At 51.9% G+C, this 142155-nt stretch overlaps 1 protein-coding gene across 5 annotated transcripts; it reads right to left on the bottom strand.

The window, feature by feature from the left end:
• Positions 1 to 25290: 25290 nt before the first annotated feature.
• Positions 25291 to 94936, bottom strand: NFASC (neurofascin). Of its 5 annotated transcripts, XM_042925128.1 has the most exons (30): positions 94843 to 94936; positions 88822 to 88839; positions 87937 to 88042; positions 86206 to 86402; positions 85623 to 85745; positions 83306 to 83476; positions 72957 to 73068; positions 72387 to 72571; positions 70942 to 71073; positions 68549 to 68692; positions 67793 to 67904; positions 66622 to 66788; positions 66004 to 66151; positions 64607 to 64731; positions 63621 to 63665; positions 62316 to 62417; positions 61813 to 62010; positions 60915 to 60985; positions 59383 to 59605; positions 57275 to 57390; positions 55427 to 55631; positions 54148 to 54270; positions 52958 to 53131; positions 50762 to 50776; positions 45344 to 45586; positions 41726 to 41842; positions 40310 to 40462; positions 33642 to 33773; positions 31521 to 31590; positions 25291 to 28240 (listed from the first exon to the last, which is right to left on the bottom strand). In XM_042925128.1, the coding sequence occupies exons 1-30, from the start codon at positions 94934 to 94936 to the stop codon at positions 28009 to 28011; spliced, it is 4053 nt and encodes a 1350-aa protein (XP_042781062.1). In that variant the 3' UTR covers positions 25291 to 28008. The 5 variants fall into 5 exon arrangements, with proteins under 5 accessions (XP_042781062.1, XP_042781063.1, XP_042781064.1 ...); XM_042925129.1 differs by lacking the exons at positions 40310 to 40462; positions 41726 to 41842; positions 45344 to 45586; positions 88822 to 88839 and adding an exon at positions 79036 to 79086; XM_042925130.1 differs by lacking the exons at positions 40310 to 40462; positions 41726 to 41842; positions 45344 to 45586; positions 63621 to 63665; positions 88822 to 88839 and adding an exon at positions 79036 to 79086.
• Between the last annotated feature and the right edge of the window lie 47219 nt (positions 94937 to 142155).

Genomic DNA, 142155 nt, shown 5'->3' with positions numbered 1-142155 from the left:
GGGGACCTCCCGTCCGGTGGCCACCAAGGGGCTGGGGTGAGAAGTCAGAGGGGCCCCCCAGCCGGCTGGGGCTCCTGCTCTGCCCCTGCCCCCTCCCAAGTTGCAAGAAATCGGAGCCGCAGCCCCTGCCCCGGGAGCACCGGGAAGCCTCCCCCCCCACCCCCCCCAGGCTGGAGGAGACAAAAGCGGTTGGCACCTACCTGGGGTGGAAGAAGGGTGTTGGCTGGGGCAGGTGGATGCTGCCCGGGGCGGTGAGCCAGAGCCGGGCCGGCCGCCGGCCCCCTGGGCCGCCCTCCTCTCCTCCCCGGCTCGCCTCAGCCTCAGCCGCTCGCTGCTGTCCTGGTGCGGCGGTGGCGGCCGCGGTGGCGGTGGCGGGCGAGGGCGCTTGTGTGTGTGCGCGCCCGGAGCCACTGCAGCATCTCTGCATCAAGATGTGCTCCTCCCTCTCCCAGGCTCCGCTCACTGGCTGGCTCCGGTCCTCAGCCAACGCTCGGGGGCCCTGGAGATGGCTTCCTTCTGCCCCCCTCCCACCCCCTTCCCGTCCCCACCCTTCTGGCTTTACCTCATTTGCTGTCATTTAAGGACCAGGGAGCAAGCCGGGGCGCCCGCGTCTTCCATAATGCATGGGCCTCCTGGCCGCGGGGCGCTGTCTGGCCAGCCGGCCCCTGCCCCCCCATCGCTGCCCAGCGCAGAGCTGAAGGGGCCGAGACGGGTGCGGTGGGGAGGGCAGAGAGAGTGGCTCTTGCCCCTCAAACCTTGGACACCCGCGGAGGCCAGCTCTTTGCTTCCCCCAGAAGTCCCTCGCTGGGCTGCGGGAAGACATCCAAATCAGAAATCTCCAGCTTGCTGTGCGGGGCAAGTGGGGTAGAGGGGATCCTCCTTTGCCCGACCCTATGTCCCATCTGTATTGTTCCCCTCGCTTATAAAAGTAGCGGGGCTCTGTCAAAATAGCCAAACGTTAGAGGAAATTCAAGAATAGATAGTGAAGGGGCCCCTGGGGGGCTGAGTCGGTTGGGCCGTTCGACTTGGGCTCAGGTCATGATCTCGCAGTTCACGGGTTCGAGCTCCGCGTCTGGCTCTGGGCTGACAGCTCGGAGCCTGGAACCTGCTTCGGATTCTGTCTCCCTGTCTGTCTGCTCCTCCCCTGCTCGTGCTGTCTCTGTGTGTCTGTCTGTCTCTCTGTCTCAAAAATAAATAAACGTGAAGAAAAATTAAAATAGTGAAAGTCCCTTAACAAATCTGAGTTACATGCCCCCAGGCTTATTATTTTCATGTATATAATTACATGGGCTATTAGTATTACTTTATGAAAACGGGATCGCACAATACAGCATGATTTGCAAACTATTTTTAAACTATATAATAGATTTGGGACACCTTTCCACATCAATACTTATGGATCCAGGCCCGTTTTTAACCAACCAGCAGTGTGATGTCACGAAAAGCTCACTGGATGGGGGGGGGGGGGTCTGAATGTCTGAAGGGTAGTCTGGGCTCTGCTACTGATTGGCTGTGTGTGCTTGGCTAAGTGTCCTGCCCTCTCTGAGCCTCACTGGTAATCTGAAGGGGTTAAAGACGGCCAAGTTTCCTGCCGCCTCCGAGACGCTAGGTGCTCATCCAGGTCAGTGGCACATCTCTTCTGCTCTGTTCTTGTCACGTGGGGGGTGTGCCCAGGAAGGCGGGGGCCTGGAGGTGGAGGGACGGCCATCTGCAGCAGCCTCCAGCGCTGTCAGGCTGTCACTGTTGTCTCACTCGCCCCTCTGCTCCACCTGCTGTCCGGCTCACATAGGCAAGACCAGGGAGCGGTCCAGATGCTGAAACAGCTGGGAGGGCCAGGCCAGCCTCGGACGTTGAGCTGGCCATACCTGTCCAGCCTGGAGCGCAGCTCTGTGTCTTCCGGGGTGGAGGGGGGCCGTGGGGGCTCGGGACAGACCTGGGCTCAATGAGAGGACATAAAGTGGGGGAGGTTCTACTGCCCAGACTCCGAGGCCAGAATGCCTGCCCAGGTCCCATCTGCTCCCCCCTCCCGTCCTTCTGTTCCGCTCCAAGGGGCTTTCCCGGCCCAAGAGCCCGTCTTCTTTGTTCCTGATGGAGAGCCATCTCATGGTGCTTCTTATCCAAGATGTTTCTTGCATCCTTCCCTTTCCTGCCTCTGTCCATACTGTCCTTGTCTGTCTGTCTGTCTGTCTGTCTCCCTAGGGTTGGCATGTCAGCCCTGAGCTTCTGAGGTGAGCCTTGCCCCCTGACGCTATCCGGGTCAGCTCAGGCTCTGAAGGGAGGGCTTCAAGTTCTCTCTAGGCAGAAAACGGCTGCCAAGAGAGGAGCTGGCATGTCGGCGGCCGTGGGGCTGACGGGCCAGGGGATTGGCTGACTCAGGGGCCAAGGGTCTGGAAATGCTTGCAAAGATTGCTTTCGATTGAGACAGCTATCCTTGTGACTCTATTTTCGGACAGCTGCTGCCCTTGCCTCGGGGGCTGGGTGCTTGGAGAGGGCACACGTTCCCTCCCAATCAGATCAGCACAGGTGACTTGGGTCTCAAGTTCTCTGATCTCTCTGCAACCTGCCTGCCCTGCCCCAGGTGGGTTCCGACAGCCACAGTGAGAGGACTCACCGAGTACTTACAGACAAGAGCACTTACTAAGCCTGGATCTCTGTGGGGACACGATTCCCAGTTTCATCTTCTTGCCCGTCTGGAGCTCTCAGCGGAGCCTGGTACAGATGGATTCGGGGGGTTACCGGGGATCCTCACTACCAGCTCCTAAGGTGCTCCTGTTCCCGAGGAGAGAGCGGGGTGGACATTTGGGGGTCCAGGCTGAGTTTTGCCTGGGGGGTCAATTTGGTAACAACTCGAGTATTTCATAATATTATTATTAACTATTATGTTAAGTTCTTCGCAACAATTCGAGTGTCTCCAACGGGCCGGGATCTGTGCTAAGGGCTTCCACTTGACGTATCCCCCCCACGGGGTTCGTGTCATTATTGTGGTTCTCACCTTACAGAAGATGCTCAGAGAGATTAGGGAACTTGCTCAAAGTGAACAGTGAACAAGCAGAGAAGCAGAGGCTGCCTGGTGCGGTTCCGGCCCCCCTGGTTTCATCACTATGCTGTGTGCGCCAGCCACCGGCTACTCCCCTTCCAGGGCTGGTGGGGGGGCTGGTCAAAGCAGGGGGCAGGACAGTTTGCCTGCCAGATCCTGGAAGCCTCACTACAAGTCACTTGACTCTAGGGGGCACCTCTCTCCTCTGTGGCTAACCAATGCGTCTTCATGGAGTCGGGAGCAGGACACCGCATCCCTCAGTAGAGTCCCCACAGACCCCCCCCCCCCCAGACCGGGCAAAGCAGGACCCGCCAAAGACGATCAGGTGGCTCATCAAATGAGTCACTAATTTGCCTGTAAACACCCTGGGAGAGGGCGCCCCCAGGAGGCATCTTGAGGGCCACCCAACCCTTCCCAGACCATCTGCTCTTCCCTTTGCAGCTCTACCAGATCGATAGCGGATAGTGGAGTCTATGCATCTCCGAATGGTCAAGGAAGGGCTGGGGCCCCGGCCCAGGGCGCAAGTGGGGAGGGAGCTGGGACCCGCCAGAGCCCCCGGGGCTCTGATGGTGCTGAGGTCTTACTTATGTTTTCCTGGCCTCTCCAGCCACCCGCACCTTTACCTCTGGCTTCAGACTCCAGACCGTTTCCCGGAGCTCTCAGGAGACCATGTGTTTACAGAGCGGCATCCCTGCCTGCAGGAGTGGGGGGGTTCCGGAGCCACAGGGTGTGGTCTGTCTTCAGTGTACCCGTGCTTTTCTGCAAGCGGTCTACTAGCGGTAACAGACTTGACCACGCACAGCTCTGGGGGAGGGTGACAAGGCAGTTTGGACAGAGTTCTGAATCAGACCGGCTTGACATGCAGTCCTGCTGTGTACAAGCCCTGTGGTCATGGGCAGGCCACCCACCACCTCGGAGCCCCAAGTTCTTCATCTGGAAAATGGGGATTAAGACACTAACCTCACTGAGCTGCCACGAGCCTTGAATTACGCATGAGGTATCTGGCATGGTGCCACGCACACAGTAGGTGCTCAATGAATGTCATGACTTCCCTTTGTGCCTCTCGGGGATTCAGCCTCCCCATCTGTAACACAAGGGTGTGCACCTGTGGGGCTGAGCCCTTCTCTGCTGCGATGGGTGGGGTGGCCCTGGATTTGCCCTCAAGAGAATGGGACTCTGTCTCAGCTCTGTCACTCTTAGCCAGATGACATTGAGCAGATCGCTGAAGGACACTTAACAGTCTGAGAATCCACTTCCTCATCGATAAAATGGGAATAATCCTATTCCTACTTAGGATGATGGTGTGGACATGTGGATTCAACATAATGATTTTTATTCTTATTTTAGACAGAGAGCACAGGAGTGGGGAAGAGGGGCAGAGGGAGAGAGAGAAAATCTGAAGCTCAGTGAGGAACCCAATGCAGGACTCGATCTCTGCACCCCAACATAATGATTTTTTTTAATGTTTATTTATTACTTTTGAGAGAGAGAGAACACGAGCAAGGGAGGCACAGAGAGAGGTACAGAGGATCTGAAGCAGGCTCTTTGCTGACAGCAGGGAGCCTAATGAGGGGCTTCAACTCACAAACTATGAGATCATGACCTGAGCTGAAGTCGGACTCTTAGCCGACTGAGCCACCCAGGTGACCCCCGTAATGATTTTTTAAAGTACTTTTTGGGGGCACCTGGGTGGCTCAGTCGGTTGAGCACCTGACTCTTGATTTTGGCTCAGGTTGGGATCCCAGGGTTGTGAGATCAAGCCCTGCGTCAGGTTTTGCACGAACAGCGTGGTGCCTGCTTGGGATTCTCTCCCTCTCTCTTTGCCCCTCCCCCGCTTGTGTGTGTGCACGTGTGTGTGCACATGTGTGTACTCTCTCTCTCTCTCTCTCTGTCTCTCAAAATAAATAAATAAACCTAAAAACTTTTTTGGGGGGCGCCTGGGTGGCTCAGTCGGTTGGGCATCCGACTTCCGCTCAGGTCACGATCTCTCCGTTCGTGGGTTCAAGCCCTGCCTCAGGCTCTGTGCTGACAGCTTAGAGCCTGGAGCCTGCTTCCAATGCTGTGTGTCTCTCTCTCTGCCCCTCCCCTGTTCATGCTCTCTCTCTCTCTCTCTCTCAAAAATGAATAAAAACGTTAAAATTTTTTTTTTAATTTAAAGAAAAATAAAAGTACTTTTTGTGTGGCCAAGTGCCACACAAAATACTGATTATTGTTCCCTTGATTGCGCAGTGACTGAAGGTAGGGATGATCTCGTGGCTGTCTCCATTTGGCCCCCGCCCTCCCGCTCAGCACAGCGCCTGGTGCCTGGTGGAGACCACAAGTCCTTGCACGCTAGGTTGACGGCAGTTCAGATGCCAGGGAGAGAGGGTGCTGGGAGGGGGTGAAGGTTTGGGAGGGAGGGAGGGTTGTGAGCCTCTGGAATTGGGCCTGCGTACGCAGAAGAGGTGAGGCGTGCGTTCCTGGCACGGGGGTGTCGGGACTGGAAAGAACGTGATTTGTGAGGGGCCAGGAGGAGCCACGTGGAACTGAGCAGGGGGAGCTGGTTGGGGAATCTCAATAGTCTGTCTACATTTGCCTTCCTAATTTTGCTTGAGGGCCAGAAGGGGTCTGCGGCCTGGAGGGGCCTAATTATTCTCTTAGCCATTTCGACCCAGGGCTCTTGGAGCTTCTTTTTCAGGCTTATAATAGACGATGCTAATGTCCTTATTAATATTTAATAGTAATAATGCTAATAATGCCCTGCATTTATGTGGTTTCTCCAAGGAGCTCAAGGAACCCTGAGTTCTTTTTTCTAATGAAACAATTTGGCCAATGTGGAGGGTGGGGGGTGGGTGGGGGCAGTGGAGAGAGACTGAGTCATGGAGAAAATGAAACACAGAAAGGTCAGACGGTGGGGCCAAGGTCACAGAGCAGTGGGGGTGGAACCGGGGGTAGGATTGGGTGCTTGAGCTCCCTGCCTGGATGGAGCTCTGCCCTCAACTCCGCCGGGGCATTGGGGTCTGAGAAGGACATACCTGGTGGGGGCATCTTTTGGTCCTGACAAGACCAACTGTCCCTGGATGGGGGCAGCTGTGACTTTGGACATGGGCTGGGATGGACTTGGGCTAATGGACAGCCACGGAGCATGGGAACTGGGGCAGGTGAGGACATGGGGAGCCCTTAGCCAGACTCTGCTGGCCTCCCGCAGCCTCAAGCCAAACCCTTGTTTTCCAGGATCCCTGGATATCTGATGCCTAACCTCTTGGGAGTGTCTCCAGTCGACCCATGTCAGTGCACAGACCCTCTCTCTGCTCAGCCTGCTTGTGCTCCCTGGGCTGTCTTTATATTCCCCACCATCATTTGTTAGAGCCAAAAAACACACCCCAAATCTGCAGTTATGCAAAAAAAGTAGCCCATTAGAATTTTGAGGCTGTGGTCTCTCACTGCCCAGGGAGCTGCATTTACGTAAGACCAGTGAGCAGGGCCCTCTTGAAAGAGACAGTGCAGAGCAGAGCGGAAGGCAATGGGCTTTGGAGTCAGACAAATACTAATGCCAGTTCCACCCAATCTATTGATTGGCCGAGTGACCTTAGGTTTCCCCAGGTCTCTATTTTCTCATCTGTAAAATGGAGGTGAGGCCATCTGTCTTAAAGGGTTGTATGGACCAGATGCAGTGACATGTGGGTATGTTGGACTGCAGGAGAGGGGGCAGTGGGAGGTTCTAGCACCCTCACAGGGTGTGTCCGGGGTGGGGGATGCCAAAAATGGTGTCCTGATCTGGCCGTTCCTGAGACGTGACCTCAGCGAGTCTCTGCTGGCTAGCCCCACTCTGTTTCTGCCCGTTTCTGAGTTGTCTTCTTTAGCCATTGATTCTGTGACCCACGTGATAGCTGAAGTTCTTTTCTGCTTAAAAAAAAATTTTTTTTAACGTTTATTTATTTTTGACAGAGAGAGAGAGACAGAGCATGAGCAGGGGAGGGGCAGAGAGGGAGACACCGAATCGGAAGCAGGCTCCAGGCTCTGAGCTCTCAGCACAGAGCCTGACGTGGGGGTTGAACCCACAAGCTGAGAGATGATGACCTGAGCCGCAGTCAGACGCTTAACTGACTGAGCCAGTTCTTTTCTGCTTGCGACGGCCAAAGTCTGCATCTGCTGCCTGCAACCGAGAACCTAGATTGATTTAGGACTTAAAGCTCCTAGCACAGTGAGTGCCTGGAAGAAAAGAAGTGTTCAATAAATGATACAAACTGTTAGAAAATTGTATTCATCCATCCATCTATACAAACATACATACATCTCTCCATGTCTCCATCCATCCATCTCTCCATCCATCCATCCATCCATCCATTTAACAAGCAAATATTGAGTATCTCTTGTATACTCAATACACTAACCACTGTATCAAGTGCCAGGGATACTGAGGAGAATAGGACAGACACAGACTCTTGAGATGCCCACAATGCAATGGTGGGAGGACATGTAAAAATAATCAAAATATAATCCCGTAAGAGCTGTCGCTCAAATTTGCACAAAATATCATGGAGGGTAGTGAGGAGCTTAGTGAGGCTCAGGCACAGAGAAGGTATTCTGAGTCCTGAAGGAGGTCTCTGAACCCACCAGGTGTATGCAGCGCGGGCTGGGAGGAGGGAGGGAGGGTGTGGTTCCAGGAAGTAGTAAGAGCCTGTACAAAGGCAGCAGCTGAACGTGGAGAGCTTGGGGAGGGAGGGAGTCATCATGACCTCGCTTGACGTTTCAAGAAAGGAAGGAGGAGGCAGGCAGGGTGGGCCAGTCCAGTCCATGAAGAGCCTTAAGAGTCCTGCAGAGGCTTTATCAAAGAGCAGTCAGGAACTATCGGAGCGGTCTGAGCAAGCAAGAGGCAGGCTGAGACATGTACTTTGGGGTGGCAGGGAGGATAGAATACACAGAACAGGTGCAGACCTGGAGGCAGGGAGGCCAGCCAGTCAGGCATGGTCAGAGGAGAGGTGATGAGGACCTAGAAGGATCCTTGAGCATGGGGCTTAGACCTGTGCCAGCCAGCCAGAAGTCCTCACTTGGATGCCAATGGGCCTCTCACATCCCAACCCCTGCCCCCCCCCCCATTCCCCTTGACGGTCAGTTTCATGTGTCAACTTGGCGAGGCTATAGTAATTTAATTAAACACTGATCTACATATTGCTGTGAAGGTATTTTCTGGATGTGGTTAACATCTACAAAACTTTAAAGAGATTACCCTCCATAACGTAGGTGGGCCTCATCCAATCAGTTGAAGGGTCTTAAAAGCATACCTGAGGGTTTCCTGAGGAAGAAGACATTCTGCCCTCCACCTGCTGCATCAGCACTTGCCTGGGTTTCTAGCCTTCCTGCTCCTCTACAGAAAACAGAACCAGCCCCCACAATTGTAAAAGTCACTTCCTTGAAATTAATCATATGTATGTGTCTGTCTGTGCATATGTACACACACATACCCATAGCCTACTAGGTCTGTTTCTCGGGCGAACCCTGATTGATACACCTCCCCCTGTCCACCTGCTACTCCTCTTGGGTTCCCTGCCCCCGTGAATCGCACCCTCCGGACCTTCACATCCTCACCACCAACCCTGTGTCCTGCCAACCATCCGGGCCTGCCGCTCCTGCCCCTCCTGCTTCTACCCCACGCTCCCTCCCACAGTCTTAGCTCTGACCCTCACAGTCTCCATCTGAATTCTGGCCATCTCGTCCACACCAGGCTTCATTTCCAGTCTCAGCCCCTCCTACCCACCCTCCAGACTGCAGTCAGAGCGAGCTCCCTGAAATGCAAATCAGAACCTGTCACTCTCCTGCTAAAAATCCTTCAGCTTCTCCTGCCTCCAGGTTGATGCCAGGGTCCGTCCTATGACACAGATCATCGTATCTGCCCCTCCCTTTAGCTTTGCCTTTTTCTCTTGCCTTGCGCAGTTCACTCTTGCCACATTGCTCTGCCTGCCCTTTCTGGAAGGGGCTAGACTCTCTCGTTTCACCCTTTTAGGACTGTTCCTGGTTTGGAACAGTCATCTTTCTCCCTTGGGGATGCCTGTTTAAATCCTCCTTGCTCTCAAGAATTGGCCCAGTGGTCACCAACTCTTTCTCAGGCACTGACCAGCCCTGACCCTTTGTGGAGGGCATGCCTCTCGCTGCTCTGTCCAGGATGGGTGTCTCCACCCTGGGTCTCATAGCTTTACTCTCAGCAGAGCATCTGGTGTGCAATATATGCTTGTTAAGTGAATTGATGAGTGGGACATCCATTCCTCTGCGGTTCCTCTGGGGTAGGGGTGGAGGAGACCGTGTTGGGGCACAGTTGGCCCCTTCTCCTCTTAGTCCTGGGTGCCCAGGAGGCAGGGCAAATACCAGCCCATTTAGTGCAAGTTCCTTTGAACAGATGCAGCACCGCCCTGGAGCCTGGGGAGCCTGAGCTACGTTCAGCCCCCCAGCCACCCCCTCAGCCAGATGTCGCCGTGCAGGGCACAGTCACATGTGCTGGCCCAGTCTGAAGGCCTGTGGCAGGAGCTGTCTCCAGGGTCAGAGAACGAGCCTGAGGTGCCGGGCCTCTGCCTGGAGAGGCTGCGAGGTGGGTGCAGACCTTCCTGGGAGACTGAGGTACGGGGCTGGCTTTGTGGGTAAATGAATTAATTTATTAATTAAAATAATTTTAATAATTATTACTTATTAATATTTTTTGAAGAAATGCCTAGCATTCTCATTTTACATCAGGCCCTGCAAATTCTGTAGTCAGTCCTGCTGAGTTTAGTGGGGTCGCCCCACTAAAAACAGTACCCAGAATTATTGGGCCAAAGGGACTGGGGGTGGCTGACTCCCTCCACCTCCTCAGAGGACCAGGACCCCATTCCAAACTTCAGCTTCTGCCCCGGGCTTTGTTAATTTCATAGGGGCAGGTCAGCAGGAACTTTGGGGTTTTGATTCCTTGGAGATCCACGAAGCCAGGAGCATGGTCCCTTGTGCTAAAAAATGAAGGCGTTTTACATATTCATTTTTTATTTACTTATTTATTTTTAACGTTTATTTATTTATTTTGAGAGAGAGAGTGTGTGCGTGTGTGTGCATGTGCATGTGAGTGGAGGAGGGGCAGAGAGAGAGAGAGAATCCCAAGCAGGCTCCGTGCTGTCAGCACAGAGCCAGACGCGGGGCTCGATCTCACAAACCATGAAATCATGGCCCGAGGTGAAATTCAGAGTCAGAAGCTTCACGGACTGAGCCATCCAGGTGCCCCACGTTATACATTTTTAAGTGGTTGAAAAAATAAAAAGAAGACTATCTCATGACCCATGAAAATAATATGAAATTCAAATTTCCGTGTTCATAAATAAAGACTTACTGGAACGTGGCCACACGTGTTCACTTATGGACTGGCAGCTTTCAACTTAAACCGACAGTTGAGTCCTCGCAAACGGAGGTTTGCCAAACGTAGCCAAGCCATCCCTTAGTCACCCGGAGCCTGGTGGAGATGGCAGTCATTGGCCCTCAGATGTCAGGCTTCTTTTTTGCCTTAGCTCCGTGGTTCTCCACCAGGGGACCTCTGGCAATGCCCGGAGACATTTTTGGTCCTCATGACAGGGTGCGTGGGGGTGGAATGTCGGCTTCTTGCATCGATGGGGAGGTCAGGGATACGGCTAAACACCCCGTAATGGAATTAACCGGCAGGAGCAAGGTTGTCAGCGGGAACGAGGTTGGCAATCTCCGTGTGGAAGCTCAGGACGCCGACGCGGCGGATTCCTGGTAGGCCTTCTGGGCTGAAGAACCGGCCAGAACTCCCACTGCCCTGCAACTGAGCGCCCAAAGACTGCATGTATAGGGTGTGTGTGGCGGCGGGGAGGGCAATGAGGAGGACCAAGAGAAAGGCTTTGCCTTCCTTGGCCCCTCAAAGCTCCTAAAGCTGTCAGGGCCCCAGGCGGTCCTCAAACGGAGGCCTGGCCTCTTTCCTGAAGTCCCCCGAGGACAGACAGGCGCTCCTCTGCTTGGGGAGGTGAGCCCCGTCCTGGCAGGGGCTGGATGGTTACGGAGGCTGCCAGACAAGCCCGGAGGGAGGGGGTACAGAGAGGCATTGGAGGTGCTTCCAGGGGACTAGGTGAGTGAACAGGGTGACGGGGAGTGCGAGGTGTCGGTAGCCTCGGGGAAGGGGTTGGCACTGCTCCCCCCCTGGCCTTCTGCAGAGTGACAGGAACAGATGCGGTGACTGTCAAATGAGATGCTCCTGGCACTTTGGGAAATTGCAGAATGAACAAAAGGAGGGTCACTGTCAAGAAACACAAGCAGGGGCGCAGTGTGTACAGCTGGGCTGGCCTCTGGGGACTCCCTTTTCTTGAAGGGCAGGGAGCAGGGGTCCCCGGCCTGGCCTCTGGGCTGCTGGTGGGTTGGGAAAGGGTGGGCAGGCCCCGGGGGCAGGACGGGTGCGGGTTAGAGCCAGGGCCAGGGTCAGGCTGCACGTGGCCTGGAGTCTGGTAAGTGGCAGGGCTGTCTGGAGGTCATCTCATCTCTCCTCCGGCCGCTGGGTCCAGCCCCGGCAGATGGCACCTTGCCAGCTGAGGATCCAAGCAGAGGGGCTCTCAGCAGGAATGACAATTCACCAGCTGTTACTTGCGAAGCCCCCGGGGGAAGCAGCCGGGCTCTCTCGGAAACTCCACGGACAAAGAGGCATGTGTCTGAGGGTCTACGGGAGCCGCACCTTCTCTGGGTGGACGGTGGGCAGCGGGAGTGGCTGGAACAGCCGTGGCCTCATCCCTGAGGCTTACCTGGCCTGCCTGGAGGAGGCCGGAGGCTAAGATTGGCACTGTGTGGCCAGCAGTGACTGAGGAGGTAGGGCAGGTTAGAGGCAGGAGGCTCGGACTCCGTGCTCCTAAAACCTATTAAAAGAACAGGAAAAGAGGGGCGCCTGCGTGGCTCAGTCGGCTAAGCGTCTGACTTCGGCTCAGGTCATGGTCTTGCGGTTTGTGGGTTCGGGCCCCACACTAGGCTCTGGGCTGACAGCCTGGAGCCTGCTTTGGGTTCTGTGTCTCCCTCTCTCTCCTCCCTTCCTCTACTCGCACACGCTCTCTCTCAAAAATAAACATTAAAAAAATTAAAAAAAAAAAAAAAGAACAGGAAAAGAGAAGGGCACTAAGCGATTTCCCAAGTGGGGATGGTTTTAACTGCATTGTGGAGCTAATTTAGACCCAAAGAAAACTCTTTCTAAGACCGAGGTGTGGGAGGCCAGACAAGTGACAGAGAAGCTGTGGAATCTTTCCCAGGTGTCAGGGACTTGCCTGCTTGGTCTGGTGGCCAGGGTTGGCTGAAGTTCCCCCAGCCAGATGGTCCTGGGGCCCAGCTTTGTCCTCGCTTGGCACACCCTCTTCTCCCTTGCCCCTGGAGCTGTAGCAGCTGAAGTATAGACGGGAGACTAGGGGCAGGGAAGCTGGGGACTCCTGACATTCTAAAGGCATTGGTTCAGAGAGGCTCCCCCACCCCCACCCCGCCCCCAACGGGAAAAGCCTGCCCTGTCCATCCGGGAAGTGAGCTGGCCATCAACTGATGGCCAGCCGTGACTGGAGGGCGAAGGACAGCAGACAGATGCAAGGGGTCGCGCCCTTCATTTGCTGGAGTGCCATCCTTCTCCCTGTCAAAGATCTGGGTGTGGGGGGAGCCAGCCGACAGATGCACCACGGAGGAGGGGGGGGCCTGCTCTTCCCTCTTCCTTGCTGGTTTCCCGGAGCCTGCTGCATTGTTAGCTGGTGCCCCCGGGGGACAGACTTCAGATGGACGGAAGCGGGTGTGTGTTTTGTTTTGTGGGGTGGGGGGGAAGTCTCTGAGCCAAGAACCTATTTGGCTAATGAAGTCGTAATTACTCCCAGCTCACTAATAGGATGAAAGCAAGGGAGGGGGGCTCCGTTAAAAGCCACTGATGGACCCAAACGAGAGGGTGACTGACAGCTCTGAAGAGGCACTAGAGGGTCGGAAATAGAGGGGCGCCTGGGTGGCTCAGTTGGTTGAGCGTCCAGCTTCGGCTCAGATCACGATCTCTCGGTCTCTGAGTTCGAGCCCTGAGTTGGGCTCTGTGCTGACGGCTCGGAGCCGGGAGCCTGCTTCGGATTCTGTGTCCCCCTCTCTCTCTGCCCCTCCCTCACTCATCCTCTCTCTCTCTCTCTCTCTCTCTGTCTCAGAAATAAGTAAACATCAAACAAAATTTTTTAGAAATGGAGAGGAGTGGGAGTCAGGGTTGGGGGAGGGAGGAAAGCGGGTGCAGAGGCTCTGCCTTGGTTTATGGTTTGCCTATTTTTCGGAACTAAGGTTATACCTATGTGGTCCTCAGTTTAGGATAGGACGAGATTCCCCAGAATGACCACACTGCTTCTTCCGGCCCCCAGCTTCCTCAGAGTGGCCTAGCTCCCAGCTGTCTGCTTCAGTGGGGGGCTAGAGGGCCCCAGAAGAGTCTAGGGCAGCTGAAGATCTCAAGCTACTTCTTTTTTTAAAAGAAATCTGTTTGAAGTTTATTTATTTTGAGAGAGAAAGAGAGAGCGTGTGAGCATGTGTGAGTGGGGGAGGGGCAGAGAGAGAGAGAGAGAGAGAGAGAGAGAATCCCAAGCAGGCCCCAAGCTGTCAGCACAGAGCCTGACTTGGGACTTCAACCCACGAACTGTGAGATCATGACCTGAGCTGAAATCAAGAGTCAGAGGCATAACCGATTGAGCCACACAGGTGCCCCTCGAACTATTTCTATTGGCTTTGGAATGGCTATATTTGTCAGTTTGTGTATTTCACCCCACCCTGGGAAAAACTCTCAGCCCTTTCCGATACAGTCCAGCCATAATTTGAAATGGGAACCTGCTTTCCCCAAGGAGGCATTAGCTACCGTGGAAGGGAGGGCCGGCGCATTCTCTGCGTCTGGGGGGTGGGTGGGTGGGGAGCCAGTTTGGGATTTACATCTGATGTGGGGGTCTGTGGAATGAGGGGATGGACTGGGGCTCACACCAGCCCTGACGTTCTGTAGGTCTAGGCATGTGCACGTGACTGAGAAGGGACTGGGCCTCCTCCTGCTCAAGACTGTCCCTGTGGCCCCCGTGCCTGCACCGTCCAGACCTCCCCAGCAGTTAGCCAGCAGCCTTGACTCTCCCGGCTACACCAGGGCACGGCACTGTGGACAACATGGAAGGAGGCCCAGGTGGCTTTAAGGAAGGACTTTATTTTGTTTTTTATGGAAGTTGCTGCTGGGCCTGGGGGTGGAGAAGGAGGGTAGATTTTAGCCCTTCTGGACCTCCAAGAAGATTACAGGGATGGGTTTTGCCAAATTCCCCTTCCCCGAAGAGAAATGCTGCTGGTGTTGAGAAGGAGGGAGCCGTGTGGCCTGGAAGAGGTGCTTTTTCTTGCCCTAAGCTTGGGAGTTGGGCTCCTGAATCCGGGGGAGAATGTCTTCTGGGGAGTGACTAGCCCCCTGACCCAGTCCCACTGGGATCAGGGCTGTGAATGCTCACCCGGGGGTGGGGGCATTGGCGGAGTCCTGTCATTCTCTCTTAGGACAAAGCCGGGCTGTCTGGATGTCTGGCCTCATCCTCTTCTGCCACATGGATTGCCTGGTGGGTAGAGGGTCGTGCTGTGTCTTAACAGCCAGATGGGAGCTATAGAAGGAGCAGGAGGGAGGGTGGGTGGTGGAAGATGGACAGTCCTTTCCGATAAATGAGAGTGGGCTCCTAGACTTTAAAAAGAGACAAGAGCACTTAGGGGACTTAGGGAAAGTTAATTAATGGGGCTGTAGAATGAACCTCTAGCTCTAAACGCTCATCACCGACCCTTACATCCAGCCACTTGGAACCTGGCAAACTTGCTTTTAGGATGACAAACACTGCCTGCCCCCGTGCCCCTTGTCAATACCACACAGACTAAACCACGAGCTGGGCAGTAAATACAGTAATGCAGCTGGCTTGAATGCAAATGAGGCCTGCTTCCTGTGCAAGGGACCACTGGGTCCTAAGGACCAGCAGACCACCCACTGCGTGGGAGAGGCAGGTCTGGGCGCCACAGATGTATAAGCAGGCATGAGTATCGGAGCCTGCCTGGAAGGACGGGGAGGACTTTTGCAGGAAGATGTGGATAGGGAGAACATTCTAATATGCAGAAGGGGAAAGCGGAAGGGGGTTCATTCATTTATTTAAATTAAAAAAAAAATTTAACGTTTATTTATTATTGAGAGAGAGAGACAGAGCATGAGCGTGGGAGGGGCAGAGTGAGGGGGAGACATAGAATCCAAAACAGGCTCCAGGCTCCGAGCTGTCGGCACAGAGCCCGAAGTGGGGCTCGAACCCACCAACTGTGACATCATGACCCGAGCCGAAGTCGAATGCTTAACCGAATGAGCCACCCAGGCGCCCCTCATTTATTCAAATTTAACAAATTGTTATAGAGCACCTATTAGGCATCAGGCACTCTTCTGAGAACTTTCCACATTTTTTGAATGTTTATTTAGTTTTAAGGGAGAGAGTGTACAAGCTGGGGAGAGGCAGAGAGAGGGGGGACAGAGGATTTGAAGCAGGCTCTGCGCTGACAGCAGTGAGCCCAGTGTGGGGCTCGAACCCACAAACTGGGAGATCCTGACCTGAGCTGAAGTCCGCTGCTCAACCTACAACCACCCAGGCCCTTTCTACATTTTAACTGATTTCATCCTTACGCCAACCTATGAGAGAGCTACAGTTACAATCCTTGTTTTGTAGGCGAAGAAACTAAGGCAAAGAGAGGTTATGTAACTTGCCTGAGGTCACACAGCTACACCTGAGCCCTGGCTCTTCTCTTCCTCATGCTCAAGGCTGTCTTGGAACAGGATGAGTGCCTTTGGCTTCACTGGCCCCTCATCACATGACCACTGAGCTGCGCGGCCCCCACAACCCTGTCCTGGGCTCTCCTGGGCCGTCTTGGGGTGGATTCGGGAGCCTGTATGTGCTACCACGTCAGAGCCAAGCAGTGAGGGGCGAATCGTTGAAAGCCGAGAGGCGGCTGATGGGGCACGATGCCTTTGACGCACAGAAGCCGGGCCCAATTCTTCACAGAGATGCCCATTCATACCCGAGTGGGGCGGTAAAGGTGGAGGTTTTAGAATCAGAGAGACCTGGCAGTTAGTTCTGGCTTTGTCATTTACCCCGGGGCAAATTAGCTCTGTGCAGCCGAAACTTCCTCTTGCATAACAGGATATAACGCTACCTGCCTCAGCGCCTCAGCAAGCTGGCGAGAGGGTCACAAGGGAGAGTTTGCATAAAGTGCACATCACTCTCCCCGCACAGACGGCGGGCGTCAACGTCATTAGTTACTCTTGTCCTCTGAAGTCACTTAATGTAAATGTATTGTGACCCAAATGCCATCTGGTGCCCTCTTGCCTCTTTGACATCAATGAAAATGGATCAGTTCCCCGCCAATGCCACGGTCTGTGAAAGTCAGAGGCTCTCCCACAATGTTTGCTAATTCTTGGGGGTTGGTGTTCTGCCCCCTATGTTGTCCTGTGTCTCTGCTTCCCCCTGCATCGATTTGGATGTAGAATTCATCAACTTTGCGAGTTTTTATAAAAGATCCGCTCACGCGGAGCCAATTCACCAATGGGGTACACTTGACTGACAATTCGGGGGTGGGGGGAGGGGCCGCATCCCAGAGTACCCGGCCTTGTCACTGTCCCGCTAATCTAGTGGTCCTCAGACATTAGCTTGCATCAGAATCACCTGCAGTGTTGGTTAAAACACAGATTCCAGACCTTCTGATACAGTTGATCGGGGTGGGGTTCAAGAATTTACATTTCTCTAAGTTCCCAGGAGACTGTGATGCTGCTGATGTGGGGACTATACTTAGAGACCACGAATCTTACCTCTGCCTGGCTCTCCTCCTCATCTGCCCCCCCCACCCTTGCCCTGGAGCTCCAAAAACTACCCCCTCTAATCATGCAGGACTCTCCTGCTGTCTACCTGCAAATTCCCTTCCCAGATGGGTCCCGGGTCTTCTGACGAATAGCATTCAGCCGTGTTAGAGGGCAAGTGTGATTTTAAATATATACTAAGTAATTTCGTTTGTTTCGGAGGGACCGTTCCCCCGTCTACACAAAGCCGTGCTTCTCTGCCTGGGGTCCGGGGCTAATCAGCAGCAAGTTCAGGGGCGGGGGTGGGGGTGGTAGTGGAGGTTGGGCCGCAGCTGTGGCTCCAAATTGCTCTGAGCCCCACTGCCTGGTCCGCGCTCCAGCAGGAACTAACATCAAACAAATGGGCTCTGATGCATTAAGTGGGGGGGGGGGGGGGGGGGGCTGCTGAAATGGCCCTCCCCTACCTTCCTCCACCTAATACGGTTTTGAGCAGTCGTGGCTGCCTTGATGAGAGCTGCCATAATGAATTCCCAGATTCCATCCCTTTGGGGGCAGCTGGCCAAGATGGGGTAGAGCCTTCACTCTTAATGAAGATGGGAAGATGACTGGTCCCCTCCCACTGGGTCGGATAATCCAGCTCCGGGCTGGAGATTAGCATTTCTAATGGGCTGGGAGGCACAGCCTCCAGGAGACAGGGATGAGGGATGACAGATATTCTGGGAATCCCTTGGGCCCGGAGGGGAGACGGCCGCTTTGTTTGGCCCCAGCTGAATTGAGGTTGGCTTTCTTCAAATAAGACCCTCTCCATTTCTGTCACCTTGAGTCAGGGGGCTCCTGCTCCAAAACCGGCCAGTGGACTGCCTCCTTCCCCCAAAATGTCATGTCCGAGTCCAGTATCCAAACATCCCGTCTCCAAAGAGGATGACACCGGTCTGGAACTCACCTGGCCACTTCTTTCAAAGGAACAGCTGTCTTCATCGTTCGTCGGTTCACTCATTCATTCACATTCGTTCATTTTGTCCGTGCTGGGTGCCAGGCACTGGCCTCTGGATGCACAGATGACAAAACGTCTCAAACTCAGGATGTTCACAGTGTAGTGAAAGAAACAATACGTGTATGCAGACCCTCTGGGAGAGATATAAAATAGTGCTCTGGGGGCAGAGCGAGGAGGTCTAAACCAGACTGGCAGCCGCACGTGTCTGTGTGTGTGTGTGTGTGTGCGCGCGCGTGCGCACGTTCGGGCTACGTTGGATAGCGGGAAGACTTCCTGAGGCAGTGCTACCTGGGCTGATTGTTAAAGATGTGTGACCCAGCACAGAGGCCACTGCCTGCCTTCAAGGAGCCCAGGAGGGAGAGATGATCTATACGGAGAAAGGAGATTGGCGGGGTTTGGAAGAGGAGGGAGGAAAGAGCCTGGAATCAGGAGTTGCAAGGGCCCGTTGTGAGCATTACTTCAGTGATTACGAATTATCCAGAAGAAGGGGCATGTGGAAGGTCGGGAGGAGGATGTATCAAACAGACTCACCTTTGGGCCATCATTCATTTGTTGAACCCACATTTATTGAGCCCTTTGTCCTGGATGCTATAACATTCAATTTTTTTTAAAGTAAACTCTAGTCCCAACGTTGGGCTCGAACTCACCACTCTGAGGTCAAGAGCCTCATGCTCTACCAACTGAGCCAGCCAGATGCCTCTATAACATTGCTTACTTGACCGTCTCTTAACGATAGTCTGAGCTTCTCGAGGACCCGAACTCTATCCTACTTACCTTACAGCATTAACTGGCACAGAGTTATTAATAGTTGCTTTTGAGTGGACTCGAATTACCAAAGCAGGGAAGTGTGAGAAACCATCGTATGTTAGGGGGAGCAGGAAACAGATTGAAATGGCCAGAAATTGGGGCATATATGGAGGAGTGGTGAAAAATGAGGCTGCAGAAGGAAGGGTCAGATCACAAAAGGTCTAACATGCCAAGCCAAGGCATTAATATTCTATCCCCTTATAGGGGCACCTGGGTGGCTCAGTCTGTTAAACATCTGACTTTGGCTCAGGTCATGATCTCACAGTTTGTGGGTTTGAGCCCCTTGTCGGGCTTTGTGCTGACTGCTCAGAGCTGGAGGCTGCTTCGGATTCTGTATCTCCCTTTCTGTGCCCCTCCCCTGCTCATGCTGTCACTCTCTGTCTCTTAAAAAAATGAACAAACATTTAAAAAATTTTTAAAAGATGGGAATGCAAGCTGGTGCAGCCACTCTGGAAAACAGTATAGAGGTTCTTCAAAAAACTAAAAATAGAACAGCCCTACGACCCAGCAATTGCACTATAAGGCATTTATCCACGGGATATAGGTGTGCTGTTTCAAAGGGACACATGCACCCCATGTTTATAGCAGCACTATCGACAATAGCCAAAGTATGGAAAGAGCCCAAATGTCCATCGATGGATGAATAAAGAAGATGTGGTATATATATATATATATATATATATATATATATATATATATATATAATGGAGTATTACTCGGCAATCAGAAAGAATGAAATCTTGCCATTTGCAACCATGTGGATGGAACTGGAGGGTATTATGCTAAGTGAAATTAGTCAGAGAAAGACAAATATCATATGACTTCACTCATATGAGGACTTTAAGACACAAAACAGATGAACGTAAGGGAAGGGAAACAAAAATCATATAAAAACAGGGAGGGGGACAAAACACAAGAGACTCTTAAATATGGAGAACAAACAGAGGGTTACTGGAGGGGTTTTGGGAGGGGGGATGGGCTCAATGGGGAAGGGGCATTATGGAATCTACTCCTGAAATCATTGTTGCACTATATGCTAACTAATTTGGATGTAAATTTTAAAAAATAAAAAAATAAAATAAAAAAAAAAAAGAAATAAAGACCTGAAGAAGTTTAAAAAAAATAAAATTCATTAAGTGTTTAAAAAATTTTTTAAAAAGATTCTATCCCATTGTAACAGACTGAAGGTGTTGTAGCCAACTTGAAGATTTTAAGAAAGAAGTGACGTGATCAGATTTGTATTTTAAAAGATCCTTTGGGCTGTAGTTTCCAGCGGGGAGGAGGTAACAGGAGTGTCAAGGACACTGTCGATTCAAGATGAGGCTTGGACTACTGGTGGAACAGTATACATGGACATGGGCACATTTCAGAGCTGGCTTGTGAAATTGAGAGCAATGACGAAAGTTCTTTCTCGTATTCCAAGGAGTGAACAGGGAGGTTCAGGAGGAGTAAGACCTGGAATCTGCCCTTATTTTATTCATTCCCCTGCGAGTGTTTTCACTCTTCCTTCCTCCCTCCCTTCCTTCCTTCCTTCCTTCCTCCTTCCCTCCTTTCCTTCCTTCCTTCCTTCCTTCCTTTCTTCCTTCCTCCCTCCCTCCCTCCCTTCTCTTTCTTTCTTTCTTTCTTTCTTCTTTCTTTCTTCTTTTTTCTTTCTTTCTCTTTCTTTCTTTCTGTCTTTCCTTCCTTCCTTCCTCTCCAGCTACTTTCAGGGAAGTGCTTTTTTTGCATGATCCTGATTCACTGCACTCTCCCCCTTTCGCTGTCCTCTCTCCACAAAAACAGCTCCCCACCCTCCTTGGCTCTTCTCTCCCAGAGTTCTGTGGCTCAAGTTATGCAAATTGTTGTGTTGATCCTCAGATCAATTTCCTAGGTGTTCAAAAACGTTTTGGTGCTGATGTAGCTGGATTTCAGGGACGAGACAAGCTCAGGGTCTCCATGCTCCTCCGCCATCTTTGCAAATAATCAGCCCTCATTTTAATCTAATGAGACAATAACCCCGCAAGTCACCGTCTGTTCTGAGGACTGGTGAAAGGAGAGTAAACACAGGTGGGATGGAGAGTTACTTGGTTGTTCTTTATCCAGAGGAGCTGGACTTGTAGACCATCAGTTATCTTTCTACACGACCAGAGCCACCTCCCAGCCCCGCCCACTCTCTAGCCCCCACACCACGCCAAGGAGAGGGAGTTCCAATGTCTGGGGGTCCCTTGCCATTCATCCTGCGGGTGATGGGCGGAGGGCCACTCCTCAGTGAGAATTAGCACAACTCCCGGCCGGAGAATCAAGAAAGGGGGCGTAGCTGTTGAGCAGTGCCCCTTGACCAACACAGCCCTCTCTGCTTCTTTCCCTCCCCATTAGCTTGTTGATTGAGGTTCCTCTGAGTCTACTGACGTTTGTGGTTTGTTGTAGGCAGTATTATTCATTATTTCAACAATATTAAATATGCTGGTATTCTCCCATCTAAGGGCAGAGGCACAGAAACCTTCACTACTCCCCTTCTCCCAGCATCCCCAACATGGCACTTCTTTTTTTATTTAATTTTTTTAAGTTTATTTTTTATTTTGAGAGAGAAAGAGAGAGGGAGTGAGAGAATGAACAGGGGAGGGGCAGAGAGAGAGAGAGAATCCCAAGCAGCCTCTGTGCTGTCAGCACAGAGCCCCATGTGTGGCTCGATCTCATGAACCATGAGATCATGACCTGAGCCGAAATCAGGAGTCTGGAGCTTAAATGACTCAGCCGCCCAGGCACCCCCACAACGTGGCACTTCTTTCTTTTTTTAATTTTTATTTATTTATTTTTGAGAGAGACAGAGTGTGAATGGGGGAGGGGCAGAGAGAGAGAGGGAGACACAGAATCCGGAGCAGGTTCCAGGCTCTGAGCTGTCACCATAGAGCCCGACGCCGGGCTTGAACCCACAAACTGTGAGATCGTGACCTCAGCCGAAGTCGGGCGCTCAACTGACCGAACCACCCAGGTGCCCCTTTATTCCAACATGGCTCTTCTTAAATGGTGCGTAAGCACACTACGGTCGTATTGAACCAGGGTATCTCCACGGCTGTACGCATCGCCACATGAGTCACTGTACATTTAAAGCTCAAATTGTGCCAACAAGTCTTCCAGGGTAAGACCAACTTCAAGATGGGGGCTGGTGTAGCAGATTCCCTAAGTGCGTGCTGTCTGGTGTCCGTGGAAAACCCTTTTGATTCACTCTGTTGTTAATGCCGACACCCCTCTCCCTCTTTCCATTAAGTGTAGAAAATGAACAAATCGTCTGGCCAGAGTCCATTTTGAACAACTTTTATTATACGTTTAGTGTTCTCTATACAAAAGAAATCAGTTGTTTTTTTTTTTACAGTGATTCAAAAAAAAATTCTGAATAATTTGGCCTTTTCATTGCTCATGCAGTCAGTTTATAAGTCCACGTATTAGATGGTCCTCCACGGCCCGGAAGTCTTCCCTGCTGAAGGTCACGCGTGACACCCTCAGATTCGCATCTGTCGCTGACAATGTTGGTTAATGCAAAATAACTCGCGAAAAGGAAAGAACATGATGTGAGAGGGGTTAAAACAAGGTCTGCCATGGAGAGTTAAATATTTAACCAATGGAAAAAAGATCAATTTGCAGGTGTGCGGGTACGCAGGAAGGCATGGGATCGTTGGGAAAATATATGCCCACCGAAAGGAACAACTTGGAATGGTTGTGGGAGGGGGCGTGTGCTGGGAGAGGCGGGGCAAAAGGTCCTCTGGGGCCAGCGTGGGTTGGGGGGGGCGGGACCAGGACAGAAGGCGGCCACGTCACAGGCGACTGATGCTCAGCTCAGGAGGAGTGTGAGTTGGCAAAGAGCTGGGAGCTGGGCAGAGGGACAACACTGACTGAGGACGTCGAATTTGGAGATCAGAACAAAAGAACAGGGGCAGGGCCATCCAATCGGCATCGTTTTTGAAAAAGAAACAGAGTAGGGCACAAAAGTCTGGATTTCTTCTCCCAGATTTTTGTGTTTATTGCTTCACTGAAGTCTTTACATGTGCTGAACTCCGGCCCAGCGGATCCCTTAGCACCCCGTGGCCGAGAGCCGGGCGGAGAGAGTGCCCGAGGGACACAGGATGCTGCGGGCCCCAAGTGTCCTGAAACAAGAGATAACCACTCTAGAGTACAGTCTAGACTTCACAGTGACAAACGCCAGTCAGCTCGTCACTCTCTCCTGGCCTGGGTCGGGCCTTAACGGCGCAGCTGGCTTCACCACAGGCTGCCACAGACTGACTGATCTTGGCCTCAGAAAAATCCTTTGTGTCTTTCATTTTGGGAGGCGTACGGGCAATGCAGAAGTGATAAGAGGTACGGAGAGCGAACCAGCGGGACGGATGTTAAGTTACACCTCTATTTCCAAGGAGGCAGCTGCGGTGAGATGAAGGAACCCTGGACAAGGAGTCAGAAGGCCTGAGTTCAAGCCCTACCCTCACCCTGATTTACCAGCCATGTGACCTTAGGCCAGCACCTTCCCGTCCCTGGATTTTAGCGTCCTTGTCTGTACAATGAGTCATTCCCATTAGATCAGCTCTGTGATTCCTTTGCATGCTGAAATCTGAAGCTACCAAAACTACTCACCTCGGGACCTACTTCGTTGCCACCCTCATCATTCCAGAACTTCTATTTAATGCTAACATGTTGATAGAGGTGCGCTGATTTGGGGTGTGCCTTGAGACACTGTCTGGTGGGGTCTTGTGGCTTCCCGGCATGGTTGTCCTTTCCTGCTGATCCTTCTCTGAACCTGTCTCAGGAAGGCTGCTCTCAACAAGGGGGAGAAGGAAGTGTGCTGGCCTGGCTTGGGCTGAACGGGCCAGCGACAGCTGGAAGGTTGGTCTAAACTCCCATGGGATGGACCCTGCCTGGTGTAAGGGATGGGGCTGTCCAGGAGGTCGGATCTGCCTAGGGCACGCACGGTCTACTCCTGACATTTCAAGATTTTTCATTCATTCATTTGACTCCTCTGATTTTTTTTTTTTTTAAATCAGGGACCTCCCTACATGCTTCTCCTAAGCCACCATGCAAAGCTCCGCCAGGTGATTTCTTCCTAGCAGAGCTGTGTGTGTTTGGCAGGGGCTGCAGGAGTGGTGAGCACAAGGTGTCACCAAGGGGGAGCAGGCCCTGTGCCAGCCTCCAGTGCCCTCCCACTGAGAAGTGACTCTCTGGCACCGGCCCTGCTGACCGAGAGCCTGGGGAGCCCCACCTCTTCTGTGTTAGTGAAGCAGCCTTGCAATGACTGAGGCAAAGTGTTCCACTGCTTCCGTCCTGTGGGCTGTTTGTGACTCTCTGTGGCTTGGATCTGGTCCTGCAAGGGGCTCCAGGAGCCTTAAAGAGCCACTGCCCATACTGCTTCTGGGGAAGGTGCCCTCTCCTTTGGGTCAGACCCCTTCTCAATTCTGCCTGCAGGAATCACCCAAACGGGGTCCAACCTGGGTGGCTCCCCTCCCCCTGCCCTGAGCGTCGATCGTACCCACACTTCACATCTCATCTCAAGCGGGCCGGGGTGTGAACTCACGCTAAGGCAATGTCATAATCCATAGCGTTCCCTCTGAAAGTGCCACCTTGCTCTGTGCGCGAGCCAGGCGTGGGCATGCCCAGGCGTGGCTGCTGGGTGTGCGCAGGGCAGGCGGTCCCTCAGCTGGACAATCCACAAAAGGACTCAGATCTGTTTCCGGCCCTTTTCTCAGGCTGTGTTCAGGGCGACTACGAAAGCCGTATCCGGCCCAGGTTGCAGATACCCCATGCAGGGTGAACGGTGTTGGCACTGGCTGCTTCTTGGACAGGTGGACACTTCTCCAGACGTTGGGACTTGCCAGGAGGGGGGTGGACCAGATGCCTCCAACCTCCCAGGGCAAAGACAAATGGAACGGGAAAGAGCTAGTCTGGTTTTCCCTTAACCTAACCTTAACCATCTCCTCAAAGCAAGGTAAGGAAAGGTGGGTCCCCTTCACCAGAACCCAGGCGAGGTGGGAGGCAGCTGTCTCCCGGCCCTGCAACGTGCCTCCTCCGGCACTGGCCGCCCTGCCCCTTCAGGTGGGCCCTTGCCCCTTGGTGGGGACAGGTATTTAAAGGCGGGACTAAATATGGGAGACGGCGGCACCAAAATTACAGACAAGTCGAGCAACTTGCCCCCAAGGGCAGCTCAAAGAGGCTCGGGAAGCGGTACTGGTCCTGAACCCCACCCTGTGGTCTCTGACCATCCTGGTCCTGAGGTCTACGTGGTCCCCAGGGCCATGCGCTCTCTCTGAAGCTTCTCCCTTTGAGCCTGGAGCCGCTAGTGGCTTAAGCATTCGTCATGCTCCATATCAGTGCCCACTGTGGACTGTCAGCCCTGTGAGGCGGGCGCCGCCCCCGACTATTCACCATGGTACCCTCTCCAGGTCTCGGAGCCCAGCTCAGACTGGATGTTCGAGACTACCTGGAGCCCACGAACGGACACACGAGGAAGGCCACGGCTCCTGCGGCTGAGCACTGCAGGTGGGACGGCAGCTCAGGCGGTGGGACTTCTAGAGTGGCTGCAAGATGACCCACACTTCCCCCGCCCCCCACCCCCAACAGCCAGGCAGGCGGAAGCACCGTGGAAGCACTGCCTCGTGGTTGGTACGTTTGCAGGTGGTCGCTCGAGAGCCCCGGCTGGCAGGGAGTGCTGGGCCACACTGCCTTCCTGCTGAGCTGGGTGGGCTCCACTCTGGGCTCCCTCTTCCCGCGAGGGCTGCTCCCTAACCCTGCAATCCACACGCCTCAGTATCTCTGCCTGGGGAGAACGGGTTCCCCGGGCTCAGGCTGGCTCTTGCCTGCCGGGAGGGCTGTGATGCGGGCCGCGTTCAGTATCCCCGGCACGACAGCCTCTCAACGTGGCTGCTGGCCCTGCCTTCCTACGTGGAGGGGGATGGCTCAGAGCTGGTGGGACACAAACGAGGAGCGGACAGCTAAGGAATCCTCTCTCCCCAAGACCCCGTGGCAGCACAAGCCCTTCTGCGGTCACCGGCTGTGCGGCAGTCACGGGACATCGCACGGTCCTCCCGCCCTACAGGCCTGCTTTCGGTGCAGTGAGTTCACTGGTGTGTGTGGTAACATGGAATGAGGGCCTGAGAAACGGGCTAGTCTGCTCAGATCCAGAGTGTTTTCTGGAAAGGCTTGTCTTTGAATTCAGTTCGCAGGCACTCTTCCCTGACGTTCCCTTGAGGGACTCTGGGCAGACGCTGCAGGCATGCCCCGCTGTATCCAGGCAGGTGACAGAGGAAAGCCAGGGGAGGGGGGCCCCTGAGCTCACTCCTAGCCCCCCGTTATTCACCCTGTCCCCTTTCACCACGAGAGGGCTGCCCCCCGGGCTCCTAGGCTGCAAGCCTGGCCACGGCCTGGGCCAAAGGACAGTGACTTGCCCTCGGGTTCAAATAGCATAATTGGCTCAGCTCTAGGCTATGATTTCTCACCTGCGGACAGAGTGTGTGTGTCTGTGGGCTTGACCCTCACTGACTGCTTATTAAGTGATGCAAGCAGTGCTAATACCTTTGTGGCTTGAACGTGTGGCAGACGATGGTTTAATAAGTTCTCTGAAGGACACAGCCCTGTTCCTGCCCAGGCTGCCCCCCCACCCCCGGCAAGCAGCTGGAGGCTCTAATCTGACGCTGTGCGTGTGGCCATTCCTAGGGGTCAGCCTCACCCTCCCGAAACCGACTCTAGCAGCAGCCACAGCTACCGGGCTGCTCTTAGGCTCAAGATCTCTCTCTGAGGCTAGGTACCTTTGGTTTCAAAAACGGATTAGGTGGGGAGGACGAAGGCAGAGCCTTCGGTCTCTGAGAACTGCGGTCCGCGAGGGTCTCCATCTGGGGCCACGGGTGGCAGGGCACGTGTTGAGCGGCTGCTTCTGGTTCTGCTGTGACGCTCGCATAGGCGCCCCGGTCTCCTTGAGACAGACGTTGCTGGAGGCTTCAAGGCTTGCAGGGAGGGGCTGGGAACCTGGGAACTGCAGGGCCGGAATCAGAGCTGCATAAGGCATACGAAGGGCGCGGAGTCCCCAGGCCAGGCTCTACAGCACTGTCAGCGCGGTGTTCCCGCGGGCTCTCCTGATATGTAAATACCCCAAGGAAAGGACACACACTGGTTCAGTCTCAGGGGAAGCCGGGCCCCATCCACGCACCGTGTAAAACACCGGTTTCAGCATCGTACAGAATTGAGCGAGATGCTATCTGCTAGAGGCGAAAGGGGGAGCACCACCTGTCACCCCCAAACACACCAGCAAAGCTTTTGCGTCACGTGGTCCCATCTCTGTGAGGACAGCGGTGGAGATCCCCGACCAGGTGGGGGGGGGGGGCGCCCTCTGCCCTCCACGCAGCGGGCCAGGTCCCCTCTCCCACATCCTGGGTTTCACTGATGGGGAAGAAGGAGGTCGAAACCCAGTCCTTTTCTTCTCTCTGGAGGTGAGCCCAGCTCCCCAGGGACCGGACGCCCGATTTTCTTCTGCTTGAGGTACACGGTCACTGGAGTTGAAGTCTTTCCCATCAGCGCCCAGTCCTGTTCCTCAAACTCCTTCTTGAGAGTCAGTGCGGTTCTTGTCTTGGACGCTCTGGAGGAAGGGGCAGGGTGAGAGCAAGGAGCAAGAGGTAAGCCCACCTCCCAAGTGACCCAGAGCGAGGCGAGGCGGCCTGCCCACTCTCTCCCTGCCAAAAATACTGTCATTTTCCAGAAAGGAGCCAAGCCCAGCTCAGCAACTGACAAGGCCAAGGCGAACGGGTTGGGGGCAAGGGGAGGCATATGGCGAGAAAGGCATCCTTCGGAAATACATTGGCCCAGTGGTGGTTTGAATACTACAGCTTTTCTGTCTGTTCTTTTACAGATCGATCCTTCTGCCTCTCTGGGGGAGAATCCACTCATTCTTTCCTCATCCAGGGACATTTGTTCACCAGGAAAAGAAAATGGAGACGCTGGGTCTGGGCGGAGGGTGGGGAGATGCACAAAGCAAAAACAAAGACAACGTAAAGGGCCATAACCAACAGAAACTGGTGAGTGTGTATGCCAAGGTCAAGGGCGGGCAGCGGGGGTGGGAGGCTCAAGGTGGCTGTGAAGCTGAGCAAAGGACTGGGGTCCCTCCTGCTGAGCTTAGCCAGGACTCTAGCTCTCCCACATGGTGGCACCTCGGGGGTGCAGGGGGGGTCAGCGGGAGGGGGCTTGTGGTTGGCTGGGTGGTCACTGGTCCTCACAGCTTGGCAGACCCCCACGTGGTACCCTTGTCCCTGAAGGTGGTGGTGGCTGTGTGGTAGGTCTGTAGTGGCTTCATCTCCCCCTCTCCCCTCCTCCCACTTGCAAAGTAGTGGCTGTGCCCTGGGCGGAGGGGCTCCATCAGGCCAGAGAATAGATGGCGTTGACAGGTGACGTGGCCTCCGAACTTTCGTTGCCCTCTGTCTCCTCCTTGTCCTTTTTGACCGTGTACTGGCCGATGAAGGAGCCGTCCTCGTTGAACTGCCCCTCGCCACCCTCGCCATAGTCCACCAGGCTGTCGTCACTCTCCTGTTGCTTGATGGTGCCGTCCAGGGACGTCTGGCTGCCCTGCAGGGGCTTGTTGTCCTCGTCACTGGCGAGAGAGAGACAGAGAATCAGGGCCTGGCCCAGCCCGGTGCGGCTTAAACCCAGGCGGGGCGGAACAGGGCCGCTGGCCTCTTGCCAAGCCTATGTACTACACAGCTCAGGGAGGGTAGGACCTCAGAGGTCATCAGTCAACTCCCCCCGGCCCTCCCCTGCCTGGCTGGTTGACAGAAGGGAGCCCGAGGCCTGGAGAGGACAGGCATCTTCCCCAAGCTGAGCCGACAAGTTGGTGCAGAGCTGGGCCTGGAGCCCACACTTCTTTTCTTTTTCTTTCTTTCTTTCTTTTTTTTTTTTTTTTCCGGGGATTATGATTTTAATTTTTTATGGAGCCCACACTTCTGGACTCCTGGTCTCTTCAGGAGGCTGCGCTACTCTCTGGGGTAGGAGTGGGCAGAGGACAGCCACCCCAGAGCGAGGAGAGTCGCGTGCTTGTCAGACCAGGCAGGGCCAGAAGGGTCAAGGAACTGGGGCCCCAGTCGCATGTGCGTCACTGCGTGGCTCTGTGGTCTTGGGAAAGCCTTTGCTCTCACTGGGCCTTAGTCTCTCCATCAAGAGGGGCTGAACTAGCTTTGACTCTCTGTGATCTGTGTGGCTCTGTCTAGAAAGGCTCTGTCCTTGACAAGAAAGCAATGGGCCGGGGCCACTGAGAAACAAACCTCTCCCTGCCTCTGCCCTTCTCGTCTTGGTGTGGTTTCTGTCGGCTCTCTGGTTTACCAGCGAGCAGGTGCTCTTGCCTGGGGGCAAGCGAAAGAGGGTGCAACGCGGGGAGGGGCACGCACACGAGCGTGTGTCGCCAGCAACTTGCGACAAAGCCCGGCGAGTCTCAGGGGGTCCTGCCCAGCCTCCTTGGAGGCCCCCGGGTCCTGCCCCTCAGCCCTCCTGGGCAAGGGGAGCTGGCAGGCTGGGGGCTAAAGCGGCATCTCTACCTGCTGGGATGCCTGCTGTGCCCCGCCCCCCCGGAAGTGAGACACCCCCAGCAGCCAGTGTCTGCTCAAGCGCCACATCCCCTCCCTTGGCTGCAAAACTCTCTGCCCTTTTGGCTCGGAGGGGGGAACAGGTGCTGCTGGCTGCACTTCAGAGGGGAGACGGCCCCCCCGCAGGAGGCAGCCGGGCCACCAGCGGGAATCTGGGTCCGGCAGGCGGGACCACAGCGGTGCCAGGCGGTATGGGCAGACACACAACGTCCCCTCCCTGGCCCCCGGGGCCACGCTTAGCCCTTTCTGGATGTGTGTGGAAACAACCGGCTGAGTTGCCATTAAGGTCGGCACTGCGTGTTGGCTTCTAACAGCAGTGCTGGGCAGGGACAGCTGTCAGGGGAGGGTCTGGAGCCAGAGCCTGAACTGGGTGTTAGTAGATGGAAAGCTATTAGCCCGCTCCCTCTTGTGCCCCATTAACTCCGCCTGCGTTCTCTGATGGCAGCGCTACGGGAGAGGCAGGCCTAGTGAGGCAAGCAGGTCTCTAGGGCTAACCTGAGTCTCGATGGGGAGTGGGGCTCACGTTTTGAAATGAGCAGCTTCTAATTACTGGGTTCTTGGTCCATTCACCGACCTTCTTCACATGTACTCCTTCCCAGGAGCGTGGGGATTGTGTCTATGTGCTTCTAGGGGATTCCAGGGACCTAAGCCAAATGCGGCCAATGGCCCAGCTCGGGTGGGAGGCAGAGGGAGGGGTCCTTGGTGTGTCAGATTCTTGTGGAGAATGAGGATCTCAATCTGGAAAGAAAGACCTCTTCTACGGGAAGCTCGAAAGGAACCAGAATGACGGCAGGGGGGCGGGGGGGCCTAGACACCTGTCCGCCCATCTTCCCTGAGACCCTGGAGAAACAGGTGGGCACACAAGGCAGAGAGAAGCAGACCCACCAGAGAGGTGCTTCACTGCTGAGCCCAAACCGAGGCGCGTGTGTGCGTGGTGTGTGGGCCCGTGGATGCATCTGTGTGTGTATATCCAGCCTCAGTGTGGGTGGGCCAGGGGAGCGGGTGGGGAGAAGGCAGGTGTTCTTGCCCAACAGCTTTGGTGTCTGGGGGAGGAGAGGCGCCTGAGGAAGCAGCTTCTCATAGCACAGGTTGCCTGGCCCTGAATACGAGGAGGGCCTCACCCCTCTTCTATGGCTGCACTGAGGGTCTGGGGAAGGGAAGTTCCATGTCCTTCAGAACTGATGGCCAGGGAATAGCTCTCAGCCCCTGGGGAAGATGGGCCCCAGCAAGGGTGCTGAGGACAGTCAGGGGAGGGGCCTCTCGTGTTTGCCCTTTTAAGAGGCTCGTGGAGATGTCGGGACTGAATGGATGGACGTAAGTAAGTGTCCCAATGGACTCCTGGGTGGGCAGTGTCTTTGCCGCCCGTTGAGCTGACTCTGCCTGTCCGGCTGCTGCTGAGCACAGTGGCGGAGGCCGAGGATAGGATAAGGAGAGGTCAGGGGAAGGCGGGGTGATGTCACCCCAGGGAGTAACAGGGTGGGGGTGGGGAAGCAGGGCTCCGATCAGAGCATTTCTTTCCGCCCACCTTGGTCTGGGAATGAGACTCCAGGACCCGCCCAGCATCTTTCCTTAACTCAACATACATTTGCCATCAAAAGGGAGATTACAACTTTGTTATGCCCGATATGAAGGCCCATCCAGGTCTGAGGGGGGTTGTGATGTTGCCCACTAGCAGTAGCTGGAAGTCGGGCCCCTGGCTTCTCCAGCTGTGCCACCAGCTCACTGGGTGGCAGATGTGGGTGGGCGTCCTGGGCAGGTCACTTCCCTGCCTGGGCCTCAGTCCTCTGATTTGAGACGGGCACTGGCCAGAGGCCTCTCCAAGGCCTGTTCTGGGCTAGAGCCCAGAGATATCATTCAAGTTCATGAGGAAAAGGTCTAGAACCTCCCCACCCGCCACATCCAACACTACCCCTCATTTCTCACGGAGTTGAGCTCTCAAGACAACGTCCATTCCCTGGGCGGTTGTCTACAGGTTCAGGGTGGGGGTGTGGGCAGAGAGAAAGCCAACAGCTCGTTTCGTAGCAAGGGGGTTCCCAGCATGTGCTCTCACAGTAAAAAGGTGAAAACATACAAAGAAGGAGCTCGAAAAAATCTGAGTTCTGCAGCTGAATGAATGAAATGCTGTTCCTCAAATCAGCGTCGGTCTTGCCTTCAAGGTCAGCCGTGTCTGGCACAATCAGGACGAGCAGAGGCCGTCCGAGAGGCAGAAGTGACAGACCAATGGATGACAAGGGGGAAGTGAGGACAGCCGCCTACCCGACGCGAGGGTGACCAGGAGTCAAACAGATCACGCACCTGTAGTCAAAGGAGCCATCCTCTTCCTTGGGGTCTTCAGGGCCAAGGGGAACATCCTTCTTTTCTCGCACTTGGTCGGTAAGAGAAGCAAAGACACAGACACGATGATTAGGCCTCTGCTCCTTGGGACCCTGACTGCACGGTCAAGGCACCGCCTCTGGGCTCAGCAACACTCTCCCTCTCAACGAGGCGCCATCAATGCCTCCCTCGTCCTTCCCTGGTTTCACCGGGTGTCAAGTTCATGGCGCCACTGCTTCCTCATGGCTGCGGTTTCTGCACATCTCCACTGGCAGCTGAAATGTCCTCCCACCTGGCTCCCCACCACCTCTCCGTGAGGTTGGCCACAAACACCCAATGGATGCGACCCTCTCTTGGTCTGCCCTCTCTTATCATAATTTGCGTCTGTCTCTTAAAAGCCCCTAGAAGAGTGCCCTGGGCAGAGGGCAGAGGGCCCTATGCTCTGTACGCACCTTCAGAATGGAAAATGCTTTCACATCTGTGACCTCACTTGTTTGTGCCACTCCCTGTCCCTATACCTCCTGTGTGATTTTGTACACACCCCTCCAAGGCCCTGTTTCATGCTGTGACGTTCCTTCTGTGCCCAATGCAGTGTGTTGAGGGACAGATCATCTTTCTTCTGGTGTCCTGAGCACTCAGCACAGAGCCTGGCACACAATGGACACTTACACGGATGGCTCTTTATGTGTCCTTCCTGAGGTACAGGGCAGGAGAATCGCCCCATTTAAGGAGAGGGAAACTGAGCCCTTGGAAAATGAAGAACATGTCATGTAACTAATTAGTAACTGAATAAAGTCTAGAGTGAAAGCTAGAGCCCAGGCCTCATGGTTCACTCATCTTTCTACTGGACCAGGGCCCTACCCTGTATCTGGAGGGAAGGCAGTAAGCCTTGAGAGCTTTCTGGAATGGAACACTTTCTACACGGGCAAAGGAAGGCTCAGAGTTTATCTGATGAGTGGGGGGTTGGGGGTGAGCTCAGTAAGGCCGTTCTACTCCCTGACTCTAGAGCTTTCTCTCTTATAGAAGAAAAACAATCCCAACGCAGCACAACCAAGTGAAAGAATACATCATTTGCCAATGAAGAATTAGAATTTCCTGCCCTTCCTCACAGACATGTGCCTCACTTCAAGGAGATTCTTTAGAATCCTGGGGTCTGAGGGAATGTGGGCAGGGGAAGGAAATAAAAGAATCTTTTCTCTGAGTTGAGTTTTAGGGGGCCCCCGGAGGAGGACTTGTTTAGAGGCCGGGAGAGGCAGGCATTTGGGGAGCACGGGCTGTGCTTTAGGGGGCAGGGAGTAATTTCATTTTGCAGACCAGCAGGATTTTCACTCTCTGGGTCATCCATTATCCTGTCTCCTGTCATCCTACCCACCCCCTCACAGACAGATGGCTTTCTTGCCCCTGTTTGAAAAACAATCAATATTTCCAGAAGCAAGAATGCCAGAGGTCCTTGTCCTTGACCTTGGTTTGTCTGGGCTGGTGGTTCTTGAGGCCCCCAGAAGAGAAATGGCGCTTTGGGACTCTCTGGGAAGCCCAAAGCTCCTTCAGGACCGAGGGAGTCTGAATCACGCAAGCCACCCCTCAGCCTCTGCCTGCCCTTCACGCAGGAGCTCCTGAGCCTCTGTTGGGGTATCTGTCATTACAGCCCAGTGACCGAGAGCCTCACGGGTGTGCTTCTTCCTTCCAGACCCTCCCCTCTCCATTCTCTCTCTCACAGAGAAAATGCCTTTCTTCCTTCCTCCTTCCTTGGGACACAGGATCCTAATGGGATTCAGGTTGAAACAAGTCCATTTGCTAAGCAGATGGATGGTGTGCCAAGGGGAGGGAAGGTCATTCTTAATAGGAGCTAGCGTTCCTTCTAGTCCCTCTTTGGAGCTGCCTGGACCACGCCGTCCGCCCACCTCGGGCGAGCTTAATTAACTCGACTGCTCTCCGGCACCTCTCAGATGCACAGACCAGGCAGGAGGACTGTACGTCCGAGCTCGGCAGGGGTTGGGCTCACGGGGAGAACAGAAATCCCCCGGACCCGGCAGGGGACCCGGCGGCTCCCAGGAAAGCCTGCCAGCCCCACCCCCCCAAGCCCACTCGCCCGTTACATCTTACCTGGGTACTTGCCACCTCGACTCCTCTTGATGAAACAGACAATGAGCAGGATCAGTACCAGGAGGGCGATGGCGCACATGAGCCCGATGAACCAGCCCTGGGTGGCGATGTCCGCCTGGTTGTTGGTGTAAGCTGGTGGGGGAGGGAGGGCCGGAAGCAAACACGTGAATGATTTCCCACGGGAGAAGGTGAGGAGGGGAAGGTGAGGGAAGAACGGCTACTTCACGTCGATGTTCCTCCTGGAGCCTTACGCTACCACCTAGCAGCCCTCTGGCCCAAACTACCCCACAACAGGGACAAAGAGAAAATAATTAAAGAGCCAAGGTCGGAAGGTCAGAAAAGAGGCACAGGAAAGGGGGTAGAGGGAGCAGAATAAGCAGCAGAAGGCTGAACAGGTCCTTCAGGAAGGGAAAGTGTCCTAAGGACGGGGCATGGCGTTCTTGCAACCCAGACGGCTGGTCACAGCCCGGTGGGGACTGAGGGAAGGCCGGGATCGGCCCCGGAGGTGCGATTCCCCACGGACGAGCTTGGGGTGAGGAAACAGGACTCTGCTACCCACCAGGGAACGGGGGCCATGGTTAACATGGCAAAAACCTGTCAGAAGAACACCTTCGCAGGCCTGCACAGGCACAGAATGGCAACCTTTCCCACCAACCTGGCCCCAAAGCCAACCGGGCTTCTGGGCAGTGGGTCTGGGCAGGGTGTGGCTCCAGGATGCCCTGTGCCTTCTCATGCTCCCCCAACTGGATCGGGCGCTCCCTGACAGCAGAGACAATCCCCGTTCGGGTACCCGGATGGGCTGGCGGCACGGCGGGGGCCGGGGCCGTGCCTTCAGCGTCCAGCCACTTGCAAGCCATTTCCAACGCGTGGAGGTCCCCCCCGCCCCCGCCACCAGTCCCCATGACAATGAGTCCCTCTCTGTCCCTTCCCAGTGCTCGTGAAGACATGTCCCCGTGTGGGCTGACCCCTTCACAATCCAAGGGGCACTTGGGTGGGCCAAGAGGACAGCAGCTCAGGTGTCCTCTGCAGGTATTCTGGATGACCCAACGGTTGGCACGAGGGTTTGGGAAGGGGTGTGGCGTGGGCAAAACCCACTCACCCTACTCCTTTCTGTGGATCAGAGAACAGCAGCGGCTCCCAGCCTGCCACGGAAACCGAGACTTGGGAGGAGCGGCAGGATCCAAGCAACTGAGCCAACTCAAAGTAGCCCCGGGACCAGCCTGGTGAGCCGAGGGGCGTCTCACAGAGCCAGGTGACAGCAGGGTCCCAGAGAGCCCATGGAGCCCCGGGCCAAGGCACGGGACCTCTTCCTGGGGACGAGCACGAGGAACAGAGGGGTGACCAGGAGCCCTCATGCTCCAGGGTCTCCATCACATGCTTTTTTGTGGGGGAGGGGTCTGGGTGCGATCCTACCCTTTGCTCTTCCTGGGCACAGAAACTGTCTTTAGAGCCTTCTCTGTGCCTAGGCAAGGGAATGCACCAAGAAGAGGGTGGACAAATGGGGCAGACTGACAAATAAATGCTTTCGTGCTCTCTGTGCTCTGGCTGCCCTGGCGTGATTACCCGATCTGTGTATGTTGTGCGGGGATGGCCCATCCCTCCCACCCCTACCCCTGCAGGCTGTTCCATGAAAGGCTGCTAGAGAGATCCTCCCCAAGCCCCTCAGAGGAGCAAACCATTTCCTTGCTTCAACCCTCCAATGCTTCCCATTGTTACTGGGTGAAAAGCTAGATTTCTGTCCTGTCCTGGCAGGCCCCACCCGAGCTGGCCCCGGACATTTCTCCAGTCCGGTCTTCTACCCTCACTCCTCTAGCCGCACTGGCCACTCATGTCCCTACCTCAGGGCCTTGGCATCTGCCGCTCTTTCTTCAGACGGCTGCCTCGGCAAATGTCACCTCCTCTTAGAAAGGCCTTCCCAGACCTTCACAGCTAAAGCCAAAGCCCCCTCCCCCAACCAGCCACTCGGGTTTCTCTCTCTCACAGCACCTGTTCCCACTGGATACGGTCCCACTATCACAGTGCACACAGAAGCACCTCCTGTGGGCTAGTCACGGCTCTGAGTACGTCTCCACCCAGCACCTAATTCGACCCTCACCATCCCATCAGGTAGGCTTTATTAGCTCTATTTTACCGATGAGAAAACTAAGGCACAGAGATTTTACGTGATTTGCTCAAGGCAAAGAGCTCGTAAGCTACGTGTTCCTCGACTGGGCCTTTGCTGCTGCCTGCCCATCTCTCCATCCCCCTCTCATCATCCTCCCACACTGCTCCTCCCTCTCCGCGCTGCCCCACGCTACCCTCTCCCTGGGTGGGCGGCTTCCCCCCTTCCACTCGGGTGACCACCGAAACCTCAGAGTCTCCACAGCTGTCCCTTCCTCCATGGCACTGGTGGCAGCTCTCCCTTCCTGGGTGGCTCAGTCCTAGAAGGACGTCAAGCCCTCCAGCATCTTCCTCTTTGCTGCCTCCTCCCTTCTGCTCTTAAATACAGGGAAGCTCCCAGCATCTTAAAAGAAAAACCCTAGAGGCAGCCGCCAGTCTTTTCAGCTCTAGCGCAGGCACTGTCCTTTTACAGGTGAACTCCTTCACCTTGCACGGTCTCCAGTTCCTGTCACCATTTTTCTCCGATCCCGACGGGAAAACCTCAAGCCCCTCTCTACTCAGTGTTTCAACTGCTATCGTGGAGTGGGTCTTTCCCCAAACCACCTCTACAGCCTTGGCTCCTCCCCTCACCTGTCCTCCGGTCCTGACTTTCCAACGGGGCGATCCCTTTGTTCACCTCGCATTGTCCCTCCAGCCAGTTCTGCAGCTGTAAGCCCAGTGTTCCCAGCTAACATCTTCCCAACATCTCCTCCAGTGCTCTGTTTTCTTGACACATCGTGTATTATGCTCCCGGGACACCTTTGTCATGCCTGGCCTTCCGGGCACTTGGTTCTTCCCCTCCCCCCCACACACACCCATGCCCTTCTTGCTCTCTACCTTTCCACATTCCACCCCGCCTTCCCGAATCTCCCACTCCTCTGGCTTACAGCAATCTCAGAATTCACCCCTGTCTACTTCACGAAATGTAATACTCAGTTGCTCTGTTTCCTGGGTCCTGATTTCCAACTATACTATTAAAGGCTTGAGAACAGGGGAGTCTTTGAGCCCCCCCTAGGGCTTAGCACGATGCTGGTCACATAACAAGTAGGCGGTGAACACTTATGAATGATCAGTTTAATCCTAATTTAATATGGTTAGCTTGGGATACCGACCGGGGTCACTGGGAAATTGGCTTGGCCGTGCGCCACACCCCGAGTCTGGATGGTGGCTCCTGTCCTTTGCAGAGCATTTGGTTCGTAGGTGTGCAGTGACCTGTTTGCTCCCCTACCACCTTCATGATGCTTGTTCTGATATACCCCCACAAGCCACCTCCACGAGCCTCTTGGGAGAGAAGCTCACAATTCCAGGGAGAGTGGCCACACGGGCAAAGAATTTTCTGTGAGGTTTGGACACAGAAGCCTGTTCAAATCCAAGTGGGTTTTGTAACTATGAGGAGTGCTGGATGTTAATTAAATTTTTTGTGGAGGTCATTTTGCAATATATACATATATCCTATCATTATATTGTACGCCTGAAACGAATACGATGTTATATGCCAACGATATCTCAGAAAGAACCCAAACCCAAACCAAGTGGGATCTGAGGTAAGGTGGGTTCAACTGGACCCCATCAAAATGATTTAGTTTCTCAAGTACCGAGAGCAATTTAGGACCAGATGAGCTCACGGAGGACGTGACCCGACGGAGTGGGCTCTGAGAGACGGAAGGCACTGTAGGGAGGTTTCAGGGTATTACATTTGGCCGCCGACACCATTCTTAATCGATCTGTTCAACGTGTTTCAAGATTCCTAATGGACACAGTAATGACAACATTCAAAGACCAGGGTGCGCTTACACTCACCACCTTCCGCTGGAACAGGGAGCCAGAACAGCACCTGCTCATCCGGCCCACGACGTCTGGCCAACTCAGGTCCAAGTGCCTCTGACTCTAGACCAGAGGCCATATTTTGGGTGCCTTCCACACCATACCCTACAAGACCGCTCAGAAATAGGCCATTCGTCCGCAAGACAGTTCTCACGACTCAAAGGCCAGTCACTCAACGTCCGCAGAAGAATTACATTTCACAAACAGGGGGAGGTGAGCAAACAGAACAGGGGCAGACTTCCTTCAAATGCACTTAGGCTTAGCTGCTCTTACTTAAGGACCATCCGATGCCTCTGTATCACCACCGTGCCCCATCCCGGGTTTCTTCCAAACACAGCAGAAAACTGACCACAGTGAGGTCCCCTAATGTGCCTCCTCCCGCTTTCCTGAGGTCTGAGGCAGTCTGCTGTCTGGCCCCCTGTCAGCACCTGCGTACTGCCACCTCGCCCCACCCTGCTGACCCCAGCCGACCCCAGGACAGAAGAGTTCGTGAGCCCCTTAGAGTCCAGGGCTATGTGTGTGTGGCCCCTTGGGTCTCTTTGGCTTTAAAAGCTTCAAGGAGGTGATTAACTTTCCATGTGGGATCTTTCCGGTGAGGGTCAGGGAACCAGTTAGCATTCCTCGTGGTTTCCTTCTATTTCCCCCCTGAACCACTGCTGCGTGTCTGGGTCTGTGGACTAAAGTGATGGCCTGTGGTCACCTAAATGACCAGTGGTCGGACCCAGAGATGCTCATAAACTCTTGCTTTGATGAGACCCTGGGACCTAGGGAATCGTGTGAAGTTGGCTTTGGACTCCACCCGCAGGATACACAGCGTGCGTTTTCGAAGGATCTGGACACACACAGGCACACACAAACTTGAGAAAAGGAACATATTTCCTTTCCCCGTGTGGTTTGCACATAGTAATTTCTAGCCAGCCAGTGAGGTAAGCGAACAATATGTACTCAGAGCTCGGGTCACAAACCCGCCCACCCCGGCGTGCACCTGGAGGAGTCTGGGAAAACTCACTCTGAAAGCAATCTATCAGGATCAGTCTCTCCAGACCAACCACAGGAAAAGAGAGAAGAACACTGAGTCAATGTTCAGAAGTGTATTATCCATCATCTTTTTTTTTTCTCCCCGTACCGCACGTTTGATACCTAGAGGCAGACTGGGACATCCCTGAGGGTGGGGACTGGCCCTTTTCTCTCTGGTTCTTTCTCTTCAGCCCTCACTCTCAGCCCCAGGACTTAGTCCCGGGAGAAGTCTAGAAGCAGTCTGCACTGGCTTTCGTAGCCTTCCCTAGGAAGCGGCTCCAGGCTCGAATCTTATCTGTGCCTCCTGCCTCTGTGCTGGACTCAAGTTGATAATGAAACAAAATTAAACGCACGCGCCGATGAGCAACAGCTTGAGACCCCGCCTGGGTCGGGCAGAGCCCAGCCACCTGCTCTACTTGGTCAACTGTCCAGTTCCCTTGCCTGGCTCCCAAGCTGGCCTGGCCCCTCGCTCAGACATCCTGCCTGAGTTGGCTGGGCTAGCCTCAAGCAGGCAGCCGGACTCAGACTCCCTGAGTCTTGACAGCATGAACGTGGGCAGGATAGGCCGGAGGCATGGGGAGGAGGTTGGAACGTCCAGACCAGGAGGGACCAGGCTAGAAGGGGTGGAGTGAGACATTTATACAATTGGGTGGTGAATCTCAAGATGCAGGCTACCAGGATCAGCCTGGCCACAGGAAGAGTAATGAATAACGGAGTCAACATTCATATGGTCATATGAATCATTGTGTGTTTCTCCCCACCCCCACCATGCTCATATCTCCTAACCTGCACCTGATTAGGACATCCTGGGGGCAGGACCTGGTCCCTTTCTCTCTTTGGTTCTTTCCCCCACCCTCACCCTTTGCCTCAGGGCTTAGCACGGCCACCTGCCCTGCTGACCGTGAAGATACACACAAACAGATGAGCAGGTGGCCTCAAGTCTCCAGACTGCCTGCCCGCCCAGACCTCATACCATTTACTGAGCCCCTAGTGGCCTGTTCATTTGGCACACTGAGGTTGCTTCTCTAGCTACAGCCGAAGTCCCTTTCGAGCCAGGACTATCCTCCCCCCGGAGAGCTCCTTCCTCTTCCCCAGCATGACAGAAAGTCAACTACTTTTAAGCCATGGCAAACTGGGGACAAAAAAACTAAACCAGGATAAAGCCCCGAACAATTCGTGTCACACACTTTGGAACTTTTTTTTTTTTTTTTTTAAACAGATGACAGTGGCAGGGCAGTGACACACATGCCGATCCTGGGAAGATTTCTGGGTCAAGACCCTTGGGTGGCCCTATCCCTTAATTCCACGTCCTGTGCGCACAGGGCAGGCTGCTCTGCACTCCGGCAGCCCCCAGACCCTCTCGCAGCGCCCACGATCGCACACACACCAAGCCCTCGTGTAGCCGGCACAGCCAGGGGGCCAGGCGGCCTCCTCTGTCCTCGTTTCTTTCTGACTCCCCACGCGTCGCCACAGGGTCAGAAGGGCACTTTCCGCTTCCGCTGTGCATGCACTCTGGCTCCTCCTGGCTTTCTGGGAGCTGCGGACTGACTAAGAGCTGAGACACGCCATGCAAGGTGGGGAATGGGTGGGATGAGTCTTCTTTCCAAGGAGAAGAGACAAGCAGGAAGCTGAGATGGAATGAAATGCCCCATGCTTGCAGGGGACGGCCAGGCCAGATCCCCTCTCACCTGTACTGGTCATAAAGGTGATGACGGTACTGCTGATGCCCTCGTTGTCCCGGGAATAAACGCGCAACGTGTATGTCATCCCGGGATAGAGGTCTGTCAGCTGTATAGGCTGGGTCTGGGCCTTAACAGGGACAGTTTTTTTCGTATGGTTGCCTGGGGAACAGAAACCTCAGTCAGCCTAGGGCCAGGCAGGAGGAGCCGGGGAGGCAGTGCTTAGGGTCCTGGTCACCTGTCAAAGGCAGAAGCGTGGGGGATGGGGTCGGGCCATCGCGCAGACTAGGAGGTCACCAGGCAGCGCCACCAGCCTTTCCAACGCGACGCCGACTCTCCTACGTGACGGCCCTTCAGCCAACGGCACTATTCTTTCTCAAGCCTTCTTCCCCCACTACAGCCTTGGCACTAAACGTGATGACCTACTTCCTGCTCCTACAGAGCAGGTCAGTCAATGCTCTGTTATCCTGGGGGTGACAAACTTCCCGCGTGGGAGCTTTCTGGCGAGGCTCGGAGAGCCAGTTAGCATCCCTCATGGTAACCGGAGGGGAGGCAGGACTCCAGTCCTTGGCTCTCACTGCCGGTTTCACCTCTCATTTCTTGCTGTGTGGAGAATCCACACCTCAGGAGAAGGGAGCGCCCTTGTTATCAGGGTGTAGGGCGAACGGTGGTTATAGGAAGCTGAAATAGTAAGGGCCAAACTAGGGATGAGAGTCGGTGGATGTGAACCCTTCCGACCACGGAGAACTAAGACTTGGCTTTGCTCGTCCCTTAGAGATCTTCTGGCTGGGTTAGCTGGTTTAGTCGCTAGACAACAACGTGGTGGGGCTGAGTCCTCAGGAACAGGGGCCTTCTCTCAAAGAAGGAGATACGTTGACCACCCCCTACAGCGTAATGAATATGACCCTTGATCCCAAGATCCAATAAAGAGTGAACAGCTCAGCTCAAGCCACCAGCTCTCTGCCACAAGCGACCCTGGTCTGTGCCTTGGACCATAGGGCACTGGCATCCCTCTGTGAGCAAAACACCGTGGTACCCAAAGTCTGAACTGAACTAGTGAAGAAACCAGAAACCAGACACTAGTGGATTCTGAGTTAAGGAAAGCCACACAGAGTGAGCTTTGGCTCTTATGGGGGCTATTCGGAACCCTCATCCTGGGCAGGAAACGGACGAAGGGCCCCACTACCCGGGTCCTCCCCAGCACATGCAACCCTAGACCTCCACTAATGGCTTCGGAAGCCCTCTTCCTTCTCCTTCGACTGCTGTTCCCACCCCACTGCCGCCTGAGTGCGTATCGATTTCATTAAGTCATAATTAAGCCGGGCTAACAGGCCCCTCTGAGCCTGGGGGAGTTCACAGGATCTCTTTAATGGCGTCTACGCTACCCACCGCAGCTGCCGCCGTGCCCCGCTCAGCAATGCTTACTGTCGATGTACTCAACCACAAAGTCAGTTCCGGGCCCGAAATTGTGCTTCCAGGTGATGTTGGCCCATTTACTGTTGGGGAGGACCGTGACGTTCCATATGGACTGCCTGTCGGGGGCTGGTGGGCAGGTTAGAAGAGGGGTTAGTGATGAGGAGACAGGCAGCTCCGGAGACACACGCGTGCACACACACATGCACACACACACATACACACGCGTGCACGGCTCGGAAGGGGAAGACTCAGAAGTGGCTGTGCGGGGGGCCCGACAGCGCTCCAAGCTGCAGCCTTGGTGGCCAGGCCAGAGGTCGCCATCCAGGTACGAGCGGGCGCAGACAGGAGGACCTGTATGTGAGGGAGAGCTGGAAACTGTGTGTCCACACAGATGGGGGTAGGAATGAAAGAGGGGGTCTTGATCCATGCCATGGGAGGCTCGGACCTGGGCTCTTTCCCTTTTTTGATCCTTTGTCATGGGTTGGAATGGTGCAGTAAAACCCGGACGCTGGGCAAAGCTCCCCTGGCCATCCTACAGACAGAGGGGCAAAGAGGTGCCAGCCTCTCTCCCTTCAGCTACAGACACTCTACAGGAAGGACAGCAGGATCTTTAGAAACCCCTCAAGAGTCGTGATGTGTAGAAAGTTCAGGACCAAACGTGGGAAAGCCTTACAGGGCTCCTGAACCGGGAGGACGGTAACGCAGACAGGTGATTCGGGAGTCCCTGGGTCAGCAAGATCCTGGATTGTGTGGAACATGGCCTCAGATTAAGGGGACTTGGGGTCAACAACCCCAGGGTCCCAAGTAGAGACAGTATGAGCCCCTCCTCTCCCTCTCATGGGCTAGATGGGAACCAAAGAAGAGAACTCCTTCTTGACCCCCAATCCCCAGCGTTTGAGACACCAGAAGAATCCAATTTTTTTGGCTCCTCGGCACTAAATCGTCTTTCAGGCTTGATCTCCATGCAGTACGGAAGACATTAATTATCTAGTTCCTATGAGCTGGGGGCCACTTTATCAAAGCCACCGCACTGTCTGAAACCATAGCCTGTGGACAGGAGAGTGGCACTAATCTTCAAACGTAATCATTTTTCAAGAGTCCCAGCAGTCTGATTACCCCATTTCCCGGCAAAGATTTAATGGTGGAGTACTAGCATGAAGCCTTGTATTTCAAAGACTTTACAAGTGTGGCTCCTGTATATTTTATTAGCATGCAAGGGGGCACTGTCACTAACTCACTTGTCAAATATAAATGAATAGAGTACATTGGTGATGCATTTATTCATTATCCGTTTGACATGTGACTGAGTCTGCAGGGCTGGGGAAGCGATAAAAGAGCTCCTGGTCTTTACTTCAAAGGGGGTGCCTTCTCTACTACAACCTTGTCAGTTGCGGGGGGTGCCTTCTCTACTACAACCTTGTCAGTTGCGGGGGGTGCCTTCTCACTACAACCTTGTCAGGTGCGGGTTGCCCCAGGTGAAGGATTCATGTCAGGTGAGGGGCCAAGAAAGAGATTCCACTGATGGCACCACAGGGCATTCTCCATGGGGAGGGCAGAAGATAGGCTTCTTTACTTATCTGCCAGGTGTTTCCATTGTACTGGCGGCTTTAAGCCACCCCAAATCCCAGCTCCTTGGAATCTCACGACTCTTGCTAGTGGGAATGAATTATGAGAACTCATGATTTGGGAACTTGAGCTTCTTCTTCCTCAGCTCTGGGGCCTGGAAATAGCCAGAGAATTTGGGTTTACACAGTTTGGCCACCAATACAACACTGACCCAAATCTGACTCTCGTAAAGGGCGTGGAGACTGGGGCATGACTGGAGCAGAATGACACAGAGGTGGGAGCTGGGGGAAGGCAGTGCCACTGCTAAAGAACTGAAAAGCTCAGAGAGGAAGACCAAGAAGGAGAGCTATCAATTACTATAAAGCACAAAAAGCGTGAGAGGAAGCATGGATTGTTCTGCGGGCTCCCAGAAAGAGAGAATTAGGGGGTATCCCCTGAAATCTGAAAGAGACAAGTTAAGGCCAAATAAAAAGCCCTGTTTCACCCTAAAGGAAAGGAAATTTAGGAAACATTTGGTCCTAAGATATAAGACATGAAAAAGCTGAAAGATGGTTAAAAAAATCGTGGCTGGCAGAACCACTTTCCTGTACTGAGGGAAGTGAGGATGTTTGCGGGGTGTCCCCAGGCTCTAAAGATAAACTCAGGGGCACAGGCAGGTCCTCTGCAGCATCTTGGACAGTTAGAAGTCGCGTGTGAGCGTCAATGGGGCTAGTCCTATGTGGCAGCAAGGCCGATCTTTCCAGAGGGCAGTGACTCTGCTGGGAGGCAAGGTCCAGTCCCCTTCTTCCTTCTCTGTGCATCTGTTCTGTGACCTCCAAGCGTTCACGGGGACACAGGGCCCTGCTATCACGCAAAGATGCCTCATCGTGGCCCCAAAGAACACCCAACACCAAACTACCGGTGGGAGCTTCTGATGGCCTGCCAGGCTTCTCCTCAGCCAACGTCTTCCTAAAGTCCGTATTGTTTCAATTCTGGATATTGTATCTTTAAAGCAAATCCATGCCTTCAAGGCCTGAGGAACACCGTGTCCCCGATGTATCACTCGCCTCCCCTTTGGGCTCACGTAATTGAATTAAAGACAATACTCACACGGTGCATTAAGCCTCCACCCTCATTCAGGTGCTGAGTCGTGAGGCCTCGGAAGGTAAAGGGACTTGCCCAGGACGCAGAGGGGTCTACAGTCCTACAGCTGCTGGCGGAGGGCTCTGGATGCCTCCTGCGTCCCCTGCCAGCTGCATCACACTGATTTTATAGCTGGCCCGTGGGCTCTGTGAACTAGAGGCCCTCCCCTGGATGGTAATGAAAGAGTGTTTGATGCTTGGTTCTTAGAGGGACGGCTAAATCGCCCAGGGGTTCTCCTCATGCTGGAAGGACAGAGCTTCCTGGCCTGGCTGCACACGGGACAGCACATTTTCTGGGCTCAGCAGGCCAGCCCTGGAATCAATTCTTAAGGCTGCGATTCTCCCTTCGGGTGTGCATCTAGGGGCGTGGGCGTTATGGGGCTCCCTGGCAAGGCTCTTTCCCGGAAGCTCTTCTTTTAAAAAAAGGGGGCGGGGGGCGGCCGGAAGCGTGCTTTGTTGGGAGACGATGTGAGGGAAGTCAGGGTTCTGGGAACAGAGCTGCCCGGCAGGGCTGGCCGCTCTCCACGCCTCAGCCTTCTATGTCGCAGGGCTGAATGCGACACGGCAGGGGCAGGAATCCCTCTCAGGCCAACTATCCGGGCTCAGGCCCGCGTCCTCTCTCCCTTCCAGGGTGCTCAGCCCTAAGCTGCTGCTTAGCGCGGAGGTGGAGGCGGCCCTCCCATCCGGGACCCGGGGACCCTGCCTGAGGAGCATGGCCCGCTGTGAACACAGATCTGAGGCTAGAATGGGGACGTGGAGAGCCGCCCACGGATGGGCCGAGGTGCTCCGTGCCCCCGGGCTACCAGACTGAGAATCCTCGCCACGTGTGCCTTCAAAGTGGAAACAAAGGGCGGTGGTGGCCAACGGCATCCCAGACCCGCCCCCCCCACGCGGGGAGCCTCCCGCGGAGGGATCGGGGCGCAGGGACAGTGGGCAGTACCGGATTCGGGCATCTTAGTCCCGGAGGTGGTGGCGGGAGGCCTCTCCGTGGTGGCGGCGGCGGCGGCAGTGGTTGTAGTTGTGGCGGCGGTGGTGGTGGTGGTGGTGGTGGCGATGGTGGTAGGTGCGACACCTGGGATGGTGGGGACTGTGGTGGCTTCGGTGGTGGCAGCGGTGGCAGTAGCGTCAGTACTGCTCACAGCGCCCGTCGCACCCACCGGAGTCGGGGGCAACGTGGGAGGAGCTGGGAGGGAAATGTAAAACAGCCGAGTCCGGTTGGTTCGGGCGTCCCCGGCCTGGCCTCGCGGCCCCCGCGTGCAAGGCAGGCAGCCCGGTGGGGAGACGGGGCTCGGTACCCGGGAGCCCCCGCAAGCGTGACGGACCGGGTCAGAGGATCACGGGGAGAGGACACAGCCATGGGCGAGGAAGAGAATGAAGCCCCGTGCGTGTTTCATTTTCTTCGCATGGTCTGTGTGGCTCAAAGCGCCCAGCATGCACCCGGCCGAGGGTGAGGGTGAGGGTGGCGATGGGAAAGGACCCGCACCGAGTCACTCCGGCCCCAGGCACGGTTTGGGGTCCCAGGCCAGCGCCACCCAGACACAGGCCAGGCAGCAGCCCTGGAGCTCCAGCCTTGGAGGGGGGCAGGTGGCCGGCTGTGTCCCGCAGCAGCACCCCGACGGCTCCCATTCCCAACCATCCGCTCCCAAATTCCCCTTTCTCATGGCTGCTCGAGTTCTGACACCCCCAAACCCAACCAGAGAGAGAACAATCCCCACTCTGTAGGTCGGCCTCCCAGCGTGGCCTGCATCTCCTGTCTCACTGTCCACCCCTCCCCAGGCACTCAGCTCTAGTCCATGGCCCTGCCTCTCCTCCCTTCTTCTCTGCCCAGTGATAGTCCTCCCGAACGTGTAGTAACTCCTCTCTTCCCAGCACATTTGGGTTTCCCCTTCACGTCAGGACGTGGGAGGGACACTAATGCTGCCACAGCATAGTCTGTGCTTGGTAGATGGAGAAATCCCAGGACGCAAGCGAGATACATTTGTGGGTTTCTTTTTTGCATAAATCTGCAGGGGATTGCTTCAGATCTCTGCTCACTCTCACACCTTCGTCTCCCATCCGAAGCTACCCTCGACGCTGGTCAGCCCCAGGGGATTAGGTCTGTCTATGTGACATCGCTTCCATAGGCTTGCTTTCCTTCTACAGGAGGATCATGGCAGCTACCAAAGGGCTGTCCTGTGACCCTCTCGTTCCAATATTGCCAAAGCCGAGGTGTGAGAATGATGGGGGCAAATCAGAGACAGAGCCCCGTCTCCTCTTGCCATCTCTTGTAATCTGATCAGGGTCGACTTTATGGGGCAGAACGCAGGGATGTTAAGATATGAGACACTTGTAACTGCAGAGGAATAGCGACATCCCAGGCCTATCTCTAAATCTCTAGAAGTTTAGGAAGAAAATAAGCTCACTGCCCGGGATGGGGCCAGGGCAGGGAGGGAGCCAGAGAGACAAGTGACAGGGAGCTTTTCTCAGGGGAGAATGAAGACACCCTAGGCCTTTTCAACAAGAGTCTGACCAACAAAAGCCCTTTCATTCCCCTGGGTGTCCAATATTACAAGTCCCCATAGAGAAGGAGGGGCTGTTCTGGGATCCCAACTGCTTCCCTATTTGCAAGATCAGAGGCAGTGCCGGACCCTGAGGCTGCTGACAGCAGAAGTCACATTGGGTGGCCAAGTATGTCCCATGCATTCCAAAGATTCCTGGGCAGGGTCAAAGCAGGCAGTGCTATATTCCCTATACCTCCTGACTCACACATCGGGAAGGTGTGGGATGGGGACCATTCTCCCTCCCCACTGTTGAAGCAGGTCCAAGGTGGCCCCAGGCCTAGAAAGCTCAGTGCTATAAAAACTCAGCATGAGGGAATTCACCGATCACACTCACCAAGACCTACAGACAGACACACGGAAAAGCCCGAGAGATCCACAAGGCCAAGGTCAGCTCTCTCCCAGAGCTGGCCCCTTGCAGGTCCTGTGCCATGGACACACATGGACTTTTCCTGCTGCTCTGTGCTGCAGGAAGGAAACCTGAGAGGCTGTCTTGCCCATCGGGGCAGGTCTTTCTCTGATCTGCTTCCTCCTCAACAGGGTATTTTCTAATAATTTCTGGCAAATACAGTGTTCGCAGGGCCCCCCTTTTCTATGACCACTTAAAAGGCACCATCAAGAAACTTTGGGAAGACGCTCCTTTTGAGTTAAACTTATCCCACTCTGTGTAGTGCAGACCTGGGCAGTGGTGTTGCATTTCCGGGGCCCCCTGGATCAATGTCATTTCCCCCCAAAGCTGTACACACTCATGTGCCCCTTAGTTCTTGTGAAGTGGAGACACACACTACATCCCACAGGCCCACAGCTAGGCTCGCACGCACCTCCCCGGGCGGTCCCCCGAGCAGCTTTAGAGACAGAGACGCTAAGAGAGGCTAGGTGAGGGCCCTGCTGGTCAGAGACAAGAACAGGAAATGACTTTGAGGATGCTGCACTGTCTTGTCCCTGTCCTCCAATGGCTCCTTCCACCAAGCGTGACCAGAAGGAAGCATTACTGGCGAAGGCCACCTAAATGCTTTTCCTCCGGCTCAGCGGCAGCAGCCTCGGGGTGTTAGGGAGAGGGGGACAAGAGGCAAGGAGTGGCCTCCCAGGCGCCCTCCCAGAGGGTGCCCGTCATTGGAGTCACCATGGAGGAGGCAGCCCCAGCTGGCTGAGGTCACAGCTGGCAAATCAGTGTTCTCTCTGGCCCACTCATTAGCTGCATCTATTGTCCCATGGCCGGACAGGGCCAGACAGACAGGGAGGGCAGAGGCGAAAAGGAAAGGCTCTGGGTCAGGTGAGTGAGTTGTTGGAGGCTCCTACAGGCGCGAGGGGAAGGCAGGTTTTCACGGGGAAACCGTCCAGCGCTCAGGTCAAAGGGGATCTAGAGGATTTCGTCCCCTGGGGTGGGGTTCGGGTAGAGGACAGAGGGGCTTAGAGACAGAGTGGCCCACAGGCTGGACAGGCATGCTGCTGGGCTAAGAGGGCATCTCTAGTTACAGCAGGAATTACGGGCTGGAGAACCATGATTCTGTGCACTATGTCCGTCAGTGATCAGTGGAGAGCAGCAGCCTTGACCCCAGAACCTGTCACGGGGCTGCCCACCAAACATTTGCAGCTCTAAGTCACAGACGAGGACAGCAGTTTCCAGACATTCCAAGGTGGAGGGTTCAGTCCAAACATGTCCACATGGCGCGTGGACTACCCTGGCCAAATCACAGATGGCCAGGGCAGATGGGCAGCAATCCTTAGAGACCACAGGCACAGGTGCACGAGAGGGGTTATTTTCACGGGGTAAGGTATGAACAGATCAGCCTGGGGTAAAAAACAAAACAAAAACAAAACAAACCACCACCCAGGTTTGGGGAAGATGAGAGGGAAGGGAGCAGTGGGCTGGATAACAGGCCCGTGTCAAAAATGTGGAACCTGGGCTCCATCGCTTGGCACCTGCAGATTGTGCAGAAGGTTCTTATGAATTTAAAGCTGAGAACAGCTGGTGCCATCAGCATATCTCATTTACAAAGAAGCGCAATGTGCCTCTACCAGCATGTCATGTGAAGCTGGAGTCCAGGAAACACATTTGACAGAGGGACAGAGCCCCTGAGCTCATTGTGCATGCCACGGTGGGCTTGGATCTTTTCTAAACGGGAAGCGGAAAGTGAGGGGTTTGGAACGATCGCTGTCCCTTGCAGGGGCCACTCTTGAGAGGGGCAGTCCAGAGTGGCACGGTGCTCACTGAGCAAGGCAGACCCCATGCTACCAGACCCGTCTGCCTTGGGTCCCAGGGTGCCAGATGGTGGTGGTGCAGGGTGGGGGGGGGGGGCGGCTGGGAGCTCTGACCCACGAGCTTCAAGCTAATTCTCTTGGTGCCTCGAGTCTCCCCTTCTATGTTCGCTAAGCCTGTTAGGCCACCCCGAGCACCTGCTAGAATAGTTCCAGAAGAGACCCGTGTGCCAACTTGAGTCAGAAAGTCAGGACAATGCCCAGAGTACAAGGATGGCCTTCTCCACGGTCCCCGGGCCCAGGACCTCTCTCGACTTCCTATTCCAGAGGAGGAGTTCTGACCCTGTGCGGAGGCCCTGGGACCCACCAGCTTGGCTGATGACGGGGAGCGGGGAGGAGGGGCCTGGGGGAGGGAGGGATGATGGCGGCACACCACCCACAGGTCTGGCAAAACAAACAAACGGAAGGAAGCGGGTGTGCAACAGAAATAGAATCAACCTAAAACGGGGGTGGGGGATAAATGAGTCAAGGGGGGGAGGCAAGCAAACTAGGTAACCCTCCATAAGCCAACCCTCAGATTCCTCACCTGCTTCTCCATTCCTCCCCTTAAGAGCTTAAGGAGGCTCTAGTGACCCCCTGCCCCACAGCCTTTGCTCTGCCAGGGTGAGCCTTGTCCTCAGCTTCTGAGGAGGGCGGGGGGAAGGAACCCTGGGGTCCCCTGCCTAGCTTCTCCAGCTTGCGGACAGGCCTTCTGTGGTGGTGACGCGCCCTCTGGTGTCCTCGAACCCACAACATGAGGGCTTGAGAGGAGCCATGTGGTTAGCAGGTCATTTCCTAAGCCGGGACCTGCCTGCCCACTCCTCCCTTCTGCTGTGCCTTTACCTCCCGGACCCTGAGAGTGGAGGCTGTTCTTAATGCTGAAGAATCTGAGAAGCTGGGTTTCTAAGGGGCGAGGAAACAATCAGCCCGTGGTGCCCGCTAAGACGCCAGGTCCTGGAGCACCTGGCCCTATCCAAGGACAAGCTCACTCGTCGTCGCTGACCAGAACCCATGGTAGATGGCAGGGCTGGTGCCGGGCCCCCATGCAGCATGCGTGGTCGGCATGCACAGCGTGCTCACCCGTAGGTCACCCTTTCAGGGGATGGCAGCCTGACCAGCAGACGGGGGCCAGCTGCTCTCATTCATGGTGCAGCATTCCTTCGAGGGGCACAGCTGGCCACCCAAGGGCTGTGGACCCTCTCTCTGCGTTCTGAGATGTCAAGCCTAGGCGAGGGCCCAGGTGGGTCAGGGGAAGTAATCGCTCAGCTTCTAAGAGACCTGCAGGTGCAGAGACTGGGTCTGGAGCTTCTGTGTGTGTGTGTGTGTGTGTGTGTGTGTGTGTGGCCCTTCCTGAGCCATCCCAGGAGGCCAAGAGTAAGTGAAGGGAAGAGGGGGTGTTTGACCTCCTCCGACCCCTCCCCCACACACATCCTCCTTGCAGGTCTGGCTTCCCAACCACTGAAAGGGTGAGCGGGGAGCATGCCTTCATCCCGAGCCTCTCCCTCCTTCTCCACCCTGGCTGGGCTGGGCTCCGCCTGCACCGTCCCATGCCATGCCCATTACCTCTGCTGCTGGTACGGTACCTGCGGTTGGAGTAGCTTCAGAACACAGCGCCCAAGATGGCCAGAGAGAGGGAGAAAGGATGAGAGAGGGAAGACAAAACAGAGCACAGGTGAAACCACGGGACAAGCAAGCAGAGGAGCGTCTGGCTCAAACCTGACCCAGACAGTGTGGCCAGGTGCTGGCTACTGCCCCGAGGATGCCAACTGGTGTCCAGGGCTCATGTTCAACTTCCCTGGGGCCTGGTATGTTCCTACAGAAAATTTCCACCGGGATCTGGGAGACCTTTCTAATACACTCTGATTCCACCTCCACTCCAAGACTATCATCTAGGAGGTGGCCGCAGGGACAGTCTCGAGTGGTTTGTTCCCAGCTCTTTCCTCCAGGGTGCATCCTTCCCTGGCTCGGCTGATCTTTATGAGGCAGGCTGGGTGGCCCTTCCATCATGCCAAGAATTGAGGGCATAAGGCGTAGGTGGCAGAGCAGGCCACCAACCCCCGTAGAAAGGACTGTTCCTGTAGATCTTTGGGGGAAGATGGTGTATAGTGTTGGGGTGGATGGAGGAGGGGCGAGCCTATTTCGCAAACCCTCCCCCACACCGTCTCAGCCTTGGAAGGCCGGGAACCGTAAGGCCGGGGAACCGTCACAGATTGTGGCCCTCAGGCCCGGCTCCTGTCCTGAGGGTCTGCTATCCTAGTTTTTTCCCAACAGCTGTATTTTATGAAATAAGAAACCCAACTGTGGATTGAGAGCCCTAAAAGGAATTCCTGAATTTACTGCAAATCCCTAAATTGAGAAGAAAGTCTCTCATTGTCCTCTTGTCCCCTGGGGCTGTAGAACTTATCCTGTGGTGGTCGCTAGGGCTGGACAATGGGGCTTTGTTTATCTGATGTTCTGCATTGGGCTGGAAACGGGGAGGTTACAAGAGGCTCTCTTTATGTCTCTCGTTATAGAATTAAGCAATCAGGAAAGTGCACTCTCCCGTCTGGCCAGGCCTTTGGGAAGAAGACTACATCAGCCACTTGCCCAAAGTCCCCCAGCCCGAATAAACTGCCTGAGTGCCCAGAGGGTTTGACGAGCACACTAGGAGGGGGACTTATAGGGTGGCTCACTCCTGGTTTACAAGACCACAGAGGGACACAGGAAGGATTGTCAGCCTTTCTCCAGCTTGTCTGTCCCCTCTCCCGCCTGCCTCAGCACTGGCCTGCTGGCCCTGGGGGCGGGGCTGGGGAGGAATGCAGGGCTGCTGGGAAGCTAAAGTGAGGGCCCAGGGCAAGGCAGCAGGCCTGGGCCAGCGACGGAAGCAGAGGCTCTGCTGGGGTGGGAGAGGGTACTCAGGAGGTCCCATCCGGGCCAGGGGCAGGCCGTCGGACCTCAGCCTGCTGGGGTAAGCACTAGACAGGGTAACCTGTTGTCTGCTCCACTGCCTCTCCTGTGAAGTGTTGCCTTGCAGGACTCACCCCTCCTCTGCACAGCCACCGACTTTCTTCATCTGAACGTAACATTTCTCATGTTGAACAGCAATCAGATATCCTTGTGGCTGTCTCCCCTCCTAGGCGGTAGCCCTAGTTTTTGGCACAGTGTCTCACACCTCAGGTGCTCAGGAAATGGCTGTTGAATACCCCACTGTGCCTCTGGAGAGGCAGGGGGTCCCCTCCTTCTGGAGAGGGTCTGCCAACATCAAGCTTTCTGCAGCCTGGCATCCCTGAGGTTCCGGGAGCTGGCACGGGCACAGGTGGGCCTGGAGCCCCCTCTAGTGGACGTCTCAGGCAGGCGCACTCTGCCGCTGGAAGACGCCAGGTGCCAGGAGCTGAGAGCATTTGTGCCTCAAGAAGCTGGCTTGGCCAGTGGCTGTCTCCCAACGCCGCCCCCCCCCCCCCCCAAGGACCTGACAACTCACTCGGCTCAGGCTGCAAGCAGGCCCTCTTCCTTATTCCCCCAGAGAAGGCAAGGTGATAGATGTTAAGTAGCTGAGAAAATCACGACAGAGTTGGGATCAGGTCTGACTGCAACCATCTAAGAAGATGTGAGTTTTCCAGATACCTCGCCAGCACCTACCTCTCAGTATATGAGACGGGCTCTCTTGTATGCTACTGGGGGCTGGAGGACCCGCTGCCCTGTTTTCTTTCCATCCCAGGAGGCTGTCAGGTCAGGGTGTTTCTCTAGGCATCTGAATTAGCTGGTACCTTTCATCCCCAAGGCCGCCGTAATGCACCTACCTTCGTTCGGGGGTGCTGGTGACTCCTCTGTGGCTGCTTCCCCAGAGCCCACCTGCGTCCTGGCACTGAGGGTAAAGCGGTAGCGCGACACGGGGTCTGCTCTTTGCATCGTGAACTTGGTCTGATTGGGAGAGAAGTTTTCCACTATCTGCTTTCCTAATTTGGTTCCATTAACTGGGGAGAGATAGGTAAGTGCAATTGAACTTCAGCAACATTGACCGTGGTGGGTTGTACAGTCTGCAGCTGGGAGGAGAAAGCCTTCCCGACTCTGCTGGAGAGGGCACATGTGGGACCTGCCCCGAAACCTTAATGACCCGGGGGGTAGGGGATTTGGGTTTAAGGGCAGAGCGGTGGGCGAGACCCCTCCGTCTCTCCCTCCGATGACACGCCAGGGTTAATGCTTTTTCACTGATCTCATTATCTCCAGCTCACTGCAAAGTTATGTGGCTGATGCTGAAAGATTTAGTTTATAATCCCCAGGCCTTTTCAACAAGGACAAAACTTGAGTTCCTTTCTTCCTTTCAAACAGAACTAGGGCACAACCAACTAGAGCTTTTGATCATTAATGCCTCCTTTGTAAAAGGCCTATTCACTATACCTCAAAGGGGGACGGTCAGGTCCAGAGATCGATTCAGAACCGCACAGAAGCACACAGTTGGCTATTAAAATCGTCAACCGCACCACACCTGGCCCTCTGAGCTTCCCAATGCGGTACAACATCACCTACTTTAGAAGGCTTACAGCTTTTCAAATGTGATGACACCCCTGTCCTTGCATGGTGACACTGAGCTCTTAAGGTCAGGTCTTCCCTACTCAGGCTCTTGACGGAGTCGCTCTATATACAGCTGCCTTAACATAAATGACACCTTGTTTGGTGTCCCCAAGGGTCGTGTGGATTCCCTTGCATGTAGTCTGCCCCATCGGAGGAGGTCAAAACTGCCTCTCCTAGACTTACTGCTGGGTGTTGGAGACCCTAAGATCCCTGAGGGGCCGACTTGCACCCCTCATTAGACCAGGAGCTCCCTCGGTCTCGCCTGCCTCTCCTAATCCCATGGGGAACTTCTCCCAGGTGCCTCTATCCCTCTGCAGTGCCCTTTGCACCCATAGGCTTCCTGCCTCGATTCCTTCGTGAGTTGGTGAGAATGGGGTTTCCGATTCCCAGATTAAGAGAAAAAAAGGGCGGAACGTACAGGCCACGTATTTGAGAGTATATCCGATCAGGATCCCATTGGGGTGTTCTGGATGATCCCATTCCAGGTTGATTGTCTCCAGGTTGGGCTGCCGGACTCGGAAACGCCTGGGGGCACTGGGTACTTGGGGAAGGAGGAGAGGGCAGGGGAGATGAGGGGGAGGAGGGAGGCAGGATGAGGAAGCACACAAAAACAAAGCACAAGCATGAAGGTGTTGACCTCTGGGTAACCCCCAGGCAGGATAACTGTCACGCCGGAACCCATCAGAACCACAAGGGGGCCAAAGCCCACCGCCCCATCCAGGATGCTGCTTCCCCCAGTTTAGGACAAGCATGGCTCAGACTCGGTTTAAACGGGGAAGAAGTCAGTCGAGTTTTCCTTTAGCAACTACTGTGGATCCGGCACACGTCAGGCTCTGCTCCTGCAAAGATACCTTCCAGCTGGCAGGGGACCAACCACAGCTGTTTGGCACAGAGGCTGTGGTTCCTAGGCTTCAGACAAGGATGCTCACCGCTGGGTGCCAGCAGCAGGCAGGCTCCGAGCCGGCAATGCGGGGTGCACGGGTGAGGAGAAAGAAACCCAAGATGGGATCCACGGACAGGGCACCAGGAGCAGGAGGGACGCGGAGAGGCCGAAGATGAAGAGAAAATGAGGGGCTGGGACAGATAGGAATAAAGAAAACAAGAGAGAAGAACGAAGAAGGAGGAAGAGAAGAAAAATGGGGGGAAAGCAGTTAAAAGGGAGGGGGAGAAATGGAAGAGGGCAAAGCAAATGCCCAGCTGATAAGCTTCGCAGGCATCTGCCTCCCAGGAGCAGGCGGACCGTGAACCAGCATCAGGGCGCCCCCTGCGGGGCCACTGTGCACACAGACCAGCTATCCCGATGGAAACTTCTGGATTTACAGTGCCGAGAGAGCTCTGAAGGTCCTGGGTGCTTCCGGCGGTCAGGGTGACCGTGCTTCGGCCTCTGGAGGTGGGGGTAGCCCAGGCTCCCCCAGCACCTTTGCGGGGGTCAGTCTACCAGCCTGTCTGGAATGCGGTCAGCAGACGGCACAGCTCTTCTCTTGAGACACAATGTCCTGTCAGGGCAGGCCACCCTGGAGGTGCTGGCGTGCTGTGGGAATGGCAAGAGCCGCTCGGCTCGCGGGACATCAGCTTCTCGGGGTCGTGCAGAGGTCGCCTTGTAATGTCCGGCCAAGTCACTTGGGGGCTGCTCCAGGCCCGCCTGGACGTGCTACCCTGGTCCTGCCCCACCCCGAAGAGCTGTGGGTCACACCTACCTCCTTCCGGGGTGGTGAATTCCTTGGTTTCACTGCGAGGCCCATCGCCTCTCCCATTGACCACAACCATCTCCAGCTTGTAGTTACTGTAGGGGAAGAGGCGGGACACCACGCCACGGGGGCGGTCACCGGGGAAGCTGGCTTGCTGCCTCTTCTGAGACACCCACAGGTTCTTCAACAAGCTGCTCTCCCTCCAGTAGTAGGCCTTCGGGACAGAGGCAGGCCGGTGAGGGGACGGTCAGGTGGAGCGGGTTAGTTGTTAGTGCCGATGGTAGTGACCGGTCTTCCCTTTGCTTGCCACGGGCTCCGAATCCCGAATGCCCTCATCAGTCCCCCTAGGGCTGGGGGAGCAGCCTTAGAAGCCCTGTTCATCAGCCACCAGCGAGTAAGAGTTGATGCGAAACAAGAAATGGGTGTTTCGGGCTCAATCGTTTTCTGAGCCACATCGCCTCTCTGGGTTAGGCAGGTTGGCCAAAGTTACTGATGGCGATGGTCCATCATGAGACTTATTTCCAAGCTGGGAACAAGTTGCTCAGGGAGTCCATGCTGGAACCACAAATATGAGCCCAGGGTCCCGGCATGGAAAGCTCTCTTCTGTGCTCAAAGACCACATCACCTTGAGTTGGATTAGTATGGTTTAGATCGGCAGGAAGCAGAAGTTGAAAAGTAACAGGTTACCCCCAGAAGTCTGAATACGAGAGCTGATTTAATCCTTTGAAGTCAAACGTTTTCTTTTAATATTGTTTGAAGACCTTTAGAATGGGATAGACACGTGTCCAAGTCAGGGGACGCCAGGCTGTTAAGAGCTTGGACGGGATGGCCTTCAGAAGGTGGTAAGTGTTATAAGTAGAGTCGAGAGAGTTTGGGACACAAGGAACAGTTAGCAGTAGGTAAGAAGGCCCAGGTCAGGCTGCCACACCAGCGTCACTTGGGCCTCCAATGGCAAAGGAAGGAGGAAATCCACACTTAAGAAGGGGGCCCAATGGGAGCTTAGCCAAGAAAGCTTCCAGGCAAGTAGGTAAAGAGTGCAAGTCAAATGCTGGGGAAGAGCTCATTGAAGTGTATATATCCTCTTGCCTCCTTCCCCTACCTACCAAATTCATGTCCGCAAAAGAGACTGATTCCCTCCATTCTGCCCCCAGTTGTCCATCAGCCAACTCTCAATGAATGACCTCTAAGTCACAGAACATGAACTGTCCCATGCCTACAGCCTCCTTCGCTTCCCAGGCAACTTTTAAATAAAGTAAGGGAGAGCCTGGCAGAGCCTGGGTCTTCTCTCCCATTTCCATACCTCGGCCTACCCTAAGAGGAGAGACCAGTGAGCAGAAATTGCTCACAGGCAGGGAGACCAGGAGAAGCCGAGGGCCTTCATAATCCATAATCCCGAGTTGGCTGAGGCAACAGGGAAGGTCTTTGGTGGCTCTCCCTGTTAGCTGGGGTTTCATGAAAGCAGGCTGGGTGAGGCAAGCAGCCCAGCGGGGGCCATTCGGAGAGGAGAGGAGTGTAGCTCAGGGGTGCCTCAACACTGCTCCTAAGATACATGTGTGCCTGCTCACACATGTACGAGAAGCGTAACGTGCTACGCAGGGCCAACCCCGACCCACCACCCTTCCCGTGATTTTCTGCCGAGCAGAACCGTCAGCACATTTCTTGCAGGCCACACCTGGTAATTTTTTCCTGGGTGTATTTTTGAACCGCTAACACTAGACATCATCTTCGTGAATCAACTCTGGATCTAAAAACTATCCCTAGGACCCCTTCCAAGGATCTCATGGCCTGCGTCTGCTACCCCCTTGCCCTGGTTAGCAAGCTGGGTGGTTAGGCGGGGCTGAGAGCGGGTTTCCTCACTCGGTACTCTCTGAGTTGGCCCTGCACCGTGTCGGGATAGACGCGGTTCCACTGAAGGCTGATGGCTGTGCTGTTCAGGACTCGGATTTTAACGTCAGTGGGCGCAGCCCTGGGATCTGCAATGTGTTGGGACAGAGAACTGGTTATACAAGCGGGGCTGCCCCCTGGACTCTAGGGTCCCCTCGGACTTGTTCTCTGCCGGCCTGTGCCTCCACCCCACTCTAGACTGGGTACTCCATGAGGGCAGGGGCTATGATTGCTCCATGAGGCTGCACTTGCGGGAGTGGGGGAAAGGCCAGGGCAAAAGGGTAGCCATCTTGGTGGGAGGGATCTACTTACATGTTTACAAGGCAATTATTTGCTACTCTCAGATGCTGGGAGCCCCCATTTGCCCCTTCATCCCATGTGCTACCCTTCCCCACCCTGCTCTGTGTCCCAGCAGGCTACCCTCTCCGGACCGTGTCAGCTGGTCCCCTTGTTCCCAGGCTTCTGGAAGGGTTTGTTCAATAGGAGAGCTCAATAGGAGACCCCAGGGCAGGAGGAGAGGGAGGGTGGGTACCTAGTCCCCTGCCTGCCTCTCTGCGGGGCTCAGGTTGACGGTGGTGTACTTTTCTATCCAAGGGCAGTCCTGGTTGTGGGGACTCACCTGTCCCCTGACCCTTCAAGGCTCAGAGTGTTATACTGGGGTTCCACTGTTGCTAGCCCAGCGGGCAGCGTGGTTCCTGAACCCTGTCCTCACATTAGAGACAGTCCCCTTTGAGTGACATTTGTTTCCTACCAGGACCCTGCAGGAGACATCACCCATAGACGAAGATGCCCTAACCTAGTTCAGGACGGGATTCTGACCCTTGAGTACCTGAAGAAGACAACCCACCCCTCCCTCATGACTGATTCTTGCCTCCATTTTCTGCACTGTGCTGCCAAAGCTGTTCTGCCCCCGTTCCCCACCCCCCCCCCCCCCGCACCTCCTCCAGCAGAGCACAGCCCTCGGGGGTGGGCAGGTGCAATGGAAACTGTGGGCAGGTCCATGAAGTTCACGACTAGACCCTGCTTAGTCCATACTCACCAGCCAGTAGTTCCTGCCAGTGTCCTGTCTGGAAGTGTCTGCCACCACAAAGACGAGGAGCAGGATGGACAGAGAGCCTGCTGATACCCTCCACTTATTCCCAAGTGGGTCCAGGAAAGTGGGGCCCGGGGCCCAACCCTCACTTCTTTCCATCTGACTGCGACACACAACACTGGCTCGACTCTTGACCCCAGTATTGGCCCTTGCAACTCCCCAAGACTCTCCTCTTCCCTTCCTTCTGGTCACCCCGTCCACCTACGTGATCTTTTCTGGGATCAGACGCAGACCCACGAGGGCATGGATCGCCCTGACTGGGAGGGGCGCCACCAACCCCCCTGCTTTGCTCAGCAGCCTACTGAATTGACGTGCTGTGGACAAGGAGGCCACTGCTGTCTTAAAAGCCAGGCATATACTTCCATGTACATGCCCAGAAACTTGTTGGTTCACTGAGGCTAGCCTCCAAAGAACTTCTCTTTGTAAGCCACACTGGGGATGCCAGCAGGTGGCTGGTCTGGATCATTCCAGACTAAGCCTCTGGAGACCGTCTGCATTTCTTGAGGTCTCCCCTGGGGAGCCAAGAAGGAGTCTGGCCTGGGGCCCTGCTTCCTGCAGAGGAGTCTAATTATGGCTCTTTGGGAGGGAGAGTCCCGAAGTCCTGGCACTAGCAAGGCTTGGCAGTAAGGTAGATTCGAAGGCCCGGCTTCTATTTTCCAGCTTGACATCTGCTATCGTGTAATAATGGCAAGGTTGTTCCCTCGCAAGGCCTCAGGGTTCACATCCATAAAATGGGAGCATTGGACCACGTGATGATGTTCAAGAATTCTAACTAGCATTTGTGTGATGACATTTCTGCTCCTGACATTTACAAGGGGCCTGTTGCCCGAGTTCACCATAGGGGATTTCTCTTTCCGGGGAACCGACTGTCCTCCCAGGATGTTCTCGGAAGGCCCCATGACCCGCCCTGAGGTTCCTGGTCTGTGAGGCTGGCCTTGCGCAGCCAGGCTGGGAGGGTCCTTGCTAGCGGATGAGGGAGGATACTCACAATCTTCCCCGGAGTAGCCGATGACAGTGTCTGGCTCAGGGCCCTTCCCAAAGTCATTTTCAGCCTGGACCCGGATCTCATAGGGTACGTAGACAGGCGTCTGCCCCACCACGTAGCGGGAGCCCCACACCGTGACGTTGTTCCACGTCTCTCGGGTTTCTCTCCGCCGCCACTTGACGATGTAGCGCAGATTGGGGCCAAAGGCAGAGGTGGCATTCATGGGCTGAGCGGGGAGAAATTGAAGGCAAGGGTGGAGCCCAGACCCGCCCACAGCCTGCGCCCTCCTTCTGTGCCGGGCACTCTGCCCCCATCTGCACAGCACTGGCTCCCTCGCAGCCCTGGGAGGGTGTGCCACCCCCACACTGAGTCCCCAACAGCCAGAGTCCTATGAATTCAGCTGCATGTAGATTTTCTGTGACAGGCTTCGCCCAAGACCTAGTCACTCTGACTCCCAGAGCCACCCGCATCTGCAAGTGCACAGGGAGCCAAAGTTGCAGTTTCAACAGGACTCTCCTGTGACGGATCAGTAAGAACAAAACAAGGAAACAACATGATACTCTCTAAAGTCGGAGAGGGATGAGTTGTGGTTTAGCCACAGCATGCCTGCTGCCACTGGACTCAAAATTCCAGAACTGACTTGGGTTCTACCAAATCCATGTGTGACCATCCTGTCGTTCCCAGCAGCTAACGGTGGGTGCGACACTCTTCTCTGTTCCCTGAGGGCATGGTCCAGGAATCGGTCCCCTGGGAGCCCACACTACAGAGCTGTAGACCAAGAGCCAGTCCTTGCAAGGTCCTGAAGATGAGCCCAGTGTCTTGAATCTGGGTTCAGCCCAGCTGCCAGGGCTGCTGTGAGGCCGAGCCCTCAGAACGATGGGGACGGCCGTCATCCCCAACGCTGTATCTCCCTGCTTCTGTTACTCATGGTGGCAGCACAGAAATGTTAATATTTCAATGGCTGAACGTGCACCTCGCAGACTTGGAAGTGGTTTGCAGCAAAAGTCATTTGGAGACCACGTATCCCAATTTTGGTTGGGAAAATATAGTCGGTGAGCCAAAATGAAGATGGGATTTTTTTCAACCCTGGCCTGGAGGGAAGCTTTTATTTCATCTAGTTCATTCCTGGACCAAAAGGAAGCCTGCACTGAAAGAACCTCGGATACTGGTCTTCCTTCTACCCCCAACCAGCTCCAGTGGGAGGGCCCCAGAACACGCCAAAGCTAGGTATACACGTTTAGGCTAAATCTTTTCTAGAATCCAACCTAAACCCCTCCTTCTTCTAGAGAGTAGTCCATTTTATGTCTGCTGGTACTCTCTCTGATTTTGCCAGACGAGCTGTCTATGTTCCTTGGTCACCCCTGCTCCTTCCTCCTGTCTTAAATCTTGCTTTTAGACATGCTCCTGTTTGCTTTCTGGATGTCCGGTGCAGAGAGTGGCCTTGGGTTCGCAGGGGTGTCGAGAGCAAGGGCTTCTAGGTGCTCAAGGCCAAGAGAGCAGGCCCATCAAGACGGGGGACTGGGAGGGACCCTTACCGTCCACGTGATCTCCATGTTGTTCTTTCTGGTCCCTTCTCCCTTCACGTCGGCGGGATTGGACTCAGGGGCTGGAACCCAAATGGATGCAAAGTTCAAGTCCAATTCGCTTCACCAGAGCACAGTGAGCCACCAAACTCTCTCCCTCCCACCCGACCCGTCCCTTCTGTGTTCTGTCTTTTCTCAGCATCTCTCCACGCTCTAGCCCACAGGTAACTGAACTCGCTCCGCTGTTTTCTCATGTGTATGACGTGCCTTCCTAGCTAAGACTTAACCCCCTGCCCCTACAAGCAGCACTAATTTCTTTTGAATTTTAATCCCTCGCCAGACGGCATTTATCATAAGGCTTTCCATACTTTGGATGGTCCAGACAGCTAACTCAATGTGGATTATCCCCTTCGTGGATTATCTACTAAGTTTAATACCAGACTGGTTTATCCCCGGCATTTAACATTTTGGGGGAGCAGCCCCATGCTCAATGAGCTGGTGTGTTTTCAGCAATCTAAACACGACCCCAAGTGGGATAGGAAAAGAAATCTGACATAACACCGGATTACGTATTTCTACTGCAAATCTCTGCCCTTGCACTTCCCTTTAAGGCAGATCACCAAGAATTATTAAGGATGTTAGTAATAATAAGACATCACAGCCAACATTTGCTGTGTGCTCACTAGATGCCAGGCATCATGGGAAGTACCCAAACCGCATTTTCAAACGAAAGCCCCGCAACAGCCCCGTGAGGGAGGAGGTGCCGCTATTCCCCCGATGAAGAGGTCGAACCTCGGAAACGTCAAATAACCCGCCCACGTTCGTTCCTGCAGCCAGAAACTGGGGGAACTCCGTTTGACCTCAGGGCACCTGGTTTCAGCGCCCGGTCCGTCCGCCCTCGGGTACTCACGCGCCCCGCTGGTTCGGTAGCGCTCGGAGGGGAGGCTGGGGTGGCTGCTGCCCACCTCGTTGATGGCAATGACCCGGAACTGGTAGTTGACGTATGGGGACAGCTGGAGGACGGCGGAGTTGACGCTGCCCGGGAACTTGGAATGGTCATGCCAGACCCCCGGCTGGAACTGGTCCTCTTCGAACTGGACGACGTAGTCTGAGGGGGCAAGGAAGACGGCGCTGTTTGGGAGCTGAGCTAGCAGAGTTCTTCTGCCAAGTACTCCCTCGTGGTTTCCGCTAGTCTCTATCATCTCCCTTGGGTGGGCAAAGGCACGCACAGGTTCCTCCCAAGACACCGAAAGGGGAACCGAGGCCTCCGTGTGCTCTGGGAACAGCCCAGGGCACGTGTCAAGTGGAACAGAAGCAGGACCAGAGACCCGGTCAAAGCCTCCGGCTGCTACCAGAGACCAGGCTGCCATCCCTCCCTCGCTTCTGGATCAGAGCGCGGGGCCCCTGGCTGACCTGTGATGGGGCTGTTGTTATCGTCCCCTGGGATCCACGTCAGCCTCACGCTCCTCTCGGCCAGGTCGGTGAGCTCCAGGTCCCGGGGTCGGTCCGGCCGTCCTGGCAGTAGAGGAAGAACACAGCACGCAGCACTCCCCAGTTAGAGGCGTCCCGTCCTTGTGCTGGCCCCAGCCCTGGACACTGTCCTATGACAGGTCCCTGATGGGCTGTGGTCACCGCCAGCAGGAATCGACCCTGGCCTGCCCCATTCCCTCAGGGGGCCGAGGTAGAACAAAGAGGAGACTCCAAATTCCACCCCCACCCCAAAAGCATCAAAGGATGTAGGGTACAGAGAGAACTGGGACCGACCTATCCCATTTCTGTGGATACTCTTAGGTGCAAGTGTTTGGCAAATGCTGCCCTTTTCACGAGACCCATGCTTGTGACCCTTGGGAAAGCTGGCGAGGAAGTGTGGGGTTTTGTCTCCTTTTCTCTGGATAATTACCTTCTACTCTGCCAAGGCTTTGAGGGGGCAGGGGTCTGGGAGGGTGTCTGGAGTGCTGAGTGAGGCAGACCGGTTAGGCGCAGGGGAGGGACAAAGGCAGAGGACCGGGCCAGGGAGGAGACAGGGACTTGGTCTAGAAGTTTCAGTGGTGGACAGCAGGACAGAAGCGCCCCGCAAACATCCAAACAGGGGTGGGGGAGGCACCTTTGGGGGCTCCAGTCTCACCGGATTTCCTCAGTGGGTGTGAGGGCCATCCCGGCCCGGGGGTAAAGCTACCTCACCCCGGACCGGTGTGGTACGCATGCCATTTCCCCACCCTGGCTCCTCGACCCAGTTATTTCTAGATTCTGGCTGGTTGCTGGGAGGATCCGGAAGGTGAGTCACCCGAGCCCACGTTCATGTTTGTGTGCACACGTGTAAATGCAGAGTGTGAATAGGTACATAGCAGCCGATGTGGAGAGGCCGCGAACGAGATGGGCCTACAGAGAACTTGAAGCGGGTGGGCCCTCCCGACAGCAGCCTACACGCTTCTGCGGCCAAAGCTGTGGGGACAGAACGGGCCACCACCGGGAAGCGGTGAGCGTGGCCACAAGTAGGGGATGGGTGGAACAACAGCCTCACCTGCGAAAAGCGTGGGAAGCCCGGAGTAGGGCTGCGGCGGGGCTGGGAGGTGCGGGCGGGACCCTGGGAAGTGGGGAGCGTTACCCACTTGCCTACGCACCGCACAGCCTGTCCTGTAGCACCTTCCTCCTCGGGCTCCACCCTCCCCGCTACCTAGAGAAGGTTCTGGCGAGGGTCCCGTGATTAGTACGAATTACCTTTGGGCAGGGCAGCCAAACGGTTAGTTGGAGTGGCCTGATCAGCTGCAAAGGTAAGACGGGTTATCCAGGTTAGCAGGTTATCCAGGGTTACAGGTGTTCCAGAAGGATGGGAATAGGCGGCCGAGGCTTGAACAGCTGCCCCGGGCTGAGGTGTTCAAGGCACAGCTTCACCTGCCCTTCCACGGAGACCCCCCCCCCCCCGCCCCCGCCATGTCTTATAGAGGTCGTCTTGTTTCTTCCACGGCTGGCGTGGGGGCAGGGGGACTCGTCTCCTTCCCATCCCAGTGCCACCGTGTGCCTAGAACCACCGTCCCGGCAGCTGTGTACCACCACCGCAGAAGAGGCAGGGTGTACCAACAGCAGGGGCAATGGGACGCCCACAAAGAGGACAGAGGTGATGAGGCGACACCAGGGGATGTGCCTCCCTGGATGGGAAAGGCTACCTTCCTCTGGGGTTAGGATGGCTTAGTATTTACAGTCTGGCCAGGACACAGGGCAGGACGTGATGGAATCATTTTGCTAAGTGCACCGCGTCCTGTGAAATCCCCTCAAGAAACCGGAGGTGGGAGGGGGAGGGAGGCTGGCAGAGGGCGTTCCCAGAATAAAGTCAAAATTCAGTCTCGCTTCAACGATGGACTGTTTTCACTGGCGTAGCGGTAGAGAGGCAGCTGTGAAGTCGGTAAAAATGATCACGAGAAGAACCCCCTGTCCACCTTCCCTCTCTCGCTCAGGAACCCTTCAGCTGAGGATTTGGGCGAGTTAATGGTTCCACTCAGGAGGTACGGTGTCCAGCCCAGCACGTTCTGAAAGGAGCAGCTTCCTAACCCTCAGATCAAATGGCAGGAGACCACCGTGCCTGACCAGCCCGCTGACCACAGGCAGGGCCCTGGGAGCCGTCCAAGGCCCACAGCTTCTCTGGCCTCGGGAGGGGGTGGCGGGGGCGGGGGGCGGGGGTCAGAGCGCGTGTGAGCGGTGGCAGTTACCTAGCACAGTAAGGTAGGCCTTGGCCAAGTCTTGGTCCAGCTCAGTGCTGGCAACGCACGTGTAACTCCCCTGGTCTCGCTCAGCCACACCAAAGATGGTCAGGGAGTCGTCCTCCTTCTTCATCCTGCAAGGGCACCAGGGAGGGGTCGGGAGGAGGGCGAGCGGGCAGACAGTGGGGGGCTGGGGGGAGCCCCGGGCACTGTCTGCTTTCTCCCTGGAGCGGGGGGGTGGCAAGTCAGAGAGGGGAGCGTCACAGGCCGGCCTGGGCAGCCACAGCCCCTCCCAGGCGACAGGAGGCCCCCCTCTCAATGCTGCGAGAGAGGCACGGTCCTCACTGTCACCTGGCGCCCTGAGGTGCCTGACGGAGGGGGAAGGGGAAGTGGGTCAAGCGGGAGCGGCCCTGACCCACGTTCCTTGCGCTCGAATGCCCCAGTGGCCATATCGTCTGTGTCTTTCCTGTGCTGCGCTCCCCTCCCAAATTAGGACACAGTTAGGTCCACGCCTCAACAGGCGGGCTGGTATCCCTCCTCTTCCCCTACTTCTGGCTCTCACTTCAGCCCAGGCCAGTCTCGCACCAGGCTCAGGCCAGGCGCCCTGGGCTCCTCTGAGCTCTCTCCTGCTGAGGGAGGGGGGCACCACGGAGCAGGGCGGGCTGGTGGAGCTCTGAGTATCCACTGAGTGCACGGATGCCTGCGCCCGTCTGCAGGGTACACCCCTGGAGAAGCGAGATGATCGTGGAAACCGCTGTTCCCCACGCGCGACCTCAGGGCTCTGCACAAACACCCCCGGGGATGTTAGAGGGTACAACAAAGAGCCCCGTGGAGGAAGGCTTGGACCAGCCATTCCCAACATGGACTGCACATTAGAGACCCCCGTGGGGACTTTTAGACACTATCAATGCTTCCCCTTCCCCTACATCACTTAAATCCGGACGCGGGAGGCTGGGGTGGTCTGGTAGGAGTCCAAGTTGCCTACGGGCTCGGACGCCCCACGGGCGCTCTGGTGGCCGGCGACTCGGGCTTGACCTGCCCTCTGCTGGAGAACAGGGGCACTGCAAGCAGGTCTGAGGACGTTGCCGCCAGCCTTGCCGAGACTTGCAGGGAGGAGGAGAGCATAGGGAGGAGGAAAAGGGGGGAGGAGAGAGTGGAAGAGAGGAGGGAAGAGAGAAAGGAGTGGGAAAAGGAGGAGAGGGAGAAGGAAGAGGAGGGGAGAGGCAGAGAGCTGGGGGGAGAGGGAGAGAGGGACCCGGGGTTGGGGAGTCACTAATGCTGCCACGCCCCTCTGCACGCACGACACAGGTTCCCTGTCCCTGGGTTCCTCAGTGCGTCGCCAAGAGCAAGGGGGAAGGAAACGGTCCCAGACTCGTGGCAGGGAGAGAGAGGGAAGGAGCAGAAACCTGTTTCCGATGTAAAGGGGCTCGTCATCCTTCAGCCAGGAGACCGTGAGCTTCAGGGAGGGGTCGTGCTTCACCCGACACTCCAGCTGCACCGTGGTGCCCCTTTTGGCGACCTGGTCCTCGGGCATCCGGTAGATCCTGGTGGGGTCTGTGGAGAAGCCGAGGGAGGTCGTCACTGGCGTGGCCTCTGCCCACCACCCCACGTGGCCTCACCGTGTGACGCGCGTGACCTCAAGGTTAGACCGACCACGGAAGGTGGCAGAAGGTCACATTCAGTTATATGAATGAGTGATTCCAAGTAGTAAACAATCCCCAAGTCCTTTCTGTCTGGCTTGGGAATAGATGATGCACTTTCTGGGGTGTAGTGGGGTGTTGGTGGGGTCTCAGGCTTCCCTCTTTAATTCCACATGGACCAGGCTGAGAATGGCTCGGTGTTCCCAGCACCCAGGCCAGCTGGAAACCCTCGAGGACACACAGACGCACAGGGAGGGTCCCATCAGGGATCAGACATTACGTGTGGTGCATTTTCAAAGGGAACAGCGCACGGGAATCGCTTTGCGGTGATGGCTTCCTCGCCTGCCCCCACACCGCCCTCTACCTACCAACCCTCTCCTTTACCTTTGACCTCCAGGCGGACCTGGTTTTCAGCTTTGCCCAGGATGTTGGTGGCGACGCAGGTGTAGATGCCTTGGTCCTCTTTGCGGATCATCTTGATTTCCAGGCTGCCGTTCTCATAGACATGGTAGTTGCCACCATCCAGGTTGCTGCCTTGCCCGTTCTTAAACCTCACAACAGAGCAGCACAACACGAAGCATACTGAGAGGACTGGCCCAGGGGAGTGGGGTGGCAACCTCTCGAGAGGCTGTGCGGGCAGCCTGGAGCCTGAGCCCCGCAGGGTCCACCTCCAACCACTGGGCGACCCTGGCAAGTTTTCTTCTCTGCACAATAAAGGAGGGCACCTGGGTGGCTCAGTCGGTTAAGTGTCCAACTTTTATTTTGTTTAACGTTAATTTATTTTTGAGAGACAGAGACAGAGCATGAGTGGGAGAGGGGCAGAGAGAGAGGGAGACACAGAATCGGAAGCAGGCTCCAGGCTCCGAGCTGTCAGCACAGAACCCGATGCGGGGCTTGAACTCACGGATCATAAAAATCATGATCTGAGCCGAAGTCGGACGCCTAACCGACTGAGCCACCCAGGTGCCCCAAGTGTCCGACTCTTTTTTTTTTCTTTTTTATTTTTATTTTTATTTTTTTTTTTTTATTTATTTTTGGGACAGAGAGAGACAGAGCATGAACGGGGGAGGGGCAGAGAGAGAGGGAGACACAGAGTCGGAAACAGGCTCCAGGCTCCGAGCCATCAGCCCAGAGCCTGACGCGGGGCTCGAACTCACGGACCGCGAGATCGTGACCTGGCTGAAGTCGGACGCTTAACCGACTGCGCCACCCAGGCGCCCCAAGTGTCCGACTCTTGATTTCGGCTCAGGTCATGATCTCATGGTTCATGAGTTTGAGCCTTGCATCGGGCTCTGTGCTATCAGCAGAGCCTGCTTGGGATTTTCTTTCTCTCTCCCTTTGCTCCTCCCCCACTCTCACTCTCTCTCTCTCTCTGTCTCTAAAACTAACTAAATAAAAAATAAACGAGGGGGCTGACCTCAGTGATCTGCCAACTTCCTCCTGGCTTCCACCCTTTAATGTTCCCAGGTCTTACTGAATACCTAATGTGGACCTGATGGGAACGGGCACCATAAGACAGGACCCCAGGGGGGACGCCTGGTCTCCTAAAACTTACCATCGGAGTGTGGGGATGGGAGACCCAAAGAACGGGCAGTCCAGCCGCGTCCGGTTGTACAGGATCACCCTAATGAGCTGGTTCCGGGGTGACAGCATCCGAGGGGGCACGTCTGCAAGTCCCGGAGAACGGGTCTTGGCTGGGGGGGGCCAGCTTTTCCAGCTACCAGCCCCCCAGTTCTTCTAGGTGCCTCGGTGGCATAGCAGCTCTCCAATCCCCAACATCCCTTCCCCCGTCAAACCTCCTCCTTTAAGAAGCCTCTCAGGGTTGGGTGAGGAAGGAGGAGGGTCACCCATCTACCCTCAGCCTATGCTACATCTAGTCCGGCTTCTGCAAAGGGCCTCCCCAGATTATCCAGCAGGTTCTATAACTCCCCCTCCACAACCCCAAGGCATCTCCCGGTCGCCTCTGCCCTCTCCCTGCTCTGGGAGGGACACCAACGGATTCAGAACCATTTCCTACCCCCAGGACACTGAGAACGCAGGCAGAACTGGCCTGGATAGTGGAAGGGGTGAGACAGGTCCCTCCCCGTCATCTGGAGGGGGGAAAGGGCCCCAAACCGACTTCTAACAGGGAACTAATTGTCCACACATCCAGATCCATGGGTCCGAAGTCCCTCATCCTCTCCAGAAAATTCATCTTCAGTGTCCATGCTTCCCCCATCCTGCTGCTCTCTTACCCCACCCAGCCTGGCTGACCTCTGGAGAAGAACACCCAGGGAGGCTGCACTGAGGGCGAGCGGAGGGGTGCACTCACCCAGCACACTGACGAAGGCGTTGGCCAGCAGGTAGCCGTGCTCGTTGGACGTGTTGCACTGGTACACAGCCCTGCTGCTGATCTGGGTGTCCCGGAAGATGATGGTGTCCCCAGCCACCTCGCGGTTTGGGTTGGGTGGTGCCGCTTCAGATAGGAAAGACGGTCCACGTGAGCAACAGGAGGGGCAGGGTGGAGGGCACTTGGGGCTCTGGCCAGGGCCCCCTAGGACGACCGGGGTGCTGTGGAAGAAGCACCAGAAGTCCCGGCTTCCGGCTCGACTGCTGCCTAGCTGTGTGACTTTGGGCCCATCATAAACCCACTGGGGTTTGTCCCTCAGTCTGTCCCATGGGACTGTGAATCCCTGCTCCTCCTATTCCGCAGCTGGGCAGACGTGGTTGACAGCACAAGCCGCGGCAACAGAAAGGGGTTTGAATTCTAACCGCATCACCTGCCGGCTTTATTCAGTTGCTGAAGCTCCAGCATCCTTGTGTGCGGGATGGGGATGATATGTCACCCTGCGGGGCTCTCAGGACGGTGACCTGAGATGTTATGCATGCATAAACTCATCAGCAGAGGCCTGGCACACACAGATTATGATGGTCGTTATTATTTTAATCCAATGTGTGCACACCCAAATGTTTTGAAAAGGACAAAGGAAAGTACAACCGGATGGGACCTACCACCTTCCCATCCTCTGAGCAGAGCATTCTTCAAACATTCCGAGTTAAACCCATAAGTCAATGCCTGTTGAAACTGAATGAGTCCCTAGGTTTGCCAAAGCTTCCTGATCATCCCAAGAAACGTATCCTAAACCGAGAGAGAACATTTGCTCCCACGGTTCTTCTAGTACGGCTGGCTTGTGATGCAGACAGCCGGGGCTGAGGAGTGGCTGTGGGGTCTCAGTCCTGCTCACATGTCAGTCTGGGACTGGGACAAACCAATAAATCTTTCTGGGCCTCATTTCCCTTCTCTGTCAAACGGGGGAGAATTACTCCCATCCTACTCTGAGGAGCTTATTAAGAGAATGATAATAAACATTTAAAAAAAGGGGGGGGGCGCCAAGTGGCTCAGTCGGTTAAGCATCCGACTTCAGCTCAGGTCATGATCTCGCGGTCTGTGAGTTCGAGCCCCGCATCAGGCTCTGTGCTGACAGCTCAGAGCCTGGAGCCTGCTTCAGATTCTGTGTCTCGCTCTCTCTCTGTCCCTCCCCTGTTCATGCTCTGTCTCTCTCTGTCTCAAAAATAAATTAAAAAACATTTAAAAAATTTAAAAAATTTAAAAAAAGAGAATGATAATGAGCTGTATGAATAGTGTTCTAGAAGTGTAAAGAATTGCCACTTTCCCAGCTTTTGCTAGAAGGTGACTTTCTGCTCTAAGATTCCTGGGCTGGACCGGGTGCCTTGGCTTGGATGGTCTGTGAACCCATCCAGCATCGCTCAGACCCACAGCAGCAGTGGGCCGAGGGCCACCCCAGGTCTGGCCCCTCAGGCGCCACTCCACAGATAGCAAGTGTCAGCCCGGAACTGGGGAATCAGCAGGAGGTAAATGAAGACACGGTCAGCATCCTTATCACCCGTCCCCAAGTCCCCACTCAGCAAAAAGGCACAAAGAAGTCAACGCCAGCAACTCCAATGCCTCCTTCCCTGACAATTCTCATGGAGCCCACTTTCCTCTCAGTCACTCCCCTTAAGTGACCGGTGACCTTTCCAGGCTCAGTTGCAAGTCCTGGGCTCTGCATTTATTTAATGGTGCAGTGAAGTCTGGTGCCTTTGTCTGCCCTGTTCCCAAAGTGCTGTCAGGACACAACAGCAGAGGGCAGGTGGCGTCCGTGTCTCTGCTTGTGCCCAGTGGAAGGACACTGACGGGTGGGGGAGGAGGAAGGTATGTGCTCAGCACCGGACGGTGCGGGCATGCTGCACTCTCACGGAGATCCACAAGGACATTTTCTAATGTGAACGCAACTGGCGAGAATATGACGGGAAAACTCGACCAACAGCCCCATCTGGAAGGGGCCCTGGAATCACCTACTCCAGCCATCGGGCAGGATGCAATTTCCCCAAATCTGGGCATACTCATTAACTGTGCTGGCGCATCTCTGCTGTCATGGGGAGGTTCTTCCTCACATCCAACCTGCTTCTCATTTCGCCCTCAGCAGAGAGCGGGGTCTGGGGAACTACCGACAGGTTTCCTGTCCTCTCGCACAAAGGTGAGGCAGATTTCCTGTCTCTTGAGATGTCCACAGGGATGGGACGCTCCAGAAGCAGCAGCCAAGGGGCTGTTCTTTGACTTCACTTCTGGGACCACTGGGGCTGGCCCAGAGGGATGGGGATCTGGAGCCTCAGCAGAGACAGGAGAGACAGCGGAGTCGGGTGAGACCACGGCTCGTTACTTACATTGCAAAGGTTCCCCGTTTACCATCCACTGGACGGTGGGCTTGGGGTTCCCATTGGCTCGACACACCAGTCTCCCGTCCTCGCCAGGAGCCAGGATAAGGTTCTTGGGTTCGTCCAGCCAGTAGGGAGCAGCTGGAAGACAAACACAGTGCAGGCAGGGCGGTTAGTCGGCATGGGGCAGGCCGAAGACACCAGACCGGCTCCCTCTAGGAAGGCAGGAGCCCCTGGGTGCCAGCTCCAGGCCCTCACCACCTGCCCAGGGCTCATCCTCATGGGATGACTCAGTCCAGCCTGCCTTTGGCTGGCTTGGAGCCACAGATGCCACCCGGTCTATTTTGAGTTCGCAGAACAATAGTTCTAAACTGGGGCCGCTCGTTAGAATCCTCTGAAGAGCTTTTAACAAACACGGACACTGGGGCCTGTCGGAGACCTATTAAGTCAGAATCCTCAGGGGAGGAGGCTTGGGCAGCAAATGCTTTTAGAGCCCCACAGGTGTTCATGATGTGCACCCAAGGGCTCAAGCCAGGGAGGGTGGTCAAGTGCGCACGGGGCTGGCCCCTCTGGGTTTCTATGGCTATCGCTGCAAGATCTGACCATTTAGAAAAGACCTCGTATTTATTCTTTTAGACACTGGGCTCTGGTAGGGCAGTGCTGGCTAGCCCTTCTAATTGTGGACATGTGGACTTTTTTCTGAGAGGTTCCTTTGCATCGGATTGTCAAAGATCTTGATGCCCCCAACAAGGCCAAGAACCCTCGGTCCGAGTGTCGTGCTGAGACCAAAGTCACAGGATCAGCTGACCGCATGCTACGGAAGTTCTTGTACTATTGGCATCAGACCTCACCGTCCCCACCGTCCTTTCGGCCCCGGGCTGAGAGGCGACTGGTGCACCCTACCCACTTGTGGCGGGGACCCAGAAAGGCACGTGCTTTACTGCCCGCGATAGCTCAGGGGGGCCATCCGCGCTCGGGGGAGAGGGACGTGATTTTTTTAAAAAACAATTTGGGTCGTGATAATTCCCCATTTGTAAAAAGAACCACACACAAGTACACAGACAGCACAGGGCCAAAACGACACGCCGTGAATTAAAATGCGAAAGTAAAGAAAGACAAGGCTCTGGGTGAAATCCAAATGGACCATGGAGGTACATTCTTGTGGAGGGAGCCCTGGGCACAACAGAGAGGTGGGTGATGGTCAGGGTGGGTCTCTTTCCCTTAGTACCCACCGTGTACACACACACACACACACACACACACTCTCTCTCTCTCTCTCTCTCTCTCTCTCTCTCTCACATCCACGGGGTGACACCGTCCCTGGCAGGTCACTTACCACGAACCAGAGTGTTGCTGGGTCTCCCCTGCTCACCCGGCCCGCCCCCCAGAGGGAAGGGTGGTCGTGGCATGTAGGGCTGGCAAAATCAGCATAATGAGAAATACACACAACGTACCCTTTACTCTCACCGAGATCGTGTGCCGGATGCTGCCCATCTTGTTGGAGGCCAGGCAGAAATACTCTCCAGAGTCCTCCTCGGAGACGTTGGTGATGCGCAGAGCCTTGTTAAAGTTCTCAAACTTGGCCTTGTCTGATGGGAGGTCCCCACCTTTCTTGTACCACGCGATATCTGGTGTCGGGCTGGGAGAGGGACCAAGCGGGAAACACGGACTCATCACCAGCTACGGCCCTGCTGTTCTTCTACAGAGTCTGGGACACCCAGGTGACCTTAAAGTGGACTTGGGCTCAGAAGGACGCGTGTCCTATGAGAGCCGACCTCTCCCATACAGAGGGGACGCTCGGCCGCAGAGCACTGAGGGACTTACGTAAAGTCACGTGAGGTTCTAACACACGTCCAGGATGCCTACCCATCTCCCTTCCCCATTACCCATGAAGGAAACAGCCAGAACGGGATGGAGAGGACGATGTTTTGCCCCCCAAACCGTGGCAAGAACAGAGCGTGCACAAACCCCCACCCGCGTCCTCCCGGAGGGTGGCCAGAGGTGGGGGTGCGAGCTGTACGTACACCCCGGAGGCGATGCACTCCAGCACGAGGTCCATGCCACGCAGTACCATCTGACTGCTCGCCGTGCCCTGGGGGTACATGAAGCTGGGGGTCCTTTCTGCAACTCCTCGGGCTGAAACAGGATAGAAGGAGCTCTCATGAGCCTCCTGCCCAGAGGGTGGACCCAGCTAGGCCAAAGCGGTCAGGCTAGAAAGAAGTGTCATCACGCCCCCTGCTTACTCCCTTACCCTCAGACGCACCAAGCCCCGGACCCTCCCAGCTGAACCCCCCCCCCCCCCCCCGCCAGGGGCCGGGGCATCATTAAGAGAGGTGTGTTAGGAAGCGTGGGGCTCCTCGGCCCCACTGGCACATGTGTGTGAGCACATCTAAGTTCTGAAAGGCTCTGGCAAGAGGAGCCCGGCTTCCTCCCTTGTTAGGAAAAGCCCTCCTTCCTGGGAAAGGAGGAGGGGGCTGCCCGGGCAGTGAGCAGTTTATTCCTGGAGCATCTTGTGTTGGGACCCCAGAGGCCAATGCGGTGGCCACCACCGGGAGGCCGTCTCAGCAGCAGCGGATGAACGAAAAGACCTGTATTGGGCCACAGGACAGACAACCTGCTCTTTGCGACCCTGGAGACAAGGAGCTGGGATGAAGCCACAGAGACCCAGATGAACAGTCAGAGATGCAGGAAGCATTATTAATGGCTTAGCAAAGACATGGAGAGAATGAATGAGCAGAGATGACAGGAAATCACTCTGGGGCCAAGACCATTCTGCTTCTTCGCTAATGACTCTGGAAGGGGGCTGGGAGGAGGGTGTTAATTGGATGTGAGAGACTGGGGGAGGGGGAGTGGGGAGTGGCAGCCAAGATGGGGGAGGTGATCTACAATTCAACTAGGCGGGAGCAGCCATCAGTGATGTGCACGTGGGTTTGGAAGGCCCGGTGGCTCGCGGAGATCGACACGGCCAGGATGGCCGTTTGGCTGTGGACAGGGTCATGCAAGTCCGGGCACACCCCCAGCACAGCAGACCCCACCTTACCTGCACCTCACCTCTCCCCGGGAGCTCTGAGCACAGTAAGACGGAAGGGAGAAGAGCAAGGGTTTTCCCACCAGGAGCCCCAAAGCAAAGGGAAGCTGGAGGAGGCACCCCTGCCCAGAGGTGTAGGGGTCTTAGACTCAGCTGGAGAGGTGAGAGGAAGAAGGCAGGCAGAGCTGCCAGGGGCCGGGAGCCCTCAGAGATGCCTGGAAGGGGAACAAGGGCATCTTCCCGGCGGGGGCTGTGAACGGGTGCTGGCAGCGAGGACAGAGTGGCGGGGGAACCCTGTCTCCGCGACACCGGTGTCTCCTAAAGGAGCTTGTTGGACAGGCTGGTGCCCGGCTGGGTCAGCAGGGCTCCCGTCTTAGAGGCACTCAGCTTCTCTCCATTAGCCATCGGGGAGTGCATTTCCTAGAGCTGGTGTCTATTTTATGCTTTTGTCAGGGGAAGAAATGATGAGAGTTAGTTAGGCGGCTGGCACAACATGTGGCACACAGCGAGCGTTCAGTCGGTGTTTGTGGGATGGATGGATTCGAGGGGAGAAGGGAACAGACAAGAAGGCAACAGTTTACCCCGCGTGTTATCTCTCTTTCTGCAGAGGTCCTCATTTGTCCCACCGGCACACACATATACAACAGTGGCTACTGAACGGGTTAATCCATTATGGGGTTAATTGGTTACCGTCTGTAACTCTTGTGGCAGCCAGCTCTCAGTCCCAAGGAAGCCTGATACAAAGCAGCAGCTTCCTCCCACCCGTTATCGTGGAATCACCCAAACAGTCAAGACAACACAAGGTCAAGGGAACTATGAGGAGAAGGAGCTTTCAGGGCAGGTGGCTCTGGTGTGAGGTTGATGAGTCTGTTGAGTGCGGGGAACCCCCGGACTACGTGGGAGAGCCAGCTCAGTTGGCATACTCCTTCCACGCAGGGACAAAATCTGCAGAAACCAGCCCGAGACCCTGTGGACATTTAATTCACACCATAGCACGCAGCACCACAAGCACACTTGGCCAGCAAAGCAGTAAGTATGGGACGGAGGAGAAATGAACAGAGTCTCGCTGTGGGGACCTTGACAATGCTGGGAGCTGTGACTATAAAAAGGTTATAGCAATACTCCCGTTCGTAGGATGTGGGCTAGCAACCACAGAATTATCCCAAAGGAGGAGAAGCTACTGGGAAACAAGCCAAGGTTCAAAAAATATAGGGAAGAACATTCTAAAAGTCAGAGGCAATAATCAGGGCCACCATTTGGTGAGCATTCATGACGGGCCAAGCCCGGGCTAACAGCTCTCTCTAGACATCATAGTCATAGTCATGTTCATCCTCACAACAAACCTGGGGGGGACCACCTCCATTTGCACCAGAGGGAACTGAGGCTCAATGGAGTCCACAGACTTGGCAAGGTCACAAGTCAGTTGTGTTTTGGATTCTGGACCATTTGGCACCAAAGTGTGTGCTCTGACACTATACTGTATCGCCTCTTTAAAGATGGATATCCCATCTGTCCCTGCTTCTGACAGCCAGCTTTGGGAGTATCTTTCTTACTCAAACCAAAGAAAACTGAAATCCAAGGGCAAAAGAGGTGAGGGAGAAAGACATTTTTGTCTTAGCAAGCTGCCCTGATGAACCTCTTCCACTATGTTTTCCTTAAATATCGTTCCCATTGTCTTAGCTAAGAGGTCATCCCTCCTCAGTGGCCATTAAATAAAGTCAAGCCCAACGTGGAAAAGAAGCTGGGAATGAGGAGGCTCCAAAGGCATCTCAACTGGATTCTTAAGGCCATGGAAGGCTTGAAGAGGTGACACACGGTATCATGAAGGGTTGAGAAGGCTGGACCCAAAGAAGAGGTTATGAAAAACTGGTCAGCTGCAGCAGGTGCCAATTTATGATAGGATAAATGATAATTTATGAAGGATAAGCCAGCTGGTGGCTTTGGGGGCCACTGCTCCCAAGGGAAGATGGCTAATTTCTTTCCCTGGAGAAGTAGACTCAGGAAGAGTCTCCAAGACAAAGGTGATTACTCTATAGGACCCTAAATGGTAGAGGATGACTGTCTCCTAGGGTATCATAGGATCTCACCCACCCTCATTGAGGTGGGGATTCAGATGATGCTTCTCTTATTCTCCCTGTTCTTCAGGGTTGGGGTCAGATCGAATACCTGATCAAACTCAGAACCCAGATGCCAAAGCTCATGTCGGTGGATTCAGGAAGAGCTCCCCACATGGGCCCCTCTGACCTCTAGCCCAAGGACAGTCCATCCTTTCCTGCTCTCCCAGGCTGTGGTTCAAGAACAGGCTCGTGGGTTTCTAGGGGAATCTGGCCAGGGGGCACACCTCAAGAGATGATACTGCCTCGGCCACCTTGGCTTTAAAGGGCCAATGAAAAAATGTTTTGGTCAACTCCTGTGAGAGGAAAGGTCAAGACTGCTGACAATCTGAGTTGCCCCCCTCCGTCAAGTACTGTGGGTTAGCAGAAGGGAGTTCAATGCATCGGATGTATCTAAGAACCTCTGCCAGAAACAGCTTTTAGGGGCAGCTGGATCTCACATTTGCTGCTTTCAATTCTCGGAATTAAGGACTCATGAGGTTGGATCCGTGGTATCTCATCCACCTCTCTGGCCCCAGAAACAGCTGACCAAACAATCCCAGAAGACAAAAAAAAATCTCTTTATCTAGTAACATTTGATACCTTCCACTGCCAGGAAATCTCTTCCATAAGTATAACCCAAATCCCTTATGCAATAGTTGGAGTTTTTGTGTGTGTGTGTGTGTTTTTTTTAAAGCAGGCTTCATGCCCAGCACAGAGCCCAGTGCTGAGCCCAAAGCGAGGGCTTGAACTCACAACTATGAGATCAAGACCTGAGCTGAGATCAAGAATCGGATGCTTAACGGACTGAGCCACCCAGGCACCCCAGTTGAAGCTTTTTTTTATTCAGTTCTCAGCACAGCTGAAGATCTGAATAGCTTTTGTTCTTCTAGTCTGCCTTCAAGTTCCTCCCTCCATAGTACTTTCTTCCCACACTTGGGCTAGCCTTTCTTCCTTTGGCTTCTCTTCAGGTTCTCTATGTCCATCTTAACTTGAGTCAACACTAAACCATTCCCTTCAGTACCAGTAATGTGCTAACACGTACTAATCATTGATGTGTCTGACACCGTGCTGGGAACCATACGCACGTTACCCTGGTTAACATTCATGACAATTCTCTGGGGCCTGTAACATACCCATTTTACAGATGAGGAGATTAAATGACTTGCCTGAGGTCACTCAGTGGTACCTCCCGGAGCCTGTGTTTAATTCAAGGAAGGCTGTCTACCTTCGAGTGCATACTCTTCTCTTGCCTGGGTGAATTCCAAGTGGCAAGCTACAATCTCAGACCAGCTCCCCCCTGCCACCGAGCAGGTCATTGGACATTTGGCGTATGTTCAGAGGGTACCAAACCATTGTAGAAATCACTAGAACAAAATGCCGTTATGGGGGGCCAAGCAGACAGATGCACTGGGCATTTTTCATTGCACCGTCTCTTTGTCCAACTCTGCACTCAGGAAGGACTTCATCTTCCTTCCTTTTCACTTTCTATGTCTTTTTAGAAGCATTCAACCTAGCTGTCCTTTGTTCACCATGTGCCTCACTTTGACTTTACACCTCTTCCAGCTGGCTTCATCCTTGGGCCAACCCCATTCATTCTACCTTGGATTGAGGAGAAGGCGGTCCATCTCCATTGTGAGTTCTTGCGAGCTTTGCTTCGTTTCATAGCCCTGGATGGTTCTTACAACTCCCACTCATTCACCTGTAATCACATCTACCACTAGTCACAAAATTTTAGTGGCTGGAATCAGTCAAACTTATCCCATTGATAAAACAATGCCTCCCTGAATAGTTTATCTTACACAAAGCAAGCAGTTTGGACCAGATGGTCTCTAAGGGACCTTCTGGCTCTGATACACTCTAGCTTCGAGAATCCTTCCATAATAGATTATCTGAAATCCAATTTAGAGAAAGGCACATTCCACACCAGTGCTCCGGGGCTCTTGACACCACGGTGGTTGGCCCCATTATTTTGAAAACAAACAATGCCCAGAATCCAACAAAGGTCCCCCGCTTCCTTGGGCAGTAAATCTCTTTGGCAGAATCTCAGTGTGGTTCTACCTGTTTGATGCCAAGTTAGAGCCTTTGCCTCTCTCCCCGGCTCACACTCCCCCTTCCCACCCCCCACTCCAGACCCCAATCATTGTTTATATTAGCACATCACAATGCAGACACTTCCTATCTATTTGAGCCCACAATGACCCCCCTGGGGACCTACAGCCTCAGCTTCCAAGGCGTAACGGATGATGGGGGCCAGCTGCCTCGCCAAAGCCAGTAAATGATGTTTCCTCTGGCTGCTCAAGGGAAACAAGACATTCTTGAGCCATGGTGGGGGGTGGGGGCTCAGGTGTGGAAATAGCTAATGACTCTACTAATCAGCTTGAGCGACCGGTTGTGGGCTACGTCAGAAATATGCCTCATGGAAAGTGTCCCATGACTTGCAAGCGTGTGGGTGGGTGGGCACCCACCCATTTGTGCACACTGCTGGAGGAGGCAAGAGACCCAGGCCATAGAGCCACGGATGGTCCGTCTTCCTTTATACTTACCTTAAAAGAGAACTCAGCAGTGAACTCTCATTCATATTTGCCAGATGGATTTTAAAGACACACGGAGCCTGTGACACGGCACCCCCAGTAACTACGGCTAGATTGCAGAGCAGGCAATTCACATCCAGATGCGTAGGAGCTAACTAAATGTACCACAAAGCTTTCCGTGTACTGTAAACCACTAGGAGGAACCAGACTTCCGTCTCCTCCTCAACGTGCGTGCGGACGCATCTGTCCTCAGATGCTCTCCATCCATCCGCCACTGATTCCTAAGATTCTACTGAGTCCTCCCAGAAGCTCTTCTGAAGTCCTACCCTGGTCTGACCAACTGTCAGCCCTGCCACCCGGCGTGAGTTAATGACACGGTATCAGTCGAGTTAGGCAAACTGGGGTTAGGACAGGCAAGGTTACTCCCAAGGTTACCGCGGCGACTCACCACTGTATATGTCAGGGTGGTTTCTTAAGGACGAGTCATTATAGGGGTTGTCTGCAATAAACAAAAGAAGGTGAGCAAACAGGAGGCCACGGAGAGCTCATGGAGGCATAAACGGGGAGAGAACAACAGAAACGCAAAGCCACGAAAACAACCGGTGGTTTTTTTTTTTTTGGCAAAGGAAAGACACGGCAAATTTGAAAAGGAAATGTGCCTGGTGAAGAACAAGCAACATAAAACAGCCCAAAAAAGGGAAGAAAAGGTTAAATCCTGCAAAAGAAGGCAATAATAAGATAAGTTTCTTTTTAATGAAAGAAATTAGGCTTGACCTTTAATGGCTTGATCCTATGTTTCCAATCAAATGAGATAAGGATTAGTGGAATCCCGCAGCGGTCTTTTGAACAACTTCCCATCAAAATCCTCAGTGCCCAGGGCTCTGGATCAGGCCAGCTCTTGGGGGGGGGGCGGGTAGCGCAGAGCCCTCCTTGAGAAGGTAAGGTACAGTGGTGGGAGCTCAGTGAGAGAAGACAGTCCAAGAGATACAGTTCATCAACAGAGAGAGAGAGAGTGAGATAGAGAGACAGAGAGAGAGGGACACAGGGGCCCTTGGCCGCTCCCGGTGATCACGGGCTGCCAGCGAGAAGCACCCGGCCTCCCCAGCCCACCTGACCAGCGGGCACCACCCTGGTCTCTGAGATGTCACTGCTGGCAGAAGGCCTCCTTCTACTCCAGGGAGGCAGAGAGAGCCAGGCTGCGGTTCAGATTTTCGGAAGAGAAAGGGAGCCTGGGACAGGAGAGACAGGGTATGGGCTAGGAGTTTTACACTTGGATGGGAGAAACCCGCTGACCAAGCTAGAGATTCAGAGCTCCTAGACTGGCTGGGGCTGAAGTCATCCCTTCAGCAGGAGGTCGGCGGCTTTGGTTCCGACGTTAGGTAATTAAGACCCTTGGGCATTTAATCCTCCGTGAAAGACATTTTGGAACAGGGCACTGAAGCATGCCAAGGCTGTGCTTTTCATTCTACCGCCATCCCCGTCCAGCTACTGGGTTCAAGTTTTGATGGTACCAACAGGGGGTGGGGTGAGGGGTACAGCCGACTGGAAGCCAAGCAGACAGCCCTGAGAAGCCAGGGACAGAGTCCAACCGCCCGAGGGAGGCAAGGCGTTGTGCCAGAATATTTGCATATTTGAAGACAGATCAAATCGTGTTACAACCGATTATAGAGGCTGTGAACACTCTTCGCTGGGACCGTATTGCATCGCTTCCCAAATCTGCTTAACATCCACTAGGGGAGATGTGCATTATTCAGAACTATCCCTTAAGATGGGGCATGTTGAAAAGTCCGAGCCAGTCTGGAGAGTCGGCTTGGGTTCACCTGGAGCTAAGGGTGGGATTCAGCCTGCCGCGGAATGAAGAGGCAGGGTGGCAGAGGGGAGGAGGGGCTGAGGCTGCCTTGGGAGGGGACGGTCCTCCTCTGGCTTGGGAGGACAGGGGCACACAGCTAAAAGGGCCCTGGCTTCATGCTCCTAGGCTCCCATGCGACCAAGGTGAAACAGAACCCACCTCTTTGCAGAGAAGTGATCCGAGCTTGGAACTAACCTCACGGTTTGTGGATTCTGCAGCACAGCTGAGAAATTCAGGGAGGCTTTCTGACTCCTAAGAGTGTCACTTAGATTAGAAGTGACATTAGAAGGAAGCAGGCTTAGTGCTTCACTGTCTGCCTCAGCAGAGAAGCCTCCTCCTTCACCACGGTCACCTCTTATTGTGGCAGAAGGCACCCAAAGGGACCTGTTCCGGTGTGGGCAAAGTAGGACACACACATCTTTGTGAGCCCGACTCTGCTGTTTGTCTTTGACCGCAACCCAAAACAAATTTGAAAAATGATTTCAGATCACCCAGTGTTTTGTATTAGATACCTTTTCCCCCTTCCTTTTACGTAGGTAGTGCAAACTCAGGCATGATGAGATTGGTTTCTTCCCCCACGGGGCAAACGGTGGTGGAGGGGCATGGTGAGAAGAGACTTTGAAGCTGTCCTAGCATGGCTATTTTGCCTCCCACCCCCAGACCTGGTTCTGGCGGTACAAGAAAGAGCCTATGTCCTTTCCAGGCAGGAAAGCAGAGAGAGCACAACTGTGCTATTTTAAGCAACTGTGCCCAATTCTGGGCTGGCGCAGATGCCCAGAACTTGCTCCCAGCCAAAGCTGCCCCTGGGAGAACTCCAGGAAGCGGACGGGGTTCTGTTCTCATCACCTGGGGGGTTCTCGGCATTCGGAGGAAAGAGTTTTCAGTGGTGAAGGGGACCCCAAAATGAATATCCTTTTCTTCCTCTGGTACAGAAAAGGATGTTTCTGGAAAGTCGAACTTCTAAATGTTGAGAATCTCTAGCTGCCTCATTCCACAGAGGAAGACGCTTTACCGTTTCCATCTCCCTGCGTGCACCCCACATGACACTGAGGACCACAGAAGGTCACCTGACTCACTCCCCCAACAGGAGGCTGACTTCCAGCATCGCACCGGGCAAGCAGAAAGGAATCCAGGTGACGGCACCGAAGGCCGTCCGGGGACTGGCTCAGTGCGCATCTTGCCCTCACTGCCCAGCACTGCCGGCCGCATCCTGGCTCCAGAGGCCACTCCGAGGTCCTGGGCAGACCACACTGTCCTCCTCAGCTCAGCCAGCTGGCAGCCGATTGCTCCTGACGTGCACTGAGACACTTCAGGCAGCCCAACTTTCTTCTCTAAGGGTCCCCTCTGGGCCTGGGTCCGGAATAAGAAAGCCAGCGAGGGGCAGCAAGCAGAATGAAGCTGGGTCATCCTGCCAGGAGCACGCGGGGCTTTTCCTGGGGTTTCTGGCCATCCTATTGGTTAGCAAATTATGGGCAGCGTGACACCAACTTTAGAACAGTGCGTCGGGAGCTGCAGAAGCGGGGGAGATGGGCTGGAGGAGGGTTCAATGGGGTCCAGAGAGAAAGAAGATGAGGGAGGAGAAAAGAAGAAAGGAAGAAGGACGGAGGAAGAGAGTGAGAAAGCAGAGAAGAAAATGAAAAGAAAAAAAAAAAAAAAGAAGGGAAAAAACTTCCATACAGGAGAAGGGGAGCAGGAAGAAAGCTGTTCCTTGGGGGTCCACCCCGATGCCCAGTGGACACGGAGTGTGGGGCTGGGGGCTCTCAGTACCACCTGCTTCCATCACTGGCAGGGACCGCTGAGGAAAGACGACAGTACGAGGGGGCCAGGCCCCCAGCTGTCGTGAGTGAGGAGTGAGCTCCCCCGGCCTCTCCCCGCGCCCTTCTGGGAGGTGTGTGGGCTCTGGGGTTCAGGCTGTTTTCCCCCACCTGCGGCAGCTGCCGGTGCCTATGTGATGCCATTTGCCTGGCCTCCCCCAAAACCACCACCGTCCACGGTGTGGAAAACGGCATTCACAGCTGAGTCCGACAGACTGAGGTCTCCTCTCGAGAAGGCCTGTTACAAACCCACGCTGCAAACTACCACGGCCACTTTGAACCCAATGCCCTAAAGCAGGCTGAGGACTTGAAGCCAGAGCTCCAGGCCGGCGGGTCCCCGGCAAGAAGTATCTCTGTGAACTGACTAGGTTTCCTCCTCCGTGGAGGGCCACCCGTGCTAAGCGGATCGGGAAATGCGAACTCCCCTTGGCACCAGCCAAACGGCGTCGGGAAATAAAAACGGCAACAAATAAAACCAGAACATAAGTCTGCAACTTGCAAACGCAGTCATTCCAGGCGGTCCAGCGTATACGTGTTACAGAATCAAGCACAATTCATGGCGGTGTCCCTACTCATTTGGCTATTCTGTACTATGGCTTTATTCTAGAAGTACAGACAACCATACAACGGCTAGACATAAAAGAAATACTCAAGCTGCGTGCACGAGAGAGATGCCAGATGGCCACTCGAAGCAGTGCTTCTCCGATGCCGCTGTGTGTCCAGGGCACCTAGAGAGCTAATGGAGAACACGGAGGCCGGGACCGTGGAGGCAGGTTAGGGCTGAGCCTGGGATGGTTGCCCAGTTGGCCAGGTGACTCGGACTGACACCGAAGCTTGAGAGGCACTGACTTAGAGTGGGACCAAGTTTAACCCAAGGCTTCAGAATGAAGAGATGTCGTTTCAAGTGGCTCGAGTGGCTGAGGCACAATGAGCCGGGAGGATTCCCTGGTCAGTCTCGGGGACAAGGCTTCCCCCAGACCCAGGTGCCTGGGGCTCCATGAGCTCAGTGGGCTTGTGCCCCTGGCTCCTGGCCCCCGGCAGGGACCTGCACTTACTGGTGAGGACCTTGAGGGTGAACGCGTTCTTCTGCTGGATGGTGTGGGTAAAGTGGAAGCGGGCATTGCAGCTGTAGTCTGTCTGCATATCCTGCAACATCACGTTAGAGAAATACAGGTCTCCGTTGTGGCCCTGGGAGACGCGCTTGTCTTGGGTGATGGGCTCCATGGCTATTAGGAAGCAGAGGTACAGAGGGGGGTTAGCAGTAATGGTAACAGTAATACAATCATGATAGTTCTGGCAGTCGAGGACCAACAGGGCGCCCGGTGGGTCAGGAATTCAACGTTATTTGGTCTAATCCTCCAACTCTGAGGCAAGGCTTATTCGAATTTTACAGATAAGAGAGCGGTGGATTTAATGTGTCCTGCATTGCAAAAGCAGTGACGGAAGGGCAGGATTCAGATTCACACCGGTCTGCCCACCACACCCATGCTCTATGGCCATACTTTTCCGCCTCCTGTTCATGCCAGAAAAACTCTGGCCCCGAGCCAGAGGGAGGGATTTGCTTCCCAAATCAAGAGTCAAATTCACTCGTTTTCTATTTGAAGCTCTTACTCCCACCAGCACTACCAATTATAATCGCGAGATACATACTAATCAATGATATGCACCATCAATTTTAGGGTGCTTCCTAATTTCAGTGATGGTTAACACATGAAAATGGTGCTTTTTAGAATTAGTGACATCCTGGGAGTGGCTGAGGAGGCTGACTACATTATCTATGATTTTTGAAGCATTAGACGTAAACTCAAACTCCTTCCTACCCTGCCCCCCCCCCCCCACAATTGTTTATTAAGTCACTATTTCTTTTTGTTTTGAAGTTTATTTATTTTGAGAGAGAGAGCACACGCGAGTAGGAGGGGGACAGAGAGAGAGGGAGAGAGAATCCCTGTCGGTGCGGAGCCTGACTAGGGGCTCAATCTCATGAACCGTGAGACCAGGACCCGAGCCAAAATCAAGAGCGGGAAACTCAACTAACTGAGCTGCCCAGGAGCCCCTGAAGACGCTACTTCTTAAGGCTCAAAGTTAATGATGCCAACCCTTCAACGATGGGCTGGTCGGTTCTGCAAATCATTTACCCAAGATTTACTGTAGGCCTACTGTGTGCCAGGCACTGTGCCAAGTATTGAAAGGCTGGGGAGGCAGAGGGAGCCAGATCAGGAAGGGAAAGAAGTCTGGACTTCGTCCGAGGTGATGGAGGAGACAGTGAAGGGCTCAGAGAATACAAATGAAACTATCAGATTCATTTTTGGGAAGACCAAGGAGGCCAGTTATGGCTGATTATGGCAACCCAGGGAAATGCGGATGGTGGCCTGTGTTGGACAGATGCCAGCAAGGGTCACGAGATCTGCTCGGGAGGCAGCATGGACATAAGCTGGTGACGGGAGTGATGCAGGGGATGAGAGGGTCTGAGCTGTTAGCTAACTAACCAACCCTCCAGCCCGTGGCCGGGCAGCCTTCCCCAGGCGTATGCACCATGGTGATGTAGCGAGAGAATGAATGAGGGCAAAGCCCTCTGTCTGCAAAACAATGCGCAACTCTGCCTCCTCGACAGGCAGCCTCTTTCAGAAGCAGGCCGCTAAAAACTCGGGGATGGACGGAAGATGCATGATAAGCAGGCAAGCAGGCAGATCTATACATTGAGCGATGGATGGACAGACAGGGGAGCAGGTACGGAAGGAGGCGGAGGGGAAGCCGGGAAGACACAGACAGCGGCGCTCCAGTCGCCTTTATAACTCACGTCCCCACTTATTTTGGTTGAAAATGTGGGAAGAAACAGGTCCAGAGTGGTGAAGAGTCTCAGTCCAAAACAGAACCGAACAAGCTCTCGACGATACTCTGTCCCTCTGCAAACACCGTCTCCCTATCGCTCCTTTATCAAAGGTTACATCCCTGTGCCTGGCTGTGTCCCAGTAAATCCAGACCAACCAGAGATTGAACCACGAGGCTTTCTGTCAACTCGCCATCATCACAAATATTACTGAGCACTTTACCGTGCATCTGGCTCTGTTATAAGCATTTTGGCTGTATGACCTCATTTATCCTAACAATGGCCCTATTAAAGAGGGACAGCGATTAGCCCTATTTCTTCCAGAAGAGGAAACTGAGGCCCAGAGATGTTAAGCAACTTGCTATCAGCAGTCAGGCTAGGAAATTAGCCTGAGCGGCCTCTCACCGTGTTCTCAGCCACGTGGCCCCTTTACACCAGCTTCTCACAAGTGAAGGCCTTCCAGCCTTGGGCAAGCCCTTCCCATTTCACACACCCACCCCCCTCCTTAAGATTAAAGTAGAAATCAAACGCCCCCCAAGACTTACAGCTGCTCATCCAGAAGATGACTGGGGATGGAAGTCCGGGTGGGGGGTTGCACTGGAGGGTCAAGGGAGCACCTTCTTGAACCACGACAGGGTCTAGGTTTTCCTTGGGCCACAGGGGAGATTCTGGGGAGAGTCAGACAGAGGCGGGTGAAATGAGGGGGATGGCTGGGGCCGAGGCAAGGAGCAGGTTAGAGGCAGAAATGCAAGGGGGAGAAGGACAAGGGGAGATGGGAGAACAAGGGAGTGGGGAGAGAGCCCCCGTGGGTCTAGGCAAGGTACAGCGAGAGAACAGAGGCCATTTGTCTAAATAAATACACAGCTTCAAAGGCTCCTCTCCTTCCTCTCCTCCTTTGCCCAGAAGGCAGGTGAAGTTGCTCAAGACTGGTTTGGTAGCCTCCTCTCCCAGGAATCTTTCTGAGTAGGGGGAGGTGCGCTCCTCCTCAGAGGCAAACAGCAAGCAAGACTTGCAGGGCACCAAGGCAGCCAAGGGCAGGGGCGGCCTTTCTGGAATGACCCTCCATGCTCCCCCGCCATTTCCCCAGAAGCAGGGCATGCCGGTCCCCCCTCTGCCCATGCTACTCACTGGACACCTGCAGGCGGATCCTATTGGACAGGGCCGTGCCAAATTTGTTCCGGGCAAAGCACTGGTATTCCCCCTCATATTCCTCGGGCCGCCCCCCACTGCGGAAGTCGATCACCAGGGTCCCGGATCTCCTCCTCATTGACACCCGGGGGTCCTTGGCGATGTTGAAGAACCTGCTGTTGCGAGTCCAGTGGAAGCTGTGTATGATGGGGGCGGGGGACGGGCGCGGAGGGGAGAGGCAGGACCACAAAGAGAAACAGGGTGGGCTCCGGGCTCCAGGTGAGAGCCTCGGGGCTCTGGTCCCTGACCCTGTCCCATAACCGCACCTCCATACCAGTGGGTCCCACCCTGGTTGAGCGGCAGAACTGACTGGGAAGCCTGATAAAATGCAGAGTCCTAGGTGGCAGTCAGATGACCGTGTGGGGGGCACGTCCCTGACATTAGCGCTCTTACCCAGCCAAGGCTGGGAGTCATGGCTGGAAGTGGTAGATACCCACATAGCCACCAGGGGACGATGTTCTTTGCGGGAGCAGGCAGGGACTTTTAGTTTTTATTTATTTTATTATTATTATTTTTAAAGAATACTTATTTCTTTTTGAGACAGAAAGAGAGAGGGCGTGTGTGAAAGTGGTGGGGTGGGGCGGAGAGGCAGAGAGGGAGAAGGAGGCAATCCCAAGCAGCCTCCACACCATCCACTCGGGGCCTGACTCGGAGCTTGATCCCATGAACCATGAGATCGTGACCTGAGCCAAAAGCAAGAGTCAGAGGCTTAACCGACTGAGCCACCCAGGTGTCCCTAGGCGGGGGGTTTGATTTTTTGTAATATTTCACCCAGGCCAAGCACATCGGGGAGCTGGCTCTACCTCTCCTGTCTCATTCAATAACCAACTCTAAAGCCAAAGCCAAAGAGCAATGGCCCGGGTTATCCATGCTCCTGCTCATGGGTGCAGAAGACAGCAGTGGCCGCACCTTCTAGCCCAGGAGGGCCAGCTTTGAAAGAACAAGCAGCCCTCACAAAACTGAGCCCAGAGGGGAAGACGCTAGAATCTCCCTCTCCTTCTGGGGGGGGTGGGGATGTGTGCACAGCTGTCCAGAACATAACTTAAAAGAAGCAGGAGTGGCTGCTCAGTGTCTCAGAATCACTGTTACTGCAAAGGAACCGTGGGGGGCAAAGACCAAACTTCAGAAGTAAGGCCATCCATGCCCTGCCTGACCCTGCAGGGTGACCCTGTTCCTTCCACCCTGGGTGAGAGAGAGGCCTTGCTCGTTCTCAGGCTCACGCAGACCAGGTGGGGGGTGGGCAGAAGAAGGCTGCCATATACCCAAGGCTCTGTCCTGCCTCATTTTCCCTGACAGACACCTGCACGGGGTCCTGTCATGTTTGGTCTGAATCAGGCACGAGGCCCTGGAACAGTCCAGCCTGTGGAGGCTGCTCTGAAGACGGGGGACCAATAGCAGAACATCTCTGAATCTCCAGGGTTTTCTGTCTGCTGGAGACAAACCTGGCCTGGGGGTGGGGGTGGGGGGTGGGGGCAGTGCAGTCAGAGGCCTGGGTTTAAATCTAAGCTCTGCCCTTTTCAATCTGGGAGACCTTGGCAAAGGGGCATAATATCTCCGTGCTTCTGTTTCATGTCCTCTTCAGGAGGACGGGGGTTCTTCTCTGAAGGGCAGGGGTGTGGTCTCAATGCCCTCTTTGCGGGGCCCCTTGGATTTACCTGCCAGCGCACTCACCTGGGGGCCGGGTTCCCCTTTGCTTCACACTCAATCAAGATGTTATCACGGGGATCCACGATGTGGTCCTTCACTGACTGCTTGGTGATGGTCGGGGGCTGGGACACTGCAACAGCACAAACAGGGAGCGGTCAGGGTTGCGGGGACCTGCCGGGGGCCCCGGGCTCGGGGAATGGCTGAAATTAACATCTTCAGGAGCCATAGGACAAGCAGGCAAACGGGGGGCGGGCAGTGCCTCCTTTTGGGGACCCAGCTCCTTAAATGGGGCCGCAGGAAAGGGGGTTATGCCAAAGACTGAGCCTAAGAAGAATCCCTCGAAGATCTCATGGGATCCCTACGAGAAACTTTTGTTTTACCCATTCTTCTATCCCAACACTCAGTATGATGCCTTGTGCACAAGAGTTCTTGATATATGTTTGTCGAATGAATAAAGGAACCCAGCGCAGGTCACATTCCAGAGCCTAGGAGCCGTGATGGTTCTGAGCCCTGGAGGGTCAACAGACGGCCGAACTGTGGTGAGGCTGGAGCTCACAGGTTCAAGTTCCCAGGGCCTGGGCCCAAAGAACCAGCTCCTCTCACGCTTGGTCCCCACCTCCAGTGTTCTCCGCGGTGCTCCTTGCCAGCTACTTGAGGGTGGGGAGCAGAGGCCCTTCTTACCCACCTGCTCCTCTGCCCTTCCCAGCAACAGGAATCTCCGGGTGGATGGCTGCGTCCCCGTGTGGTAAGGGACCGCACTACAGGGCCCTGGTGTCAAGAAACCCCCAGCAGGCAGGGTGGAGAGGCGGCTGATCCCCCCCCATCTCCTCACTTGGCCTTCTCCCACCCTCCCTGCTGCCCTCCTACCTCCCAGAGGCACAGGTGCACAGAGGCGCCCAGGGGACTTACGCTCATTCTGAATGCTTGCTGTTAGTTCCGATGGGTTAGCATTGTGAGGGGGAGAAAAGAAGACAGAGGTTATAGGTTATCGTACATGACTACTCGCCCAGGGGTCCTCACGCCCCAGCCTGCCGGGAGAGTAGGGCTGCAGCGCTCGGTGGGAGAGCCACCCAGAGGTGGGGACGGACTCAGCGAGCGCTTCACAGAGGCGACATTTCCACGGGGAGCTCAAACCAAGCAGTTGAGCAGAAAGACCGGCTTCTCATCAAGTGGTGTTGCCGGGAAAGCCCAACTATCGAACGGGACGATGCTGCTGGAAAGAGGCTGGGCTCTAAAGATGCCGTCCACCCTCTCTGGACGCCATTGAGGAAAGCGGGCCCCCCGGCCAATGGTGCCCGGGTGAGGCTGAGGCTGAGAAGCCTGGCAGCAGCAGATCTGAACCAGGGCTATGAGGCAAAGCCCACACGGTCCACAGGCCTCGCTCCTTCCGCCGCACCTTCTTCTCTGTCCCAGATGCAAGCACCTTCTTGCCTATCCTTTGGAAAATTCTAGGGACCGATGAATCACCGCGGCTCTGCTCATGGCAGAAATACGCTGCCCTACGGAAATCCCTCTTCCAAACAAGTGCAGGGATGAAACAGAGCCCACCACTCCTTTCTGTGCTTTTTACAAAAAGGATAAAGAGGCAGGTAGCAAAGGTCTGCACACCTGAGATGTGCGGGTGCTCGTGTACAGGTGTGTGCATGTTTGAGGTCGGGTTTCTCAAACCTGACAAGTGTATGAATCACCCAGGCTGGCGGGGGGTGGGGGGACGGGTCTGGTTAAAATGCAGATTCTGATTTAGCAGACCCTACGTTTCTGACAAGCTGGTGGTATGTGTACCAAGCTTCGAACGGCAGGATCTTCGATGGTCATGTGCTTCCTGGGGAGGAGGTCTTGGTTAAAATTCGCAGAAAGGAGAACATGTGTTTCTGTAACTTCGTAAGATGTCCCTTCTTTATGGTTCTATCATGAAGTAACAGGCCGTGCGTATGTCACGCTGGTGCAGATATCAGATACGTGTTGGTGCTGTGGGCTGACTTCTTCAGAGTGGGTGCTTCCCCGGGAAGCAAAGGCTGCGGGGGAGCCAAGGTGACCTCGAAGCTTTCTGACTCAGCCGCAGTGAGTTGTGGAAGAGGAGTCCAGGGGCCCAGAGAAGGGCGGTGTGCAGCAGGCAGGGCTAAGGCAGGACCAAGAGGTTCCGGAAGAGTCACGAGAGAGAAGACAGACATGAGAGAGGAAAGGTGGAGTGTGGCAGGAACGAGTCCCCTGCGATCCACACTGTTGGTACATGAAAGTCTTGAGTAAGACCCACGAAAAGGTTCAAAACAATTCTTTCAAGTGGGCCAGGGTTGTGTGTTTGCTGGGGCACTGAAATATTTTATCTGCTTTGCCATTTGCCTGGGTGCAGCCTCGGCAGGAAACAAAAAGGAATGAAAAGTCCGGGGAAAAGCAGAAATCTGTGGTTTCTGAACACGTGCCGCCGGGAACTCCCCATGATGGTATCTTCACCCATATAAGATCTTCCTGCCAGGGGCCCAAGAAAGATAGTTCTGGAAAGCCAGTGTGGTTGGGCATGGAGGAGGAGGAGGGGAGAACGGGCCATTTTCAGGAGAAGTAGGCCCTTTGACCACTAGCCCAGGCCTGCGGTTTCTTCATCTCAAGACACAGTTGATGTCTCTTGGGTCCTCACACACAGTGGAGGGCTCTGTCCTTGTCCTGGCAGGGGTTTTGCTTTGCCCACATGGCCTTCAAGCCTCTCTTTTATAAAATCAAAGGTTGGCTCAATGGAAAGAGCCCTAGACATTATCCAGGGAATCTCAGATTCTTAGAAGGGAAGTCACATAGCAAATTTGCTGCAGAACTGGAATAAGGACCAGTTCTCCTGTAGTCTGGTCCAAAGCTCCTTTCACAGATCTGTCCTTGGCCAGAGAGGTGGGTGGGCCAAGTGGAGCCCCAACACTCTCTCCTCCTTGACATTCTGGACAAAGGAGAGTAAGGAGGGAGGTCTTGGGGGGAGTGGAGACCCTCAGAGCTGGCTGGATGCTGTCCCCAGCCCCACACTGAAATCAGGCCAGGGGCCTCTTGAGAGTCTAATTCCCTAAGGAGGTAATGACATCTGCAACCGTCATTGTGCCACCAAGGAATTTATTACAGAGACACAACCAAACCAGAGGACAAGCCACCATAGGGAGATGACCGTGAGGACCGCGTGCCTGGGGACAAGGGCAGCCTACTTAGTCCTGTGACAACCCCCCCCCCCCCAAACCCTCTGTTACACCACCTGCCCTTCTCTCCATCTATAGAACTTGCTGGTGATGTCAAGTGGAAAATGAGTTTGCTCTTCTGCCTTCCAAGGGGGAGGAAAAGTCTTCCAATGAGCTCTGCAGGGGGTAAGGCAGGTGCCTGCCCCGTCTGCAAGGTTCCTTTATACATGCACTTCTTCTCTTTCCCTGGCTGGTATTTACAGTCCCTGGCACCCAACCCATCCCTGAAGGGTGTGTGTGTGTGTGTGTGTGTGTGTGTGTGTGTGTATTGAGGTCGTCCTGCAGCACTATTTGGGATGACAGTGAGGAAGAAATGTTCCTCCCACCCCACCGTCTCCTCTGTGGGCTCCTAGGAGAAAAATGCCCAGTCCCTTGACGTGGAGAGGGGGACAGAGGGGCGAGCTGCCAGCAGACTCACTTTTTGGCAAACCCACTCTTGTTGATGAGGCGACCCTTTGCTTTCTTCAAAGGTCACGCTGTTCTCCTTGGGGCTGGTGAGGGGGGTGAGGCGGGTGCGTGTGACTCTGTTGGCACAGCGGCGGGAGCTGGAGGCCGGGGCTTCAATGAGGGATTGTGTAGCCGCCGGGGGCTATTCCAGGAAGCCTGCTGGGCCCAAACTCCCCAGAGCAGAAGCAGTGCCCCGGTCCTCAAGGCACAGATAATGCCCCCTGAAGGGGCAAGCGAGCGGAAGGGCACCCCTGACAGGGCAGCCTCTAGCCAGAGCCCCCGCAGCCTCTCCCAGAAGAGTGCCTGGCCTTCACTTCTCCCACATCTGGGCTCTTATGAATAACGCTGCAGTGAACGTGAGGTGTAGGCATCTCTCTCTTACCTTTTGTGACAACACGGATAGGCCCTGAGGACCTTACGCTGAGTGAAATTAAGTCAGAGAAAGATCCGGTATGTTCTCACTCTATGTAGAATCTAAGAACTTCACACTCAAAGAAACAAAGTAGAATGGTGGTTGCCAAGGGCTGGGAGGGGGGCGGGAAAGTGGGGAGATGCTGGTCAAGGCATACAAAGTTCCAGCTCTAAGATGGGTATGTTCTGGGGACCTAACGTACGGCCTGCAACTGTAGTTAACAGAACTATATCATACACCTGCGAGTTGTTGAGAGAGCAGATCTTCAAAGTTGCCACCCCATACACACAAAAGGTAATTATGGACGTGTAAACTAACCCATGGGGTCATCATTGCGTAATGTATACGTGTAGCAAATCATCAAGTTGTACACCTTAAACTTACATATGTTGTATGTCAATAAATACCTCAATGACTCTGGGGGGAGAGGAGTAAGAACGTACGGTCTTTCCCCAGCCCCTCCCACCGGGCCACGGCCTAGGGTGAAGAAGGAAGGGTGGGCTCAGGTAACTTGGGGGGCACCTGTTATGCTGGGCCCAGCAAGAGGGGAAAACCTGGCTGAAGAGGACCTCTTCCCTGGGCAACTGGGTCCCCTCTGAAGGGCTGGCCTTCTCTTGTCTTGCATTCATCTTCTGTAGGCTTATTCTGGACATGTCACCAGGGCCACTGAGCCTGCAGCCGGCAGGGAGGTATAGGGCATAGGAGGCATGCTTCGGGCAGGCATCGTGAGTTTCCTGTTGTGCGGCGGCCCGGGGCACCAGGCCTGGTGTCACAAAAGACCTCACCTCCTCATTCAGAGAGGTGCTGTAGTCATGTGCTGGCCCTGCCACTTATGAGCTGGAGAGAAAGGCTTTATTTCTCTGCACCTCGGTTTTCTAACCTGTCAGCGAAAGATGAGACTCAAAGGAGATGCTTCTAAAGCACTTAGCTTTCAGCCAGACATGTGGCAGCTGCTACTCTGGTGAGTTCCAAGAACTAAAAGAAGGTGGGATTAGCAGAGGGAGGGGTGGGACATACCGAGTGCCAACCTGGTCATCAAGTTGTACATCTTAAAGAGACCTGGGATCTATTCATGAATCCATCACCCATTTGCTGTGCGACCCAGAGCAAGGAAAGGTCTATGTTTCCTTCAATGCATTTCCGGAAGTAGGGGACACTCGAGGCCCTCCTCACGGACACTGAGGTGGGGAGATGGTGGTGGGGGAGGTCAGGGCACTTGTGGCTCTTTGCCCCACACGCGGTACTCTGGAGACACTGACTGCTAGCTCACCTGCCCATGGCTCTGGTAGAGCTTTAGAAATCCAGATTCCTCACAAAGATGTCAAAGCCATCTATTTATAAGTTCTTCTTGAAGGAACCCCTCACCCACTAGCCCCAGGGATCAAAGTGGCAAGTGAATGAGTGAGGAGAAGCAGCAGAAGGGAAATGAGCCTTCACCACTTCTTTGATAACCCAATTTCCTCTGTATCCCTCTGCTCTCCAGGGACTTGGCCTTATCGTGCTCCTTATTAGACTGTCTGCCTGGGATTGTTAATGAGAGACTCTTTCTTGAGCTATCAGTGGAGATGGTCTCCACGGGAACAGTTCATGTCATGACCCCCCCCCCCCATTCAGTGAACACACACACACGCACACACACACGTGCATGCACACACACATACATGCACTTGGGGCTATTGGGAAGGCAACAGGGCCTTGCCCGTCTTGTTTCTGGGTCCTTATAGTTTCTGCTGGCCTTCTCTTACCCAGAAGTGGCCACTCCTCTGGGCAGTTATTATTTGTAGGGTTGAGTGGGGAGGGGGGAGCTGAAGTATGTGTAATTCTTCTCCAAGCTATGCTGACTCCCGGCCCCAGGGTCTGGCTTTGGAGAGCTCAGTGGGCACTTCTTGGAGCCTGTATCCCTCTCCCAGCCCTCCTTAGACATCTGTCACCTGGACAGAGCCCAAGTCAGCATCGGCATCATGTGGATCCCATCTATTTCTGGAAGCAGGACACAGGGGACAGAGGTGGTATGCCCACATCAGAGCACTGGAATGCCAAGACATTCCGGTGGAGGTGTCAGAATGGCGGCAAAGGGGGGTACGCAGCTAAATGCAGGGCCATGGAGCATGGCTGCCAGTCATTGAGCCACTTACGAACGTAGCAACAGATACGGCCGCAAGAGACATGGCTGTCGGCATCCCAAACCCCTTATTTTATGATTCTGATGGCCAAATAATGCCCCCACCGTGGGAAACAGAATGATACAGATTTTACTTTCCAACTTCGCCACGGGCGAGGCAAAAACAAACAGAGGGAATCAGCGCCTGGGTTTTGGACCCTGGTGTTAAAATGGAGCTCTACTTTAATGTTTCATTTAGCCCCAGGCTTCTGCGAAATAATTCCCTTCCCAACCCTCCCCAGGCCATCCATCCTGATTAGTCCAGCCGCGAGGGCCTAGGATCCAGCTCAGATATTAGGAAGGCAAATGAGAACTATCCATTGCACTTGGTCCTTGGAAACTCCACTTTGATGGGCAAGTCAAGACTGCAGAGATCGGAGGGAGGAGAGTGGAGGGAAGAACTCCTGAGTGACACACTGACTTTCAAATCTGCCACCTCCAGTCCTGCTCGGCAGGCTCCGGGCAGCCCCAGCATCAGCTCAGCCACAGTCCTCAGAGATCGTGCCGCGCAATTCGTCTCACATTCCCAAACGCGGATCTGCTTCCGTCAATTCTTTGCAGGGAAACCCAGCTCTGCATCCAGAATCACTTCCCCTCTCCCCAACCTCTTCCAAAGTTGGTCTTCACTCCCCGCCGACCTCCCATCCCCTCCCAACTCCTCTGCCCCAAATCAGGAGAATCAAAGAGGATGGGGCAGGACTCACGATCCATAGGAATCTCGATGGCCCCGCTGAGGCTGAGGAGGCAGAGCAGGAAGGCTGCGTGGACCCAGGGCGGCGGCTGCTGCTGCCTGGCCATCCTCAGTACTGGGCCCCGCTCCCTGCTCCCCGGCCCGCGGGGTCTTGCTGCCTCCAGCAGCTCTAACTGGGCCTCTCGGACAGAGTTCAGCTGTGGAAAGAAATACAATGCCAAGTGAGTTTTTCTTGAACTTGTGGTCTGTTCTAGCAATCCTCCGGGGCCTGAAGGACTCCAGGGTCCTGTTGGTCACAGACCAGTGCTCTAGAATAGGATTTCTTAACGCTGATGCACATGTGGGACCCACAATTCTCTGTGTGGGGAACTGCCTTGGGTATTACTGCAGGATGTTTCGCAGCATCCCTGGCCTCTATCCACTAGATGCCAGTAGAACCCACTCCTGCCTCCAATCGAAAATGTCTCTAGACATTGCCAACTGTCCCCTGGAGGACAAAACCACTCCCGGTTGAGAACCACTGTTCTAGAAGGAAGGGCAACTCTGCTTGGAATAATCCTGGAAACAAACACTGTCCCACTGGTCCAGCACCTAGAAGATGCCATGCACTAGGCCAGTGAGAAACACACGAATCTCATAGCTTCTAGGAACCCTATGTGTTGTATGGGCCTGGGTTTGAGTGAGTCTGGGGTAGGGCACAGAGAAAAGATCACACTGATGTCCTCTGATCCAGGGGCAGAGTGAAGGCAGCTGCACTGAGGGTTAGGGGTTAGACAGGTGGAAGCTGGTTACTCATTGGACTTTTTTTTTAAGTGAATTTCTGCAGATATTTTGTGCACAAAGGTATGGTGGCCCTGATGTTGTCCCTTTAGAGATAATGGTGGTGCTGAGACTATGACCCAGAAGAAGGGGCTTCCAGGGGGTTGGTAGAATGAGCGATATTATGACCACCCAATGCTCACATCCTCAAGCACAAGAAATCATTCTAAGGCCTGCAAGGGGAAGGATTAAAAATGGCTGCCCAAGGGGCCTGGGAGGAGTCCTTAAGAGATAAACCCTTTTCCCCTCCTCCTGAGAGAGAAAAGCAAGAATGGCTATGGAAGGTGGGTGGGGGGCGAATGAAATAGATAAAGGGGATAAGAGTGCACTTATCGTGATGAGCACCGAGTCATGTGTAGAACTGTTGTCATTATATTGTGCATCTGAAACTAATACAACACTGTATGTTAACTATACTTGGAAAAAAAAAAAAAAAAGAATGAGATACAGTGCTTTAAGACTGCCACCGTTTCCAGAACATGGGATCTTAAAACTTGGTCCAGTTTGCTGTTCTGCCATGGGGGCCAAGTCAAAGAGGATGGCTGGAGGCAGCTCCCCCAGGATGCTTCTCTCACCTGTACACCACCACCAGCTCCCGTCTGTCCTGACTGAGGCTGTCGGGCACAGGAGCAGGGCTCCAGGGCTTGCTCCTGGGAGACAAGGTTATGCTTCTGAAGACCCGGGGGATGAGGACCCTCCCCTGTGCCAGGATGTGGGGCGGGCTAAAGGATTCTGATTCAGATTTCAGCAGTTTCTGGTCCTGGACGCTGGGCCCAGCAGCAGCCCCCAACCTCACGTGTTTCTGGACCCCATCTACTTCCTTCCCGCTGCTTCCACCTTGGTTTCGGTCACCATCAGTTCATGGCAGCGACCACAGCAGCTTCCTGAGTGGTCTCCCCGCCTCCACTCTTTTTTTCTTTTTTTTTAAGATTTTGTTTTTGAGTAATCTCTACAAACAAAGTGGGGCTCGAACTTATAACCCCGAGGTCAAGAGTCGCATGCTCTACCAAATGAGGCAGCCGGGTGTCCCTCCCCACTTCTCTTACCCCTCCGACTCATTCTTCACCCATCACCAGAGGTGTCATTTTCTAAAGTGTGGATACAAATATGCCAGGCCCCAGTCAACTCACTAGCTCACAGATGCCCGACTGTGAAATCCTCCCTAATGGAGTCCCCTCTCCAACCTCCCCTCTCATCACCCTCCCTCTGTGTTCCAGCAAGTACTGGTCATCTTCTAGGTCCCATCATGTGTCGTGCTCTGTGACTTCTACACAGATTAGCTTCTGTCTAGAACATGCTTTGAATCTGCCCTCTCACGATTTTTGCCAAGTGTGACTTGTGTGTCCCTCGTCTGTACTCCTGAACACCATTTGTGGCCCCCTTGTCAAGCACTTGTCACTTCGTATTCATTGTGTTCTTTCCAAAAGCCACTCATCTGTACCCTCTATTAAAAAAGGAAGGCTCCATAGGGAAGGTGCCTCATTTTGTTTATTCCTAGAATCTAATATGGCAGGCACTCAAAAATATGTGATGGATGGATGAAAAAATGAGCAAATAAATGGCTGACTGAATGAAATAAACCACTTAGATCACATGTTTTTGTTTTGTTTTTGTTGTTTAAACTCGGGTCTCCCCAGAAAACCAGCAGGCGGCTCAGGGGAACACATGCTTTGGACCTGGATGGCATACTGTGGAGGCTCCCCTCCAGTGGAGGAAAAAACTCCCTCCCTCCCTAGGCACTGCACTTGGGCCAGAGATCAATCAGCTAGAAGAGGGTCAGGGGAGTAGAAATCTCTGAAGGAGGAAAATCTGGGTGGACGGCGTCACAGCACGTCTTTGGTTCTTCCTCCAAAGATGGTCTTTATACAGACAAAGGAAGGGTCTGCTAACTCCCCTCCTTGGGTCGTACATCTCCAAAGACCAGACTCAGGCTATCAGGCTGACACCTTGTACTGAGAGAACCAGCATGGGGTGAGGCTCAGCATTCCTTCACGTAGGACAGTGGGGATGGTTTGGCTCCCGTCTTGGCTTCATGACTGCCATGTTTTGTTCAGGAGCTGTCCGGCAACAGGAAGTGATGGGCAGGAGAAGGGTATCTTGTTCTGGGAATCTTGATGGGCATAAGAAGCCAGAGCTATTCACTAACTAGAAACACACTGGCAGGAAACCAAAAAAAGCCCAATTATTTGGGGTGCCTTTAACTCAAAATTTTAAAACACGGTAGAGAAAGTTCTTAGAGATAATCTGGTAGCTGTTTGATAATTCTCTCTCCCTCTTCTCTCTGGAATCCATTTTTTCCCAGTAAAATCTTAAAAGAGGAAGAGACTTTTAAGATCATTTTGCTTTATGAAATCCCCTTACTTTTCAAATGAGAAAACAAGAGCCCAGCGAGGGGAAGTGATTTGCTCAAGGTCACACAGCTGGTTAGGGGCAAAGCCAGGAAAAGAACCCAGATCTCCTGACTCCTCACCCAATTTCCCATCTCTCCATATGCAGGAAAGTTCCAGAGTAAAGTTGTTATTTAAAAAAGAAATGCTCTGGATCCTCTGTCCCTCCTGCCCTTGCCCCTCCCCTGCTCATGTGCTCATGCACACTCTCTCTCTCTCAAAACAAAAACAGAAACATTTTAATATAAAGTCAATGCATCTTTTTTTTTAAATATTTATTTATTTTTGAGAGAGAGAGACAGAAGGTGAGCAGGGGAGAGGCAGAGAGAGAGGGAGACACAGAATCCAAAGCAGGCTCCAAGCTCCGAGCTGTGAGCACAGAGCCCGATGTGGGGCTTGAACCCATGAGCTGTGAGATCATGACCTGAGCCAAAGTCGGACACCCAACCAACTAAGCCACCCAGGCGCCCCCAAAACAAAAGCATTTTAAATCAAAAATAAATAAATGTGGGTGCCTGGGTGGCTCAGTTGGTTGAATGTCTGACTTCGGCTCAGATCATGATCTCACGATCTCAAGCCGTGCATCAGGCTCTGCTCTCAGTGTGGAACCTGCTTCAGATCCTCTGTCCCCCTCTTTCTCTGCCCCTCCCTTGCTTGTGTGCCCTCTCTGTCTCTCAAAAATAAATAAAACATTTAAAAATTAATCAATTAATTAATTTTAAAAATGTAGTTTCTTTAAAAAAGTAAACAGAGATTTATCATCTGACCCCATATTTCTACTTCTAGGTATATGCCCCAAAGAGTTAAAGACCAGTACTCAAACAAGTCCCTGTGTGCACATGTTCATAGTAGCATCATTCATAAGAGCCAGAAGGTAGAAACAGCCCAAATGTCCATCAACAGATGAATACGTAAGCAAAATTGCAGTACGTACATTCCATGAACTATCACTTGGCCACAGAAGGCAGGTACTGACACCTGCTACAACGTGGAGGGAACCTGAGATGGTTATGCTCGCTGAGAGGAGCAAGACACAAAAGGTCACATACAGAGTCATCTCATTTATATTGAAGATCCCAAATAGGTAAGTCCATACAGACAGAACACAGGTTGGTGCTTACCAGAGGCAGAGGGGAAGGGGGAACGGGAAGTAACGGGTATGGGGTTTCCTTTCGGGGTGATGATAATGTCGGGATGAGGAAGGGATTCCACTGGAGTAGAATAAGAACTACTCGATTGAGGTGATGGCTGTGCATGCTGTGGATGTCCTAAATGCCACCGAATTGTTCACTACAAATTGGTTCACTTTCTGGTATGCCAATTTTACCTCGATAACAAAGAAATGTAAGTTTCGGTGTCTTTAATGTGCTCATAAAGATAAACGGCAGAAGAGGAGGAGGTGGGTTATTCCACATGGGCATATAGGCACCTTCAGCTCCCGGAGCCTGGTCCGCTCAGCCTGGAGGAGAGGCACACGGCTTGTAATCCTTCCCGTACATTCTGAAGGACTCTCCACCCATGTCTAAGGAACAGGAGTGTTAACTGGTGTCCGGGCATGTGGATTCTAGTGTTGCACTCAAAGAAGTCAAGGCAGAGTGAGGAGGGAGATGTCCTGCCTGCAGGTACCCCCACATCACCAAGGGTTACAGTTTTCCTATCCCGATAACCAGGTAGGAAAGGCCAAGGGCAGGGATGTCTAACTGAAGGCAGGTAAGTGCATGCTTCTAATCAAATCTTATTTCTTACGCTATCTTGCTGTGTGGCCCAGTCACAAAGTATCTCAGGTTCCTTTCCCATTAGGGGTAGGTAGAGAATGACATCACTCAGGGGCAGGTGTGGGGGTGGGTGGAGAATGCCATCTAACTACAGAGCATCCTGGGGAGAAATAGGGAAAATCCCATATCTGGTGAGAGGGCAGATGGGGGCTGCAGAAGAGGGGCCGTGATGACTGTCTTGGAATGCTGGGAGAAGGTGTGGAATTTTTCTGTTTAGCTCCACGAGGGAAAAAACTAGAATCGAATGGGAGAAGGTTCCAGAGAGGCAGCTGCTGCTCTGAGATGTTAAGGAAGAATAATCTGATAAATGTAGCCATCCTACAGTACCATCCATGAAAGTAAACACTCTACCCACACACACTACCGATACAATGTGTCCGAAAGATCCTTTTACATCAAATCAAACAGGTTAGAGGTGGATCGTAAGGATGTAAAATACATGAAAAGGAGGGCTATTGCAGGGGGAGAGAGTGAGGAAAAGAACAAAAACAAAACCACAAGAGAAATCTTGTGTGGGCTGATGGTGTAGTATACGCTTTGGAAGACGATTAATTCGATGCTTGCACTTCTGAAATCCTCCCCCTGCCCTGCAACCCCTGTGTGAAAAGAGAAGAAAAGAGAGAGGGAACAGAGTTACCCACACATGGAATGTTCTGCCTGGTGAAGTACTGAGCTCACTGTTTCATAAAGAATCCAAGCAGCATTTGGCCAGGTGCTGTGCTGACAATGTACCCACACGGGAAGGAACTGGATGCTTCTCAGAAACTCCTGGGCACTATTTAAATACACAGATTCCTGGACCCTCAAACTTCTAGGCAGGGGCCAAATCGGGCCTGCAGATTTAAAAAACTGGTTTGTTTTTTTTTTTGAATTTGAATGCCCTTAGAAATTCTGTTATCTTATGTGGGATGCTTCCTTCACTTAGGTAACCTCCCTGAACTGAAGCTTTAAAGTTTCCGGAACTTTAAATTTGCAAGCCTTGTGGGAGATTCAGATTCAAAATGTCTGAGACGGGGCCCAGGAAGGGTGTGGGAGTCGGGTGATGGTCAGCCATTGGTGCGGACTGCTGGACACGACAGCCTCTCTTGGTCAAGTTCGAGAGCATGGGCTGTGCGGCATGACTGTCTTGAGTTTGAGGGGGTGGGGGTCACGGGCAAGTAAGTACTGAACCTTCAGACCTCTGTATTTCTCATCTGAAAAACTCACACAGGACTATTCCAGAGGGCTTCTGGGATGACTTAATACACAGTTCCTACTTAAAGCCCTTGGCAAAGCACAGGGCCCAGAGTGACGCTCAGTACGTGTTAGCTGCTGCCCCGGGGCGGGCTTTGAGTTCGCAGGATGAAGGAAACATCCCGGTTACCTACGTGACGTTACTGGTAACAGCGGCTACTAGTAATAATTATCCACCCGCAATCAGTGTGCTTTCCAATTTTTCCTTCTTTCTGGATCCTGGTTTGCTTTCTTTCCCCAGACTGGGGAGCCCCTGGGGTTGGCACCACAAGCTGTCCCCGGCAGACGGTTGAGAGGCCCATGGCTCCCACAAGCTGTCATCACCGGGAGCCCCCCACGTTCCCGCAGCCCCGTTCTGGGCGGGGCTGTGCCAGTGGTCACAACACATCTGTGATGATGGGAGGAAAGACTGGCGGGGCTGAAACGTGGCTCAGCTGCCAGTTCCACGTCTCCGAGAGCAGAACCCCCCCCCCCCCCCCCCCCCCCGCCGGGACTGTTGGGTGGCAGTCGGCAGGCCACTCATTCATTTACCAGATCTGGCAGCAGGTGCTGCTTTAGAGAATATAACACAAGGACGAGAGATAAGGTCTCTCTGCTCTGGTGGAGCCTTCTTTCCAGTGAGGGAGACAGGAAATCGGCAGTGAACAAAAACAAATCAGGTAGCAGTAGGTCCAGTGAAGAAAACACAATCCGACCCGCACACTCGGGCGTCTGCGGCGTCTCATCCATAATCACCGGAATATGGAGGCGACCTACATGCCCTTCATCCTTCAGTAGGTGAACGGATGCATAAACTGTGGTGTATCCACACGACGGAGTACTATTCAGCGCTAAAAAGAAATGAGCTATCAAGCCACGAGAAGACACGGAGGAAGCTTAAATGCGTATCACTAAGTGAAAGAAGCCATGGGAAGGCTGCGTACAGTATGATTCTATGTCCCTAGGTGACATTCTGGAAAAGGCAAAGCTATGGAGGTGGTAAACAGATCAGTGGTCGCCAGAGGTTGGTGGGGGGGGGGGGGGCGGGGGGAGAAGGAATGAATAGATGGGAGCACAGAGGATTTTCAGGGCATCAAACTCCTCTGTATGAGACGATGATGGTGGGCCCATGTCATTACACATTCGTCTAAACCCACAGAAGGACAGCACTGGGAGTGAACCCTCATGTCAGCTACGGACTGTGGGTGATTAGGATGTGTCAGGGTGAGTTCATCACTTGTTACAACTGCACCTCTCCGGTGGGGGGTGGTGCTAATGAGGGAGGCTGTGCGTGTGTGGGGGTAGGGGGTTTACAGGAAATCTCGATACCTCCCAGCTTGATTTTGCTGTAAATCTAAAAGTTCTCGGAAAAAAAAAATCAAGTCAATAAATAAAGAAAAAGAAGAAGAAAAGAAACCCCAATAGGCTGATGGGGTAAAGGGAAGTGAATGGTCAAAGAAGGCCTCTGTGAGAAGGGGACATTTGACGGAGACCTAAATGGCAAGGAGGAACCAACTCTATAAAGGTGGGTCAGGAAAACATCCGGGGCCAGGGGAACCGCTTGTGCAAAGACCCTGTGGCAGGAAGTAGATGGGTAGGTGAAATCAACCAGTGTGGCCAGCTCTGAGGATGAAAGTAAGGAATTTAAATTCCATTCTAAACATGCCAGGAGGCTACTGCAGGGTTCTAAGTGGTGGGTGACCTGATGAGAGCTGTTCTCAAAGGCCACCCTGGCTGCTCTTTGGAGGGCGGCATGTAGACAGGTGGCAGTGGAGGCAGGGAGACCCTCCGGGGTGAGGCCAGCGTCTTCACTTTCCAACCCAGAAACTTCACCACTGTTTCAATGAAACCACCCAGTGCAGCCAGCCTCGCGGCCACCCCGGGGTTTCACACCAAGTATTCAGGGTAAGGAGGGTACAGCTGAAAGATTTCTCAAGAACCTTTTAGTGCCAGGTTTTTGCATTGGGTCAGAGGAGCCTGGTGGTTTCTTTGGAAGTGCCGGGGACCTTCTCCAAGGGAGGAGAGCATTTGGAGAGGGAGGAACAAGCGGGACTTCGGCCCCCACCCCCACTCCACTCTCACCGGGGCTGCTTCAAAGTCCCTGTTTGTTGATATTGGGTTTTGCATGAGGTCTTATTTGAAGAAAGGACTCCGTCAGTAAAACAAAGAACTGGAAATCCTTGTGCAGCAGTCTGACTCTCCAAATGCAGAAAACCCCGAACCCATCGGCGACAATGCGTGGGTGCAACAGCCAGGCGCGGCTGGGAGGAAGGACGTGGCAAGCCGTCAGGTGTCCCAAGGCTCGCATCTTTTGCGTTGAGGTCTGCGGTGCTCTCCGGGCTCAGGGGGCTTCCTGGGACTGCTTCACGATCCCCAGTCCCCCAGGGGGGAGTGGGGGGGGGTGTCTCCGTGTGTAACACGAGGATAATCTAACACCGCGGAAGGCAGAGGGGAAAGACCTGATTCTTCGTGCCACCGTTGGTGTCGCTGACGGGGCATTCCCTGAAGCCAGCCCTAACTGTGGATCTTCCAACTGCATATATATTTATATTACAAATTCCCTTTAATTTTGAAGCTGGCTGGAGTCAAGTATTCTACCACGTGCAGCTGACAGCGCGCTGTCACGGTCAGAAATGCCCGTGGGACGTTAGCTGGATGCCTACGCTTCCCATGGCCTCCACTTTCTGCGTAAAAAGTGTCCCTCCCTCCTCCTGCCGGCGTCTGCTGGACCCAGGCCCACCCCTCCGCAGAGACCCGCCCTTGACCATCCGCTGTCCGCTCCACATGCTCCTCAATCTCCCAACTCTTCTCCAGGCCTCAGCAGAGAAACACCTTCAAGTTTCTCTCCTAACAAAAACAAAAGATTATTCTCTGGATCCCACAGCCTCCCTACATACACCTGATTTGTTTTTTTTCCTTCTCTCTCTTCTCATGAAAGTTTGTTTAGAGAGTGGACTATGGCTTCTGCTTTTATTTCCTGAGTTCTCTTTCCCTCCTCCAACCAGACTCTGGAACGCTCCCTCTAGACCTCCCGTTGGCCTCCCGACAGCCGACTCTAGCGTCCTTAGTCTTTATCTCGCCAGACCTCTTGGAGGCGGCATCGGCTTCCGTCAACCACTCCATCCATCCCTCCTCACATTCTTGTCTCCTTGGCCTCTGAACCACCACTTCCGGCCTCCTCTTCTCTCTGGCCCTTCAAACCTCTGCAGCAGCAGTGATCACCTTGCCGGATCCTCTCCTTCTGCCACGGGCTCGTCGTGTTTCCACTGGGGTCCTGCTCCTCTGTCTCTCTTCCCTGTCTCTGTTGATGGCCCCCACCCAACTTGCCCGAGCCAGACACCTGGGAATCGCCCTGAAATCCCACCGCTGCTTACACCTCACACGAGGCACCGAGGCCCTCTCGGTGTCTCTCACCCCCTTTCCCTTTCCCGTGCTCCCACCCTCTTACCTTTGATCTATGTCATGCCTCGTGGACTACTGCAGTAACCCCCCCAGCTGGTATCTTTCCAGGTCATTCTCCATGTTGCTATTACAGTGATGTTTCTAAACCCCTGTCTGAGGCTGTCAGTGCTCGGCTGAAAACCCTTCCATATCGCCCCATCAATCTATACGGTCAGACTCAAACTCTTGCGCGCAGCAAGGCTCCAGGAGATCAGACTCCTGCAGGGCTCTCAGACCCCCTCCAAATGCTAAATGCCCCGTAACTGACACACCATTTACAATGTCCACATTTTACATGTGCCATCCTCGGTGGCTGGAAAGGCCTTCCCTCCTTGTCACGTGATTAATTCCTACTCCGTCTGCAACACTGCACCACTCAGGCATCTTCTGCTTCGTGAATAATTCCTTGTGCTCCCCCACCCCCACCCCCGCCCCACTGCTTGCCTCCATTTCTATTTCACCTTACACCTGCCTCTCTGGGGCACTTAGCACACCGGTAAATCTTTAAATTAAGGGTTGGCGACTTCCTCTGTAAAGGTCCAGATCGTAGGTATTTTCAGCTTTATGAGACATACAGCCTCTGTCACAACTGCTGAACTTTACTGTTGTAGTGAGAGGGCCACCATGGCCAATAAGTGAGCGAATGGGCATAGCTATGTTCCAATAAAACTTTATTTACAAAAACAGGCAGCGGGCTGGAATTGGCCGGGGGCGGGGGTGGGGGGATGGGTCGCAGTCTGCTCACCACTAGCTTAACTCGTCTCTCCTCTTTGTGGCATTTTTGAGGCTTAGCCCATGCCCTGATCATTCTTGTGTCCGGTGTATGCCTGGAAGGGGATATTTACGGAGTAGAAAACCCAAGTAAAGTCCTCAATCCTGCCACTTACTTTTTTTTTTTTTAATAAATTACTTGTTTTCCGAGCTTTTAAAAAAAATTTCAACCATGGAAATAGATATTCCTGCTTTGGCTGCTTCCAGTGGTTGCGGTTGGAAACGCAGATGGATAAAGCATAGGAACATGAGACACCACACCAATTAAGCTGCTCTCACTATGCTTATCGTGTTCCTTCCTGGTGACCTCAAGCTGACTCCGACCCACGCAAGACTTTTCTTTGAGTATTGGGTAAACTCAGGTCCGAGAGAGGGCCTGTGACCTGCCCATCAGGGGGCTGGTCTGGGCTCAGTCCCAGGCCACTCTCTGCCCTATAGCATCCGTCGCCTCTGGGACCCAAGGTTCCTCCCCAGGGTGAGGTTCCTCAGACCGCACCTCCTTTGCCTGCCACTCCACGCATCTTTCTCCCAGATTCCAGATGCCTCTGCACCCAGTGTGAGAGAGTGTGCGTGCAACACGTGGATGGCTTCAGAGTGGCCAAGGACCACTGAGATTTGAGGATATTTTCTGAGTTAGGGTCACCAGGAGCTGATGACTGACCGGTAGTGGGTGGTGAGAAGAAGGACGGCATGAAGGTTCCTAGGTCGGGGAACTGGATGAGGATAATGCTAAGGATCGGTATCAGAAATACAGAACAGGGAATGAATCTGTTCGTGGTCGGGCACAAGGAGAACATGAGCTTAGAACCAAATACGTTCAGTTGGACGCCTCCGAGCCATGAACAGAGCAGTCCTGCAGGTACTTGGAGGCTGGGCTCCTGATTAATGCCTTGGGACGTACCGACAGATGAGTGCTATGAGGCCACATGCTAGCAATTAGTGCCTGGAATAAATAATAAAACGACGAGAACAATACGACCCACACCAGCTAAGGAACACATTCAGACATCACTGCCACAGGATGTTGTGAGGGAGCAGAGATAATGAAAGCCCAACAGAGCCTACGGAAAACTCCACCATTGTGCATCAGATTTAAAAAAAAAAAAAAAAGGCAGCAGGCTTATTAACTATAGCTGTCCGGAAGCAACCTCTTCAGCAGTCAGAGAGAGAAGCTGAAACACAAGAGGAAATAAAGGCACATCGAAGTAAGGAGTGGGGCAGGGCCAGGCGTGTGGGGCCCGAAAGAGCTCAGAGGTGTCCCACGCTGGGCCGGAGGGCTCACGCAGACAGGCAGGAAGCCCTTCTTAGCTGGGACCCCAGACTCAGAGCTAAGGTATTTCTCAGCTCGTCTGCTCCCCATACAAACGCGTAACAGTCACAGCTGACTTGTACATAAATATAAACCAGCGTCTCGGGTTATCACTATGATAATAACCACATTCCCGCTCACCTACCGCCTTCTTACTTGAAGAACAAAGAGCCAGCATCCTGCCCATGCTCACCCTCTATCCTGTCTGTTCTCAGCAGGAAAACTGGTCGAGGAGCCGGCCTAAGAGGCACAATCTGCGCTCCGTGGGCAGCTCTCACGCTAATCGCAGCCTCTGCTCCAGCCAAACAGGCACCTTCGGCGACCTTGACCTTTGCTCCCATTTCACCCAGGCCACAATGCTACTCCCTCACTTCTCTCCAGTGCAGATCCCCTTCTTTACCAAGGCCCCGAGCGGCAACCCCTCCCTGACACCAGCCCTGCTTTCGCCCTGAAAATAGGCTGCATTTCCCTTGTGTTTCCCGATGCGCCACCAAACTCTGTTCCAGCAGTCATTGCTTCCTGCCCGTGGGATTCCCATGTCTGTCTCCTGCATCGAACTCTCAGCTTTTTTTTTTTTAAATGTTTTTATTTATTTTTGAGACAGACAGAGACAGAGCATGAGCAGGGGAGGGGCAGAGAGAGAGGGAGACACAGAATCTGAAACAGGCTCCAGGCTCCGAGCCGTCAGCACAGAGCCCGACGCGGGGCTCGAACTCACAGACCGCGAGATCATGACCTGAGCCGAAGTCGGACGCTTAACTGACTGAGCCACCCAGGTGCCCCCGAACTCTCAGCTTCTTGAGCTCAGAGCCCATGTCTTTCCTCCCTCCATAGGAAGACAGTACAAAAAATATGTGTGGGATGAGCAGCTGACCAGATACTTCCTATTGCTGGGAGATAGTTATCCCATCGGCAAATCCACATATGACAAATCCTTGGCGAATATCAACAGGATGAAACCATTGTTAAGATATAAGTCTGATAATGAAAATAACCACAGTAACCCAACAAGGGCATCTCACCAGCATCCTCTCGGCCCACACTCTCATCTCCTTTTTTCTGAAATCTTCCCCCTCCCCGTTCTCAGAGCTTTCTGTCCGATCTGTCAGGGTTACGCTGTTTTCTCTACCTCACAGACAGGCCCTCAGAATCTAGGGGCTCAGCTGTGCCAGGCACTACTCGCAGAACTGCTGTCCTTTCCACTCCCAGCCTAGCTGCCCCCTCAGCCCTGAGGGCGTCAGCACAGCAGCCCAGGGTTCTGAGGTCCACCTGCAGCGGAGGGACTGCTGTGGGTACAACAGGGGACCCTCCTCGCCGTCCCCCCCTCCTGCCCTCTGATCCCCACCGCCACCTCCCTTCCATCTCTCTCCTGCCAAGGAATAAACGATTCAACAGATGGTGACCCGAGCCTGCTCCGCTCCCTCTGCTCACAGGCATCTAAAGGCCAGGGGGTGGGTTTCCTAGGAAACTGGAAATGCCCCCTGCTGCCGATCATCAGCCTGTCCCAAAGAGCCAGAGCGCCAAGCAAGTAGGAGAGAGACAGAGGGATCTCTGGAGGAAGACAAGAGTTGAAGGGGAAGCAGCAGGGAGGAGCTCCCTGGCTGCCGCTTCTGGGAGCACCTGCCAAAAGATTACATCTCCCCACGTCCCCCTCGTCACCCCCATGGAATGACCGCATGTCTCAGCATCTAGAAGAAAGCATCTGCCCACACAGTCCTCCCACCTCCCGCTCTGAAGGGCTGTCTGTAACTACACCGAACCCTCTGGGGCACCGGGGCTTGACAGCCTAAGAAAGCACTCACCAGCCTGCTTCTTCTAGATGCTGGCCTCTCCCCACGCCCAGGGGGAGAGAGACCCAGTTGCCTCGCAGCCGCAGCCGTGTGGGGTCGAACCAGTTGTCTTGTGGGATTTTCCAATAGCCAAGAAAGCCTAGTATATGGGATTCGACTCCCCCCTTCTCCCACCTCCCTTCCCAGGGTTGGAGGGGGGTGGTCTCCATCTGCTCGGTGGCTGTCTCAGCCTTGGCTCCCTTTCATTGTCAGGGGGAGAGATCTGGGAGGAGTGAGGGGCTGTGTGTTTAACCGTTGATAGTGATCCACTTGGTGACAGGGACAGGGGCGCCCAGCAGACCCGGCCCCTCCTCTCCCTGCCTCAGCTAAGTTCACAGAGGCCACAGGTCTCAGGGGGAATGGGGGGTGGGGGGAAACAACAGTATCAGGTGACCCTTGATTCCTGCCTGGGGAGGGGGCCGAGGGGGACACCTGGGTTTAAGGTTAGGGATTTGGATGAAAACAGCTGTTTCCTGCTCAACACCCAGAACTGATCTGTAGATTGAAACCTGAACCACTTGGCTATTTATTAAATCGGGAGCGAGGGAGGGAGGGAGGGAGGGAATGGGAGAGAAGAAAGGGGGAAGAGGACTTTCCTTCAAGGTGACCGCCGTGAATGTCTGCTGAATACCCAGTCTTCGCACCAGGCTCCGTAGGGGCACGCGGCACTTACAGGGCACCCTGGTACTCATACGCCTCCGGGCAGGCCGGGGCCTCCAAAGAAGCTGCACCCACCAAGAGAGTGTAGCTCCTTCCAGGGTGGGGAGGCACTGACATCTGCCTGTCATGGCATAAGTGGCTGGGTCACTAACGCCATGGGGCTTGGACACGGAGACCTGCGGTGTTCTCTTTCGTAACTGCACCGTGAGCGTCCACCCCATAGCCTTTGACCATCTACTCGTAAAAGACTTTTCTAGGTTGTTCTTCCTTATTTTTGTTTTCCCATCACAACAATGCCACAGTGAACATCCTCGTACCTGGAGCCTGACACTTGGAGGAAGAGGGGTTGCTGTATCGTCTCATCTCTTTGACTCCAGGCCAACTGGAGCCTGGCACGTCTCAGCCTGGCCTGGCAAGGGAGCCCAAAGTATACAGGTGGCCTGGTCCAGAGCCCAGCCCTGCTGACAGCTCCCTGGTCACACTGGGAAGAACCTGCCAGTACTATAATCCAGCCAGCTGTCTGAAGTTCTCGGGGGCTGTGCGTTTTCTCCCCCTTATTGTTGTCGCTTCTTGGTTCGTCCTCTGAGAGGCAGGACTAGGAAACACGCGTGGAATGGAACAGTCTCTCCAGCGTCGCCAGCGTAGCTGAGGGCTGGCGGATCTAACATGCTGGCTTGAATAAGGTTTGTGGCTATTTGTGACTTCCTACGATTCAGGCTCCACTCACTGGCCCTGCGTGTGGTTAACTGAGCTCTGACCAGTCTCCTTCTGTATAAAGACTACCTATAAAGGAAACGGAAGTTAACACGTAGGGTGTGCGGACTGCCTCCACCTCAGAGCCATCAGCATAAACCAAACTGACACCAGGAAAGATGGCCTCGGAGGACCCCCTTGGAGAGGAATCCTGGCACCTCCAGGAAGGAGGAAGGAGCCCCCACCTCCCTACCACTCAGCATCCTAGCTTCTCCCTGTCTGGCTCCCTGTCTTTTACCCTCAGGGAGAAAGTTTCACAGCAATTAGACGCACATCTTTCTTCACAGCTGGAGAGAGAGGATGGGGAGGCTCCCACCCCCTCTCCGAGTGGGTGGGGAAGACATCCAGGATGGCAGCAGCTGCCTCCCTGGGGCCTGCCATTAAAGGAAAGTGGCTCAGCGCAAGGCTGAAGGGGAAGTGATCATAATCCTCTGTGACAGGCCTCCAAGGGTGGGGCCCAAGATTTGGGTAAGGTAAGAAGGAGGGACCCAGGAGGGAGAAGAGATGAACACTGAAGGTAAAAGGTCAGAGAAGGAGGCTTGCATTTAGTATGACAAGACCCAGGGTCACAGAGGTGAGTCACAGAGTTGTCACGCGACCCAGTAACGTCACTCCTGGGTATGGACCAGAGAGTACTGAAGACACACATCCACATGAAATCTGTACAGGAACGTTCACGGTAACATAATTGATAATGGCCAGAAAGTGGAATGATTCAAATGTCCCTCACCCAATGGGTGGCTACATAAAATGTGGCACATCCATACAACGCAGTATTGTTCAGCCATAAAAAGGAGCGAGGCACCGAGGCATGTTACAATATGGATGCACCTCGAGGACATCATAATGAGTGAAAGATGCCAGTTGCAGAAGACTACACATTGTATAATCCCATGAATATAAAAAGTCCAGAGTCGGTATATCCATAGAGGTAGAAAGTAGATTAGTATTGTCTAGGGCTAGAGAAGGACCAGAGTGGAGGGAGGGGGAGGGATCCCTAATGGGTAGGGGTTTTGTGGGGGTTGGAGGGCAAAGGCAATGAAAATGTTCTAAAACTAATTTTGGTGATGAGTGCTCAACTCTGTGACTATATTACAAATCACTGAGCTGTATACTTTAAATAGGCAAATTGTATGGTATAGGAAATACATCTCAACAGAGCTGTTATTTAAACTATCAGTAAGAGAAAAGAATTACAGGGGTACCTGGGTGGCTCAGTCGGTTGAGCACCCGACTTTGACTCAGGCCGTGATCTCACGGTTGGTGAGTTCAAGCCCTGCATCAGACTCTCTGCTGTCAGCACAGAGCCTGCTTTGGATCCTGTGGATCTAACATGGATCCCCTCCTCTCTCTCTCTCTCTCTCTCTCTCTCTCTCTCAAAAATAAATAAACATTAAAAGAAGAAAATAAAATACTTTAAAAAATAAAGAAAAAAGAATTACATAAGGACTGGGAAGGCTCTTGTTACAAAACTGTGATATTTCAAAAAGGAAAGTTAATGATAAAATTGACAAACACAGTTTCAAATGTTCAACGGGATTTAATGAACTAAGTTTCTTAATGGGATCAAACACGTTTGTCAAAATTTATGAGATTTATGAAGAAAACTGTTAACATTTGTCAGTTGAAAAGTTTAAGGAAGAATTCGGCTTGGGGATTGAGAATTTTAACATCATGGATATTGATTTAAAACAAAAGACGGTGGGGCGCCTGGGTGGCTCAGTCGGTTGGGCGTCCGACTTCAGCTCAGGTCACGATCTCACGGTACGTGAGTTCGGGCCCCGCGTCGGGCTCTGGGCTGATGGCTCAGAGCCTGGAGCCTGCTTCCAATTCTGTGTCTCCCTCTCTCTCTGCCCCTGCCCCATTCATGCTCTCTCTCTGTCTCAAAAATTAAAAAAAAAAAAAAAAAAAAAAAAAAAAAACGTTAAAAAAAAACAACAACAAAAGACGGAAGGCTAAGTTTTCGTATGCCACCTTCGGGAGTCACAGTTTTGTTCCTAACTCCATAGAAAACTGCAAAATGCTGTACAGAGGGAATGTCGCAGAGAGAACAGGTAGGAAACCCCATCCCTTTCAGAAGCTTTCCTAAGGGAAGACAGCTGTGCAAAACCTCAGCCATCTTCCTTTCAAATGTAGCTTCCTACCCCAGGCTCTGAGCAGTGGGCTCCCAGGCTCCTTGAGTGGGGTGTTCCATTTGAAGCCCAGGCCACTGTCCACACGAGGACCTACCATCTGGACCCATCTGCTCCCAACGTCAGTCATGTTAAGCTGCTTACCCCGCCCTCTATTTGTGGGATTCTAAGCCTGGTTTCAACAGACCAAGGTTCTGAAGCCATTTGAAAACCACAGACTGAACTCAAGCAGGAAGAAAAGAGGGACAAGATTATAGGAGAAGCTTGTTTGGGGTGCAGGAAAGAGGGAGGACCTTCCGTCCCTTAATCAGACTGTGAGCTTTCTGAGGGTGAGGGCGGTGGCTTCTAGGTCTTTCCTGCATCCTTCACAGGAATAAACTCCAGCTCAAAACAGAACAGGGCTGGGCTTAATCAATAGAGGCGAACAATGAACTAGCTCGGAAACCATGCAGACCAGGGAAAACACACTAGAAATGGATTCAGAGATGGGGCTTCAAGAGAACGTACGTGTAATTCCTCTGGCACGTGGAAAGGGCATGAACTTGGAGCCACGCACCTGGGCTTCAGTGCCACCTCGGCTGTCCATAGGCTGCGTGATCTTTTTTAAGTTTATTTATTTATTTTGAGAGAGACAGAGAGGCAGAGGGAGCGCGCACAAGCAGGGGAGGGGCAGAGAGAGAGGGAGAGAGAGAATCCCAAGCAGGCTCCTTGCTGTAAGCACAGAAGCCTAACGTGGGGCTTGATCCCACGATCCGTGAGATCATGACCCGAGCCAAAATCCAGAGGCGGACTCTTCACTTTAGACTTAGCCACCCAGGTGCCCTCTGCTTCAGCAATGTGTTTACTCTCTCTTAGAGCCTAAGTTTTCTTGTCTTTAAGAGTGGGATGAATACACTTAATAAAAGGTTGTTTCCATGATTAGTTCTTTTTTAATTTTTTTAATGTTTGGTTATTATTGAGAGAGAGAGAGAGACAGAGTGAGAGCAGGGGAGGGACAGAGAGAGGGAGACAGAGACTCTGCAGTAGGCTCAGTGCTGATAGCTCAGAGCCTGACGCAGGGCTCAAACCCACGAACCACGAGATCAGGAAGTGAGCCAAGGTCAGACGCTCAACCGACTGAGCTACCCAGGCTCCCCTCAGTGATTATTAATTCAATGAACTGTTGTGAGTTAATTCATTTTAAATCAATTAACGGGCTAAGTTATATGTATAGCATCTAAACCAAGGCCTGGCACAAACCCAGCATTCAAAGTCACTGGTCCTTTCTCCCTTTTTCCCAAGTTATGGCCAGTGTATTGCATCGCTACATAGCTTTGGGCAGGTTGGGCTTTGGAATACGGAAGTCTACTTTGTAGATGTATGAAATGCACAACAATGCCTATGCAACTAGCCTTGGCTCTGTGGCCAAGGAGTTAATATCAATCTTAAAGCTAACATATGGTGATGTGCACAGTAGTTGCCTGCTTCAGACCAGAGGGCAAAGGAGGCTCCTGCAAGATCCCAGACTAGCCAAAGCAGCGGTGGGCCCCTTTCTTTCCTGCTTCTGCTGGGGTCCCCTGATCCCAAGCCCTTCCTCTACCCCTTATTCATATCAGCTTCATCCACCAATGCCCCATGGCCAATGGGTCAGCCCCAGAGAGGGAGCCATGTCAGTTCTACGGAGGTAACTTCCAACCCGCTATCCATATTGGCGTAGCAGCTGAGATTCCAAGGACAGCACACACCCAGCTGCGTTTTAAAAATTCCCGTTGGGCTGCTAAAGGGGCACAGGGAGGAAAGGGCTAAGACAGCAGGAGGGAGTGGCATCTGTCCCCCCTGTCTCCCTCCAGCCCCCTCCATTTACATCCCAGACAGACATCAGTCTGGATCCAACTGCCACCCCGGCAGGCTCCTGCAGGCCGGGGGTGTGAAAATGCAGGAGCCTGGAGGAGGGAGGTGGCACAGACAAGGGAAGGTTGTTGCCTGCGTTGGAAGATGCACCACGTGTCTGCGAGTCTGCTGCAAAGCGCTGGCAGCTATCATGCTTACACGAAAGATCGGCTCCAGCGGTGCAGAGGAAAGCTTTGTGTCTTGTGCCCTGAGAAGCGCGTGCATCAGCATGTAGAAGGGGCTCCCTTTGCTACAGATGTGGTCCTCTTATGAGAAATAGAAACTCAGAAGTGACTTGGTGTCTCCAACTCAACAGCTCAGCTTCTGCTGAACAGGTGGGTTTAGCGGGGCAGCAGAAAAGGCTGAGGAATGGAGAAGAGAACGCATCGTTTCGGCAGAAATGGTGTAGACAGCTATTAGGGGAATAGCTTTGGCCTACCTCACTGCTGCTACCACGTCTCCACACCTAGCCTGTAGATCTCAGCGCCCCCAGGAGAAGGGGGCTAAGCATGGGCACTGCCTCAGGGGCCTGGGATTGGTCTTGGGGCAAAACAGTTCCTAATGAAGACCCATGGCCCCTCGCGATCACCCCACATGGTGTCCTGAGCCCATGCTGTCCGAGGTGGCCTGTTATCGTGTTTCTGGAGAGAGGAGGCTCGGGCAGAAGGGCTTAGGAGTGTGAGTGCAATTAACCGAATGGATCCATCTGGGAAACTGAAGGCCTGGAGAACCGAGGGGTTTCTCTGTCTTGCGTCAGAGGGCAGGTGTCCGTTCTGAGCGCCTGGTGGGGACCCGGAGGTGGAGCGCGGGGTGGGGGAGAGGAGGGAGGGGAGTGAAGAGTCTGAGTGGGGAAGGTGCCTCACGTGGGGAGGGAGGAGTGTGCTGGCAGCAGATGCCTGGGGCAGCTCCAGATGGCAGTGGCCTCAGAACAAAAGGGGAAGAGCCAGAGGGAAGGAAGACCCAGAAACAGAGGACTTGCCCCATGAGGCTTCCGCAAACAGATTCCCCCCTGGAACCTGGCTGGAGGCGGGCTGAGAAGAGGCTACCCAGAGTTTCCGGGAACACTTGGAACAGGCCACCCCAAACCCAGCTGTGTGGGTCCCACGGCTGGACTGCCCAGATTCAAATTCAAAGTGCTGCTGGCACTTTCTTAGACGTGCAGCTTTGGGTACAGGCCTGAAACTTCCCGTATTTCTGTCACTGATAAAATGTGAATGATAATAGGCCCTATTTCGTAGGTTTGTTGTGAGGATAAAATGGAAAATGCACGTCAAGTACACAGCACAGTGCCCGGTGCATATGGGGAGTACTCAGAGCGCTGACTATTATAATGACGATTATCGTCACCCCCTAAAAAAGCTGGACCAGCTCTCCTGTTCTCAGAACTTACTGTTCCCTCAACAGCCATATGTGCCTGCTCGCATGCATTCTCTGCACTCTTTTCTTTTCTTTTCTTTTCTTTTCTTTTCTTTTCTTTTCTTTTCTTTTCTTTTCTTTTCTTTTCAGGTTTCTCTATGCGGCTGAAAGTCCTTTGACCTTTTTGACCCCTCGTGCTGTGCAGGTGCCTCTGCCTGGAGGCCGCAGTGCGGTGTCATGGCGAGAAACAGCCCGTAATTCTGGGCAACTAAATTCTAGAATAGGCTCGGCTGCTAATACATTTTGTGGACCCCTGGAGAAATAACTTCTTGAGCCTCAGTTTACTCATCAGCCAAATGGCATGAGGACACCAGCCTTGCTCGCACCCCTGACTTGTCATGAAAGTTGAATGGCATAATGAAACGGACACACTATAAAAATAAAGCTTGGAACCAGTGTTAGGGATTGCTGATCCGATTGGAAGTGTTCCGACGTGCGAGCTAGCACAGGTTTGCTCGGCATCAGGCAGCGCCGCGCGCCTCAGGGCGAGACTGGGGCTGTTAGCCAGATGTGCTGTCGGGCTGCGAAGTTGCTATCACCTGACAAGGGAGGGGCTCCTCGGGCAGGGGTCTGGGGGGGCCACCTACGGTGCCCAGGGAGGGTGGTGACGGGCTTTGGGGGGCACAGTGGGGAGACTGCATGCAGAGAGGGGGCACGGTAACACAACAGACGACCTCCGGGTTCTGTCGCAAACCTGGGGGTCTGTTCCCGTGCTGTGTTACCTATCTTTACATGCTCATGAAAATAGCTTGGTATATACCACTTTTGCAATCAGGGTCCTCCAAATACAGTAAAACAAAAGAATGGCACCTCCCCCACCCCCAGTGTCAAGCAGTATGTTCAAGTTCGATACTTAGTAACAATGATCCATTGAAAAGCCCCGCATGGTCATTTGGAATTCCCAAGCGGTCCCTGAAACCTGACAGTGTCAGAAGCCAGTTGTGGCCCCCAAAAGGCCCACACAGAAACTACTTTGATAAGACAAGCATATCTGAGCTCTGTTGATAGGATAAATAATAGTAACTTTCATTTACTGAACACCTGTTACATGCCAGGCATTGCGCAGGGCTCTTTATACACTTAATCTTTACAAGACGTTCATTACCGTCCCCATTGTATAAACTCAGGCCTAGAGCAGTTAGAAACGTTCCTAAAGTCACCGAGCAAGTGGAGCTGGATTGTGTCCAGATCTGGAATCCATGTCAGCAATGCTCTGCTCCCACCTTTTGACCCCCTCCCTGCATTCCCCTCCCCGCTCTGCTCTAGCCCCATCTCCAACTCCTGGGAGAACAGAAGACGTCTGGAAAGAGGGCTGGAGAAAGACAAAATGCCATGAGGCAGAGGTGCCCAAAGCCAAGAACGAGGAAACCTTTCCCTGTTCAGACCTCTGGGTTGCTAGCTTGTGATCTGTCACCAATAACTCCTCGGTTAAAACTGTAGCCCTCTCTTCCCGCATTTCTTCTCCTGCCACCCCAGCCTGAGACTAAAACAGGAGCCGTGGGGCAGCAGGAAATTCTAGCCGAGAATGGAACAATGCAGGCCGTGCATACAGGGTCTGCGTCAGTGATGTCGGCCTCGGGTTGGCTTACTGCGCCGTGGACAGCTGTCCATCTGCCAGGGCCCAATTCCCCGCCCAGAGGAGGGGTTCCCAGACTGCCCCCCATATGCTGAAGCTGTCATTCAGGAGGCTCCCAGGTTGTAGAGGCCAGGCTAAGGGGGAGGGTTGGGGGTCACAAAGCTGTTTCCCAATCTTTCAATTCAGGTGGACAGTTGGGACAATGACAAGACTAATGTCGCTGACTGCATCTGCTGGACAAAAGGAGTAAATGCTTCCCCAGTGCCAGCCTCCTTGCAAAGGAGAGCCTGGAGGTCTGACTCTGTGGCCGACTCTAGGGAGAAGGAAGGGTATGTCCTTTCACAAGACTCTGGGGGCCAAAGAACCTTGGCTCATCAGAGAGAAGGGGCAGGAGGCAAGATTCTCCCCCCACCCCCACCTCTCAGTCTTATGCACCAGCCCGAGTGCTCACACACTCACCGTCTCTGCCTCATTCAGCCTCCTTCTTGCAAAACCAGAGGCTCTCTTCCAGCCCACAGCAGGAAGGAAAACTCCAGGGTCCCAAATTGCACATAAGTCAATCAACCTGTCACAAAGCAAGCACAAAGAAGAGCCCCAGGGTCACTCTAGGAAAGGAAGAGAAAAGGCTTTGTGGTTTGCAGCCTGTTCATTCACTGGGAAATTACATCTTTGTCCACAACCATTTGGAAAGTTTTGCATAGCACAATGACATCTTTGTTTAAAGAGATTCAAGGTGCTGTGCAAGAAATGACAGTGATTCTGCAAGGTGCCTAAACGTGTCAGACTTTGGTGGTCTCTCTCATTCCTAAGATCGTTATTAGTGAGTGCCCTGACATCGAGATCTAATTGCGGATTCCCCATCACCTAAAGGAGTTAAGCTGTATCTTGGAGAATTTCTCTTGTACCTATGGGGGAATTTACCCATAATTATCTCATTAATTGTCTTAACTTAGGAGAACTACTGTGTTTTTCTTCCCCACCTACAGGTAACCAAACTGAGCTCACCATAAATAAATCTATAGCATGTAGAAGTGAGAACTAATTTTAGGGTCAGGGGACATGAATTTGAAGTTCTAGTTTGTTATGACATTTAGGGTAGATCATTTCCCTGCATGTGTCTCATTTTCTTCATCTGTAAAGTGGGGAGAAGGTACTGTAGAGTGAGTCAGACCACCAGGCCATTAGTTAGAATTTGCAAGTTCAAGCCCAGTGCCAGTCCCGCTGGGCAACCATTTAACCTTTCTCCGTGCAGATGACACATCTCACTTAATCACTTCCTTTAACATTAAAAATGTGTCTGCAGGAAATGATAAAATCCACCTTTGTAGAAGGGAATGTGGCAACATCTATCAGACTACACATGCACTCAGTCACTCTTTGACCTGCAATCCCAGTTCTAGAAATCCATTTGAAATATATCCTGTATACCTATGTTGTGATCTCTACTAGCAAGTGAAGAAAAACATGATAGGAAAAAGTGTGCTTAATATGGTATAATTTATTTAAGAAAGGGGCAGGAATGCACAGGCAAATATGTATTCACTTATTTTTTTAAAAAGATAATAAAAGGATAAAGCGTAAAATAAAAATTAAAAGACCTACCGGGTAGGGGTGGGGGATTAAAGTGGACAGGACAGGGACAGAAACTGGGCTTTGAATAGACCTTATTTTGTGGATTTACTTTGGAACACGTAAATACCTGACACACTTATAAAAGCACAATTACTGTTTCTAAAAGAAATGCCTAAAATTAAAATAAAATCCACAAATGAGTTTATGTGTCCAGTTGGTTGGCCCTACACACACAGAAACTAAAACACAGTAATTTGACTCTATATCCTTGGAAAGACACGGCTAAGAATAAAAAGAACTGCCTCTTTCCTGTGCCATCCCAACCCTAAACTGTTTTCAATAATCATATTACTGATGTTACTGTTACTCTGAGACTTTTGTAATATATCGTGGGATAGGTCAAATGAATAATAATACTGATATTGCTGAGAAAAAAGGTGTTCTTCTTGAAAGGTGCTACAGATGTAAGATTGAGAGATCAAGTAAAAAGTCTGTAGCCCTGACTATGAACTGGAGTATCAATATGAACTTCATATGTTTTATCTGCACATATGTGTACACACACACACACTCACACACACACACACAAACCCACACACTCCCTAGCCTTGTTCACTGTAATACCTAGAAACAAGGATCATCCCAGTAAGATTGAGCACCCCTGGTGATCTGTTTAGGAACTCTAAATACTATCCCCCCACAAAGAAATCAGGCTTCTTTGAAGAAACATCTGAGGCAGTAAATGTACAAGATGAGTCTAGAACATCTCGTCAAACCAAAAAAAGCAAATTCAGTGTCACAGACTATAAGAATCATGCCAAAAGGACTCAAAAGTCAACTAGAATAAGGTTTCCTTGGTCAAGCTGAATAGCAGTAAGGATCATATCTGCAATAGATTGAAACATAACAAATATGTTATGAATCCCTAAGAATAACTTTTAAAACTCCACACAACCCATCTTGAGGATGTTAGGGAAATACTTCATTATTGTGAAAACAGGTCAATAAAGCAAAAGAAGAAAGGGTGGATAGAGGTATAGCTGAGACAAGACTGGCCTTGTACTGGTGACTGTTGCAGATAATGATGAGTACATCAGGTTCATTATATTAATCTCTTCCTTTGCAAAACATTAAAAAAAAACAATTTTTGTTAATTTTTTAAAAAATGTTTTTATTTGTTTTTGAGATATATAGAGAGAAACAGAGTGCAAGTGGGGGGAGGGGCAGAGAGAGAGGGAGACACAGAATCTGAAGCAGGCTCCAGGCTTTGAGCTGTCAGCACAGAGTCCCATGTGGAGCTAGATCCCATGAACTGTGAGATCATGACCTGAGCTAAAGTCAGAAGCTTAACTGACTAAGCCACCCAGGCACCCCAAAATAAAAATAAATTTTAAATGTTAGATTGAGAAACAAGAAATCATTAGAATGCTAATTCTTGAAATCCTTTGGAACTATAGTCATTTCATCCTAACAACAATCCAGTCTGATGACAAAGGATGCAAATATTATTATCCCCATTTTACACTGGAGGAAATAGGTGTAATAAGCCCATTGAGTCAGTATTCAAACCCACATGTTCATATCCCAAAGGCCCACTATCCCACACCTGCCTCTTTAATACCCCCATTTGTATATCTGGGTTAATAAAACTTTCCTTGCCTGCATGAGGGCACTGGGAGGGCTGCTATGAGATAATGTATAGGAAAGCACTTGAAAACCAAATCCTTGTACAAATATTTTACTGTTATTTGAAAATTAGGGATCACATTGGCCTTATGAGTATCACATTGCTGTGAGTATCAAATGAGAGCTGTGATTTAAAGAGAGATGGACAGATATAAAGACAGACAGATAACCTTAAAGATGAGGAGGTTATAATCACTACCAATGTTTTTATTTATCATCATTGTTCACAGGACTTCAGGGTTAAGTGAGAAGGGAGCCTTGGAATCCATGATGAAGACTCTCCACCTGACCCAGGGGTAGGAAGTTTCCAGGATGGACACCTGATGCTCTGGGGAGGAACCATGATCAACAGAGACACTTGATGTCCAACAGGCTGCAAGAAGAGTGGCTCTCAGTCACAGATGGGTGGGGACCACTCCCAGGTTGCTGGGCACTGCCTCCAGATTCCAGAAGGCCAGACACCTTCTGGGTTCATCTGAATGAGGCCTGCATTACAGGGGGCCACAGTGGGCAGTGGAATGTGTTCCCCAGCGACAAGGAGAAGGCAGAGTATGTCCAACTGATGACCAGAAGGAATGTCTGCCAGCTCCCAAACTGTTATCTCCTGGCATTCCTACCTTAATGTCTGCCTGGGGAGTGTTTACAGATTTCTTCTTAACAAATGTTTATTCTCAGATTGTCCTGCCCTCAGTCACAAAATAAAAGTGGGTCTGGGGAATCTCCAACACTTTCTTGCCTATAATTGTGTAAGTGTGTATTTCTGAAGACATATAAAATCGAAATTTTCCTGAGTCTTGTTTCATGCCCCTTCTCCCCCTGGATATTTAGTCTGTGCACAGGGAATAAAGACTTATTCTGTCTCTGTCACTATTTCTGATCATGACCTGAGCCGAAACCGAGAGTAGGATGCTTAACCAAATGAGCCACCCAGACGTCCCTAAGCTAAGCATTTAAAAAATTATTTTACTTTTTTTTTTGAATATGTAATCCCTTCACATGATATGAAACTCACAAGATACAAAAGAGTATATAATAAAATATATATAAGTATATGAGTATATATAAGTAAATTCCCCTTCGAACCCCAATCCCCAGCCTCCCAGTTCTACTCAGCCCCTCCCCCTGGCCACCCACTGTTACCAGTTTCTTGTGTATCCTTCCAGAAGCTGGTGGTATATGCATAGCTATACCTTTTTTAAAAAATTACAACATATGATACATATTTTTCATCTACCTTGTTTTTCTCAGTTAGAAAACATCTTATATATCTTTCTGTATTAGCTCATGTAAAACTGCTTTTAGCAGTGGCATAGTATCCTATTGTATGAACATATCCTAATTATTTGCTCCATCCTTTACTCTCAGACAGGATATTTGTGATCATTGGATGCAAAAAATTGCTGCAGTACAGATCCTTGGATATATGTGATTTCTCACACTTGCAAGAATATTTTTGGGATAAGTTCTTGGATGCAGAATTTCTGGGTCAAAGAAAATTTGGCCAAACTGCTCTCCATGAAGGCTGAGACAAGCACTCCCACCAGCAATATTTGAGTTTCTGTTTCCCACTTCTCCAATATGGCGTATTACTAGGTTTTTTTTTTGGTCTTTGACAATCTAATGCACTGAGATTGGTGTCTCTTTTGTGGTTCTCTTATTATGAGTGAGGTTGAGTATTTTCCTTTTCTTTATTTTTACTTTTTAAATATTTATTTATTTTGGGGGTGAGGAGGGGCAGGAAGAGAGAGAGGGAGAGGGAATCCCAAGCAGGCTCCACGCCATCAGCACAGAGCCCAACACAGAGCTCAAACCCATGAACTGTGAGATCATGACCCAAGCCAAAGCCAAGAGTTGGACGCTTAACCCACTGAGCCACCCAGGTGTCCCTCCTTTTCTTTAATTGTTCCTATTCTTAGCCCATTTCTCTACCAGGCAGTTGGTTTATTCTTAGCAATTTGAGGGAACTTTTTATTTACTAGGAAAATTACCTCTTTATCTGTAAGAGGAGCTTGAAATTGTCCACATCATTATTTTTATCCTGACTTTATTTGTGCACTAAATACAGACATTAGAGAAGAAAAAAAGTTTCAAGTCAATAATGGAAGGTCCCACATCAAGAAAGTAGAAAGAGAGGACCAAATAAACCCAAAGTAAGCGGAAGGAAGGAAGGAAGGAAGAAAAAACAGAAATCAATGAACTAGAAAGCAAAACCAATATAGAAAATCAATGACATGAGCTGGTTCTTTTTTTTTTTTTTAACATGAGTGAGTTCTTTGAAAAGATCAATACAATTGACAAACCTCTAACAAAACTGAAGAAGAGAAAAAAAGACACAATTGCCAATATCAGAAATGAAAAAGGAGAGGTCATTAAAGACCTTCCAAACATCAAAAGGAAAATAAACAAACACTATCAACAACTCTACACAAATAAATTTAAAAACAGTAGAAATGGACCAATTCCTTGAAAATGCAAACAACCACAACTCCCAATATGTAACAGATAATTAAATGGCTTTATAATAATTAAAGAAGTTGAATTCACAATTTAAAAACTCCCAAAAAAGAAATTTTCAGGCTTAGACTGCTTCCTGAAATATTCTAACAAACTTTAAAGAAGAATCAACACCAATTTTAGAAAAATCTCTTCCATACTATAGGAGACAACACTTCCCAATTCATTTTATGAAGCTATATTACTCTGATACCAAAATCAGACAAAGACAGGAAAAAAGAAAAGAAAAAGAAAATTAAAGATCAATAATACCTCTCATGAATATAGATACAAAAATCCTTTAAAAATGTTAGCAAATAGGGGCACCTGGGTGGCTCAGTCAGTTGAGTATCTGACTTTGGCTCAGGTCATGATCTCACAGCTCATGAGTTCAAGCCCCACATCGGGCTCTATGCTGACAGCTTGGAGCTGACAGCAGCCTGGAGCCTGCTTCAGATTCTGTGTCTCCCTCTCTCTCTCTGCTCCTCCCCCACTACCTCTCTCTCTCTCTCTCTCTCTCTCTCTCTCTCTGTCCCAAAATAAAAAAAAATCAAAGAAATTAAAAAAAAATATTAGCAAATAGAATTCAGCATTGTATAAAAAGAATTGTAACTATGACCAGGTAGTTCATTCCAGGGATGCAAGGCTGGTTTAATATTCTAAAATCAGTCAAAGTAATGCACCATATTAACAAGTTAAGGAAGAAAAATCACATGATCCTATCAATCAATGCAGGAAAAGCATTTGACAAAATTTACCACCCATCATGATTTAAAAAAAACTCTCAGAAAAAAAATTGAGAGAAAATTCCTCAACTTGATTTTTAAAAACCTACAAAACATCCACAGCTAACATTATACTTAATGGTGAAAGACGGAATGCTTTCCCCCTAACACTGGAGACAAAGCAAAGATGTCCACTTTCACCACTCTTATTCAACATAGCACCTGAAGGTCTAGCAAGTGGAATAAAGCAAGAAAAGACAGTCAAGGGAATACAGGGCAGAAAGGACAAAATAAAACTATTTCTATGTGCAAACAACACAATGGTCTATGTAGAAAACCCCAAGGAATCTACAAAAAACAAAGCAAACAACAACAACAACAACAAAAAAAAACCATTTGGAACTAACAAATGGAATCATCAATACTTTAGGATACAAACCAAGCATTTAAAAACCAACTGTAGGGGTGCCTGGGTGGCTCAGTCGGTTAAGTGTCCGACTTCAGCTCAGGTCATGATCTCACGGTCCGTGAGTTCGAGCCCCGTGTCGCGCTCTGTGCTGACCGCTCAGAGCCTGGAGCCTGTTTTGGATTCTGTGTCTCCCTCTCTCTCTGACCCTCCCCCATTCAGGCTCTGTCTCTCTCTGTCTCAAAAATAAGTAAACGTTAAAAAAAAATTTTTTTTTAAAAACCAACTGTATTCTACATACAAGCAATGAACATATAGGAAAATTAAAAATACAATACCATTTACAGTCCCTCAAAGAATGAAATACTTAGGTATAAAATGAACAAAACATGTACAATATTTGTATGCAGAAAACTACGCTACACTTACCAAAAAAATCAAAATCTAAACAGAGAGACAGGACATGATGCTCATGGATTAGAAGACTCAACACGATAAATATGTGAATTCTTCCCAAATTGATATACTGGCTCAATGCGATCTCTATCAAAATCCCAGCAAGATTTTTAGTAGATACAGACAGATTGTTATAAAATGTATATGGAAATACAAAGGGACTAGAATAGCTAACACAATCTTGAAAAAGAAGAAACACATGGGAGGGACCCATCCACCCAACTGAAAGACTCATTATATAAATCCAGCACTACTGCTAAAGGAACAGCCACATGGATCAACGGAACAAAATAGAGAACCCAGAAGTAGACCCACACAAATGTGCTCAACTGCTTTTTGTCAAAGATGCAAAAGCAATAGGGGAATGGAGGGAAAGACAGCCTTTTCAGCAAATGGTGCTGGAGTAACTGGACATCCATAGGACAAAAAAAAGAAAAAAGAAAGAAAAAAAAAAAGAATCTCATCCCAAGTCCTTATACAAAATGGACTCAAAATGGATGGTGGACTTAAATGTAAAATGCAAACCTGTTAAAACTTGTAGAATTAAAGCAGGAGAAAATCTTTGAGATCTAGGGATACACAAACAGTTCTTAGGTTTGATGCCAAAAACATGATCCATAAAATAAAAAAGACGATAATCAGGACTTCACCAAAATTAAAAACTTTGCTCTGCAAAAGAGGATTAAGAGTGGGAGAAATCACACATATGACAAAAAACTAGTTCTAGAATATATAAAGAACTTCCAAAACTCAGCAGCAAAGATGCAAACAATCCAATTGGAACACGGCCAAAAGACATTTCACTGAAGTAGATACTCAGATGGCAAATAAGCACTTGCAAAGGAGTTCAACATCACTAGCCACTAGTGGAATGCAAATGAAGCACACAATGAAAAGGGGAGGAAATGAGCCATCACTACAGACCTATCAGAATGGCTAAAATAAAAAAATGATGGCAACACCAAACACTGGTAAAATGTGGAAAAACTAGATCCCTCATATATTGCTGGTGGAAATGTAAAATGGTACATCTGAGTTACAATATAGTTTGGCAGTTTCTTAAGAAATTAGACGTAACTGTAAGACGACACAGCAAGTTCACTTCCGGGCATTTATCCCCAGGAAATAAAGACTTTATGTTCACACAAAAACCTGTACAGCAATGCATATAGCAGTTTTATTCATAATACCCCCATATGGAAACAACACAGGTATCCTTCAATGGGTGAATGGTTAAACTCGTGGTATAGTACAGTGGAATACTACACAGCAACAAAAAGGGAAGAATTATTGATACATGTGGTAACTTAGATAAATCTCCAGATAATTATGCTGGATGAAAGAAGCCAATCACAATATTGTGATTCCATTTATATAACATTCTGGAAATGACAAAAATTATAGAAATGGAGAATAGATTAGTGGTTGCCACAGGTTAAGGAAGGTAGGTTGTGTTGGGAGGAGATGGGTGTGGCTTTAAAATGTCAACAAGAGGGATCCTTGCTGTGATGGAAATAGTTTTGATCTTGACCATATATTATCAGTAACCTGGCTGTTAGGTTGTGCTACAGTTTTGTAAACTACTGGGGGGAGCTGAGCAAAGTATATGAGGGATCTATTTGTATGATTTGCTACGACTGCCAATGAATCTATAATTGTTTCAAAATAAAAAGTTTAATTAAAAGTAGCTTTCAGTTGAGGGTGCCTTGGTAGCTCAATCAGTTAAGCGTCTGACTCTTGGTTTTGGCTCAGGTCATGATCTCACAGTTTGTGGGTTCAAGCTCCACGTCAACCTCTGCCCTGGCAGCTCGGAGCCTGTTTGGGATCTCTCTCTCTCTCTCTCTCTCTCTCTCTCTCTCTCTGCCCCTCCCCTGCTCATGCTCGCTCTCTCTCTCTCTCTCACACACACACACTAAATAAACTTAAAAAAATAGTTTTTTATTCTCTTTGTATTCTGTATAAATAATTGTATCATCTATAAGCAATCATAACATCTCTTTCTTTCCAATTTTAATACTTCATTTCTTTCTCTTGGCAGATTAAATTTGATGTTAGTCAATGCAAAAACAAATTAGGAAGAAAAACCTACTACCACATAAATTAATACAAACTGGACAGAAATAATTTTTTTAACATATTCTCTTATGGGCTTTCATGGATTACAGAATTTTGACAGTATTTCTAAAAACTCAAAACACTTTCCCAGATGTATTTAAAAGTTATTTCTCCTCAAAATAAATTGCCCAGGGCTGAGCATCATGAGTGTTCAACAATGACATTTCCAAGAAAAGAGATTCGCTAACTTTCCTTGATAACTTGCTTCAGTGAGTGGATCTCACATTCCAAAGGTGCAAAAAAATCCAGCTAAAATCGGACACTGTTATTTCAGTACAGCTGGACCTGTGTTCTGAAGCCAAAAGAGGTTCTCTAACTAAGGAAGATGGGCATTTGCTCTGGAAAGTTCAAGATAGATGTGAGCGCTCGCACCCACAGATCCAGCAAAATTAGACCAGTCCGAACACAACAGCAAACAATGTGGAGAATCAGTCTCTTCAGAAGGTCCCCCAGGTGATTGCTGGTGGTGGTGGAGAATTCACCCTCAAGTGCGTCTCCACAGCTATGCCTGCCCCCGAGTCAGCAGGAAAAATGACCAGGAGGGCTAGGTGGCCCTGCACGGCCATTGGAAAGACGCTGGTAGGAGAATAAAGGACAAACCACAAGTTGGGGAAAAAATGTTTAAAAAACACAAATCTGATAAAGGGCTGGTCACACAATATGCAAAGAATTCTCAACTGAATAATTAGAAAACAAATAAACCAATAAAAACAGGCAAAGGGTCTAAACAGACACTTCCGCCAACGAAGATGTATTTTTGGCAAATCCACACACAGAGAGATACTCATCATCTTTAGTCAACAGCGAAATGCAAACTAAAACCACAACGAGATACCATTTTATACCTGTCAGAAGAGCTTAGTAAACAAAAAAGTTCATAATACCAAGTCCTGGTGAGGATGCGAAGCAAATGGAACTTGCATATTGCTGATGGGAATAAAAAATGGTACATCACTTTAGAAAACAGTTTGGCGGTTGTTTAGAAAGTTAAACACACAGCTAATATATGAACAAGTAATCCCACTCTTAGGTATTTATCCAAGAGGAATAAAAATATATGTCTACATAAAAACATACATGTGGATATTTATAGTAAATTTATTCAGAATTGCCAAAAACTAGACACAAGCCAAATATCTGTCAACGGGTGAGGGGATAAACAAACTGTGGTATATAATGCAACAGAGTAGTACTTATCAATAAACAAACATGATCTACTGATACATGTAGCGAGTTAGAGCCATCTCAAATGCAATGTGTTAAGTAAAAGAAGTCAGTCTCAAAAGGCTACATACTGTATGTTTCATTTGTGTGATATTCTAGAAAATGCAAACTGGGGGCGCCTGGGTGGCTTGGTCGGTTAAGCGTCTGACTTCAGCTCAGGTCATGATCTCACGGTCCGTGAGTTCGTCGGGCTCTGTGCTGACAGCTCGGAGCCTGGAGCCTGTTTCACATTCTGTGTCTCCCTCTCTCTCTCTGCCCCTCCCCCACTTGCACTCTGTCTCTCTGTCTCAAAAATAAATAAACGTTAAAAAAAATTTTTTTTTAATTAAAAGAAAAAGAAAATGCAAACTGGAGGGACATAATAAGGACTGGGGGTCAGTGGGGAGAGGATTAACCAAAAAGGGGTACATGAGAACTTCTTGGAATGATGGAGAGGCTCTATATCTGGATGAGGATGGTTATTACATAACTATACGTGTTTGCAAAATTCATAAGGCTCTACACCTAACACAGGTGAATTTTATTCTATGTAAGTTATACCTTAATAAACTTCACTTGGAAAAAATTTTAAGGTACATGAAAAGACAAGACCCAGGCGAAGATACTGGGTATGCACACACCTGACAAAAGATTACCATCAAGAATATATATAAAGAGCTTCTGTAAGCAAATAAGAGAATAGCAAACCAACAGAATTAAGGCAGGAGACAAACTGGAATATATGTGGCTAATAAACATATTGGTGATCTGGGAAATGCAAATCAAGAACATAATGAGATACCAATTTATACTCAGTCAATTAGTAAAAATTACTAAGTCTAACCATATCAAGTGTTGAAAGACGTCGAAGATTTCTTATACATTGCTAAGGATACAACCGCTTTGGGAAACGTTTTACATTACCTCCTAAAATTGAACATTTACCAACTATGATTTAGCAAATCTACTCCTAGCTGTGTACCCACAAGACACTCTTGTACATGCACAGAAATGTTCCTCGCAGCCCTATTCATCATAGCAGAAACCTAGCAAGAGCCCAAAAGCTCATCAATGGAGAAATGGACAATTAAACTGCAGTAGAATCAAACAATGAAATATTATGCAGCAGGCGAAATAAGAGTGCTATGCAGTAAAACTATATAAGAAGCAAAGAGGAAAAGAAAAAAACAGGATTCAAGATAGCAATTACTATAATTCAACAACAAAACAAACACCCTGACTCAACAATGGGCAAAGGGGGGCGCCTGGGTGGGTCGGTTGGTTGAGCATCCAACTTCGGCTCAGGTCATGATCTCACGGTTTGTGGATTCAAGCCCCGCATCTGGCTCTGTGCTGACAGCTCAGAGCCTGGAGCCTGCTTCGGATTCTGCACCTCCCTCTTCTCTCTGCCCCTCCACAGTTCATACTCTGTCTCTCTCTTTCTCAAAAATAAATAAACATTAATTTTTTTTTAATGGGCAGAAGACTTGAGTAGACATTTCTCCAAAGATATACAAGTGGCCAACAAGCATACGAAAAGAGGCTCAACCTCACGAATCATTAGGGAAATAGAAATCAAAACTACAATGAGATACCACCTCATACCCATTAGGATGGCTACTATTAAAAAACAAAAACAAAACAGAAAATAGCAAGTGTTGGTGAGGATGTGGAAAACTGGAACCCTTCCACATTGCTGGTGGGAATGTAAAATGGGGCAGCCTCTATGGAAAACAGCACGGCAGTTCTTAAAAAAACTAAAAATAGAATTACCATATGATTCAGCAATCCCATTTCTGGGTGTATATCGAAAAGCACTGGAAGCAGTGTCTCAAAAAGGTATTTGTACATCTATATTCGTCCCAGCATTATTCACAACAGCCAAAACGTGGAAGTAATCCACGTGTCCAGGGATGGATGAGTGGATACACAAAATGTGGCATACCAATACCACGGAATATTACTCAGCCACAAAAAGGAGGAAATTCTAACATGGGCTACAACATGGATAACCTTTGAGGACATTATGCTAAGTGAAATAAGCCAGTCACAAAAGGACAACTACCGAATGATCCCACTTCGATGAGGTACCTCGTGTGGTCAGATTCATGGAGACAGAAGTAGGAATGGTGGTTGTTCAGGGCTGGACGAGGGGGGAATAGGGTGTAGTTGTTTAATGGGTATGAAGTTTCAGCTTTGCAAGATGAACAGAGTTCTGGAGATCAGTTTCACAACAAAGGGAATGTACTTAACACTACTGAGCGGTATACTTAAAAATGGTTAAGATGGCAAGTGTTCTGTCATGAATATTTTATCACAATTAAAAGTGTAAAAAATTTGTTAAGTAATGATTACTTCTGGTAGGAGGGAGGTAGAGAAGATGGGTTGGTGGTGGTGGTAGTGGAATCTGAAGCTTAGATATTTGCTAATCATGAAAGTTCTATCTTTTGTTGTGGGTATGGGTTTACAGGTACTTACTATATAGATAAATAAATGGATGGATGGACAGGAGAAAGTTGGGAAGGAGAGAAGAAAAGGTGATGGAGGGGAGGGGAGGGGAGGGAAAGAACAGGAATAAAAGAGAAAAAAAAAACCAGCAGGACATGCAGGACTGATGATAAGAGTGAGTCCTGAACCAAAGATTACGGCTAACCCAAGGCTGTGCACCTGAGGTCCAAAATAAAAGAAAGTTTGTTCTGATGGGTCAAAGGAATCTTAGATTATCTACAATGAAAGGGATCTCAGAAATCTCTAACTGAAGCCCATCGTCCAATGTGATGAGAAAAGTAATACAGAGATACGTGAGAAATGTGAATGAAGCTCAGAGATGTTTCAGTGCTCTCTCTAAGGTCACACGGCCATGTATATTCTAACCCTTTTGCAGTTATGTTTGGCAACAAAAGGCAGCAGAGACAAGGGAAAGGTAAGAACATTCACTCCTAGAGCAACCATCCCTCTTAGTCCTTAAAACATTCCTCTAAGAAAGGCATTATTAGTATTCTACACATTAGAAACCTGAAGCCTGGTGATGTTAAATGCCTCATCTAGGGGTTCTCGATTGGTGAGTGGCACAGCCGAAACTCTAAACCATGTCAGTGTCCCCAAGGCCCACGCTCTTTGATGCCATGCTGAAATCCACTTCACAGCAATACAACAAAATTTCAACCACTGCTTTGTGAATGGCCATGTGGAAGACGCAAGGGTGAACAAACCACACACCTCTTTGTGATTATCTCAGAATCCTTGTTGTTATTCCCAAGGGGAAAAAAAGGAGAGTGGTCATAACTGGTTTACATATGCAATATGTCTTGGCTTTAAAATATACAATTAATCAGAGACAAATTTGTACTGATAACATGACCTGCCCAGAGTAATATTTTGCTTTATGACACATCTCTTCCTAAGAAAGATAAGGCAGGTAAGCCATAGCAGCTGGACCCCCAGTCCCATGACTAGGACCTACACAGAAATGATCCAGTGAAAGAGAACTTCTGCTTCAGATGGAACAAACAGTCTTGGGAAACAGACAGGAGGAGCCAAGGGGAGCACCCAACAAAGGATGAATCACAGATGTGGGAAACACCTGTGATTTTAGACGATGCTTTCATTCCCAACCAGCCCTCAATTACATCCTCCACAGAACAAGCTAACAAATGGATAGGGGGCTATGACGCAGAAGTCATTGTCAACAGAGGCATTAATGTCATACCTGCCCAGCCACAAGCACACGGGGAGAGAAAGGACGCTCAAACCAAGATCGCTCTGTACTTAGGGCCAAGGGGCAGGAGCGTGGGACACAAGGTAATTGGACACAAGGCAAATTTCTATTGCCACCTTATTTCTCATAGATACAACCTGGTAAAATCTCTTTTAAAAAGATTGTGGTAAAATATACAATACAAAAAATTTACCATTCTAACCATTTTAAGTGTACGTTTGTAGAATTAAGTACATTCACACCGTTAAGCAACCATCACCACCAGCCAACCAAAGAATTTTTTATCTTCCCAAACTGGAACTCCATATCTATTTGGCAATAAATCTACCCCCCTCTCCTTAGCACTTACAAATAAATAACTCTTAAGTACTTGCGATGAAGTATTAAATTTAGTCAAAAACAGTGGGTGGACTGCAGAATCAGCTAGTCAAATTAGCTGTAAGTTCACAGAAGCAAAGACACCACCCCGGTCCTCCAAGACTTTATCAACATGATGGGCCAGTGATATTCTCGATTCCTTGTATTTAGTTGGCTAAACCCACAACTCTGGTTAAATCCAGCTCTCCACCTATTCTGTGCCTACACCCACGCGATGGACGTGGCCGAGGAAATACACACCTCCACGCTGTCTGGCCTCACTTTGGATTCACGTTCTCTAATCTCCAGTGGGCATCTGATAATCAAATGGATCGCCCCCTCATCTGCCCTCCAAATGGCAATTCGTACCTTCCCCTTTCTTCTTGAACCCCCACTTCTCCCTCCCCGTTCTTTTTCTTTTGTCTTAATTTTCATTATGAAGTATAACGAAGCTCCATGTGCACACCAGCCAACCTCAACAATTACTGACCCCAGGCCAACCACACATCATCTGCATACCCTGCCCCATGTCTCACTGGATTATTTTGAGGTAAAACCCTGTCATTGCATAATTTCATCTATAACACTTCAGCATCTATCTCTAAGGGCTGACGCTTTTATGAAACAGAACCTCACTAACATCACAACTCCAAAATTAGCGATAATTTTTTATCATCAAATATCCATTCAGTGCCTAGATTTCCAATGGCCTCACAAGGATCTTGGTTTTTTGTTTCTGTTTTTTGCTGTTTGTTTGAATCCAAATTCAAATAAGGTCCTAAGGTCCTAACTGATAACATTAGTTCATATGTGTTTTATGTCTCTTTTAAATCTATCAGTTTCGTATCTTTTTTTCCCCCTTACACTTTAATTTTTTTTGTTTTTTTTCTTTTTTTGAGAGAGAGAGCGCACACATGCAAGGGAGGAGGAGAGAGAGGGAGAGAGAGAGAGAGAGAGAGAGAGAGAGAGAGAGAGACTCTTAAGCGGGCTGCATGCACAGCACAGAGCTGACTCGGGGCCTGATCTCACAACCTTGGGATCATGACCAGAGCCAAAATCAAGAGTTGGACACTCAACCGACTGAGCCACCCAGGCACCCCCCCCCCCAACTGTATTTTTTAAATAAAAAAATGCTTTCCCATCCTTTTGTCCTTGGCTGATGGCCATGTTTATTCTTTGATAGAAAACAGAAGCAACAAAGGGAACTTTGACGGGTGCCAGCCCCCCACTGACGGCCTCCCTGCTTCTGTGCTCCTATGTTCCAGCCTCTCTCCTGCTCCTGGGGGTGAACTATCTGGGCTTGGGACCCCATCCCCTCTCACCTACTTGGCGACAAAGCTGCAGCAATTCTTCTCTTCCTCCTGCCTCATCGAATTTTCCTTGCTCACTGGATCTTTCCCACCAGCTTACAAACTTTGCTGTGATTTCTCCCAATCTCAAGAGCCTTGACTTGTCCCCACTCTCCTCTCTGGCAACTGCCCTGTTTCTCTTCCCTTTACAGGATAACTCCTTACAAGACCTGCCCACTTTTAGGTCCTCCAATTTCTCTTCTCCAAATTTCTCTGAAACCCAGTCCAATCAAGATTCCAACCCCCACCCCCACCCCACTCACTCAAGGTCTTATCAAGGTCTTCTCAAGGTCACCTCAACAGTTTAAGTCCAATGGCAAATAAGTCCCTAGTTCTCATCTTTCTTGACCTAACACAAGTGGTCACTCTGTCTTTCTGGAAATGCTTCTTCCCCTTGGCATTGAGAACAACACAGTCTGGAACAGTACAATCTCCACAATCTCCTCCTTACTGCTTCCTTATTATCAATGTCCTTATCAGTGTATTCCTATTAATCAGTCTCTGGTGCTGGTTCCTCCTCTTCTTCCCAACTTCTGTTAGAGGGCTATGTCCTAGGATCTCTTCCCTTCTTAAGCTCTCTGCCTTGGTGACCTCATGGAGTCTCATAGCATTAAATACCGTCTATATGCTGGAAACTCCCAATTTCAAGCCTCTAGCCTGGAATCCTTCCACTGAACTTTGGACCCACATATCTAACTGCCTACCTGGCATCTCTCTTTCCCCGACAACATGTCATTCGAGTTAATGATTACCCTTCTTCCAGGTATTCATGATAAACCTTTAGCATCATCTGTGACTCCTCTCCCTCCCTCTCACCTCACACCTGAGCTGTCAGCAAATCCTATTGCCTATTCCTCTACTTCTTTTCCCCTGGTCCATAGCACCATTCTTGCCTGCCATCTTCTTTTTCTACCTCACTTCTTTGTTCCATTGCCTTTTTCTCAGTAAGTGACTGCCTAGTCACACTATCTAAAATTGAAGACCATTTTGCCCCAACACTCCCTATCCCCCTTATACCTGCTTTATTTTATAACTCATTCATACTTGCTACCTCCTAATATACCACATATTTCTTTCCCTTGTTTATCGCCTGTCTTTCCTCATTAAAATGTAAGCTCCTTGACATGCAGGGATTTTATCTACTTCCTGCTTTATCTCTGACTTCCAGAACTGTGCCCAGCCCATAGAAGGGGTCCAAAAATATTTGTTCAACAAATTAATATATTTATACATGGAGCTAAAGTAAAAAGTGTTTATTCTACGCAGACTTCCCAGATTCCTTTGAACCTCCCCAGCACTTAGAATATGAAACACAGCAGTTAATATTATGTATAACTGCCACATTCTTACTCTTCTCTCGCCTACTAAACTCTGAGTTTCTCTGAGTCTGAGACCTGGCTCCGTATCTATCCTTCCTCCCCCTCAGCCCTGGCACAAAATTGATCATCAATTAGCTGTTCCTACTGCTCAGGCTCTTGGGTCCGAGTAAACTCAATATTTATTTTGGATACCTCTATCTTTTATACTTTAATGAACTTTTTTGTTTTCAGATATATATATATATTTTTCAATATTATCAACACCACAACAAGGTGAGGAGAAAAGGGAAGGGTATCCATTTTCCCTTCACTGGTGATTAAATACTTTAAAAATTTTGGGATGTCCGGGTGGCTCAGTCGATTAAGGGTCCGGCCTCAGCTCAGGTCATGATCTCACAGTTCCCGAGTTTAAGCCCTGCGTTGGGCTCTGTGCTGACAGCCCAGAGCCTGGAGCCTGCTTCCGATTCTGGGTCTCCCTCTCTCTCTCAAAAATAAATAAACATTAAAAAATTATAATGCTTTAAAAGTTTCAAAGCACTTCAACATATTCACTTCAACTGGTCTTCATAACTACCCAGCATGGAAAGTATCATCATCATCATTTCCACCTTACAGGTAAGAAACCTGAAGCTCACATGATTATTAAAAATCCTTTATCTGAGGGCAAATAGAATGACCTCGTCCAAGGTCATCCTTGGAGTAGGAGAGCTAGTAATTGAACCTGGGTCTCATGATTTCAGTTCATGTGGTCTTGTCTGTCCACCATGCTTCCCTAGTTTAATACCAATGGGAACATAGTGGTCCTGGTAGCAGAGAACAGGAATGGAGGAGAACTTGATGCTCAAGGAGATATGGAAGTCATTTGTGGGACAAAAGCAAGAACCTCCTGTTTAACCCAACATCTTGTTCAGTAAACCTCAAGCTCTTCTTCTTTCTTGCCTGCTGTCAGCAGTCATGGTCTCCAGGGGAGGTGTTGGGGAGGAAGGGCAAGGAGACAGAAGGATCCCCTTTTTGCCAAGACCAGGAAAATATGCCACACGCTAGACAGTGTTCTAGAGCATAAGCTGGAAGGCACAGCTGTTCTCTAGAGGTGGGAACTGGCAAATGTGTCACCCACTACTGGTGCCACGGGCCGTGGCAATGCAGGGGAGTGTGAACTGTGAGCAAAGTTGGCGTTTGGGTGAGGGGAGGGGGGAGCAATGGCCTGAGTGTGGCCCAGCTACCTGTCTCAGCTTCAGGAGTTACCTGCTTCTCTCCTGCCAGGATTGCAAGTAACAGCCTAAAATAAACCCTGGGCAGAGAGAACCCATTTAATTAAGAGGAGCATGATCGGGGACATCACTGTCTTCATTGACTTCTACTTTTGCAGATGTGATGAGCACGTGTTGCTTTTGTAGCTGGCCAGGAAAAAGCAAGAAGAAGCAAACTGTCATCTTCCAAAGTCCTGATGGCAGCGTGGAATCAGGAGTGCTGTGGTGTTTTTTTGTTTTTTGGGTTTTTTTTTACAGCTTTGGAAACTTTGATGATTGTGCTGCCTTCTGTGTCTCCCATCAGCCTGGAGGCTCCCTGGGGCAGGTGTGTTTCTCCCCTTCAGTCTGGACTTCATGAAGACAGGAGCTGTGCCTCCCCCAGCACACTTGCAGCTCTCTGAAGTCAGGGACTGTGCCTTTCCCATTAGACTGGAAGTTCCCCAAAGTTAAAGGTCATACCTCCCAATAGCTTTGGAAGCCCCTGAGCCCCAGGGCTCCTACCTCCTCTTTTAACCTCCCCTACACCAAGGACAGGGATCTGCTTTCATTCTTCACCGGCAGTGGCTGGATTGGTCAATGTGACCTCTTAGAAATAAGCGAGACACTTGAGACCTAGTGGGTCTCCTGGGAAGAGATCCTCTGAGCTGGTGCCAATGCCAAACCTCACATATCTGGATTGTGGAGCACACAGACTGTGCCTGGTCTCTCTTTCCCCTCCTGCCTTCTGGCCACATGGGCACTGATGCCCCCACCACGAGCAGACAGAAAGGAGGGAAGCTAGGGCTTGCTCAGCCTAGCAGCACAAGGGAAGGAAATAACCCTGGTTTAGTCATATTGCACTTCACTCTGACAATTCACCAATTCAAGCTTCCTCTCACAGTCTAATGGCAGGAAAAGTAAAAAGGTTCTTTTTGAAAGAACCATCTATTTGTTCAGATAACAAGAGTTATCTGTATGATGTATGGCGTCTCCGTTTGTACTGTATCTCCTAAGAAACTTGTACCCTGTCTCCCTCCGTCCTAAAGGAGGGAAAAAAAATCTGTGCTCAAATGGCATTTATATCTTTTCTGACTTCATGAGTTTTCTTATTTTATTCTGAATGTAATCATCTTGTTTTATGGGAGCCATTTTATTATAAGATCATTCAATCTTAAATACTACAGAGATGCTTTAAAATTATATTACATTTCATCTTCTTAATGACCTGAGAAGACAAAATCACGGAGGGGATCAGAAAACGGGCTTTGGAATTAGAGACCCAGATATAAATTCCAGCTCTTATTAGTTTACCAATGAGCTACCAGCTGTGTGGTCTTGGGCCAATTACTGAACCTGTCTGAGCTCTGGTTTATTTCCTCATCTATAAATTGGGGACAGTATTTCTCTTCAGTCCACTCACTCTGGATTTAAATTCTTTACACTGGTTTACAAGGCTTCCCCCAGCTGGCCCTCAGCTCTGATATACTGTGCTTCACACCCCAGCACGCACAGGCTGCTCCCTCTGCCTGAGATGTGCTCCACCTCACCTTCCACCTGTTATCTTCTCTTCTGCTGGGTCCTCATCATTTCTTAGCTTAAAAGTCACCTCCTAGGGCGCGTGGTTGGCTCAGTCGGTTAAGCATCCGGCTTTGGCTCAGGTCCTGGTCTCGAGGTCTGTGAGTTCGAGCCCCGCATCGGGCTCTGAGCTGTTGGCACAGCTTCGGATTCATGTCTCCCTCTCTTTCTGCCCTTCCCGTGAGCTTTCTCCATCTCTCTTTCTCTCTTTCAAAAATTGTTTTAAAAAGTCACTTCCTCAGAGAGACTTCTTTGATTTGCTCTCCCAGAGCAAGCCGAATCCCGGACTGCTGGCAGTGCCTCTGAAACATCTTTGCACACACAAATGTATCACCTACTGATCTTGTTAAAATGCAGCATGTCTTGGTGGGCAGGGGGGCTACATTCTCCCAACAAGCTCCAGGTGATCTGATGCAGCTGGGAGGAGCACCCTTGAGAGTGTGGCAAAGCACCCACACACACTTGTTTAATGCAATCGGTCTTTCCTGCTAGACTAAGTCCCCTCCCCAGGCCTTGGCATAGTGCCTGGATAAGAAGCACTCAAGAAATGCTTGACGATTGCACTCGGCAACACCTGTAATGTTTCTAGCCCAGTTTCTGGTCAGAGTAAAAGACATTCAATAAATAATATCAGCCATTTATAATAATATCGGGTACTGACTATAGTATGTCCTTTACTTCTTCTTCCACCCCGACATGCAAGGATTCCTACAAGGGTCCTGGACACAAAACCAAGTCCTACAAAGTGTTGAATGGATGCCTAAAGGAGCAAAGGAAAGAGAGACCCTGGTCCGTGGCCCTTTATGAGCATCCAACATATGTAGAACGGCACAATGAATGCATCGTCAGCCTTTCATATAAACCCAAACCCTCCTTTCTACCAATTCCTACTTGTGGTTAGGAGCACAGAGTTTAAACACAAACAACAGATACCAAAGAGTTACTGAGAAATCCCCAGAGCAAACAAGCAAGTGACAGCCCAGGAAGGAGGGTATTGTTTTAAAAATTATTTCCTTAGTCCTCAAAGAACTGGAACAAAGCAGGATTGTGCTGGCTGCCTCCCCTGCAAGAATTCACATTCTAGGCCTGACTAAATGCCAGTCTAAATGCTTCTCAGAATACAATTACTAAACCCACGGAGCAGCAGTCCCAGCGGGGGGTGCGATGCTCCCCTACCACCAACTCTGCTGCAACTTCAGGCAATAAGCCTCAGTTCTCTGCATTCAGCTTTTCCAATGACCCCACCCCGGCTCCCCTGCCTCCATTTTGTTCCTTTTGGCCCACTCCTTGCTGCCTCCTTCAGGCCAGGGAGTGGGCAGAGCTGTGTGCAGTTCAGAAGCTTCTACACAACACAAAAATCTCAAGGAAACCAGTGCATCAGGCCATTTCCCGGCAACTTATCTCATTTGCAGAACCAATTCCCTTCATTCTCAACCTCCTACGGATTAGGGAGGAAAGTGGAAACCCAGAGAAGGCTCTCCAAGGCTCTGAACCTACAAGTAGGTAATTATGGGGTTCGAGGGGTCAGCTACGTAAAGGGGGTTGGAAACATCAACCCTCAGATTAAAATGTGGCATCTTAAATATTTAAAAAATGAGTAAGTCTGTGAATGCTAGTTTGAAAATGCAGCTGTGAATAAAATGTTGTAAGGAAATTGAATTAAAGCCAAAACAACCAGTATTTACTGAGAAAGAGACTTGGAGGGGGGCAGTAAATAGAAACAAATAAGATATGACATTGCCCTTTATGCTTTACAATCCTGTTAGGAGGTGGATAAAATATATAGGACGTAGTGAGTAACAATGTAGCATTTAAGCAATGCCTCGAGGCTACAATATCAGAGGTATAACCTGGAAGTAAACATCTAAAAGCCAAATGAACAAGGCAAGTGTTTCTGTTCATTGTCAGTCCATTTAGGAAGACATCTTAAAGCCCACTACCGTCAGCTGACATTCTGTCTCAGCCACTCCAGCCACATTCAGTGTCACCAGCAAAACTCAGGATGAATGAATAAAGGCAGTGAGAGTGGATGTGCCATCAGGCAGCACCCAAAGAGCAAAGATACAGGGGCAGCAGTGTTCGGAGTCCCGAGGTACAACAGCAAAAGCACACTGAGAGTGCAGACAAAGAAGAAACTGCAGGAGGTTTATGGGCAGGGGTGGGGGCTGACAGGAGATGGGATGAGGCTGTTGGGCAAGGTGTTAGTTAGTCTAAGTCTTGGACGCTGGAGAAAGGGGCAGAGATGGATTAAGTCAAGAGGAAAAGGCACAGGTCATTTAGTAATGGGTTGTGTCTTGAGCAACAGTTCAAGGTTGGTCTCCAGGGCTTGAAGGATGCCAATCTGAATGGAGAGGAAAGTTCACGTAGAAGAGTAGTGGGAGACGAGCTGGAAAGAATGTGGAAAGCTCAAAATGCTGGGTTAGAGGTTTTTTGTTTTGTTTTTTAATTATGCAAGTCACACGGAATACATTCTTGCAGTAAAAGTCTCAAACAATGCACATGACATTAAGGAACGCCTCACCCAAGTACCCTGTACAGAGGCAACAACACTGTTGTTGCTGGCTGGGTATCTATCCTTTTATCAGATTCAGACTTCATGTCACAGGCAATGGGGACTCTCTGGAACTTTCCGAGCCAGAGATTGCATCCAAATTGCACACAGTCAGCAGACGTAAGTAGGTACTTCTGGAGTGGTGTAAGGTACAAGGTGGAAGACAGTGAATGGGGGTAGGAAAAAGGAGAGTGAGCATGCCAGCATCGAGGTTGACAGATGGGAACTAGACCAAGGGAGACTGATCAGAGACAAGAGGACAGGCAGTAGGAGATTTTAAAAAGGAGGGGCTGAATGGGAGACCAGGAGTACAGAAGACAAGGTCCATCACAAACACAACAAAGATGATAGGAATACAGGATTTTCTAAGTCGGGGGTAGCTGCACCAACCAAGATGGTGAAGGAACTGGTTCCACTATCAGTTTAGAAGTCAGAGCAGAACCCAGAAGGCTGGTTCAGTATCCCAAGCAGAAAAGTCCTCCACGGAGTAACAGAGTCCAACAACAGGTGGTAGGCAGGAGGATTGGCTCAGATTTTAAGATCTGACCTGTTATCTGCCTCAGTGGTGAGATAACTGTTCTTGATACGTAAGTACTCAATAAATGTTGAACTGAATGTTTCTTTTTTTTTTAGTTTTTTTTAACGTTTATTTATTTTTGAGACAGAGAGAGACAGAGCATGAATGGGGGAGGGTCAGAGAGAGGGAGACACAGAATCTGAAACAGGCTCCAGGCTCCAAGCTGTCAGCACAGAGCCCGACGTGGGGCTCGAACTCACGGACCGCGAGATCATGACCTGAGCCGAAGTCGGCCGCTCAACCGACTGAGCCACCCAGGCACCCCTGAACTGAATGTTTCTAAACCTAAGTCACAAGGACCAAAATATGAGTAAGGAAGACACCACTGATTTCCTTCCAACAGCCATTCCCTCCTTCTTCTCTAGTTTATGGGGCACCATTTTTTTTTTCTGGTGGTACCATGCCCAGGGAAGGTGGATCTTCCTCCAGCTCCAAGGGATGAGCCATGATTTGGTTAAGCCACACATGGTAATACCATTCCCCTTTGCTAGTAGTTGGGTTTAGGGATGGACATATGGCCAAGTTGGCTGATGAGGCATAAGAGGAAGTCAGCTGGGGAAACTTCTGATGAAGATTTTTATCTCTGTCAAAGATACAGCAGAGGCCTGACATTTTATTCCTACCAAGAATTTGACTATTTTAGGACATGCTGCTTGGAATTATGGCAGCCATCTCAAAACCATGAGGTGATAAATGTAGGAACTGAGAGTTGACAAAGTAAAGATACCAAAGTGGAAAAAAAAAAAAAAAAAGCACGGGTCATTGACAATCAAAGTCCTGCTCCAAATTGCGAAACCACCTACCTCCAGACTATTTATTAGGGGAGGTCATCCCGTGTCATTTTACCTAAGCCTCTGCTATCTGGGCATTCTGATCACAACCACCTGAAGGCAGGCAAATGGTAATTGGTGAGATAATCTTTAGCTTTCCCTAAGACCTTGAAATGTTTAATTGGGCAAAAAGTTCTTGCTGTCTCCTGGACTTAGTGAACAAGAGAAAGGAAAGGGGGGGAAGCTGGACAGAGCAGGGGAAAAGCCTAAAACTGCTGAAGCAGCCTAGGAAGTAGTAAAGTCAATTCAGCTCAAATCAGTGCATGCAACTCAATTTAATTTCACAAACATTAATTGTGTGTCTTCTAAAAGCCCTTTGGGGAATTAAAAAAATGAACAACACATAGCTCACTACATTCCAGGAATCTCTCTCCCTTTCGTTAGCAATTGTAGGTTAAGTCCCAGGCCCTACTGCTAGATCACTTCTTGGTCCTCTTCAAAGGTTCTGTTTCCTTTCCCTGCACTTGAAACACGCCCATTTCCCAGGTCTGACTCTTGGTGATATTGTCTTCTGAGTCTCCACAGCCCCCCTCAAGAGTCTTATCTCCACCAATGGTTTCAACCTCCTGCTGCTACTCAGTCATGATTCCTTTACTGATTTCTCATGTTCTTCCTTCTCACCCAAGATTAATTTCTAGTTATGTACTGATCTTCTCATGTCCTTCCTTCTCTCCCACAATTAAATCCATATTTCTAGTTATGTACTGATCTTCTCCACTTGGACCTCCCATAGGTACCTTAAAAACAACATAAGGGGACCTGAGTGGCTCAGCTGGTTAAGCATCCAACTCTTGATATTGGCTCAGGTCATGATCTCACAGTAGTGAGATTGAACCCTATGTCAGGCTCCGTGCTGAGTACAGATCCTGCTTGGGATTCTCTCTCTCCCTGCCCCTACCCTGCTTGCATGCCTGCTCTCTCTCTCTCTCTCTCTCTCTCTCTCTCTCTCTCTCTCTCTGAAAATAAATAAAGGTTAGAAAAAACCCCAACATAATTAAACCAGACCTATGATCTTCTCCACTAACCTCCTCCTCTTCCTTATAGTCACATTACCAGTAAACAACACCTCATCCAACAGGTTCTCCTGGCTAGACTTGAGAATCAGACTCCTCTCTCTCCAAGCCTCCCACACCCAATTTCTATCAATTTTAACTCCTAAGTATCTAATTACTCTGTCCCTTCCTATTCATGTTTCCTGCTGTGCTTTAATTCAAGT

The sequence above is a fragment of the Panthera leo genome, chromosome F3, assembly GCF_018350215.1.
Source record: "Panthera leo isolate Ple1 chromosome F3, P.leo_Ple1_pat1.1, whole genome shotgun sequence".
NCBI lineage: Eukaryota > Metazoa > Chordata > Mammalia > Carnivora > Felidae > Panthera > Panthera leo.
The sequence above is the reverse complement of the archived record's forward strand: the minus strand, read 5'-3'. Positions and strand labels throughout refer to the sequence as shown.

Bases quoted from the DNA above. Each gene is read 5' to 3' on its own strand.
- NFASC (XM_042925128.1), bottom strand. From the start codon at position 94,936: ATGGCCAGGCAGCAGCAGCCGCCGCCCTGGGTCCACGCAGCCTTCCTG. The intron at 64,732-66,003 runs GTTTCTGCTCCT...GTGCCCTTGCAG, and splicing joins CCCCTTTACATCGGAAACAG to GATGAAGAAGGAGGACGACT. The intron at 55,632-57,274 runs GTGAGGAAACCC...TCTGTCCCGAAG, and splicing joins GCCAACTCAGAGAGTACCGA to GCCTACTACTGGAGGGAGAG.